Below are 144,179 nucleotides of genomic sequence, written 5' to 3'. Positions count from 1 at the left end.
CAGGAAAGGTGCATAGATGTTGGAAGTAAGCATGAGGTTAGATTTGAACCCAGAGCAGTCAAATTTGAAGGATCTATCTCCTCAGGACTCAAGAGGTACGCTGGTGTGGGGGACAGAGGACCAGCTGTGGGTTATGGATGTGATCTCACGTGGAGACTGAAGCCTACAGGTGACTCACCTCCACCTGTCCATGGCCTTGCTGGGGCTCGTCTATCTCCCCTTGGCTTCAGGACCTCCCAACAGAGCCCTTTCTACTGTGTGTCTGTGTGGGAAGACAGTATGTGGGGAGAAGGGTGCAGGCCAAAGAAGGCATGCATGCATACGGAGGTAAGGGGGTCAGTCTCCCACCTTTACAAGGATTCCAGGGTTCAACCTCAGATCACCAGGCTTGTGTGGCAAGTGCCCTTACCAGCTGAGTCATTGCTCTTGAGGTACTGGGGGTGGACTGTAGGGCTTCATACATGCTGGGCATGCATTGTACCACTGAGCTGTGACCTAGCCCAGTCCCCTGTTGGCTGAATGTCCGGCCTGGTGGTTCTGCAGCAGCCTCACTTTCTTAAAATACCGTTCTGTGGCTGGAGCCAGTGAAGAGCACCTGGCTGCAGCTGTCTGGGAAATGAGACTAAACCCTGGCTGGTCCCCAGGCAGGATTTGTCTCAGGTTTCATACCTGCTGGTGGCTGTGGTGGGGCCTAAGACTCCTAATCTCCAGCTAGGAATGAGGTCCTCACACGTGGTGATAATGAATTGACAGGGACGAAATGCTTTCGGAAGTGGGGCTCTGAAGGGCCTAGGGAGGGAGCTTCCACTGAGCACAGGGGTCGAGGGTGGGAGGGTAGGGATTAGAGATGAAGACACAGGCAAAGGTGTGCAGTGTGCATCTAGGCTGGGAGAATACAAGCGAACGCCACCTCAGAAGACCCCTTAATCAAGCCTGGCGTGCAGGCCACAGTGTGTGTGTGGGAGGATTTTCCAGATTCTCAGTGGCTTGTGCCTAGTAAGGGGCTGATTAATTAAGCCCCCAATTTTCCCGCACCTTCCCCAAGGCAGCCAGGCCAAAGGAAGAGTCAGGAGAGGAGGAGGAGGAGGTCCGCCTCCAGGGCAGTAAGCCGTTGTCAGGAGTGTCAGACAAGACACAGAAGTCTTAGGAAACTTTCCCCAGGCGGGCCAAGTGGGGATGATGCGGCCTGAGAATTTCATCTCAGAAAACCACAGTGGGGAGATGGAGTATTACTGGAGTTGGGGACATGCTGGCTGCAGAATAGAGCACCCCCTCCCACTGCCTCCCTCCTGCAGGCTTGGGCTCCAGGCTGGCTCACCACAGACAGCTGTGGTTTGAGATACTGTGAGTTGGAAGGAATGCCAGCCTAGGGGTGGTGATTGGCAGGGAACAGCAGTTGGTGTGTAAGACTGGCCCATGGCTGGCATCTGTCTTGTCCTGGGCAGAACTGAGTCCACCGAGATGTGGCTGGCAAGACCACCACCACTTGCCCACCCGGGTCAGATAGCTGCTGTACATATTGGGGTACACATCCTGGTCTTTCATTGATCCCCATTCTTAACCCAGAGAACTCCAGGCAGAGAAGACAGTAGTCACACTACCACTGAGTTAAACTTCAGCCTTTCAATGCATGCTGGGAGTCACGGACCCCAGGCTGGCCTCAAACTTACTGTGTAGTGGAGGATGACCTTGAACCCCTGATCTTCCTGCCTACACTTCCCCAATAATAAGATGGCAGATGTAGGTGATCACACCTGGCCTTGCAGGGCTTTGAACAGAAAAAAGCTGGAGCCATCACCAAAGGGCATAGAGGCACATGCCTTTAATTCCAGCATTTGGGAGGCAGAGGCAAGTGGATCTCTCTGAGTTCCGAGGCCAGCCTGGGCCACACGGAGAAACCCTGTCTGGGCCACTGGAGGAGGTGAGGGGATGAGTGAGTCCACCACCTTCCATGTACAGGGCCCCATGGCAGCCCAGTCTTGCTCTACAATTTAAATCCAGGCCATCGAAGCCCCATTATCCTGTGTGCCACACGAGTGAGCTTTACTTGACTCAGTGGAGCGGTCCTTGCCAGCCTGCGCAGTCAGACTTCTCAGTCAGCTACCGCTCAGTTTTCTCACCCAGATAGGTTTGGCTCGTTCCCAAAACAAAAGGCGGAAGAACGGCCGCGCCACCCTGTGGATGGAGAGGGGATGACAGGCCTGTGGGGAGCTCCCACCACAGCCTGGTACAAGGTCACACGGAAAGTTACAGCAGAGCCAGGATCGGGACCTAGGCCGCTTATCTAGTGTGTGCCCCATTGCCACTTCATTTCCCAGACTTTCCCCAAGTTTGTTTTACTGGGCTCAACCCTGGGATGCCGATGAGGGAGACAGGTAGAATATGTTTCCTCCTCCCTCCGCCCTTGCAAGGTTTCCTAAAGGTGCTTCCTTTCAGCAGCTCATTCCTGCTACCAGCTTCCTCAATAACCCTCAGCCCCCGGGGGACACCCCCACCCCCAGCTCCTGCACTCTTCCTGGGGCTCTATCCTAGAGACAGGCCTTCAGCTCCCATGTTTTTCTTTAAAAGGTAGAGGCAGAGCTGGGCGGTGGTGGCGCACGCCTTTAATCCCAGCACTCAGGAGGCAGAGCCAGGTGGATCTCTGTGAGTTCGAGGACAGCCTGGGCTACAGAGTGAGTTCCAGGAAAGGCACAAAGCTACACAGAGAAACCCTGTCTCAAAAAACCAAAAAAAAAAAAAAAAAAAAAAAGGTAGAGGCAGAGACAAGGGATCTTTGTGAGTTCCAGAGTTCACTGGTAAGGATCCCATAGCCCTGTAAACAGCCCCTCACCCGCACTCGGTAAGCAACCCCGCAAATTCACTGGAGTACCAGAAAAGAAAAAAGGCAGGGAAGTAGAAGGGGAGAAGAGGGACGGGCAGGCAGGGGTGGGTGATGGGATGAATATTATCAAATACATATATGTGTGATGAAAGTATCAAATACAGATAAAGACAGTAAGATTTGCTTTTTGGTTAATGTACATCTCATGGACATTTGAAAAAGATAAAGTCTCTATCCTAAGAAACACAGACAGGTGCAGAGACACACCTTTACCTCCAACACTCGGAAGGCAGGTGGGTGGGTCTCTGACTTCAGGGTCAGCCTGAGCTACATAGTGAGAACCTGCTCAAATAACAACCAAAAAACCCTACCAAATAAACACAACTTGACAAACACAAAGCACATCAGGTCTGGCTAAATGATTCATTTAAGAAATCAAGGGTTGGGGATTTAGCTCAGTGGTAGAGTGCTTGCCTAGCAAGCACAAGGCCCTGGGTTCGATCCTCAGCTAAAAAAAAAAAAAAAAAAAAAATCAAGGCTGGGACAATGGCTCAGAAGCTAAGGACTCTCACCTTGCAACCAAGGACCAGAGTCCAGACCCTAGTACCTGTTGAACAAGGGGGGTGGGTTCTCTGCATGCTTGTGACCACAGCTCTGAGTGGGGCACAGACAGGCTGGACCTTGCTGGCATAACACAAAACTGATGGAGCCCCAGGCTCAAGGAGAGACCTTGCCTCAAAGAACAGTTGGAGTGACAGGGCACCCAGTGCTCGCTTCTGGGTCTACAGAGAGGTGTGTATACATAAGCATGGCCGTGTATGCTTACACACATAAATAAAAGTACACGTTTAGCCAAGCATTATCATTGCACAAGCCTAGGACCCGAGTTCAAGCTCCAGAGCCTGGACAAAGGTGGAGAAGTGCCCGCCAAAGCTGCTCTGACCTCCAGCTCTGTCCTCTGCACACACTCGATGACGACACCGTTTTCAAAAAGGAATTTACTCCATCACAGTGGGACATTTTCAGACTATAAAACACCCGAACAATGGTTGCAAAGCAGTTCCTATCCCTCAAGGCAACACACAGGCCTGAGAACGGTCCATTCAAATAATCTTCGTACACTGAGCATCCCAGAGTGTCTCCCCAGCTCAACCTGGGGAAGTGTCATCAACAAGCGCAGCAATCAGGGTTTGCAAAAATAAATAGATTTAAGACATACGCGTGAGAACCGTGAACAAATATACAGCGACAACAGAACCAGGTGCCATTGGCACAGAGCTCCTTCACACGTGTCCCGACAGTGGGGCCCTTCAGGTGGGCATATGCCCCGGGAGACGGCCACTGTCGTCTGAGTTACCCGTGCGACAAATTTGTGGCAATTTCTTCTAAGTGTTCTTCCAAGTTCCCCCAAATAACCTGGATTATGGGATTTCTTTTGGTTTTCAGATACATAGTCTTAATGTGTAGCCCAGGCTGGCCTGGAACTCAGATATGCCTGCCTCTGCCTCTTTGAGTTCTGGGATTAAAGGTGTGTGCCACCATTCCTGGCTGACTATGGGCCCAAAAATCATATGCTTATTTTCCCCCCCTTTCCTTTCACTTTTCCTTTTTGAGGCAGTGTCTTACTGTGTAGTCCAGGCTGGCCTCCCATTCCCGGCAATCCACCTGCCTCAGGTTCTGCAGTGCTGGGATGACAAGTGTGTACACTAAACCCAGCTGAGCAGGGAAGTCGGTTAGTGTGAGAGGACCAGGACAGGTGAGCTGCTCTGGGTGTTCATGCAGAATCAGAAAGGACCAGCAGAGGTCTACAGCATTAAAAAAAAAAAAAAAGGCCAAAGAGGCTGAGTTCCATGCCAGCATTGAAGAGGGCAGACACTTCCGGACGCTTGGATCCCTGGGAATTAATTGTCTTCTGTGGTCAGTGATGTGGGGCTGCTTCTGGCCCAAAGCTCCATCCCGACACCCGAACAGTGCAAGCTAAGAGTACAGATGTGGAACACGTGGGTGCCCAACCCTGAGCTGGAAAAGTGCGAAGAGAGAAAAGAAGTGCAGTCCCGTGCAGACAATTGGGGGCTGGGCGAGGGACCGAGGTCTTGATGGCCACGCCTGAGCAGCAGCAGGAGACTCAGCACAGGTCTCGGCTCCTGAACAAGACAATCAGATGTCTCAGGCACTTCATAAATATGAAGGGGGATGGCAACTCAAGCTTGTTCCTCCAGGAATGGGTGAGTTTTAGAGAAGGCATGAGCAGGAAGGAGTCAGTCACTGGCCGATGCTGGCCCCAAGAGCCGGCAAGATCGGCTCCCAGTGCCACAGGTCACTTTCCTGGCTTCTGCAGGGCCCACAGCAGCTTGACAGACTTGACAGGGCGGCAGAACAGGAGGCTTGACTGGCAGGTGGCTGAGGCTTGCAGAGAGAAGGTAAATGCATGGAGTCCTGAGTTTAGGGATTGGCTGGGGTACCTGGGACCCTGTCACAAGCACCTGCTGTGGAATGTTCAGAACAAAGGGCTTCTCTCCACCAGGGTCCTTTCTCCTTCCTGTTAGTGGAGAAAAGACTGAAGAAGCTTCTGGGGTTGCCTTTTGCCTTCCAAGCAAAGAAGGATGGGGGAAATCCCAGCCGGAATTCCTGCCTTGAGCACAGCCCGCAACCTTTTCTGCCCTGACAATAAATATATAAAACAGAGCCTGGGGCAGGAAGGCGCTGAGCTTGGCCCTCAGCCTGGCTTTGCTCTTATCTTGCTTTGAGCAACATAGAGGTGGCAGGACCAGTCCTGGACGGGGGTGTGGAGAAAGTGTCCTTCCTGCCCGAGAGTGGCAACGGATCCCGGAAAGAGATGGTTCTCACAGCTGTTCACGCCACATCATCCTCCAGGCTGACCATCTGCCGCTGTCAGCAAACCATAAACACAGGAAACAATCAGTCTCATGCGGACTGCGCATGGCCAGAGTCCACGACATCCCCTCCACACCCCCTCCACACAGCAGACATCCCTCTCATGCCTCAGGCCCCACCTTCTGTTCCCTGCACAGCCACCAGAGGGTGCTGGTAAATCTGGTGGTGAACCCAGGGTGCCTGCCTCATGCACAGCAGAATTCCTCTCTAAGGCTCTTGCCACAGGTACTTCCTTTGTGTTTCTCTTCTTTTGTAAAATTATTTTATTTTTTGTGTATGGATGTTTTGTCTGCATGAAAGCCTGTGCCTCACATGTATGCCTCCTGCCTGTGAAGGCCAGAAGTGATCAGATCCTTTGGAACTGGAGTTATAGACAATTGTGGGTACTGAGAATAGAACCCAGGTCCTCTGGAAGACCAGCCCATGCTAACAACAGAGCCACCTTTGCAGTCTTCCCCATGCTTCTTCTTCTTCTTCTTCTTCTTTTTTTTTTTTTCGAGACAGGGTTTCTCTGTGTAGCTTTGCACCTTCCCTGGAACTCGCTTTGGAGACCAGGCTGGCCTCGAACTCACAGAGATCCACCTGCCTCTGCCTCCCAAGTGCTGGGATTAAAGGCCTGAGCCACCACTGCCCGGCTCTTTTTTTTTTTTAATAATTTATTTAAATTTATTTTATGTACATTGGTGTGGAGGTGTCAGATCTCCTGGAACTAGACAGTTGTGAGCTGCCATGTGGGTGCTGGGAATTGGACCCAGGTCCTCTGGAAGAGCAGCCAGTGCTCTTAACCTCGGAGCCATCTCTCCAGCTCCTCCCCCATGCTCTCAAACACATGCCTGATCCTATCACAGGCCTTTGCAATGGACTGCTTCCTCTGCACATTACCCAATCTCCACTCAGGAGACAGAATAGGGACTCAGGCGTGCTAGGATGGGCCCTACCACTAAGCCACGCCCTAACTCCTCACTGGGGATTCTGAGCAGGGGCTCCACCACTGAGCCACACCCCAGCCCCTCCCTGAGGGACTCTAGGAAGACACTCTACTACTGAGCTGTGCGTGCCTTGGCGTCTTTTTTTTTTTTTTTTTTTTTTTAAATTTATTTAACTTCTATTTTATGTGCGTTGGTATGAAGGTGTCAGATCCCCTAGAACTGGAGTTAAGAGACAGTTGTGAGCTGCCATGTGGGTGCTGGGAATTGAACCCAGGTCCTCCGGGAGAGCAGCCAGTGCTCTTAACTACTGAGCCATCTCTCCAGCCCCTGGCTTCCTTTTTGTCCAGTCCACCTAACTTGTGTCTTTGTTAGGTGCCTCCTCCCTCCCACAAAAGAGCACACTCACTGAGGGGTAGCTGTAGCCATCCTGGCTTCGGCAAATGTGGAGTTCGTCCTCCGTGGTCTTCTGGTACACTGGGTTGTCAAAGTTTATGCTGTTGATGCTCCTCAGCCGCCAGTTCCTCCACAGCAGGACGGCCCCAAAGGCCAGGAGGATGACCAGTGCTGTGTGGAGAGGGGCGTAGTCAGAGCGGGCCCCGAAGGCCACTAGGAGTTCCCACCCTGGCTCCTTTACATGACAGTGATGCGCAGATTGTAAAATCATACTTATCATACAAAGAAAAACTGCTGGGGGTAGAGAGAACCAGGTCCTGTGAGGCTAGCACTTCAGAGGGATGAGGCAGGAGGATGCCAACTTCTGAACCAGCCTGGGCTCCATAGTCTGACCCTGGCTCTATCTTCTGAGATTCTCTGACCACTCTGCTTTGATTATTTTGGTTATTGAGACTGGGTCTCACTATGTAGCCCAGGCTGACCTGGAACTTACAGAGATCCACCTCCCTTTACCTCCTGAGTGCTGGGATTAAAGGCATGAACCCACGTGATTTTGTTTGTTTTGTTTTTGTTTTTCGAGACAGGGTTTCCCTGTGTAGCTTTGCGCCTGTCCTGGAACTCACTTGGTAGCCCAGGCTGGCCTCGAACTCACAGAGATCCACCTGCCTCTGCCTCCCGAGTGCTGGGGTTAAAGGCGTGCGCCACCACTGCCTGGCAAAGTTTCTTTTATTTCTTTTTTCTTTTTTTTTCCCCTTTGGTTTTTCGAGACAGGGTTTCTCTGTGTTGCTTTGGAGACCAGGCTGGCCTCGAACTCACAGAGATCCGCCTGCCTCTGCCTCCCCCAACATGATTTTTATTTCCACACAGAATCACAATTTACCCACCCCTCTTTCATTTTTATTTTATTTATTTTTTTGTTTGTTTTGTTTTTCAAGACAGGGTTTCTCTGTATAGCTGTCCTGGAACTTGCTCTGTAGACCAGGCTGGCCTCGGAGTTCCTCTGATTCCCCTGATTCCTGAGTGCTGGAATTAAAGGTGTGTGCCACCGCTTCTCAGCCACTTTCTTACTTATTTGAGACAGAAACCAACTGTGTATCCCTTGCCAGTCTAGACTGTAGACCAGGCTGGCCTCAAACAAACTCACAGAGTTCTGCCCATGAGATAGATTAAAGTGTCCCACCCCAACGGGGCACTCAGTCTCATTTGTTGGAGGGGACAGTGGTGAGAGGCAGGCAGAGCATCCCTCATGCAAGGGATGTCTCTCAGGCAGGGGCATTCCATTTCAGGTCAGAAAGGTGGAATGGGCCAGCAGGAGCCCCCCAGTGTCAGCAGTGCAGCCAGCACTTACCAATGGGGAGGATGATGGACAAGGCCCCCACACCCTGCAGCCGCTCCTCGGTGCCTCTGCCACCCTGGACTGGAGTAAGAAGGAAGATAAAGTGAGGAGGCGGAGGTCAGAGAAAGACATGGTCAGAGTGAGGAGGTGACAGGGGCCACCCAAGGGGAGTGCCTGACACGTCTATCGCCCTGCTCAGGGAAGCCTGGAGGCATTATCAAGGAGTGCATGAGTCATGTGGCCTTAATCCCAGGCACAGCTGTCCCCCAGTGTCCACAGGGGACAGTTCCAGTTCCCTAGAGATGCCAAACATCTGCACAAAACCTATACCAGATAGACACTCAGGACAAGGGCCAGTGAGATGGCTCAGTGAGTAAAGGAGCTTGCTGCCAAGCTTGCACACCTGAGTTTGATCCCCAGACCCACACGGTGGAAGGAGAGAACAGATTGTCACGGGTTGTGCTTTGACCACACAGGCATGGCGGCACATCCCCATCCCACTAAGTAAATGAAGGGGGCGGGGGCTGGCCTTTACCTTGGTGGGACATTGTCACTGACTCTGCTGTGGTGACTCCAGGGATGTCCACAGGCTGCCTGGAAGTGCGGGGAACCGACTGATCCTCCTCGTGCTTTGGCTGCCCCGTGGCAGTCGCAGTGACCACAGGCCTGATGGTGGCTGTCCCCTGGGTGGTCAGGACAGGTGCCACTTCTGATGGGACAATAAACATGACCTGAGTGCCATGATCTAGGTACCATGCACATCTCTGTTCTGTGCAGGTTACCAAGTCCCAGGGGCATCAGGAAGTAAAAACAAATTCCAGGATGACCTCAAACTTGTGATTCCCCTGCCTCAGCCTCCAGAGCACCTATCCTGTTCTTACAATAGGATATGCAAATGTTTGGTCCCTGAGATGGTGAGCATGACCTAAAATGTCCACGTTAGAAACTCAACCACCAGCCAGGCACATGCCTTTAATCCCAGCACTCAGGAGGCAGAGGCTGGCGGATCTCTGTGAGCTCAAGGCCAGCCTGGTCTACAGAGCAAGATCCAGGACAGCCTCCAAAGCTACAGAGAAACCCTGTCTCGAAAAACCTAAATAAATAAATAAATGAATGAATGAATAAATGAAGGACCTGGTCTCAGGAGGTCTGTTTTAGCAACAGAAAGTAGATTGAAGCAAGTCCTGAGCCTTTCTCAGACGTTATCAGAGAAGGGGGTCCCGTTTCTTACTTGATACCCTGGTCTCAAGTCAAACCCTGCTTCCACACACAGCTTCAGACAAGTAGGCCCCAAAGGGGACCTCAGTCTAAGTGTGCTTTGGTTTGAGACAAGCCAACAGTTCATTCATGGGTCCGCACACCTTGTGGATGTTTGTCTAGTCAGCCTTTGTAGGCTCAGGTGGGTAGAGCGCCAGGCACGTGGACCCTACCTGTAAGGCAGTTCCGCATGTCTTTGGCCAGCAGCATGCCATCAGGGCAGGCGCAGGTGAATTTGGGGGAGTGGGGTGTTGATCTGTGGGGCTGGCAGGCACAGGTACTGGCAGCCACCATTGGGGAGGGCTGTTCTCTCCTCACACCAGTTCACCCCTGCAGGGAAGAAGAGAGAAGTTCAGATAGAATGACCTAACAACATCAGATACGTCTGCATAGTCTAGAAAAATTCTAGAGCAATGGATGGAAATTTTATTATTGGGTACAGGAAGGGCGTTGAACTTGTTGTCAAAAAAGCCAGCAGAGTCTAGAGAATTCTGGGACAATGGCAGAGAATTTGAGTGTAGGGGCTTACCTCTAGGCTGTGTGCTATTGTGGAACAGAACAATGTCCTCTGGGGACAAGAGGTTTTCAGCCACCAGATTAACATCTGACCCTGTGAGGCGATTGGCACTGAAAATGGCTTCATTCATGACATCCGTCCAAAACACTCTGTCCTACATGGGTGACATGTATAGAAGACAACCAAGCCGTCAGCCACTGGAGTAGCACACATATCTCATTGCCTCCTCCACACATCTGGGGCGCTCTAAGCATAAGCAATATTGGGTGTGGTAGAAAGTTTCTACTTTATAAATGTAGTGAAATATGCATAGAACCTCCCATCCTAGCCATTTTCTCTCTAGGTGTGTGTGTGTGTGTGTTGCACACATATGTATATGTTCGTGTGCTTTGCACGTGTGTGTGGAGGCCACAGATGGATGTCAGCTGTCTTTCTCAGTCACTTTCTCACTTAATTTTTGAGACAGGCTCTTGCACTGGGCCTGGAGCTCATTAAGTTGGCTGGCCAGTGAGCCCCAGGCACTGTCCTGTCTCCTCATTAACACTGGGTTACACACACACACACACACACACACACACACACACACACACACACACACTAGTTCCAGGGAATAGCTGCAATTCTACTGCCTTGGGCTGCACCAAATTCCCTCACATTCCTGGGGGTCACCTCATAGATGGCCACCGAGAAGGGGTGGGCCAGCTGCTTCTCATCCTCCAAAATGGTCTTCCGATCGCCCCCATTGACATCAATGCTGGAGATAGAGTGGAGTTTGGAATCGACCCAGTAGAGGCGGCCACTGGGGATATCTAAAATGTATGAACAGACGAGGAGATATGGAGAGGTCAGAGGTGAGAATAAAATCATTGTTTGTCCTCTTTGTGAGGCCCAGCTCAGCAGGCAAGACCAGCCCTTGGATATACCTAGTGTGATGCCATTTGGCCACTGGATGTCCTCCGTCACCAGCGAGTAGATGTCTACACCATTCAGGCCCCCTTTCTTGATCTTGGCAGGTGTCCCCCAATCTGTCCAGTACATGAAGCTGGGCAAGACAAGAGACAGGACGGAAGAGAGGTGAGGCCACTCTGCAGCAAGTGTCTGTCAATTTAAACAGCTGCTTCTCAATTTGAAACCACACCTGCTCTGCACACGGGCAGTGAAGATGGAGCTCAGGTCCCCACACTCGCAAGGCAGGTGCTTCCCAGACTGAGACACCTTCCCTTCAACCCTCCACCCTGCCGCTAACACCAGCTACAACTTCTGCAGGGCTCTCCCAGTCAAGGGCGGCCACCTTGGATGCTCAGCCTGACTTTGAACGAGTGGAGTTAGGGCGTAGCGGTGCGCTTCAGTGACTGCAGGCCCTGCAGGGGAGGTCTGGAGCGTGGGAGGCAGAAGGTGTGTCTGAAGCTCAGACACTGTGAAATCACTCTCACAGATGCGGCCAACAGGGACAGAGCACACCAGGCGGGGGTAGTGTGTGTGTGAGTGTGTGTGTGCGCGCTTCCCAACAGGGAATACCCAAGAGCTGCTGTCTGTTGGGCCCCGACAGAGACAGTAAGCAGTGAATTCTTAGAGATTTGTCTGATCTCCATAAGTGGGGGAGGAGCTTTACTCTATCCCTCAGTGTTCTGGGGATAATTCTGCATATTATTATTCAAATGCGTGTGATGTATGGAGAGGGTAGAATACAATCTCAGAAATGCTGTCCATGGGGCCAGGAAGGTGACTTAGCTGATAAAGGTACTTGCTGCCAAGCATGACGACCCAACTTCAGAAAGTTGTTCTTTGACAAGCCTATGCTAGCCTGGGAGATTTGGGTATAAAACTAAGTGGTTAGCATTAAAAGGCATGCACCACTAAGCCCAGGCTGGCTGTTTCTTGTACTGGGGGTAGAACCCAGAGCCTCCTGTATGCTTGGACCATACTCCACCACTGTGCCGTATCCTCAGTCTCGGTCACTGTCACAGCCCATGACATGGCTGAGGATGTCGTGAACTTCTGATCCTCCGTCTCTGTCACAGGTATGCATGACCATGCTTGCTTTATGTGGTACTCAGGCAGAACCCAGGACTTCATGTATGTCAGATAAACATTCTACCAGATGACATCCCCAGCACCTTTATTTTATTTTATCTTTTTAACCCTTATTTACCCATTGCATGAACACATGTGTGAATGAACTCATGCAACACCTTGGGGGGGGTCGGCGCTCTCCTCCTACGTGTGTCCCTGGGACTAAACTCAAAGTGTCAGGCTTAGAAGCAAATGCCTTTACCCAGTGAGCTAGGTTTGGTTTCTCTGTGAAACAGTCCTGGCTCTCCTGGAACTCACTCTGTAGACCAGGCTGGCCTCAAACTCAGAGGTCCACCTGCCTCTGCCTCCTGAGTGCTGGGATTACAGGCATGCGCCACCACTGCCCGGCCACATATATTTTTTTTTTAAAGATTTGTTTATTAGCCAGGCAGTGGTGGTGCATGCCTATAATCCCAGCACTGACAATCCCTGGCCTCTGCTTCACTGTCTCCCCTGGAACTCAACACCATTTCACTCAACTACACGGACTCCCGGGACCAGTTCTGGATCCCCCGATACTGTTCTCTGCCCCCTCAGCTCTGAGGACACACTTACCCATGCACCGGGTCCACCACAATGGCTCTGGGTCTGGACCCTTTCTCTTGGAACAGTGTCCTCCTCCTTATACCCTTGGTGTCAGCCACAGAAACACTGCCTGGAACCGAATCTGTCCAGTAGATGTTGCCATGGATCCAGTCTACGGCCAGCCCATCCGGGGCCTTCAGGTCCCCACTGATGATGGTGTCATAGGACAAGCTAGGCGCTTGGCCTATCAGGGTGCTGAGGCAGAAGAGAGGGGTCACAATAGACCCTGGAGCCTGGGCCTCAGCAGGGGACGGGGTGACGGGGCCACAGCTCACCTATAGATCTTTTTTTGGGACAGGTCGGACCAGTAGATTCTATTGGTGGCCACCTCAGTGTCCAGAGCCACAACGTTCTTCAGGTTGGGGATCAGGCTGGAGTACTCACTTCGGTCCAGGGTCATCTTCCGAACCTCATGGCGGTTAGTGAAGAGCAGATAGGCTATGGAGCCTGGAGAGCCACACGGAGAGGTGAGGGGTAGAACCCAGGGCTTCAGGCATGCCAGGCAAGAACTCTACCTACGGAGCCCGGGACCCTGGGAGCCATTTCTTTAGTAAGAATAATAACTGGAGACGTTACAGAGGCTCAGGCCACGCTTTCTACCTCTCCCAGATGCTGGAGGGGCAGAGAGAGTCCTGCATCCTCAGCTGGCGACCCCTAGAAAGGCCCCACGTCCCCAAGCCCTCCCCTATCTACCCAAACGCTGGAGAGCTACCACACCCAGATAGCACAAGGCTTAACAGTTCTGAACCCTGAAGAGGAGCTGCCCACCCCTCGCCTTCCCAGGCGCCCGGCCTCCCGGTGCTCACCCACGGCCTTGCAGACCCTGGTGTGGGGGTCCATGTGGAAGCCGGCCCGGCACTCGCACTTGTAACTGCCTTCAAGGTTCACACAGAGCTGGCTGCAGGTGTCCGGCTCCTGACACTCGTCAATATCTGTGTGTATCAACAGAGAAAGGGTTTTCTCTGGGCAAGAGGCCACAGGTGGGAACAAGGGGACTAAAAGCAAATGTATGTCCTCCAGTGGCTGAGTGATGTCACCCCAGCAGGATCCTGACCCTGTCATTCACCTCCAGTGCTAGATAACTGTGGAATTCATCCATCCATCTTTCCTTCGTGCTTATTTTCCTTCATTTTTTTTTTCCTGTTATTTACTGCTGGTCTCTTTATGTAGCCCTGGCTGGCCCAGAACTGGCTATGGAGACCAACCTGGCCTTGAATTCAGAGATCTGCTGCCTCTGTCTCTTAGGTTCTGGGATTAAAGATATTTCATACCACACATGGCCTCTTTTGTGTTCTGAGACACCTAGCATAGCCCAGGCTGGCCTTGAACTTGCTACATAGAAGATGACCTTGAACTTCTGATCGACTGCCATCATATCCCAAGTGTTAGGAGTACCTGTGTGGCCAGCATGCTGGGTCAATGTGCTGGGGAGGAACCCAAAGCTCCTGCACACGAGGCCAGCATTCCGCCAGTGGAGCCCAGCCAACTCTAGCCTCAACTTGATTCTTTTTTTCTTTTTTTAAGACAGGGCTTCTCTATGTAGGCCTGCTGTCCTGGAATTCTTCCTGTAGAGCAGGCTGGCCTTGACCTCACAGAGATCTGCCTGCCTCTGCCCGAAGTGAACCTGGATTCTTGATGATGACCCATAGGGCAGGACTACCAATGATCCATGCTTCCTAACAGTCAGGCCTGTGCTCGGTGTTCACCTCCTAACAGCCCTAAGAGGATGGGGGTTCAGTCCACTCCTGCCCATTGAGCGCCTGGGGAGACCGAGACATTGCTCAATGAGGAAAGGCGGAGGGGCTCAGCGCCGCGGCCCGATGCGCTGCGGCCCTCCCTACCTTCGCACCGGTGCTGGCCCACCAGCCGGAAGCCGTCGGGGCACAAGCACTCGTAGCCAATCTTGAGGTCCTTGCAGATGTGGGGACAGCCGCCATTGTTGTCCAAGCACTCGTTGGTGTCTGCATGGGGTTGAGGAGACAGACAGGTGACTCGAGAGCCCTTAGCCCCTCCGCTGCAAACAGCAAGCTTTCAAAAAAATGTGTGTCCGTGTGTATCTGCGTGTGGGTGTAAGAACATGATGCAGCTGCCCCCCCCCACCCCCCCCCCAAGCCAGAGGCACTGGGGGGGCCAGGAGATGGATCCCATGTAGATAGAGTTACAGGCAATTGTGAGCCACCTGACTTAGCTGCTGGGAACCAAACTTGGTTCTTCCGTGCCAGCAATAAGTGCTCTTAGCTGTGGAGCCATCTCTCCAAACCCAAGAACGTTTTTTACATTATAAGCGCTAAAGATCTGGACAGGTCCTCATCTCCCAGCACCCCTCCCCCCATGCCTGTCTTGCCCTAGAACCCAAACCGTCAGGTCTATGATGCATACTAAGCCTTTTGAATGCTGTGGGGGGTGGGGGGCTCCTGGCCCCATAGTAACTACATGTTGGTGCCATGCCCAGCTCCCCAAAACAGCACGCTCTACGCAGCTTCCCAAGACTCACTGCACTCCTTGAGGGGCTCATCAGACCAGTCCCGACAGTCCCGGGCCGAGTCGCACACCTTGTCCATGGTGATACATTCGCCACTGTGACACTTGAACTTGCTGGGCCCCTCACAATGCGTCACTAATAGAGGCAAAGAGAACGGTCAAGAGCGGCTAAGCAGCACAACCAGTGAGGGGCTTGGGTGTGGCTCAGTTAGTGCTCCTGCCTAGAACCCCCCAGTGAGGGGCTGGGGTGTGGCTCAGTTAGCGCTCCTGCCTAGAACCCCCCAGTGAGGGGCTGGGGTGCAGCTCATGGTACAGGGAATCCCCCAGAGAGGGCCTGGGAGAAGTCTCACTATGTAGCTCTACTCCAGGAGGTTAGGGAGATCCTCGTGCCTCAGCCTCCCAAATACTGGCATTACAGGGGTATTCTACCATGGCTACTGTAAAGAGTTTCTCCATCTGTTTTTCCCTCTCAGTGCTGGAGAAGGGACCCAGGGCCCTGTGCAGCTGAGCCAAGGCTCTGTGCAGTTAGCTGGGGGAGCTCAGCAGGCAGAGGGAAGTCACTGCGTAACGGGAACAGTTTGTTTCCACTCTGCAGGGGAGTCAAAAAAGCCTAGGAGAGCCAGGAGGTGGTGGCGCACTGGGGAAGCAGAGGCAGGCGGATCTCTGTGAGTTCGAGGACAGCCTGGGCTACAGAGTGAGTTCCAGTCAGGGCTACACAGAGAAACCCTGTCTTGGAAAACCAAAACCAACCAGACAAAGTCTTGGAGGAGTATAGTGACGGCTGCAAAGAGGAGAGTTTTTAGTTGAGCTGGGTTTCTCAGCCACATCTCACGTCTGTGAGATAAGTGTTTATACAGTTTTCTTCCCTTCTTTCTTCCTTTTTTTTTTGTTTTTTGTTTGTTTGTTTGTTTGTTTGTTTTTTTGAGACAGAGTAGAACTCACTCTGTAGTCTAGGCTGGCCTCGAACTCACAGAGATCCACCGGACTCTGTTTCCCAAATGCTGGGATTAAAGGCGTGCGCCACCACCGCCTGGTGCCACAGGTCTCACCAGTTGGTTCAGACTGGCATCAGATTTGTGTGCTTCCTGCCTCAGGCTCCCAGGCCTGCACACCACACCCAGCAGCTGCAATGCAGTTAAAAAGTAACAAGTAACTCCTAGTCCCCAGAAGTCCTGAGTTCAACTCGAAAGAACAAATAGCAAAAAACTAACAGTAAAAATTTTAAGTAAGAGCTGTGTTCACAAACTCAGTGTGTAAGCAAGGCTGGCCTTGACCTCCTGCCTCCACCTCCCAACTGCTGGGGTTACAGACATGGGTCCCTACACCTGGTGGATATGGTGATTACAGCGTGCATTGCGCCGTGCATGCTAGGTGCTCTACCAAGAGAACCACATCTCAGCCCCAGAACACCAGCATTTTATGTTACGTGTATTTTTTAAAATTGCAGATCAGTGAGATAGAAAAAGTGCCATCAGGACAGATGGCATGAGATGATCTCAGGACAACGACTCTCATAAGCCCTGAAATGTTCTTTTCACAGAATTGGATGGATTGTGTATGCTACTAGGGTCTCAAGGATAAAGTAGCTCGGGCTAGGAAAATTGCTCACTTGGTGGAATGCTTATGTATCATGCATGAAACTCTGGGTTTTAGGTGGCGGTGGTGGTACATGCCTTTAAATCCAGCACTCAGGAGGCAGAGGCAGGAGGCCAGCCTGGTCTACACAGCAAGTTCCAGGACATCCTTGGCTACACAGAAAGATGCCTCGTCTCGAAAACAAAACAAACAAACAACACCTCCCCTGCCCCCCCCAAAAAAAAGAGAAAGAAAGAAATAAGAAAACACAGCTGCTAGGGACCTGATCCCCCACTGGGGAGCAGCAGCACCCCAACTTTATGGGAATGCTTATGATAAAACAGCAAGACACTGCAATTGGGGAACAGGGAGATGGAGCAGAGCTCACCATTGACGCAGCCCAGCTCGTCACTCATGTCCTTGCAGTCATATTCACGGTCACACTGGCGGCTCCCGTGGATGCAGGTGCCATCCGAACACTGGAACTCATCGGGCCGGCAGGTAGCCACCACTGGAGAGGACAGAGTGGTGGTTGTCACAAGAAGCACCAATCAGAGACCTCCTCTGCCTTACTGCGGGTAAGTCTGAGTCCAGTAAAAGCAATTGCCACCAAGCCCAAAGACCTGAGTTCAATCCCTAGAATCTTTACAGTGGACGGTGAGAATCGACTCAGAGGTTGTCCTCTGACCTCCATATATGTGCCCACACGCATGGATTATACACACCAATAATAATTTTGTATTTATTTACTTATTTTTGTTTTTTTCAAGACAGGGTTTCTCTGTGTAGTCTGTGTAGAATTCACTCTGTAGTCCAGGCTGGCCTTGAACTCACAGAGATCCATCTGCTTCTGCCTCTGCCTCTGCCTCCCAAATGCTGGGATTAAAGGCGTGTGCCACCAGCGCCCAGTTAATAATAATGAATAAATCACTCAGGGTACTGAACCCTGGCCTCATGCATGTGTGATACAGTGCTTGAAAGAGCATGCCTGCACAGGTTCATGTGTTTAAATGCTTGGTCCCCAGTTAGTGGAAATGTCTGGGAAGGATTAGGAGGTGTGGCGTCACTGGGAGCAGGCTTTGAGGTTTCAAAAGATTCTTACCCTTCTCAGTTCTCTCTCTCTGCCTGCTGCTTGTGGGTCAGATGTGAGCTGTCGCTGCAGCTCCGTGCCTGCCTCTGGGCTGCCTTGCTCCCTGCCATGCCTGTCATGGACTCAGGACTGAAACTATAAGCCCCAATAAGCTAACTTCCTTCTATGCGTCACCTTGGTCACTGATCACAGCAACAGAAAACTAAGACACTTGGGAAGTTTGTAGACCTGGCCCTTCGAAAAACTCATCGCTCCAAAGAAAAAAACATTTTAACCTATCTTTGGTTGATTTAAAAACAAATTTATTTTGGTTTTCTGAGGTATAGTCTCTCTACAAGACCCTGGCTGTCCTGGAATTCCCTGTGTAAACTAGATTGGCCTCAAAGTCAGAGATTCACCTGCTTCTAAAGGCATATGCTACCATAACCAGCCCTTATCTTTAGTTGATATTTTAAATTTTATTTACACTGGGCAGTGGTGGCGCACGCCTTTAATCCCAGCACTGGAGAGGCAAAGGCAGGTGGATCTCTGTGAGTTCGAGGCCAGCCTGATCTACAGAGCGAGATCCGTGAAGGGCTCCAAAGCTACACAGAGAAACCCTGTCTCAGAAAAACCCAAAACAACAACAAAATTATTGACACAGAGCTAATGCAGTGTTATGTTCGCACAGCAGGTATGTGCTCCAGTACGCTCTGGCAGAGTCCCTCCGTGTCCCCTTGAGCCAGGGTCCCTCAGTAAACCTGGAGCTAGGCGGGCAGCCGGCAAGCCCCAGGTTTTCTCCTGTTCCCACGTTCCACCACAGCACTGAGGTTCCCGGCTTGAGCATGGCTGTGGCCCTGGAGACTTAAACTCTGAGAGCAGGTGCTCTTCACCGCGGAACCAGCCCTCACCTCTGGGCAATCTGGCACTGCTCGAAGCCCCAAAGCACCCGTGCAGGGCTCGGGAGCCGCTGCCCTTACCACAGTGTTCCTCGTCTGACTTGTCCTTGCAGTCAGCGCTGCCGTCGCAGACCCAGCTGCGGTGAATGCATTCGCTGCTCCTACAGTGGAACTCCAGGGAGGAGCAGGGGCTACTACTGGAGATGGAGGCGGTGTCGCGGCCCCCGCAGTTCTGCGGCCACTCATCGGAGCCGTCCTCGCAGTCTGGATCCTCGTCGCAGGTCCACAGGCTGGGGATACAGGTGGAGGAGTTGCAGCGGAATTGGGCGGGGCCGCAAGTGGTGGCCAGGCAGTGGGCCTCGTCGGAGCCATCCAGGCAATCCTGGTCCTGGTCACACACGAACTTCTGGGAGATGCACCTGCCATCCTGGCAGCGGAACTCGTCCTGGGAGCACGTCTTGGGGGCTGTGGGGTGCACACAGAGGAGAGCACCCTGTCACCCGTGGTCCATGCCACCACACAGCAGTCCATAGACGGGACCCTTGTGCTTAAAAGGGCCACAGCCCGTTTAGCAGAGCCCTGGAGAGCCGTGGTGGTACGAGGCACGGGCCCAGGAAGCTGCAGCCCACCCTTCTCTGCCTCAGTTTCTTCATTCCTACAGTAGAGTATCAAGCCAGCGCTCTACCACGGAGCCGCCACACCTGAACCCCTCACTGGATATCCCAGGCAGGGGTTGAGCCGCATCTTAGAGCCTTAGGTACTGTTGTGAATTGCTTACTGTGTTAAATGTATAAATTACACTGTTTTAAAGGGATGTAGGTATGGGGAAACCCACAGTATAATAGTCAGGGTCCAGCACGCTCTTGTCCCAAGCATCCACTGTGGGTCTCAAGATATCACAGAAAAGTGGTACAACATCAGGACCCCCAGCTGGGGGAGACATTGGCCTCCAGTACATCAGGCCCTGCTTCCTACAGAGCTCAGCGGTTGGGGATGTTGAGCAAGGCCTTCTTCCTCAGCGTGGGTACTTAAGTCACAGAGACAGACATATGTGAGCACTCCCTACATGTGCAGCTTACACGTGTGCTGCCTGGCAATAGTCACCAGGGCTTCCTGCCTCAGTAAATGTTTCTGATGTCCATGAGAGGAGGCACCATCTCTCCATCTTTCAAGGTGGGATTTGAGCCATAGGAGGGGGGCTAAGAAGGAGCAAACACACCACAGGCTATTACACCCCAGGGCCCTGGTGGACCCCTTAGTGCATGCGGGGCATCACACGCGGGCGTGCACACACACACACACACACACACCCACTACCCATGTCTGGGTAACACTCACCACACCCTTGCTCATCCGAGCCGTTCTCACAGTCTATCTGTCCGTCACAACGCCAGGAGTTAGGAATGCAGCGGCTGACGCGGCCCCCACAGCTGAAGTCCTTGGGTTGACAGGTGACAGACACTAAGGAGAAAGAGGAGCGGTCACTCAAAGTGAATGCCGATCAGTTACACCAGGTCCATCTGTGTGTGTGTGTGTGTGTGTGTGTGTGTGTGTGTGTGCGCGTGCGCGCAGCCATAACGTGTGGAGGCCATAGGACAACATGCAGGGGTTCATTCTCTCTTCCCACTACATGGGTTCCAGGGATCAGATTCTTGTCATGAGGGTCGGCCACAGGCACGGGTGTCTGCTTAGCTGTCTCACCAGGCCCTTAAGATAATTTCATACAGGGCTTTTTTGTTTTGTTTTTCGAGACAGGGTTTCTCTGTAGCTCCTGATTAAAGGCGTGCGCCACCGCCCGGCTCATACAGGGCTTTTAGTGGATCTGTGTTGACTACAAGCCACAGAATGGGGTCGGGTGCATAACCTTCCAAATCCACCATCATAGCAAACAAAATACTTGGATTTTGGAAATCTGGATTAGGGATGGTCATCCTGAGCCATCTTCTGTACCTCCTCTGACTTTAGGATTAACATTCCTGGGCTGCTCTGGAAGGACAGAAAACCGGTCCAGAAAGCTGGGTCTTGCACAGCCAAAGGGCGCCCTGCGTAGAACCCCAGTGAGGGGCGTGGGCGTGGCTCAGCGGAAGAGCCCGCCTAGCACGTGTAAGGCCTCGTTTGGTCCCCGTACCACCAATAACTAAAGGGACTTACTGCAAGTCTCAGACGCCTCATCAGACCCATCCGAGCACTCCGGGCTGCCGTCACAGACCCACTTGCTGGCGATACATTTCCCGTCCCTGCACTGGAACTCATTCCTGTCACACGTGCCTTCCGCTGTGAGAGCAAAGGGAAGAAAAGGCCTCTTAACAGCAGAGCGCAAAGCTGGCCACACATCATCTTGCCCACCCCTAGTTTCTGGCCAGTTTACCCAGCATAGCCAGGGAAATGTGTTGGACCCAAAGGAGAGCTGAGGATCCACAAACAAATGCAAAGGGGGAATCTGTCAATCGGGTGTTAATGTTGACATCGGGGCTGTTGAAAAGAAAGTATAAAGATTTATCTAAATTAGTTGAGTAACTTTAAAATTCATTTTGAGAAAGGGTCTCAACTGTGTAGCCCCGGCTGGCCTCAAACTCTGTATAGAATAGGATGGCCTTGGTCTCAGAGATCTGCCTGCCTCTGCCTCCGGAGTGCCGGGATTAAAGTAGGGGTCACCCAGTTTTCTGATACACTGGTACAATAGTGATACAAATGCTGTGAGAGAAACCGACCACTACCTGATCAGATTTCAAGCCCACCTCATGAAATGGAACCCACACTGGACGCTGATACTGTGGCCAAGAAGCAGAGACTAGAAAGGTCAGGGACTTAGGGGGAAGCAAGTATTACTGTTCTGCTAAAGGACCAGAGCAGTGAAATGGCTCCTGATGGCGTTCTGCTGAATCACAGATCAGTGCCTCACTCAGCCATCATCAGGGAAGCTCCCTCCTGCACCAGATGGGAACAAACAGAGACTCAGCTGGACAACGTGCAGAGGGAGAGACCTTGGAACACTCAGTCCTAAATGGACTAAGTCACCCCCCTCAGGGCTCTGGGGACCCTTCAGATGAGGAGGTGGAGCAACTGTAGGCGCCAGAGGTTTGGAGGTTTCCAGTGCATCAAGGCCTTCTAAACACAACAGGACAATGCACATATAACTCCGAGATGGTGGCAGCGTGCACAGGGCCAAGCTGGACGGAGTCCAGTGCTCAGAGGGGCTGGACACGGCCCCCGTCCCTAACCCTGAAGCTTAACCCAAAAGTGTGGGCATCCTGCCTGGCTTTCTTGCTGTTGTTGTTGATTTTATTTATTTTCTGAGAGAGGGTTTCTTTCTGCAGCTCTGGCTGTCCTGGAACTTGCTTACAGACCAGGCTGGCCTCGAACTCAGAGTGCTAGGACTAGAGGAGTGAGCCACCCCCACTGCCCAGCTTCATGAATCTGAAGGTTCATTAACCTGAAATCCCACACCCTTCTGGTCCCCTTGGCTGCTCAGTGGCCCTCCCAAGTCCCAGCTTCCTGCCCAGCTACAACGTGATTCTTTTTTTTTTTTTAATTTTTTTGCCAACAGTGTCACACTAATTACCTAGGGCTGGCCTGGAACTCTCAGAGCTTAGATTACAGGCGTGTACCACCACGTTCATCCTGCTGACGAGACTCTATTGCCCAACTGCTAACCGGACCCATGACTCATCAAGCAGCCAGGATCCGGCAGAGAAGGAAATGACTCACTGACTCTTTCCGATGGTCGGGTGAGCAGAGAAACTAGAATCCCAGGACTGGGATGTCATTACAAAGGGATGTTCAGAGGGGCACTGGCAGGGTAGAGCCGAGAAGTGTCACCCCATCAGGCTACACAGCCCTGGTGACAGGTCATTAATCTGTGCTCTCACTGGACTAACATACAAATAAGCATGTGGGTGTGGAAATACCAGCCACACCCAAAGGCCCTGGCTGGGGCTCAGGTGCTTGCCCAACATGTACATAGCCTGGGTTCTAGTTCCAGTACTTCATAAACCTGGCGATGTGGTAGAAGCCTGTCATGCCAGCACTCAGGAAGTGGAGGCAGGAGGATCACCACTACTTTGAAGTAGCCAGGGTTACATAACAAGATCCTGTCTCAAGAACAAAACCAAACAAAAAAATTAGTAAGGTGTGGTGTGGGGGTGAACGCCTGTCATCCCGGGGGCCTCTTGGCAAAGGCACAAAGTCTGTTGCAGGTTTGAGCCCAGCCTAGGCCACATGGCAACTTGCAGGCCAGCCTGGGGTACACAAGGAGACCCCATTCAAGCAAGCATGAAATAAACAAGGCCAGCAAGAGGCTCAGAAGAACTTGCTGCCAGGTCTACCTGAGTTTGACCCCCAGGACTCAGATGATGTAAGGGGAGCACCTACTTGGCCAGTTGTCCTCTGAAGCCCACAAGCACACACACACAAAATAAACAGATAATTGTAATTTTAAAAAGGCCATCACTTTGTATAGTATACACTAAAAAAAAAAAAAAAAAGACATGCCCCTCCACCAGGCAACAAGCACACACCTCTGCAGTCTTGGCCCTCAGACCTTGAGAGTCACGAAGGACAAATCGTGAGTGAACAAGGCCACAGAAACTGAAAGGGGAAACATTCAGTTCTGTTCCCCACACACAAATGAGGTGGTTACTGCTTTCTAGGCTTCTTTGTTTTCCCCTCCTTTCTTTTCTGAGACAAAGTCTCGTACTGCTCAGGCTGGCCTTGAGAACTCCTTGATCCTTCCTAGGCCCTCAGAGTACTGGGGTGACAGGAGTGTGTTACCACACCCAGCCACTTCCTGTTTCTGTTCCTAAACTACTGAGGACAGACGGTATGCAAAGAGACCGAAATAACCAGTGCAGTGGTGCAGCCTCTAATCCAGCACTCGGGAGGCAGAGGCAGGCGGATCTCTGTGAGTTCGAGGCCAGCCTGGGCTACAGAGTGAGTTCCATAACAGCCAGGGCTACACTGAGAAACTCTGTCTCGAGAAAAGAAACAAAAAGAAAAGAAGGAGGTCAAGGCACAGTCTTTGAGGTACTTGCTTAACACACAGGGCACTTTAGACCACAGCCCCATCAACAATGAGCAAGCCCACAGTCAGGCATGGCGGCTTTCACTTGTAATCTCAGCATTCTGGATGCTGAGGCAGGAGGATTACAATGAGTTCAAGACCAGCCTGGGCTACATGGTAACTTCCATGCCAGCCTGGGCTATATAAGGAGAGCCTGTCAAAACATAAAAATGGGTCAGGCTGGGAATGCTTGCTAGTGAGAAATTACTCTGAGCACTTAGAGATTAATGCAAGAAAAACTCTAATAATAGCGTGTGCCTGGTTCTGGCTAATGCACAAAAGGGAGCCGGCCTCAAACAGAACATTAAGTTTATATAGATCAGAGGCTCCTACATTCTACACCCACTGTCATCCTCACATCTCTTTTAGGACCTGACCCCAGGTTACACTCTGAACTTAGAGGGAGGCAGGAAGACTGCAAATCTAGTCCTTTGGGCAGATGGGAGAGTTACACAGCACAGACATTGCCAGAATTATTTTGAAGTACACGGTGTTCTTTTCTAAAGGCTATCACCCAGGGTCATCTTGCCCACCTGCCAAAATTATGCTTCTCCTGATAAAGACACAATTAACAGTGGACCAAGATTTAATGACTGTTGTCACTGTGAGCTCCCAATGGAGTGGTCTACTGGAGGCAAGTATTTTGACAAGGGGGTGGGCCTAATGGCTAGTTCTGGGTCAAGGTTGTCTCCTTTGTTATGAGAATGGAGCTTGATTGGAGGTCAGAAGAAACGTGTACAGAAGTGTTTTCACAGGAGTCCTAAACTTCATTATGGCACAGACTTTTCTAACAGGTGAGTCCACACTCCCCCAGCCACGGTGGAGGAACTGCTCACTCTGCCTCTGTAACAACAGTATTTCCTGAGAAGGTTTGTTTGTGAGTCCTTCATAGTGTCAACTTATTCCTCCTGCATCAAGATGGCTCAGTGGTAAAGGCTCTCGCCACCAAGTCTAGTTAATAACTATCTAGGACAACCAATGCCTGAAGTCGATCCTGTTGATTAGTTCCACTCCCTCAGCAACCAAAGCAGATTTGTTTCACATGCCCAGAGGGTGCGGATGTCGTATATACTTAAGGTGGAAAGGGAAGAACACATTCTCTTGGCCAAAGAGCCAAGTGTCTAGACTCCAGCACCTTATCTGAAGGAAGCAGTAAGATAAGAGCAGAGATCACCCAGAGACAGGAGCATCAGCCTCCATAACAAGATGTCACCAACCGAGCCACCACTCAGCCCCTACTCTTGATCACCCTGCAGACCAGTGCCATGCAGACCACATTCTTGAAGAAAACAAACCAGTGCTCTAGGCAAAGCATGGACGCCAGAGCAGACTATAGTAGTCACTATGAACACGAGGCCTGACAGGGATGCTCAGGACTTCATAAAGTGCACTTTTTCTTTAAAGAAGGCAATGATGGGTAGGTGAATTAGGGCCTCTGGTCAAGCCTTGCCTGTAATACAACCGAATGGCTTTTGGCTGAGTGTTGGCCTGGTCAACTGGCTCTCCCTCACTCGCTCTTCCTCTCCTCTCTCTCTGAAATAGGGTCTCACTGTATAGCCCTGGCTGTCCTGAAATTTACAAGGATCCACCTGCCTCTGCCTTCCCAGTGCTGAGATTAAAGGTGTGCACCACAATGCCCAGCTCCCTCCTCTTTCGGAAGCTGGAATTCTCCAGGGATTGTGCAGGAGACAGCCATTCACTGCCGACTGACAAATTCCTTCCAGTCTCCTGAGCTGGTTCTGAGGAGGAAAAAGGCCATTTAAAATGTTCCTGTCCCAGCCAGGCAGACTGCTGGGCTCAGCTGGTGGAGTGCCTGCCTCCCTGGCTTCTGTCCCCAGGACCCCAAAATCCAGGCATGGTGGCACAGGTCTGTCATCTCAACACTCCCGAGGTGGAGGAAGAGGGATCAGGAGTTCATTCTAAGCTATATGGCGATTTATAGGCCAGCCTGGGCTAAATGAGGTCCTGTCGGGGTTGGGGTGGTCACTGGGAAATCAGCTTCCGCGGCAGAGCATTTATGGAGGTGCAGGGGCAAGTTCAGTCCCCAGCACCGAGAGAAGCTGGGGGTGGGGCTGGAGCCGATGACACACCATCCCGCCTCCCGTCCAAATTCCAACACCTCTCCTAAAACGAAAGTCCACTGTAGGGAGCCGCCCGGGCCAGCCTGCCCAGCCTGCCCAGGTCTGGGTGGCTCCGGGACACGCGTGCCCTGGACCCGGGAGGCGGGGACGGGGCTGGGACCCGCGTCTCGGCGGCCGGGGAGCCCCGAGGGTCCGCGCAGGCCCAGAAGTGCAGCCCCGCCCCACAGGGGAGTGCACGCAAGCCACGCCCCCGCGCCGCATCCTCCGCCCTCCATTGGACGAGGGGAGTGGCTCGAGGCTCGCCTGTTCCGGCTGCACCCAATAGGAGCGCGGGGGTGCGGTGGGAGGTGGGGCCGGGGCGGAGCTTTCGGGCATGCGGCGGCGGCGGGCCCGGGTGTAGCCGTGGAGACCCCAGACCACGCCCCGAGGACCAGGGACCCCGGCTGGACGCCCGGGCCTGGGTCTCGGCCCCCGGGGCCGGACGGCGGAGCCCTCGCACTCCCGCGTACCTCGCTGGGAGGAGCACCTCCGGGGACCCCACCGCCGGCCCGGGGGCGCTCCTCCCCGCCCCCAGCCCACCCTGAGCCCCTACAACTCCCGCAGCCCCTCTCCCAAACAGTCCCCTCCGGTGCCTCGGGAAGGACCTCACTCCAAGTTCTCACGAGTGGCTATTTCTCCACTTCTGGCTAACGTGACAAACACATCGCCCGGGGCCCCGAGGTGACGGGCCGCCGCTCACCCTGCGCCGGCTCCTGCAGCGAGCCTTACCTGCAGCCGCGGCGGCAGCAGCAGCAGCCAGGAGCAGGGCGATGGCCCGGCGCAGCGCGAGGTCCGCGGGGCTCATCTCAGCGTCGGCGTCGCGTCCCCCGCGGTTCACAGACCCCACTGCGGCGTCCGCGCTGCACACCGGGACCGCCGCGTCCCCCGCGCTGTCTCGGCTGCACACCCGGGGTCGCGGGCCCCGCGGAGTCCCCGCTGCAAACCTGACGCTGCGCGGCCGGCCGGCAACTACCCGCGCGGAGCCAGAGGCATCCCCAGCACGCCGGGCAGCTTCCAGGGGGAGGAGTCTGCAGTGGGGTGATTTTCAAAAGTCTTCGCCTCACTGAGCGGGGAGGAGCCTGGAGCGGCCCGGCTGACCTCGGCTCTTTAACCCCTGAAGCTCCCGCAGCTCCGCGGGCGCCCGCGGGCGTCCTGGCCCAGACGCGCCCCGCACCTTCCCAAGGCTCGGCCAGTGCCAACTCTGCCGAGTGTTCACAGGACACCCCGCGTCCCCCCGCGTCCCCCCGCGTCCCCCCGCGTCCTGCCCGACCTTGGACGCCGTCCTTTCGACCTGCAAAGGGACACGAGCTGTGGGAAGCCCACCCGAGCGCTCGTTCCGCGTTGGCGCTCTCCTTTCCAGGACCCAATACAGCTGCAGTCCTAGAAGGTTATCCAACTCGATCCGTGAACAGCGCTCAGCGAGGCGCGTGAATAAAATCAAGGGGAGGGCCACTAAACACGACGTGGGGGTGCGCGCGTGGGCTTGGGGAGTGAAGGAGCTCGCCGCCGAGCCTGAAGACCTGAGTTTGATCCCTGTTCCAAAAGTTAAAGTTATTTTAGATAATTCATCTCAAAATCAAGGGGTTCATTATCAATATTGGCAGAAATATTGATCTCTCTCTCTCTCTCTGGCAATGCTTCATCAGCCTTTTACAAGCAAAAGCAGAACCAAACGTGGCGGTTTCCTTTCCATTGACCCTGGACGCCTAAACCACAGGAGCTGCGGCAGAGAAGCTTCGAAGAATCAAAAGACTCTTGGGATTTGTAGCTGCTCAAACGGTCCCCAGGGACCGAGTGGCCCAGCTGCACAATGCTTGCCTCTAAGGGCTGTAGGAGGAGGCTTCGGGGGCCATGTCTAGCTCCCAACAAAAGAAGAACCAAATGGGGGTTGCTCCTTGGCTCAGAGGATGCAGCAAAGCCTGACAACCTGAGTTCAAACCCCAGGACCCACAGGGGAGGCGAGAACTCACTCCTGTGACCTGCACATGTGTGCTGTGGTGTGTCACACACAGTGACAAAAAAGTAAATAGAAAATACAAAACAAACACAACAGGCTCAAGAGTGAGACAAAAAAGAGAACAACCAGCCTGGGCTTAGTTGGTAGGGTGTCTGCAAGCGTTTCATCCCCAGGATCACATAAACCAGGCTTGTGGAGGGGAGGAGGAGGCAGGAGGAATGTGAGGCCAGCCTTGCCTACCTAGTTGGAAGACAGAGACCAAAAAGATGTAACAAGCTTGTTTTGTGAGTTGATTTCTCTTGAGTTAATTTTTAAAATTTATTTTTTGAGACACGGTCTCTCTTATGTGACTCTGGCTATCCTGGAACTCACTCTGTAGCCCAGGCTGGCCTCAAACTCAGAGATCCGCCTGTCTCTGACTCCAGAGTGCTGGGATTAAAGGTGAGCGCCACCACCGCCTGACTTCCTTTTTCCTCTAAGGCTTTAGGGGGTGTTGTGTGTGTGTTCACATGTGTATGGAGGACTGAGTTCAATGTCAGGTGTCCTCAATTGCTATCCATTAATATTATATTTTGTGTGTCACACATGTGCACATGCCATGGTGGAGGTCAGCAGAAACTTACAGAAGTCAGTTCTCTGCTACTAGGCAGGTCTCAGGACCCACCAACCACCTGGCAGTCTCCTCTCTTGGCAACAGCAGACTATGAACCCTAATAATCTCCAGCTCCTGGGCCCAGTGATCCTACTTCCTCAGCCTCCTGAACATCTGGGATTGCAGCCTGCAGCTCTCTGGGACCACCCTTCTACCCTCCCCACTGGGCCTCCTTAGAGTCACCAGGAAGAAATCTCTTCCCCCAGGCTGTCTGCTGAGCTGGTCCTAACTGCCAGGACCTTCCCTGACTCTCAGATATGCATCTCTGCAGCAGTCTGGTCGCACAGCAGGTCCTGGCCAGTTTCCCAGACACCTGCCGGTGACATCTCCAAGCCTCTGCCTGTCCCTGCAATTGGGTAATAGCCTCGGGTCATGAAGTCAGGCTGCACTGGGCAGTAGCCTCTAGCCATAAAGAATGGCTTAACCCAGCTTGACCGTTCACCTACAGAGACAATATGCTCAGATACTGAAAATCTTTGCTGTTCCCAGTCAAAGTAGCTGCAACTTCCTGGTGTGGCTGTGTGGTGTGCATGTATGTGAGAGAGAAGTGTGTGTGTGTGTGTGTGTGTGTGTGTGTGTGTGTGTGTGTGTGTGAGAGAGAGAGAGAGAGAGAGAGAGAGGTGTATGTGTGTGCGTGTCTGTGTGTCCCAGCCCCTCCAAATTCGGTTAACCTTCACCCCTCAAGAAGGATGGACCCCTGGCTGTTCAGGAAAGCAGTCTGGCCAGCTGAGGGGGAGTCTGTGCTCCTTTGATGCGTTTTTCTTACACCTGCCACCCGTGGCTGTCTCCTGAGCTGCCCTGGGCAGCAGAGTTTGCTCTGGAAAGTTTCTGCTTCAGCGCCTCGTCCTTCCTTTTTCCTTCCCGTCACAGGCTGAGAGATGACGGAACTGGACCTGAAATGCGTTTGCTGCCAGCCTCCACCCAGGAGCCGCCAGGAATGGAGCCGCAGCTATACCGTCTGCGGTCTGCTTCCCTTCCCGCCCCTCCTCCCCTCCTCCCCCTCCACTTCCTCCCTCCTCCCTCCTTTTCAATTCTAGAGAACACCTGCCTTTTTCTGCCCAAAGCAAGAAATGAACATTATTTGGATTTAAATCATTTGGTTTTAAATTTGTGTGTTTGGGGATGTAAGTGCTTCTGTGTGTGTGCCAGAGTCCTTACACCAAGTGTCTTCCTTGATGTCTGTCCATCTTTAGAGCTGGTTTGAATCCAGCACTCACTGACTGGATAAACTGGCTGGCTAGCAAGCCACAGGCATGCCCTGGTCTTCCTGCAGGCACACACACACACACACACACACACACACACACACACACACACATCACATCACATACACACACACATGCAGACCACATACACACACACATCACATACACACACACACACACACACACACACACACACACACGTATACCCAACCACCCACACCAGACACACACCACATACACACCACACATTTCACACACACCATACATGTAGACCACATACACACATACCACATACACCCACTACACATGCAGACCACATACACCCCCACACCCCCCACACATACACACCAGACACACACCACATACACACCACACATGTAGACCACATACACACCACACATGTAGACCACATACACACCACACATGTAGACCACATACACCCACACCACATACACCCACATACACACACCCACATACACACACACACCAGACACACACACCACACCACATACACCACACACCACATACACACCACACACGTAGACCACATACACCCACACACCAGATACAAACACCAGACACACACATACACATAATACACACACACACACATACACACACCACATACACACTCACAACCACAAATGCACACACACATGCAGGCCACATATACATATACCATATACACACACCCACAAACACACACACATCACACACACAGACCACATACACACATCATATACACCTACACATACATAAACACTACACACCCACACCCACCACATATACCTACACAGACACAGACACAGACACAGACCCACACACACACACACACTTTTTTTTCCTGTGGGTGCTGTGGGTCCAGCTCTGGTCCAAGCGCGCACAGCAGGCATTTTACCAACCAGCTGAGCTATTTTCGCTGGTTAATTTTGTCAATTTGACACCAGCTAAAGTCACCTGAGAGTAGAGGTCGTCAACTGAGAAGATGCCTCCAAAATCGGCTGTAGGCAGGGTGTAGGGCATTTTCTTAATTAGTGAGTGGTGGGGAGGGCCCAGCCCATGGTGAGTGGGGACAGCCCTGGGCTGGTGGTCCTGGGTTCTAGAAGAAAGCAGGCTCAGTAAGCCAAGGGAAGCAAGCCAGTGAGCAGCTCCCCTCCATGGCCTCTGCCTCAGCTCCTGCCTGGGTTCCTGCCTTGGCCTCCCTCAATGCCTGGGTGGGGATGTGTGAGCCACATAACCCCTTTCTCCTAGGATGTTTGTGGTCACGGTGTTTCATCACAGCAACAATAACCCTGACTAAGACACCTCTCTCTAATCCAAGGATTTTGATTTTTGTTTCCTTGTTTGTTTTATTTTATTTTTAGACAGAGTTTTTCTGTGTGCAACCAGGCTGGCCTGGAACTCTCAGATCCACCTGCCTCTGCCTCCTAAATTCTGGGATTAAAGACATGTGCCACCATGCCTGGCCAAGGCTTTTGATTTGTTTTGTTTTGCTTTTCCTGAGACAGAGTTTCTCTGTGTAGCCCTGGCTGTCCTGGAACTTGCTTTGTAGACCAGGCTGGCCTTGAACTCTCTGCTTCCCAAGTGCTGGGATTAAAGGTGTGTGTCACCACCGGAGATTTTTTTTTTTTTTTTGGTTTTCAAGACAGGGTTTCTCTGTTTAACAGTCCTGGTTGTCCTGGAACTCACTCTGTAGACCAGGCTGGCCTCGAACTCACTGAGATCCACTTGCCTCTGCCTCCCAAGTGCTGAGATTAAAGGCATGCGGCACCACTGCCTGGCGCTGCCCGGCGATTCTTATTTTAAAAGTCATTTATATATATGATTATCTTGCCTGATGTAGATATGTGTACTTAATGTGTGCATGGTATCCTCAGAGGCCAGAAGATGGTATTGTATCTCCTGGAGCTGGAGTTATAGACAGTTTTGAACTGCCATGTGGTTGTTGGGAACTGAACCTGGGTTCTCTGAAGAGCAGCCAGTGCTCTTAACTGCTGAGCCATCTCTCCAGACTTTTTTGTTTTTTAAAGTGGTTTTTTGATATGTAGCCCAGCCTGGAGACTCCTGAGCTGAACTAGTTGCATAGCATCATGCCCAGCAAGGATGACAGGGTTGGGGATTTAGCTCAGTGGTAGAGCACTTGCCTAGCAAGCGCAAGGCCCTGGGTTCGATCCTCAGCTCAAAAAAAAAAAAAAAAGCGACAAGGCCAGCCTAGTGAGCCACCACAGGGGGGGGTGGGGGTTGCCTCCTATCCAGACTAAGGTGGCAACCTCAGAGGGTTCCTGATCTCACATACTGGGTGGGGTGATAGCAGGAGGGGTCTACGGAAGAGGTGAATGGACTGGTTAGGTGGGGGAGGCTGGGGTAGGGGTCTGAATCAGAGTAGGAAGCAGAGGGGATGGATGAGAACTTGGACACCAGTGGGGGCCATCAGAACGAGGTCAGACACTGCTTTACTAACTCCCCATGGCCTGTGGGGGCCTTGGGAAAGGACACTCCGGAGGGCTAGAGATGGACGGTCATGTGCCATAGGCTACTGGAGATGTGTTTGCCCGTGAGCCATGAGGCTGCAGGGCCAGGAGGACATCTCGGCCTGTGTAGTTCCATCCAGGGCTGTACATGGCTACAGTGGTTGAGAAGGTTGACGTCAGCCAAACCCAGAGGACATGAGAACGGGGTGTGTGTCTGGGGTGAAGGGCCCTGCCATGGTACATCTAAGGAGGGGTCAGTTTTCTCCCTCCAGTACATGGGGTCCAGGGGTGGAACGCAGGTCATCAGGCTGGGTGCAGCGCCTTTACCCACCTTGGTACTTTGCTAGCCCAAGGGTGAGCCCCTGGAGCATGCAGGCGCTAGTGCCCAGCAAACCTTCAAACACTAGAGACCAAGTTCAGGTCTTATCTAGAGACCCTTGAGTGAGACTTGCAGATGGCAAGAGAGTGTAAAAGCAGGGGGAGGGGAGAGAAGACGGCACCCAATTCCCTGAAGCTGGAGTCACCAAGCTGATGTAGTGCTGGGAACCGAACTCGGGTCCTCTGGAAGAGTAGCAAATACTCTTACCTGTTGAGCTGTCCTTCCAGACCCTTGTTTGGGGTTTTAATAAAGGGCTTCGGGGCCTGTGAGATAACTCAGTGGGTAAAGGCACTTGCCATCAACCCTGACAACGTGAACTTGATCCCAGGACCCACACGGTAGGAGAGAACCAATTCCCACAATTTTCCCTCTGACCCTGTGGCACATGTTTCCCCACCCAACAAAAATAATTTTAATTACATTTTTTTTATTAGCTGGGTGGTGGCACACGCCTTTGATCCAAGCACTAGGGAGGCAGAGGCAGGCAGATCTCTGTGAGTTCAAGGACGGCCTGCTCTGTACAGCTAGTTTTAGGACAGTTAGGACTGTACACAGAGAAACTGTCTAGAAAAAATATTTTCAAATATCTTTTACCTTGTTTTTTGAGACAAGGTTTCTCTGTGTCATGCACTGACTGTCTTGGAACTCACTATGTAGACCAGGCTGGTCTAGAACTCATGGATCTGTAGCTGGAAGTTTTCCTGTGTTCCTCCCAGCCGCTTCAACACAAGTAAATACACAGAGGCTTTCATCAATTAACTAACCTCAGCCCATTTCTATTAATCTGTATGTCGCCATGTGTTCTGTGGCTTTACCTGTGTGCCATTACATGCTGCTCCCTTGACAGTGGGATGGCGTCTCCTCCACCCCTGTCTGTCCTTCTTCTTCCTGTCTCCCTCCTGGATTTTTCATCTGACTTGCCATAGGCCAAATGACTTTATTTATCAACCAATCAGAGCAGCACATATTCACAATATACAGAAAGACATCCCACAGCGAAGATCTGCCTGCCTCTGCCTCCTAAATTCTGGGATTAAAGGTGTGCACCACTGCCTGGCTGGGGACTTTGTGGATATCAAAGGACAACTTTATGCAACTCTAGAGGGGAGGCCAGGCCTTCGCAGGGGAGGTGAGCGAGCACTCTACTGGTCCTGGCACACTGGTCCTGGTGACCTGTATTTATCAGTTGGTGTCACTTCTGTGGCTCCATTCTTTCTCAGTGCTGAAGGGAAGAAGAAATCTGAGATGTCACTTGGGTTTGGAGCCTGAGTTCCAGTGGAGCATGTGGGGTGGGAGGTGACATGCCGAGCCCCCATCCCTGCTGCCGTTTTCCTAGCAATGGTTACATGCTCACTGTGTAACCCACACCTCTTCCCAAGACATTTCCACCTTCCAGGTTCTGTACCCCTCTTCCAGGCCCCTAGCACCCCAGTTTTGGAGAAGTGGCCCCACCTGTACCATCTGTGAAATGGACAGAATCCCTTGGACACTGGAATCTGGAAAGCTCAGGGGTGAGACCAGCAGGGAAGAGGGGAAGAAAGGCCACCACAGGCTAGCAGGGGTGGGGCCAGAAGGGGTTGTCAACAACCTCAGGCAAAGGGCAGTTTGGGACTAGGCCAACATGCTACTCTGACCTCTCACCATACCTGGCTAGACTCTAGATATTATTATTATTATTAATTATTATTGGTTTTTCGAGACAGGTTTCTCTCTGTAGCTTTGAGCCTTTCCTGGAACTTGCTTTGTAGACCAGGCTGGCCTTGAACTCACAGAGATCCACCTGCCTCTGCCTCCCAAGTGCTGGGATTAAAGGCGTGTGCCACCACTGCCCAGCGACTCTAGATTTTAAATGCCATTAAAAACTTGCTTGGTGCCTTCTTAGCACAGTAGGCAGCACATCAATCTCATAATCTGAAGGTCCTGAATACAAACTTCAGAAAGGGCAAACATCTCGGTGGTTAAGAGCACTGAATGTTCTTTCAGAGGACTCAGGTTCAATTCCCAGCACCCACATGGCAGTTCACAACTGTCTATAACTCCAGTTCTGTGGCAAAACACCAATGCACATAAAGAACTAAAAACCCTGGTTATAGTTCAAGAGCTCAGCTCGAGGGAGTGGGATCGCCCCTCCCACCACCCAGGCTCTACAAATCAAGTAAAGGCACCACCTCTCTGGCTCCCAGGCCTTCTGGTTTTTGTTTTGTTTTGTTTTGTTTTGTTTTGTTTTGTTTGTTTGTTTTAAAGACAATCCTCATCCATGTAGTGATGGCTGTCCAGGAACTTGCTATGTAGAACGAAAACAGACCCACCTGCCTCTGAGTCCTGAGTGCTACGATTAAAGGTGTCATCACTGTGACTGGTCCCAGAACAAAATTTTTGCCTTTTTTTGAACTTTGTATGAACCCTTGCCTGTCTTGGAATTCCTTATGCAGGTCTTGAAATCACAGACCTTCCTGCCTCTACAGGGATTGAAAGCATCCTTATTTGATGTGTGTGAGCGCTTTGCCTACATGTATGCAGTGCTGTTGTGAGCCTTTATGTGGTTGCTGGGAATTGAACCTGGAGCCTCTGGAAGAGCATCTTAACTGCTGAGCCATCTCTCCAGTCCCTAGATTTTTTTTTTTCAAGACAGGGTTTCTCTTGTGTATCATGGTTGTTCTGGAACTCACTCTGTAGACCAGGCTGGCCTTGAAGTCACAGAGATTCACCTGCCTCTGCCTCCCGGGTGCTGGGATTAAAGGCGTGCCTGGCTAGAACTCATCTTTCAACTAGCCAGCCCCTCAATCCACAATACCATGAAACCATGAAATCATCCAACTGGCAAACTGGTTCTTTCTTTTTTTAAAAATGACTTTTATTTTATGTGCTTTGGTGTTTTGTATGCATCTATGTCTGTGTGAGGGTGCTGGATCCCCTGGAGGTAGAGTTATAGGCAGTCTGTGTAAGCTGCCACATGGGTGCTGGGAATTGATCCCAGGACCTCTGGAAGGACAGCCAGTGCTCTTAACCACTGAGCCATCTCTCCAGCCCCAGCAAACTGTTTTTCTTTCTTTCTTGTTTTGATTTTGTTTTTTTGAGACAGGGTTTCTCTGTGTAGTTTTGGCACCTATCCTGGATCTCGCTCTGTAGACCAGGTTGGCCTTGAACTCACAGAGACCCACCTGGCTCTGCCTCTTTAATCCCCAGTGCTGGGATTAAAAGTGTGCGCCACCACCGCCCAGCACAAACTGGTTTACTCCCCCCCCCCCCCAGACTGGGTTTCTCTGTAGCTTTGGAGGCTGTCCTGAACTCGCTTTGTAGACCAGTCTGACCTCGAACTCACAGAGATCCACCTGCCTCTGCCTCCCGAGGTGCTGGGATTACAGGCGTGCGCCACCACCGCTGGGCTTGCAAACTGGTTTTCTAAACATTCAAGAACATTAAAGTTAGAACCAGTCAAGTGGTTATAAGTCTGTAATCTCAGCATTTGGGATTATTAGGAAGTTCAAAGCTAGCTAGTTACACTGATTTCAAGGTCAGCCTGGGCTACCTGAAACCCTGTCTCCAAACAAAATAAAGCAGCCAGGTGTGGTGGTGCACATCTTTAATCCCAGAGCTTGGGAGGCAGAGGCAAGTGGCTCTCTACAGCCTGGTGTACATAGAGTTCTAGGACAACCAGAGCTATATAGAGAAATCCCCTCTTTAAAAACAAAAATGATTAAATGAATAAAGCCCCAGAGTTAGTACAACAACAACAACAACAGAGGCCTTCAGAGCTGGCACTAGCTAGCTCAGTAGAGCATAGGTATTTGGGCAAACCCTGCTCAAGGAGCAGCAATGACAGACATGGAGGGAGAGAGCAGCCATTTGGTGGTGTGGTGAAGGGCTAGAGCTTGTGCTGAGGCTCAGGGGCACATGTCTGGGCCAAGGCTTCAGGCAGCAACCTGAATCTGTGCAGAACCCTAGAAGCCGCACACACTTTAAGCTGGTTAAGTTTAAAAACAGATCTCAAAGAGCTAGCCGCCAAAGGAAGGGCCTGGCAGGCCTGCACTGGTTGGCAGTACTGTGTGCTTCTGGGACTGTGGCACCCAAGCAGCTGTAGCTACAGGTGGGCGACATCTGAACAGTAATGGAGACCTGGAGGGCAAAGGGATGGCTTTGAGAGTACAGGGCCAAGGCAAGTCCTAACTTTATTTAAGTCTTATTTATTTCATTTTGTTTTGTTTTTTGAGACAGTTTTTTTCTCTGTGTAGCTTTGTGCCTTTCCTGGACCTTGCTTTGGAGACCAGGCTGGCCTCGAACTCACAGAGATCCGCCTGGCTCTGCCTCCCGAGTGCTGGGATTAAAGGCATGTACCACCACAACCCAGCCTTTAAATCTTATTTTAAAAGAACACTTATTTGGGGGCCTGGGGAGATGGTTCAGTGGTTAAAAGAACTTACTGTTGCAACGAACCAGGTTTGATCCCCAGCACCCACATGGTGGCTTACAACCATGTGTAACTCCAGTCCCAGGGGATCCAATACCCTCACATGACCTCTATGCATTCTAGAAATGTACATGGTACACATGCAGAAATGCAGGCAAAACACTCATACATAAAGTAAATACACCTAATAATTTAAACCAGAATACTTTTTGTGTATGTTTAAGTACAAATTCATATGTGAAGGCAATATTGGGGTGTGGGCTCTGGCTCCCCATCTGAAGCAGGGTCTCCTATTTGCTACTGCCCTGACATGCTGGTCTGAGAGCCTAGAGGTTCTTCTCCATGCCTCCATCTTAGAGAACAGGACTGCTGGACTGGATTGGGGTCTGACCCTGCTTCCTGTGGTGCCATCTACCCAGCCCAAATTATGGACTGCTGCATGTGGATGTGTGCCCATATGGACATGAAGGGCAGAGGTGGATGTTGGGATGTTGGGCATCTTCTTTGACTGATTTCCACTGTACACACTGAGATGGAGGCTTTCATTGGAACCCACATCTCACTGATTTGGCTTGCTTGGCATGGTGAGTGGCAGGGGTGCACTCTGCCCAAAGGTCTCTGTTCTCTGCGGCTCAGACCCTCCCATAACAACAAGGAGCACAAGGGGCCAGTGGTGGTTTGTCATTGGTTTAATCATTACTGTCTGACCCCAGTGACACTGACATACCGCGGGGCCTGTGGACCTCCGGAGAGTCGGCTCTGTCCAGTAAGATACAGTACAAGGAGTGGACGGCACGGCATGCATCCACGCTGAGCTACAGTGACTGGGCCTGGGGAGGTGGATGGTGCCTCCAAGAGGTCCCTCTCTGGACAGTTAATGCTGGTAGAGACTCAAGGCCAGGCCAGGGCCGACAGACAGGCCTATTCTCTGCCTATAAATGTGGAAGAGTGCATGTGTACAGTTCTCCAAGTCCGAAACTACTTCTGGTGCTACCCATCACCGCTAAGGGCTACTCCATCTCGGTTGGGACGTGTGCCTCGGGGTCAGGACTCTGGAATGTCTGCTTCAGTCCTCCTCGCTGCCACTTCCTGAGCGGTCCTGGAGGAACAGGAGACAGGTGATGAGCCAGCTGCCAGCTAGACACTCACCCTGTTCTGCAACATGGCAGCCCTGTTACCACTGGGCCTGTTGTGTGGAGAGTAACTGGCTTGGGGGTGAAGGACAGGCCACCAAGGAAACCTCCAAGAGGCAGCTGGCTAATTATAGACATTCCGAATATGAACACATGCTCTGTCTTCTGGCTGCCATTTTTGGTGTTTGTCTAATACAGCTCAGACCAGCCACAAACGTGCAATGCAGCCAAGGATGGTCATGAACTCCTGATCCTCCTGCTTCTGCCAAGTCCTGGGATCACAGGTGCGCTCCACTATGTCTACAGTCATTATCTTATTAAGATTTATAATTAGGGTGGCGAGAGAGTAGGCTCAGAGGTTAAGAGCACTCGGCTGCTGTTCCAGAGGTCCTGAGTTCAGTTCCCAGCAACCACATGGTGGCTCACAACCATCTACAACGAGGTCTGGATTCCTCTTCTGGTGTGGAGGCATATATGCAGGCAGAACACTATACATAGTAAATAAATCTTTAAAAAAATTTTTTTAGGGCTGGGGAGATGGCTCAGTGGTTAAGAGCACTCAGTGGTTATAACGGATGCTCTTCCAGAGGACCTGAGTTCAGTTCCCAGAACCCACATGACAGCCCACAACATTTTCTAATTCCAGTTCCAGGGGATCCAATGCCCTCCTCTATCCTCCATGATCATCATCAGGCACACACGTGGCACATAAATGCAGAGAAAGTATCTATACACAGAAACAATAGATAATCTAAAATAAATAAATGAATAAGAACAACCTGGGTTTTTGTTGTTGTTTTGTTTCTGAAGCAGGTCTCTTATCTTGGCTGGCCAGGAACTTAAGAGAGCTGCCAGCCTCTGCCTCTTTACTGCTGTGATTAAAGGCACACACCATCATACTTGGTTTCTTTTTCTTATGTAATGTTTAGGTGTGTGTCTGTGTGGCATGAGTATGGACACTCAGGCTAGAGGCCTGGGATCCCCTGGTGCTTGAGTTACAGACAGCTGTGAGCCACCCAAGTGAGTGCTGGGAACTGAACTTTTAGCTACCTCCCCAACCCTTCCACATTTTACTTTATTGGATTTTGAGACTGGGTTTCTCTATGTCACCCTAGCTGTCCTAGAATTCACTCTGTAGACCAGGTTGGCCTCGAACTCACAGAGATCTGCCTGCTTCTGCCTCCCAAGTGCTGGGATTAAAGGTGTGTGCCACTATCACCCAGTTCCATTTTAATTTTTAAAAATTATTTTTATGTGTATGAATGTTTTAGCCGCATGCATGTTTGTGTATCATGTGTGCCTTGTGGCTACAGAAGCCGTAAGAGGGCACTGGATGCCCTGGGCCTGGATTATAGATGGTAGGAGCCCGACATGGATGCTGGGAACTGAACCTGAGTTCTCTGGAGCAGCAGCCAGCGTCGTTACCCCCAAGCTATCTTCTTTCCAGTCCTCTCCATTTTTAACTCACTGGTCTTATGTGGAAACCTGAGGACCCAGCCTGTCTCATGGCAACACACAGCAGGAAGGCTTCCACTGTACAGGCACCTGTCTGGTGGCCCTGGCATCCCAGTGGTCCTGGCTCTCCTCGGACACAGACCTGTCCTGTCCTGCCGAGCTGCTCTGCAGGCCTCGCCACAAGCACAAAGCTGCTGCCTGGGCTATGGGACTGCATCTGGACTGTGAGCTGCTAGACATGGATATGTGAACAGGCTAGATCACATAACGCTGGGCCTCAGTTTACCCAACTGTAGAGTGGCCTGGACTTGGGACTGGCTGGGATGAGGTGTGGCCTAGCTAAGGGCTGCAGTGCCCTTACCTCTTCCTGTTCCTCCTCACTGTCGTCGTCGCTCACAACTGGCTTGGCCCGGGACCCCCGGCTTGGCCGCCGGCGGCCCCCCTTCAGTCGGTCCTGGGCCTTCTCCTTGCGGCCCAGCTTGATCTTTACCTTGACGGAGCGGGCTGTGGGGCAATAAGGAAGTAAGGTGTTCAGTGAGGCACCAGCTGGCGTCTCAGGTCATCTATGAGCTGCTGCACTGCAGCGTCCCTGCCCCTTTCCCTTACTCACACTCAGACTCAGAGCCTTCCTCCTCGCCCTCCTCTTCCTCCTCACTTTCTTCCCCTTCACTGTCATCCTCCTTCTCAATCTTCTGCCGCACACTGGTGAAGACAGACTGCAGGACGATGGAGTCCTCATAGATCTGTGAGGACACAGAGCTTGTGTGGCTTCCTATTGGAACCCTGCTGTTCAGCAAGGCCACCCCACAACCCTTCCCTGGATAACAAAATGCCAGGGCTGGAGGTTTGTCCCTCACTGACCCCACTTTTCAATGCCCTGATGTCCACAAAGATGAATGGTGTTGGAGTCCTGCTGGCTTGGCATCTCCTTGACCTAACAAAGCAAAACCCATCTCCTGCAAGCCGCCCCTCTCAAAGGTGGGAGGAGCCTGCCAGATGAGGATGGGGACCACTGCCAGGCATTTCCTCACAGACGAGACACTTGGCACTGGGCAGTGGTGGCGCGCACCTTTAATCCCAGCACTCGGATCTCTGTGAGCTCGAGGCCAGCCTGGTCTACAGAGTGAGTTCCAGGACAGGCGAAAAGCTACACAGAGAAACCCTGTCTCGAAAAACTAAAAAGAGACACTTGGCACAGTATGCGTTTCAAGAGTGTATTGTGTACACTCTAAAGATAAAATTGAAACACAGGCTGGAGATGGCTGAGGGTGAAGAGCACCCTGCTCTTGTAGAGGACCCAGGCCAATTCCCAGCTGTTCACAACCACTTGTAATGGTCCAGCAGATCCGATCCTCTCTTCTGCAGGCACCAGTCACAGGTGTAGTGCACAGAAACCGATGCAGGCAAAACACCCATATATAAAATAAAAATGAACTGCAAGACAGGCAACTGTGTGTGGTCTCTTTACTACTAAGGAAAGAGACATTGCTTTCAGCAATAGTGGACCAGCTCCAATTGTTGAAGTCAAACAAACAAAGCCCCATTATAGCTGCAGAGGGATGAAGGGCAGGTGGCAGGATGGCCGTGAGGGTGCTCACCAAGGAACCCTCGAGGTTGAACGTCTGAGCATTCTGGCACAGCAGCATCACATCCTTCTCCAGGTCATTGAGGCTGCGGTACTTGTGGTTGCGGATGCGTTCCTGCAGGGAGGGAGGGAGGCCTTACTCTGGGCACCCACGATCGCCTGCCTGCCCGCTCTGTGATTGCTGGGCTGACCTGGCTGTCCTCCCACAGCCCCACACACCTTGATCTTCTTGAAGTCCACAGGTTTTCGGATGAGCTCATAGTACTCGGGAAGTTCCTTGCGCGAGGGGAGCTGGATGAACACCTCGCTGAGCTGACGTCCACTACTGCTGCAAGATGACACTGTGCGTCACTCCCAGGTGTTCCTCACCCGAGAGGGACATTGTACCACCACACAGGATGGAGGATGAGAATTTAAATAAAGACAAGGCTGGACTCAAACTCAAGAGATTATCAGCCTGCCTCCTCCCAAGTGCTGGGACTGAATGTGAGCACCCCACTCCATTTACCTCGGGAGCTATTTAAGTGTTTGAGGTCTTTTGACTGCTAAAACGTTCCCGGCAGATAACCAGGTCCAGTGGCAGGATGTGTATGCAGTCTGGTGCCATCTCTAAGGCCAGACCTGGAAGGAGTGTCATATTGCCACGCTCAGGGTACAGACAGCCAGGTCACTCTCATTTCCATCCAGAAGAGTCTCACTCTGTAGACCAGGCTGGCCTGTAACTCACAGACCCGACATCCTCTGTCTCCTGAGTGTTGAGATTCAAGTGCTCACCACCACACCCATCGCGCCCTACTTTTTTTTTTTTTTTTTTTGAGCTGAGGATCGAACCCAGGGCCTTGCGCTTGCTAGGCAAGTGCTCTACCACTGAGCTAAATCCCCAACCCATCACCCTACTTTTTATATTAGAAAGCCATATATGTTTAAACATGAAGAGCATGACGGGTACCTTCTTGAGGCCACAATCCCCAAAGGCCTTCAGAGCATATGGCACAAACCCCAGGATGAAGGAGGATGAGTACACCTGTGTCCTGGGTTCTCCAAAGGGACAACTGCTGCTTCCTACAAGGGTGGAACGTGGCTTGGGACCCCCCAGACTGCTGTCTTGACTCCTGTTCCTGAAGTGCTCACCTTAGTGGCCCCTGTAGAAAGTGGTGTGAGCAGGCTCTGCAGAGTCTAAGTGCAGATGGGGTCACATCCACCAGCAGAGGGAGAGAAGCAGACTCCCTAGGATCTGTGTGTGGCTGTGCAAGGGGCAAGAATGCACCAGTCTTCTGGTCAATCACCTGACACACAGTTACCCAGTCCTTCAGAGTTCCCACGTGGCAGGCAAGCCACTGAGAGGGGTAGAGGAAACCATGCCTACCAGGGCCAAGAAGCTGGTATTTGTATGGAGAAGAGTCCTTGGGGCACTGAGCTCCACAACCACCTCACGAGCACACTTCTATTCTTTTTTATTTTTCAAGGTTTATTTATTTATTATGTATACAGAAGAGGGCGCCAGATCTCATCACAGACGGTTGTGAGCTACCATGTGGGTGCTGGGAATTGAACTCAGGACCTCTGGAAGAGCAGTCGGTGCTCTTAACCTCTAAGGCATCTCTCCAGCCCCTCCCTTCTATTCCTGATTACCTTTCTTCTTTCTCACATAGGTCAGCCTGGCCTCCGACTTGCTGTGTTGCTGAGAATGACTCTGAACTTCACTCTTTCTCTTCTTAAAAACCCTAAATTCAAAATAGGAGGGGGTGGTGGTACACACTAACCCCAGTGCTTAACAGGTAGAGGCAAGAGGCTCTCTGTGAGGTGAAGCTAGCCCAGTCTACATATTGAGTTTCAAGCCAGCCACGGATACACAGCGAGAACCTATCTCAAAAAAACCAACCAACAAACCAAATGCCATGCTCCGGTGGGTGTCCCATACCTAACGAGACTATGGGTAGTACAAACTGGACTTGGTGGGTTAAAAAAGAAAAAGAAATAGAAAAAATTAGAAGGTGAAGGTAGATAATGATTAGAGTACCGAGTAAGAAGTGAATATATGATCAAAATACATAAAAGTTTTTGTTTTGTTTTAGAAAAGTCTAAATGGTTAGGCCTGAACTCATTGGTAGAGTGTTTGTCTAGCATGCTCAAGACCCTGGGTTCCATCTCAGCACCACAAAACGAAAAAGAAAAATCTCAGTGCATGGAGGTCACAATCCCTGATACAGACACAAGAGTCCCTTGAACACAACAGCAGGAGGAAGCTTTGTCCCTGCATGACACACGCCCTACAGAGCAACTGCCACTGCACACAGCAGCAATTCAAATTTGTTCCTGCTAAGAAGGCAAAGGTTCCAGTTGTTCCTTCTGTTTCTCCATCCAGCATGGGTGTGTGTGTGTGTGTGTGTGTGTGTGTGTGTGTGTGTGTGTGTGTGTGTAGCGGCGTAACTAGCATCTTTCATCTCCTTCAGTACTAGCCTTGTATAGGCCTCAAGAAGGCCATTGTACATCCCCTCCAGGCAAGAGAAACCTGCTTCCAGGCACAATGGATGTGCCTAGCTTCCTGCACATGCAGAGATGCCTGCTGTGGGAGTTTCTTAGTTCTCCTGAACCGAGCCATGCCCCAGTCCCTGCTGTGGAATTTTCTAAGCAGAACCCTACTGATGGAAGCAAGGATTCATTCAATCCTGACTCTTAGCAAGAACTGTTTCCCACTAATTGCAGACAGGTGGGCACAGGCATACGGATAGGACTTATCAAGCTGGTGAGGCCTAGGAGTTCAAGGCCAGCCTGGACAGCTCAGCAAACCTGGTCTCAATAACAAAAGATGTCCCCAGTGTGGCAGGCTTAAGAGCCTCCACCCCTACTTTTTAAATTCAGGTGATGCAAATGCAAAAGGAAGAGCCTTGAGTGTTTTGAAATAGTTCATTTTCCCTTCAGCCTGCTCTGCAACACTTTCATAATCCTGAAGAGACTCTTGTCTCTAGTTTCCCATGGTGTTCAGGCATTTGGGATGATGACCCACGGAAGTGCCTGTGGGGGACTTCCTTGATTATTATCTGATATAGGAAGCCCCAGCCTAGAAGTGGGCAGCAGCAGCATCATTGCCTGGGTAGAGTCCTGAACTGGGCAGGTGTGGAGCAGCAGAGCAGGGGTATGTATTCATTTCTCTCTGCTCTTGACTGCATGTGATGGGGCTAGTTCCTGTCTTGACTTCCTCCCAATAAGGACAGACCGTCCCGGAACTCTGACCTAAGTAAGTAAGCCCTTTCTTTCTTCCTCAGCTGCTTCTCGGAGCATTTTATCACAGTACCAGAAATGAAACCAGGCCAGGTGGTGACAAACTGCTGTGGCCATTCTCCTGTGGTCTGGAGATGGTCTTCCCAGGGAGTGGCTCGCCATCTAGACCAGTGCTTCTCACCCTTCCTGATGCTGAGACCCTTTAATATAGCTCCTTATGTTGTGGAGACCCCAACCATAACATTATTTAGTTGCTACTTCATAACTGCAATCTTGCTCCTGTTATGAATCGTAATGTAAATATATCTGATCTGTGACCCCCAAAGGATTAGAAACCCATAGGATGGGAACCACTGATCTAGAGGAAGCTGGCATTTTTCTGGATTGCTTAGTATTGCTCAGGCCAGAACCTGGTTGACACCTACCTTTGTGGGTAAGTCGTGTGGTCAACCTGACATTACTTCCTTCTGTCTCCAATCCAACCCTGAGGAGTCCTGAGCTGTAAACAAAGCAATGCTGACTGACTTCTGCATCTTCTAGGAATTTTCTGTTTCTGAGTTCTTTCCCTCTAGACACCCTGGCTGGCCTGCAACTCACTATGTAGCTCAGGCTGGCCTCAAAAATCACAGAGATCTGCCCATTATGCCCACCTCTTCTAGAAATCCTCAAAGTACCAGTCAGAGATCTCTGGGACTGCTGGCAGTGCATTCCACGCTATTCCTGTTGGTGCTGTCACAGCACCTGGCAACAGCTCAAGGCCACCTTTCATCCTGTGACGAGCAGTGGAGGCTGCTGGGGGCCAGCTGGACTGGATAGAAAACTCTGCTCACCAGGCAAGCACACTGGCCCTGGTACTGCCTGCCACTCCGTCTGCACACAGATATGGCAGGTGGTTACTGGGTGGATGTTTATCCTCTGCTAGAATTCAATTGGGGAAAGATTGACAGTTGTGATCAGACAGACCATGGATGGCATGAGACTCTCTTCCTGGAAAGAAAACATAGGAGCATGTCCCAAGAACCTGAGGAACAATAGCACCCTCGAGGAAAAAAGGCCTACACAGTCCCCTTCCCTTTTCAGAAACATGAGTGAGTGAACCCCAGGGCTGTGCACAGGCAAGGCAAGGCACTCTCTGTGAGGACCTCTTGGACAGTCAATGCCATGCTTTAGGAGGCTAACTTCACAACTGTGATGCAGTACCATGCAGGCTCCCTCCCAATCCCCAGGCCCACTTGCCAAGCTTCCTAGCTCCCAAGCTCTTCCAGACTGTCCACTGACATCAGCACAGAGTGCCACTCCCCAGGCAAGCCTATCATACACCTCACCTTGATGCAAACGGAACCTTTCTTGAGATCTCTGGCACAGGGTGCTTCTAACTCCGCCCACACATTTCTCATGATGCTGGTACGGAACCAGCCTTACATATACAAATCAAATGCTCAGCATGGGACATGCACACATTCAGAGCCTTGCTCTTGATTGGATGTGATGTGACTAGGTGTTGGAAGTAAATGGCCTTGACACCCCAGCTCTGATGAACTGTAACCTGGAATTGTGAGCTAAAAACTCCCTTTCTTCCTTAAGGCTGGTTCAGGGGTTTATTTCTGGGCCCGAAGCTTCATCTTGCCCATATTCACTTTCCCATGGGCCTGATCTCTCAGTCTTGTTTCTCCATTTGGAAACTGAGGCACAAGGATAGAAGACAATTCTAAAATCTACAACTCTCAAACTTCCAGAAAGAGAGATGGAGCCTGATATGCTCAGCCTGGCCGTGTGAGTATGTGCCTACCAACCGCGAGTGTCAAGTGAGAAACCATCCCCTTTTCTCCTATACCCTACAACGTGCAACTTGAGACAAACATGTCACCATGACCTCAGCACCAGTGTGGAATACATAGTCTACACAGCAGCAGCCAGGGCTCTGAGAGGGCCATAGCCTGGGGACAGCAGAGGTGGCACCCTCTAGTGCTCTGAAACCTGTCCCTATGCACCTGAAAGGGTCTGCTTGCTGCCCCTGCTTTTCCCTGGCCCAGGACAAGGTACACCCAACTCGAGTCCATACTTAATTTTCATCTATGTTTTGCTTTCAAAGTAAAAACTTCTATTTCCCACTTCATTTTGGCAGTATGGATGGTCTTTGGCTGGCTGTGTGCTGTGGTGCTGGGGAGGGTGCTCAGCTCTGTATGAGCCAGGCACAGCTTTACTCTTAGTCTGGCAGGTTTTCTAACATGGACCGAGGGCTGAAACTGCAGGGAGAGCAGCCCTGCCTCAAGTAGGTGGGTACTCCAGACCCTTGCAGACCTCTGCCCTGGGACACCAGCACTCTGCCAACACCGTCCCCTCTCACTGACACTCACCCTCCTCTTCTCCCAGGGCTCTGCTGTTCACGTGGGTGGCCAATCCTGCCAGCCTGTGGACCGACTCAAAGAGCCACATAATTCGAGTACCCTATTCCCTGTGTGCCATGGCAGGAAGGCATACTGTGAGGGGGTGTTATGGAGCCAAGGTCAGCTCTGTGGTGTTACCTCAAGCTGGGTCAGAAAGCCACAGACTCAATGGTTAGCAGCATTCACACAGCAAGGGCTTCCCTGTCTCTCCACAGCAGTCTGCCTTGGACCCAGCAGCACTAGATCCTAGATGTGTAACTTAGCTGTCACCCAGAAGCAGTTACATGGTCTAGATGTGTAACTTAGCTGTCACCCAGAAGCAGTTACATGGCCTAGCTCAAAATCATCCTTTACTGTCTGTCAAGAAACACTATGGCACCGGGAGGTGCCGGTGCACACCTTTAATTCCAGGAATTGGGAAGCAGAGGCAAACAGATCTCTGTGAGTTCGAGGCCAGCCTGGTCTCCAGAGCAAGTTGCAGGGCAGTCAAGGCTACACAGAGAACCCTGTCTTGGGGGAAAAGGCAGCACTGAGGCGATTCTGATCCTTCAGGCTCCATTTTGAATTTGGCCTGCTTCAGGAAGCAAACTGAAAAGATCCCAGTTGTAACCTCAACACCCAGAAAGCTGAGGCAGTCTCAGATTGCCTTAAATTTGAGGTCAGCTTAAGCTAAAAGCAAGTGCTTGCCTCAAAAACAACAAAAGATTCAAATGTTTTCCTTGAAATGCTCCATTTGATGGTGCAGAGTGCTGGCTACTCTTGCAGAGAACCCAAGTTCAATACCCAGCACCCACGTGGTGGCTTACAATCACCTGTGACTCCAATTCTAGGGGTTCCGATATATTCCTATCTAGTCTTCTGGCCGCTGGCACCAGGCACACTATGGTACACAGACATACACACAGGCAAACACTCACAGATATTGAAAGAAAAAAGTGTGATGCTTGCCAGGGCTACATAGTGAGCTCCTGTCCAAAATAAAAAACAAAACTCAGTTTGATGCTACAACGTTATTCTTCCTATGCTAGAGAATAGCTACCTGCACCAGGGTAAGAGATATCAGGCCTGACTTGTGAATACTGCCTGCCATGCCAGAGACCAGTGAGGGCTCAGAACCTTCTGGGTGACAGGTATGTCATAAGGAATCTGGGGCCCCTGCCCTCAGGTGCTGCAAAGTGACCTCTAAGCCCTTGAAATGCCATTCTGGAGGGGATAGGGCTCTGTGATTCAGGTTAGTGACTATGGGTCTGACTGACAAGCAGAGGTAGTGGATACAGGGGTCAGCCATGTGAGTAGCCAGCCATGCCACTACAAGAGTCCCAACAAAAAAATCCGTGGGTGCCAAGGCACCCCCAGATGTCTCAACATTTGCAGGGAAATTGGCAATGTCTGTGATGCCACCAGAAAGGGAGGGCAGCGGGGAGATGCTGCTCTAGAAACAGTAACCGGGACTTTCCTGGGAACTATCGCTACTGAGGAAAAGGTATAGTGGCTGCATGACCATCCATCAATCACCAGAACTGTGGATATCCTGTTAGCTACTTCTCGTGGCTGCTTTAATCTCTGCCCTTTTACCATGACAAAGCCAGACTTTCTGTAAGCTCACAATGTCCTGTCTCACAGCTTTGCTTGCCTTCCTAGTAGCAATTTAGTTACGTGTCAGTAGTATGCACAAAATGAGTCAATGTTGTACCTAAACATCATTCTCTGACTAGGGTTGTGGATTTAGCTCAGTGGTAGAGTGTTGCCTAGCAAGCGCAAGGCCCCGGGTTCAATCCTCAGCTTAAAAAAAAAAATTCTCTGACAAATGAGGTAGGTTTCTGACAAAGAAAATGACGCAAGGCTGACTTTCCTCAGGTGACGTGACTGTGGCCACCAGTGACCCATGCTAGGGCAAAAGGACCTGCTTTCAACAGAACCAGAGCTCACCACCACCCTCAGAGGCATCCTGTTACAATCTTTCCCTCTGTGGAGCTCTGGGCTCCATGACACTGTCCAATCTAGGTGTGAGGTTACTCAGAAACCAGGCATTAAGCCCCAAGGCATCTTGTCCCCCAGAGTAAGCTATGAGGACAGTCACATCCCCAACCAGGTGCTCAGCATCAGCTCTCAGGGTTACTACACCCAGGGAGTCTGTGGCCTGCAACAGAGCCATCTGGACAAACCATCCCTGAGTCTTCACCTTACTAAGCAAATCATGGTCCTGTCTGTGCGCTGGAGACTGCTCTACCGCTGGGTGAGTCATCTGTCAGTCACAGACAATGATATGAGGTGAAGGAAGCTTTTCAGGAGGGCACAGAATACACAACTAACAAACTGGCTCCTCTGAAAAACCACCAAGGCCTTGCCACTGCTCGGAAGTCTTTCCCACGTGCTCCTCCCTCCCATACACTAGAATCTGAGGAAGTCAGCGACCCTGGTATTGTTGTGTCCACATCGAGAAATAAAGGAAGGATGCTCTTCGCGACCCAGAGTCCTTGTCAGGCAGCTGTCTAGTCAGGCCCCTCTTGGAGAGAACCGCTGCTCACTGCCCAGCACCATGGATCAGTTTGGAAATTCATCCACACTGAAGTACATGGTGCTCCGCAGATAAATGCCCTCTAGGTGCAGCACTTTGTGTGCAGAGCTCTCAGAGGTGGTTATGGCTGCCAAAGATTCATTCCCTGTGGATGGATTCCTGTCTAAAATACAGTAACCCTGTGGCTATGGACACGCGCTGGGCTCCTGGGACACAGCAACGAACCCAGACAGGAAACTGCACGCCAAGCTCAGCTGAGAGGATGAGGGTTAGTCACTTCATGACCTTGCCGTCATCTGCCAAAATTGGGGATATTTTGGCGGGGACGGTCTCCCAACTTCTCAATTTTAGTGAAAAATATTAATTTTAGGATTTTTGTTCCTTTGCTTGTTTTTTGAGACAGCGTCTCTCCATGTAGACCAGGCTGGCCTCAAACTCAGAGATCTGTCTGCCTCTGCCTCCTAAGTGCTGGGATTGAAGGTGTGCTCCATCCAGCATTGGCTCACTTTTTAAATGTTCCTTATTTACTGAGTGTACATGTAGGAGCTTGTGTCACAAGCTCACACATGGAAGTCAAAAGACAACTTGGGAGAGTCAGAACTTATCTACACATGGGTCTCAGGTGTCAAATTCAGGCCACTGGGCTTGGTGACAAGTGTCTTTACCCATCAGCCATCTTGTTGGCTCATTTTTGTTGTTTTCTGAGACAGGTTTTCACTATGCAGTGCAGGCTGGTCTCAAACTTGTTACCACCCTATCTCACCCTAACCCCACTCCACAGCGGGCTCACAAGGGTGAGCCAGCACTGAGAGGCCACTCTGGTTTTACTATGTACTTCCCGGTGTTCTGCTGTGTGCAGAGACCCTGACACCTCTTCTCATGAAGACTGAGTCACCAGGAAATTCTTTTAAGAGGAGTGTCTTCACACCCCTTGTTCACGTTTCTATCAGCTCATCTTCTCAGAGTCTGGTAAGGGCCTGCATTATTATAAGGAAGTCACCCTATGGTGAGTGACTGCCAGCCATTAATGGTGGATGGCTTCTGTGTCCCACTGAAGGGCGACCGAGGACTGAAGATCAGCGGGTGGTTTCTCCTGGAACACCGTTCTACCTTTCTGAGTTTTACAACTATGATCTATTTCAAAGCAAAATCTAAGAGGGTCAAGGGCTGCCTTCTCAAGTGGCAATCCAAAAATCTCAGGAGGGCTCACTTCAAAGCTCGTCTTGCTTCCCACAGACCTTCCACAATCTCTTTTGTTTTAAGTGTCCTCACAAGCCCATGGTTAGAAACCAGGCACACATGTGCAGGCACACAATGAATTCAAAATAAAACTTAAAAAAGGAGATAAAAATCCACAGGCCAGTTATTTTCACTGGATTTTTACACACTCCCTACCTAGAATAAGTATCTAAAAGCGAGCCACCCCTTCTGCACAGCAGCCCCCCATCTACCTTCTGTGTAGAACCTGCCTGAGAGGCAGAGGCAGCACCAGGCTGACCTCCCGGTCTTCCACCCTCCACTTCAGATCTATAGGAGTCTGCGCCAGGATGTACATATGGAATAGTCAATGAACAACCTACAAGAGCCGGATCTCTCCTTCCCTCGAGTGGGTCGCTTGGTGGCAAGCAATTTTGCCTATGGAGCCACCTCACCAGCCAATTTGCACTCACTGATTCAGGCACCACAACCACACCTCAACTGCTTCACTTGTGGACTCTTCCCAAATGGTGTGAGAAGACGCACAACTTGTGTCTGGATGACTCACTTTGCTTCTTGAGTCACAGAATATTGTCACCAGAAAAAATTTCAATTAAGGGGCTGGCACTGGCCAGTGTGCATTGGAAAGGTGAATTAAGATACCGTGCAATGGAAAGACGAGCCAGTCCCAAGCTTCACGCTTTTCATCTCCTGCTAGTCAAGGCCTGCATGGGAACCATAGTACCAGGCACAGAGGAATAGCACCGTCTGATGCTGGCTTCGGTCCAAAGACGAAAATATGGGCTACCTCATATTTGGCTAATCTTATCAGACAGGCTTCCCTCCAAGATTGGAACCTAGCAACAAACAAGACAAAGTCCACAAACTCTCAACATCTGAATGACCTTAAACACAGGGAGAGGGAAACCACCAAGATGCCAGCCATACAGCAGGAAAGCCAGAGGCTGCAGTCGCATTGGTCTCTTTGTCACGATCCACCTAGCCACAACCTCTCAGCACCTATGGCCATTCCAACAGTTGCACCTACTGCAGCTACTGCAGGGCCCGTTCTTCCGGAGCAGCCCTTCCTCAGACACCAACTGGCACATGCCACCTTTGCTGACACGTCTACACCTGCCTCTCTATCCTGCCACCAGTTCTTTTCCTGCCCCTGCTTCAGATCACAAGCCCTCTGAGAAGGGCATCAAAACACAGGCCTTCAGTGCTGATGAGTACCAGGTCCTACACCCATGTTTAACAGACACCCCACAGGAACCCCTCTGCCGCTGTCTCAGCTTACCTGTCCTTGTACTTGATCACGGCGTCCACAATCTTCTTCATCTTCTTGGTAAGGTTAGGTGGGTTTGGGGACAGCTTCTCGGCAGGTGGCCGTCCACGCTTCTTCTGCTTCTTGCTCTCCTCGTCCTTGTCACGGCTGCGGGTGCTGGTGGTCGGGGTGGAGGAGCCGGCCTCGCTGTCACGCTTGCGCTTCCGTGAGGATTTCTTCTGCCGGACCTCCTCTTCGATCTCCTCCAGCGTGCCCTCCTCGATGGCCTTCAGGGTCAATAGTGGTAAAATAGGACAGCCAGCACCCAGGTCGACAAAGAGAGGCCGCGACGCACACTCTGGGGCCCGGCTGGGGAGGGAGGTGGCCCCCATACTGATGTCCTTCCAGCATGGCTGGCTCAGGGCACAACATCTACTGGGAACCCTGATTTGTCTCTTCCACTTTGATGCCCCACCCAGTGCCCATTCAAAAGATGGACTCCACAGGATCATGAATGGGCCAGGCAAAAGCCTAGCCACATGGATACAGACAGCTGGAAGACCCTGCTCTAGGCTCTGTCACCATCTACTAAAAATTTGTAAATTAACCCATTGATTGATTGATTGTGTGTGTTGTGTATGCTTGTGTATGACAGTGGCAGTGGGGATGGAATTCAGAGGACAAGCTGGGAACTGGTTTTCTCTTTCTACCATGTGGGCTCTACAGATTGAATTCAGAGGTCATTAGGCATGGGGGCAATCACCTTTACTTACTGAGCTACCTCACTAGTGCCCTGGGGTGGTCTGAAAGAACTGGCCCTCAAAGGGAGGGGCACTATGAGGAGGTGTGGCCTTGAGGTCTCACAGATGCTCAAGTCACGCCCAGTGAGACCACCTCCTGTTGCCTGTGGGTCAAGATGTAGGACTCCTTCTCCAGCACCATGTCTGCCTCCACACTACCATGTCACACCATGATGATGGACTAAAACCCTGAAAATGTAGGCCACCCCAATTAAATGGTTTTCCTTATAAGAGTGGCCGTGCAAGCCGTTGGCGGTGGTAGCGCACGCCTTCAATCCCTGCACTCGGGAGGCAGAGGCCAGCCTGGGCTACAGAGTGAGTTCCAGGAAAGGCTCAAAGCTACACAGAGAAACCATCTCAAAAATCCAAAAAAAATAAAAAATAAAAATAAAAATAAAAAAATAAAAATAAAAAAAGAGAGTTGCCGAGCTGAGAGTGTCTCTTCACAGCAATAGAAACCCTAAGACATGTCCCACCTACCTTTTGAAATTGTGATCAAGATGTTTTAGCTGTTGATCAGTAGAGAACAGTACAATCAGGTGCCCTCAAGGTCGAGCAGCCAGCACTCAGAACCTTCCCTCGGGCACTGCAGTGGAGCTGCACCACTGCAGCTCACACAGCACAGGCTACTACTCTGTTGTGTGCATGTCTACTGTCGCTTGTTCACTTGGTTTGATACGAGGTTCATGTAGCCCAGGCAGGTCTCGAGTACCTACCCACCTCTCAACATCCCAAGTTATGGGTCAGGCAAGCCCAGCTTTCCTGTCCTTTCTATGTCCTTTTCTTCCCTTTCTCGCTGTACTCTGGCGCTAAGGATGGCACTCAGCTCTCAGGTACAGGCTAACTAAGCAGTGTCTGAGAGGCGTGTGCTAATGCACAGACAGCCTGTCTGCTCAAAGAACGGTGCACAAGTTCTTAGACACTTTAATTTAGGTAGTTGTGATGCAGATGCTGGGAACTGAACTTGGGCCCTCAGAAAGCGCCATAAAGTAAGTGCCCTTAACACTGAGCCACCTCTCCAGTCTAATCTTGTTGCAGTGTTGGGGATAAGACCCAACATCTCACACGTTTGCCAAGGCCCCAGCCTTTGAGTTGCATGGGCCAAGCCCTTCCATGGCTGCTCAGGCTGAGGCTGCCAACAGACTCTTTAAGTCAGCCTCCTTTCCTCACGAGGAAGCTACTGAGGTGAAGGGCATGCCAAATAACAATAGCTAACTTTCAAATAATATTCTAGGGGAGCCTGGGATCAGGAGAGAGTCCTGAATCCAAAAGACCTAGCAGGTCGTTGTTTTACACCTAGACTATGGCGGTGTCCAGGCACTGGGCTGCATGCTGAAGTCAGATGAGATGAATCCTGGCCCAAAGACAGTAAGTAACACAACACAGTATGGTCTGGCCAAACTTCACAAGAGCAGTGACAACTGAGCTTCAAGGTGAAGCCAGAGCGGGGTGGGGGTGGGGGTGGGGAGCCTCTGGGCCAAGAAAGCAGCATTAGGGCATGTAGCAGCAGGTGAGACACACCTGTGAGCTCCACTGCACCCAGGAATGAGCAATGGTTTAAGACTGTTCCCTAAATTCATGTCCACCCAGAATTTCACAACGTGACCTTAGAAATGAGGTCCCCATAATCTGTTAATGATTTGTTTTGGCAGGGACTAGTTAGTGATAGCCTAACGCTGAAAAGCAGCCCTAGCACTTTTTTTTATTACTCTTAATTACATGCATGCATGGGTGCCGGAGCTCCTGGAGCTGGAGATTCAGGTGGTTGTGGTCTACCTAATGAGTGCCAGAAATTGAACTTGGGTCCTCTGTAGGAACAGCACATGCTCTTTACCACTACGCCATTTCTCCTCGAATGAGACAGAGGCAGGGACTAGAGAGAGGTGGCCACAAGCTAAGAGTTGCTGGAGCCCCAGAAGACAGGAGAGCCAAGGACAGTGCCCAGGGCTCCTAACAGAAAATGACCCTGCCAGCAGTTTGTCTGGTTCTCCAACAGTGAGAGAACGGTTCAGAACTGTGTGGAGTGGCACAACCACTTTATCAGATAAGCTGTAAGATCTGGACACAGTGAGTGGCCTGCAGAGTGGCCCAAATTACATGTCTACTAGCAGCATGAGAGGGGACTTTAGGGATCTCATTTTCATAAAGGGATTTTTTTTTTTTTTTTTTTTTTGGAGACAGGGTCTCCAGAAATCCAGGGTGGCCTTGACTTTCTGATCCTCCTACCTCTACCTCCCAAGTGCTGGGGTGACAGGCATGTGTCACCACACATGGCTTTATAACTGTAAATTTATTACAATGTAAGATGTGTTCTCTCTGCAAAATAGTCTCTTAGCAAACGCTGCTGGGACACCTCCTACGCATATGTGGAGTTCAAACTGGACCTTATTTCTCATTCTTACAAAAACTCAAAATGGGTCAGAGAACCTCGGTTTGTTTCTTTTTCGAGACAGTTTCTCTGTGTAGCTCTGGCTATGCTGGAACTCATGCTATAGACTAGGCTGGCCTCAAACTCAGAGACTCACCTGCCTTTGTTTTCCAAGTGCTGGGATTAAAGGTGTGCACTTCCACAGTCCAGTTCACAAAATTTAATGTGTAAAATAAAAGTATGTGGGCTGGGAGATATCTCAGTGGGAAAGTATCTGTTTTGCAAGCTAAGGACCTGAGTTTGAAATCCCACTACCCACATAAAAGCCAGGAATGGTGGAATGCACTTCAGTGTCGGTATGTGTGGGGTTTGTGGAGACAGGCTGTCCTTATGTTTAATGTCCAGCCAGTTTAGTCAACAGAAAATACCAAAAGGGGTTAGAGATGGCTCAGTGGTTGAAAGCACTGGCCGCTCATCCAGAGAATCTGGGTTCTATTATCTACACTCACTCACATGATGGTTCATGACCATCTATATGTAACTCCAGTTTCAGGGGATCTGATTGGTGCCTTCTTCTGGCCTTCATAGGCAGAGATGAACATGCAGGCAAAACATTCATATACAGAAAATAAAAGTAAATAAATCCATAGGGAAAAAACAAAACGCCGAGACACTCAGATTCATGACGTCTTCTGTTTGTTTTTTTAAATTAATTTCTATTATTTTGAGTATTTTGCCTACATATATGCCTATACACCACATGTGTGCCTGAGGAGGTGAGGTGGTGAGCCTCCATGGTTGCTGGGAATCAAACCCAGGTCCTTTTCAACAACAAGTACTCTTAACCACCACGCCAGCTCTCCAGCCTCAGAAGTGCTCTACTTTTAAACAAAGCAAATCTACAAACCTCTCAACAAAAGACAAAAGTCAGGCCTAGTGGTACACACCTATAATCCCAACACTTGGGAGACTGAGGCAGGAGGATCACCATGAGTTTGAAGACAGCCCAGGGCACCTAACAACTACCAGGCTATCTAGGGCTCAAACAGCAGATTCTATCCCACAAAGTATAAGGACAAAAACAAATAGAAAACAGGGATACATTTCTGTGACCTTGAATTTGGCAAATTTTAAAAATAGGGCAGGAGGGCTCAAGAGTTAAGAGTCCATACCGCAAAGAATCCAAGTTTAATTCCTAGCACCCATGTGAGGTGGCTCATTTGCCTGCCCCAATTCCATCTTCAGGTGATCAGGTGTCCTCTTCTAGACTCTGTGGCTCGTGAGCATGTATAAACACACACAAATAGATTAAGAAGAACCCAGAGAAGAGGAATCTACTGCTATGTGTATCTGTGAAAAGAAATTTATGGCCTGGTGGTGATGGCATTATGTTTTTAATCCCAGCACTTGGGAGGTAGAGACAGGTGAACCTATGAGTTTGAGGCCAGCCTGGTCTACAGAGTGAGTACTAGGCAGCCAGGACTGTTACACAGAGAAACCTTGTCTCAAATAAACAAAATAAAAACAAACAAAAAGAGAGGTTTATACAGATCTGTTGGGGCTGGCCAGAAGGCTCAGTAGGTAAAAGTGCTTGTTACCAAGTTGATGACTTGAGTTTGGTCCCCAGGATCTACATAGTCAAAGGTCAGAATTGTCTCCTATCAAGTGTCCTTTGGCCTCCACACATGACACGGCTTGGGGGCACCCCAATACACATATGCATATACAAATGCAGATACACACGTTGGAAATAATAGAAACATCATTTAAAAGAGACCAGGTGGTGGTGGTACATGCCTTTAATCCTAGCACTTAGGAGGCAGAAATAAGCCTTTGAGTTTGAGGCCAGCCTGGTCTACAGAGTGAGTTCCCAGATAGCAAGTGCTGCACAGAAAAACCCTGTCTCAAAAAAAAAAAAAAAAAAACCCCAAACAAATGAACAAACAAATAAAACTTTTAAAAAGAGAAAGAGCAGGTACTACTGTGTGTTTATAATTCCAGCTACTCATAAGGCTGAAGCAGGAGGACTGTTTGAGCCCATGAGGTGGAAACCAGAAAGGGCAACACAGTAAGACAACTTTCCCAAAGGGGCAGAGGTGGGTGGCAAGGGACAAGGATAAATAGATGAACTCTCCAGAAGATACAGAAATGAGCAAGAAGTACACAAAACTGACAACCAAGGCAAGAGATGCCAGGTATTAGTGAGGATGTGGCAAGACCAAGGACTGGCACACGTGTTCTGTTCTATTAATACCATTCCAAGGTATACAAGAGACAAAAAGACAGGCCCACACATGGTTACCATATATCAACCAAAACAGCCTCCTCAAAGGAGCAATTTGAACACCCACCAACTGATGGAAAGACAACACGAGGCATTCTGCACAATGGTGCATACTACCTGGCCCAGGGAAGGTGCTATGCTCACAACAGTCACAGACTAGAAAGGCAGAGTGTGTGGTGCTTGCCTGTAATAAGAACACTTGGTGGGGTGGTGAGAACACAGGAAGGTAAGACGCAAGGCCAGCCTCGGCTACAGAATGTGGCCTTGTCTCAAAACATCAAAGTAAGTATATCAATCAGTCAATTAAAAATATGCCAAGTAGGGGCTGGAGAGATGGCTCAACAGTTAAGAGGACTGACTGGTCTTCCAGAGCACCCAGGTTCAATCCCCAATGTCCACACGACAGCTCACAACTGCCTGTAACCCCAGTTCCAGGGGGTCTGACCCCCTCACACAGACACACATGCAGGCAAAACACCAATGCACACAAAATAAAGACAAATACAAATAAAAGAAATAGTATGTTCTTAAAATAAAGAAAAAAGGAAAAAATACACCAAGTAGGGCCTAGAGAGATGGCTCACAGGTTAAGAGCACTGGCTATTTTTCCAAAAGTCATGAGTTCAATTCCCAGCAACCACATGGCGGCTCACAACCATCTGTAATGAGACCTGATTTTCACTTCTGGCGGGCAGGCATACATGCAGACAGAACACCATATACATAATAAACATATAACTCTTAAAACAACAACAAACAGTAGTGCTCATCAGCAGCACATACACTAAAACGGAATAGGGAAGGTTAGCAAGGCCCTTGCCAAGGATAACATGCAAATTCTCAAAGTATACCGTCTTTAAAAACAAAAAACCTCCAGGTGGTGGTGGTGCACACCTTTCATCCCAGCACTTGGGAGGCAGAGGCAGGTAGAACTCTGAATTCGAGGCCAGCCTGGTCTACCAAGTGAGTTCCAGGACAGTCAGAGCTACACAGAGAAACCCTGCCTCAAAATACAAGGCAAATCAACAACAAAACTACCACCAACAACCACCCAATAAGTGCATGGATGCCAATGGGTAGAAAGCAGAGTAGTGGCTACCAGGATGAGGCAAACAAAGGCATTAACAGAAGTAACCAGAAATATGGGCCTCTTGTTTCGGGGGAGGAGGATGAAGTTGCTCTAATGCTGACAGGATGGCTGCCTGACTCTAGCAATGGACCTTCAAAAGATGCTACCCATGGCAGGTGAATCCCACCTCAAAAACCTGTGCACAAAACTTAGCACATGTGCTAGTCTGGATGTAAAGCCATCCAGGGCTTTGCTTAAGTGAACAGAGGATGACAACTCCTCTTGGAGTGATGGCCTTATCTTCCTGGGGGTCCTGCCCTAGCTCTGGAGTAGTCTCAGGGGGTAAGCCCATCTCAAAGTTTAACTTCTTGGTAGAAAGGTCTTGCTGTGAAACTCGGGTAGCCCTGGAATTCTCCGTAATCCTCTTGCCTCAATCTATGGATTACAGACCTGAGTTAGGACCCTGGCTTCCCTCTCTAGATGAGGTTCTTCTAGACCTGAGTTCCCAGGAGGGGCTAGGGCTGCCTGGCCACAGCAGGGCCACAGAGGTCATTGCCACCTGCCCACACCTAAAGAGTTGCTTCTGGGCTGTGCTCACAACATGACTTCAGGGCTGGATTGCAAATCACTAGCTTACACTCCTGACACCAATGCCAGTCTTGATGCCAGACACTTGACACTACTCAGCTTTGACCTCATTCACCATCTGCTGCTGCTGCTGCTTAGACAGCTACCATGGACTCAAAGAACGCTGCCCTCCCTCTGTGTGCCTATGGGCAGTCAGGGACTTGAAACCTCAGCCTTCTGCACAGTCAGACTACAAGCCTGGCTCCTGGCCACCTCCAGGGAGACCTGCTGACGGTTTATCAGGGTCTCTCATCGCTGCTGCATGTTGGCAATAGCATGGCTCTTTCCTGTGGCAGCTCTAGAGGTAGGAACTGAAGCTCCTTAGAAGCCATGCAGTGCTCAATGCAGCCAACAATGTGGGAAGGCACCAGCTGGGATGACCCAAGAAGGCCTGGCCTCTCTGCTCCCTGCCCTGCCTGGCATGGTCTGTGGCGCACAGCCCCCTCAGGCATGTACCTTGAGCCACTGCTTCTCTGTCAATGAGTCGCTGTAGTCCACCTCCTTGCGGTGGCGGGAACCACGGCCAAACATCTTCTCCTCTTCCTCCTCACATGTCAGCCTCTCTACCTCGGCATCATCCTTGATGATCCAGGATGGGAGCTCATCCTCTTCCATCAGGCGTGGCTTCCGCTTGGGGTTGCGGGCCTCTTCACGCCGGCGGTCTAAGTCCATGCGCTGTGATGTGGGGTGGTGGGCAGGAGGGTAGAAAGAAGTCAGCACAGTGACGAAAAGCCCTTGGTGTGGCCTCACAGGGGCCAACTCACTGCCTGCAGGGACACTAGGTGCTAAAGAGTTATGCAATAGTGCTTCACTGTGGAAATTGACTGGACCTGGCTGCTACAGCAGACCCTGCTAAGGGGTTCTACCTTGGGAGTACAGGTATGTCCACAGCACGACCTTGGAGGAAGATATCAGCCCTACTGGGGCTCAGAGAGCCCCATCTAAACTTTATACTAGCACACAGCAGTGTGGGGGAAATCTGTGGCCCAGGTCCCAGACACCCCTCAGATCTGCAGTGTCCATTCAACTCCCCTATAAAGAGCCCCCAGGCTCTGAGGATCATGGAAACGGCAGTACAGCGTCCCTCACTATCCCTACAACAGGAGGGTCAGCTGAAGGCATGAAAGAGCTACATGAGGAGGATGGAGGTACAGGGACACCACCATCATCACCGAGTCTGTGTGGTCCCAGCCCAGGCGCTCACCATGAAGAGGTCAAATTCTTCTTCGTGCCGGGCAATCATCTGGTTGACGGTCTCATCATCTGGTACCTCATCTTCTTCCTACAAGATTGCAAAGCTTTAGTCTGACTGTGGTGGGGCCAGGCTGGGTGGTGGCCAGGCTCAGAGGTGAGCAGCAGAGTCCGTCCATTAGGAGATGAGCTGATGAGCTGGAGGTCCCAGGCTGGCTGCGGTGGAGGATCCCACGCGTCAGCAAGAGGCACACACATACACACACGCACACGCACGCTCCGTGGGGTCAGGCCCTTGCTGGCCAGTCTCAGCGAGAAGCCGAGAATTGAGTGGGCGTGGAGACTGAACTACCCCTCTCACCTTTAGAGGTGGCTCCTCCAAGTCGGGGTTGACGCCCGCTGGCGGAGGGGCAGTGTGGGCGAAGCTGGCACTGCCGCTGCCCGTGCTGCAGTGTCTGCTCTGTGGATAAATACAGGACTTCAGTCTCCAGGGCTGTCAATGCGGCGTCTGTCACCAGCAGTTTAGAAAAAAACCCACTTCGAAGGGAAAGCAAGTGTGCATCCTCTTTCTGCTCAGCCCACACTCCCTTTACTCCAAAGGGACGCAAAAAAATAAAAAAATAAAAAACCAAAAAATAAAAAACAAAAAACAAAAAACCAAGAGTGCAAAAAAGGTACAAAACCGAAAATGAAAGCCTCATGCATCCACCACTCACGCTGGGCCAGGCTGGCACAATGCTCACCTCATCCTGCTCCTCATGCTCCAGAATGGCCTGCAGGAAGGCGCGCCGCTCGTGGCTGGATGACTTCTGGTCAAACATGCCTGCCTGGATAACCTTCTGGTCCACATTGAGTTTGTATTTGGCAGCGGCCAGGATCTTCTCCTCCACACTGTTAACGGTGCACAGGCGGAGCACACGCACCTCGTTCTGCTGCCCAATTCGATGGGCACGATCCTGGGCTTGTAGGTCCTTGGGAGAGGAGGCGGGTCAGTCTAGGGAACTCTAGACATCATGCTTAGCCCTGGCTTGCAGCTTCAGGAGCCATGAACCCAACAATGGAACCTGTCATCTATCCCCAGGGGCCTGGAGGGGCCTTGTTTAGCATAGAACAGCTGTTTACTTAAACAAACAAACATCTATTCTAAGTGTAAATTTGAGAGGGAGAGAGAGAGAGGTAAGTACCCACTGGGCAAGAATGGGGTATAGGAGAAATGGAATTGGAGATGCTTAGAGCCACCTGACACAGATGCTGGGAACCAAACTCAGGTGCTCTGCAAGTATACACTCTTAACTGCTGGCCCTGAATACTTCTTTTTTGAAGAAGTTACCCAAGGGTAACTCCTAAGGGAATACTCTGAGCAGCCCTTGTCAAAGATCCACAGCATGGCCATGTCACAGCTGTGAGAATAGCTGTACATTCTGGGCCTGGCTGGGGCCAGCACTTCTGAGTGTCAGATCCTACAACTTCAATGCAGACAGTGCAGATGAGCGTGAGGAGTATGGCACTACAGGGACGGGAGTATGGCCCAGCTCCTGACAGTGTGGCAGTCAACACTGCTAATATTACTTCTGTCGTTTCTACCAGAGGGAGACTGCCTGCAATTCCCTTTGGGGCACAAGCTGTGTGGGCAGGCTGGGCATCAACAAGGTTCCTCAATTTGAGACTCATACTTGATCACAAGAACAGAAGGGACTTGTTGGCCAGTTGGCCCCCAGGTAAATCAGGATGACTGCTGGCAAGGCTGGCCTTGACAATGTGCCCCTGGCTGGCTCTGAAGTGGACTCTGCCTGACTTCTGTTATTACCTGACCACCTCTGAGGAAACGGCCCATCAGCAGCATCTAGGCAGAAACTACACTAAACACTCATCATGGGAATGACATGGCGAGCACCTAGGCAATTTCACAATCACAAGGATAATTTCCATTAGGTCTACCAGGCTGTGGAAAGGACATTCCAGAGACTATCAGTGGGAGTGGGCCAGCTACTTGCAAGCAGCCAACACATGAAGCAACGCCTCATGTCTAGGGCAAGCCCTTATTTTCAGGGCGGGTCTGATTACAGCAGTGCTCTCAACTTTCCTAAGGCTGTGACCCTTTAATACAGTTCCTCACGTTATGGGGATCCCCAACCATGAAATGATTTTCATTCCTACTTTGTAACAGTAACTTTGATACTTTTATGAATTATAATGTAAATAACTGTTTTCAGATGATCTTAGGCACCCCCTGTGAAATGGTCACTTGACTCCCCCTAAAGGGTAATGACCCACTGGTTGAGAACCATGGGACTAGAGGGGCCTTGCAAAGTGTCCCAAGAGGGACAAACAAGGTTGCCTAGGGGCTAATTAATGGTCACTGACTAGACAGAAAATGTAGATACCTGCCTGTTGGGCTAAGGGAAAATGTCCTGGAGCTGCTAGAGTCTGGGGTATTTTGCAACAGAGGCAACGGTCAAATAGGTTTCCATGTGTCCTCTGGAGTGATGGTGGGCCATGTCGGCTAAATGGGGCAGAAACATACCACTACACAGCAAGCACATCACTGCTTGTGTGTACCTGGCAGATGCAGAAGGATGATGGGAATGGGGACACCAGTTCACCTCATGTATTAGCATTTGCATCTCAAACTAAACCAATAGAGTGTGCCTGTATGAGTAGATAGGGCAAATGTGCTACTCATCTTCAAACTGTTAAATGTACGATCGGCACACCCTGGCATCTTCTGGCATGGGGGCCCCAGGGCAAATGTGGCTAAGGAGCAAGAAGAGGTAATCAACAGAGCACAGAGCTTGCCCAGGTCTAGTTTTATGAGTGGGACTGAGTGTGGGATACAGGACAGGTCTAAAGGGGCTTACATCCCAGGAGACTAGGCTGTGTTCTACTTTTTTCTCAGCTATATAATCCAAGAACTTATGGTTACTGAAGACTGAGGGTGCAGTCTGGAGACTAATGTGTGCCAGACAAGGGCTCTATCTTTGTGCTAGATACTGCGCATGTGCACCCCAGAATAAAACATGGGCAGTGCAAAGAGAGCCCTGCCCTAGTCAAGGTGCAAGGTCACTTCCACTTTGAGAAGCAGGAAGGAAGCTGCCTGGTTCCTTGACTACCATGGACCAATGAATGTACTTCTTATGGCCCCCAGCTTAGGGAGAGCATCAGGGAGTGGATACTAAGAAAGGAGGGACCCCCACTCCTGAGCCTTTACCTGGTGAGGATTCCAGTCACTGTCAAAGATGATCACAGTGTCAGCTGACTGTAGGTTGAGGCCCAGCCCCCCAGCACGGGTACTGAGCAGGAAAATGAAGTACTCAGAGCCAGGCTCATTAAAGGTTTTCAACAGCATGCCCCGGTCCTCTGCTTTTGTGGTTCCTGATAGGCATAGGAGAAAAGGGTCAAGAGGGTGCCCTGGGGTGGGAGATGCAAAGGAGCTGGTGCTCTAGAGTCAGGGATGGTGCTGCAGGGCACAAGAGCCACAGCTGTCCTCTATAGGGTGGAAAGGTCAATCAGACCAGGACTTGGAGGCACAGCGTATCATTATTGAATGTCATCATGCCGATCAGACCAGCTGTGTTCTGTATGACACAAGCCACTGGAGGAGGAAGATGATGGCAGGCAGGCTCCTGGACTGCCGTCTCCAGGTGTAATGCCTCCTGACTCTTTTTCACACTCTCTGTATGAGGACAGACATCAAGTGGCTGACAAGGCTGACAGCGTGCTGACAAGGGTCACAGCACCTCAGCATTAGGGTGGCTCATCACTAGGGTGGTGGGATAAGCCACTAGCTACAGGGGTGACACATCCTTGACCTCTTGCAGAAGGTTTGGCTGGATTAGAGAAAAGAGGGGTAAGAATATCTATGCCTAAGAGCTGTGCCCACTGAAGCCTTCTCTGGGCTCCTGGCTGGCAGGGCCTGACAGGCCTGCGCCTCACACCTGCCACTCATGGCACGAACAGCATCCTCACCCTCCCTGCTCCTCGAGCGGCTGTGCTGCAGGGCCTGAACACCTGAGACCAAACAGATACAAGTCCTTGGGCTCCCCTGAGGGCACAGTAGGACCTGGTACTCACAAGGACAGAAGGGCAGCTGAAGAGGCCTAGCCATTTGGACCTCAGCAGCATTTGACCAGCACTGAGATGTGTGAACACACAGACTAGGATGTTGGCTTAGGAAAGGTGGCACTGGGGTATGTTGAGGGGCTGGGGACAGGTGGGTATGCAGTTTTGGGTTAGCATTTTCTAGATGTGTCTCCACAGGGTCAGACAAAAAGAGGAAGCAACCAAGCCCAGGTTGGGGGCCCTGAAACCACATCCCTATAAATGTAGTAAAAAGGCTCCAGAGGATGGGGAGTGGGGGCAAGGGGAGGGGAAGGTCTAGGTGAGGCACACCCAGCTCCTTAGCCCAATAAAGGCTCTGCAAAAAAAAAAACCAGAAAGCTGTTGAATCTTGTTGGTCCTGAAGGTCCCAGGTCTATCTTCTCAGTCTGACAGTGTGGGAAACTAACTTCAGGGCCTCCCAGACCACTTGTTCTGTCAAAACTATGGGTATCTTCCTCCCTGAAACAGCTCTTGGACACAAGGGAAGGTGGAAAGACATACTGTGGCAGCCGGTACACAGAGCCTGTCGGATAGTGCCTGACCTTGCCTGGAAGCAGGCTATGGTTCCATTGCAACTGAGCCTCATTCAGCTCCAGACCAGGCCTGTGAGAGGCCAAAGCAAAGCTGTTCAGGTAAAGAAAGCTGGCCCGGAGCTGGAGGAAAGCTGGGGTCTCTGCTAGCAACACTGTTGAGGCCAAGATGGAGGAGAGCATGTACCTGGATGCAGCTCTACTGAAGCCAGAGAACCCTCAAGGCTCCATTTTAGTGGGGTTATTATGTTCATGGCCATGTGAGAAAGGTTTGTGTAACTTCTGGTGAAAGGGCCCTGCTAGAATCCATGACACTGAACCAGTCGTGCAGTGAAGACTCCAGTGAGCAGAAGTCTAAAGAAGTACCTTCAGGCCCTACTCCCCCTATTCCAAGCCTCTAGGATGTTGTCGGATTCAGTGTATCTGCTGGACTGTAAGTCCATGTAACTAGATCAGGAATATACCTCTCAAACAGACTGTCTTCTACTCACCGTCAAGTCTGAGGTATTTGAAGCCACGGTATGCAAAGTAGTCTTCCATAATGGTCATGAGGGAGGTCATTTGGCAGAAGAGCAGCACTTTGTGGTTGGTCGCACGGAGTTTGGGCAGAATTCTATCCAGAAGTTCAAATTTCCCCGAGGCACGGTATAGGTCCAATCTAGTGCATGGAGGGAAGAGGTCACATTCAGATGGTCAGTCACACAACTGTGAGCTCAACAATGGCGTGTGAGGCTTCTAGGCTGCCTACGAGACTCCAGGGCAAAGAGTTGGTTTCCCAAGCAGACCCACCCACAGCTACAGCTAAACTCAGGTCACTCTCAGTCAGGGTACATCCCTGGCAACCATGCACATGTCATTTCACAAGGTCACAAGGAGAGTCAAATCAGTGTGATTAGACATGATGTCCGGAAGACCAGGGAGCTGGCTCATGGGTAAGGAATCTGTCCTGTAAGCCTGCTGACCTGAGCTCCATCCCTAGAACCTGTGTAGAGGTAGGAAGAGAGAAGCAGCTCCCGAGAGAACTAATGCTGAGAGGGTGGACATGAGCTGGAGTTCGATGCTGGGTCTGCCACCACCCTGTTAGAACAGCTTACACTAGGGACTGGACTCGAAAGAATTCCAGGACTCTCTCATTTCCTCTAGCTGTAGACATGTGGAAACAGGCTGAGTGGCATGGACAGTGGGACAGAGCAGTGTCTGAGATGTATCAGAAGCCATATGACATAAATACATACAGGTTCACAGGACTTTTTGAAGTTAGGCCTGGTGGTACATGCCTGTAATCCCAGCTACAGCAGGAAAACGTGAGACCAAAGACTGTGCACCTCAAAAATCAAGAGGGCCAGGCAAGCACAAGATAATGAAGCACTTGCCTTTCTAATCCCATGTTATACCCTTCTAGGCGAACAATGCAAGGCTGGAAATGTGGCCTCAACTTCAAGGATGTTTGCAACAAGGCTCTGGGTGAAATTCCAGGGCCACCACTATGGAATTATAAAAGTGTGGTGTGGAACCAAGCATGGTAGTACCTACCAATGACCCCAGCACTTAAAAGACTGAGGCAGAAGGACTCCAACTCTTTCAGGATAGAGATGATTAGATATCCTGGGCTAAGTTACATAGGATCCTAGTCCACACATTGAGACCATATCCCAACAACCCAAAAGAAAGAAGTGGAGCCTACACCTAAGGAAGCTGCAGGATATACTCTCACAGAGCATCAAGTGTATTGATGTAGAGTGGGTGGAGTCAGGCTCAGATATTACAGAAGCTGTCTAGGGTTACACTGTGGGCAGCAGAGCCATGGTCTGTAGGCCAGTCTGATAGCACATTCTGTCTCAGATACCAAATAAATGTTAACCACAGCAACAAAGCCACTGAACAAGACTACAAACCCCTCCTGGCAGACTGCTGCCCACCCCCAGAGCTGGGAAGCTTCTCACCCTTGCACGATGCCGCCGGTGAACCCCAAGTGCTCAGAAAAGGACTCCTGCAACAGGACAAGAGATGGATCAGTGCCAAGGCAGGAAGGGGCTGCCCAGCCAAGCCCATGGTCCAAGCTGCTATGCAGAGGACTGAGTACACACTGGTGGTCAATTGTGGCCTGCAGTGGCACCGAGTCCAGATATGGATGTCGTTGGCCTCAGTGCACCAAATGCCAACCCTCATGCTTTTCCTGTGATGGATGGGAAGAAGACTACATGATGCTTAGGCACCAATGTGAACACCTCTGACCATCTTGAAATGGAACTCCAAGGCAGCAGAGGTCTGGAACGACCCTGAAAGTGTACACCAAGAATACGACATGTGCTTTTCAGGAGCAAGAGTCCAGAGTCTTCAAAAGCACAGTGACTCATGATGACTGTGGACTATGGCCACAGAATTCATTGATGTCCACGGCAGCTCTTCCTAAGCAGGTGTGGGGACCCTGCCAGGGGCATGTGTAACCTCAGGAATAGGAACACATCCCAAGGGAGAAGTCCCCAAACCCACAGAAAACACCTAAGAGGCAAGCATGGAGCTTTAGAGACAGTCATTTCCAGGCCCATGATGGGTTTGTTAAGCACCTGTTGGACTGGGCACACCCAATGCCAGAGCATGTGCTTACATGTTACAACTCTTGGCTACAACCACAGCAACATAAGACACACACATACACATAAACTAAACACCAACAAAAGGAAAACTCAATGGAGAGAGATGTACATACAATGGCTAGTGAGAATATCTTAAGCCTTGTTTGTTTTGTTTTAGCCCTAGCTGTCCTGGAACTCACTCCGTATACCAAGCTGGCCTTGAATTCAAGAGATCTGCCTGCATTTGCCTCCCGAGTGCTGGTATTAAAGGCATGCACCACCATGCCTGGCTGCCTTTTTTGCTGTCTTGTTTTGAGACAAGGTCTCGCTACATAGCCCTGGCTGTCCTGGAATTCGCTATGTAGACCAGGATGACCTTGAGCCCACAGAGATTCACTTGCCTTTGCCAGGCAAGTGATGAGATTAAAGAAGTGTACCACTATGTCTAGCTCCTTAAGCTATCCTTATGTACAGTGTTCTGCTTGCATGTGCGCCTATACTCCATGAGGGCCCCAGACCTCATTATAGATGGTTGTGAGCCACCATATGGTTGCTGGGAATTGAACTCAACAGCCAGTGTTCTTAACCTCTGAGCCATCTCTCCAGCCCCCATCCTTAAGCTACTCTTAAAATCATAAAGCCCAAGGAGACAGATGTCTTTGTCCCTAAAGCCCCTGCTGTACAGTCATGAGGACCCGAGCATGGATTCCTAGCACCTAAGTTGAAGCCAGGCATGGTGGCTGATGTGGGTAACCCCACAGATGTGGAGGCGGAGGCAGATGGATCTGTGGAGCTCATTAGCCTTTCTGGCTAGCCAATCAATGAGCTCCAAGTTCAATGAAAGAAACTATCTCAAAAACTAAGGCAGAGATTAGAGGACACTTGACATGACGACGACGAGACAGACAGACAGACAGACAGACAGACAGACACACACACACACACACACACACACACACACACACACGGACAAGTAGCCCAGCTCTGTCTCCAAAGAGCTGGGCCACAGGGCTGTGGCCTTACCTCAATATGCTGGAACATGTAGGGGTGGTTGCAGATCTTGCGCAGCTGCATGATAGTGTTCATCAGCGTCTTGGTGCCACCTTTGCCCTGCAGAGGCACATGAGATGGTTCAAAATGCAGTCCTGCCTTTGGGCAAGACGAAGGTGGGCAGGGGATTGGGCAGAATGGTAGGAGAAGGCCCAGAGCGAGCAGGGCCACTGGGAAGGAGGAGGCAGTGCTGTGTAAGAGACTACCTGGCACACGGAAGGAACAGCAGCAAGGGTGGCAAACAGCTTAGGGCAAGCACAGGCACTTTGAAGGGCTCTAATGAGAAGGGGTGGTGCTCTGTGTCAGGAAAGGAAGCGAGGAGCACAAGAAAGAAAGGGCTAAGAAATAGCCTGAGTGAACAAGAGACATACTTAGGGCTATGGTTGAGATGCTGCGTACAGACTTGAGGGACTGGGGTGTCCCTATGGGACAAGCCCAGATTTGCTTAGAGGAGTTGGAGGACACTCTGAGTGCTCCCAAGAGAGGGCTGGCCTGCCCTCTCTTTCCAATGTCAGCACACCCTCAGCAATACCAAGAAGAAGGCCCCAGAGGCCATGACTGCCGAGACAGCTCTTCACCTGTGAGTAAGCGGAGCTCTCTAGTAATATCCCAACTCTACATCAGTCCTGAGGAAGGCAGTGTCTTAAACAATGAACTCCAGAAAGCAGCCCAGTGAGCACCCTCAAAAGATAACCAGCATTAAAGCTGTGACTGTTTGAATGCCTGAGGGACCAGGGCCAGGGGAGGCCTCTGGGCAGGCTCAATGTTCTGAATCCGATGGTGCCCCACCCTCCCCTTCAAAGACAATCAGGAGGGGAACAGGGACCTGGAACAAACCTTCTTGTCCTTCTCAGAGCCGTCAGTCAATAGCACACCTTTGGCCTGCATGTGACGGTAGAGCACACGCTGCAGGGCTGACATGTCACATTTGATGACATACTCCACCTGTGGAGCAAAGAGTACTCTGAGGCCAACCAATCTCAGACTGAGCCACCTCTGCCACCAAGTAGAGCCTTGTGACCAGCACTGTGATTAGGATATGAGGTTGAGGGAGGAGCCCCGATACTGGGGAGACTTGGAATGAAGAGAAGGCAGGAAATTCTGGGACAAAAATGGTAAGCTGTTCATGTTCTGGAGGGCTCATAGCTTGCCAGAACATAAAGAGTGAAGCGAGCCAGAGAGGCAAGTCAACTGTGGCTGCATGGAGCAAAGAGCTCACACCACTGGCAATGTTCAGTCGACTCAACCTGAGCAACGGCCTCTTGCTGAAGAAAGGAATCTGGGCAGGCACACAGCAAGCTCCACTGAGACAGGGCTCAGTTCTGACACACTGCCCTCCCTGGCTTTGCAGCCCAGTGCTGTCAGTCACCACTTCAAGCCTGCCCCCACCCTGAAAATAACCCTGTAAATGGCACCCTGTGGCTTCTGCCAACACCTACCTTCTCAGGTAGCTGGGCTTCAACTTCCTTCTTGAGCCTCCGCAGCAGGAAGGGCCGTAGCACCTTGTGTAGGCGACGGATAATGAGGATGGTCTCCTCTTCATTCAGGTCCACCTGAGTGCCAGACAGTAAGTCACAACCTTGTCTCCAGAAGAGGGGCGAGGCATGGAAACGGGCAGCTGTGTCATGAACAGCAGCTGGGACTTGCGGCGCTCTGTGCCTGGAGGAGCACCCTCTTCCTTGGGAAGGAGAAAATTCTGCTGCCTTCTGTATCATTTATATAATGCCTAAGGGGCAGGCACCATGGTCTCCTTTATGCTTCCCCCCAACTCCAAGAACGTATATACCTAACAGCTGGCTCCTGGGCCTCCCTAAGCTGTTACCAGTTTGGTGTTTACAACCACAACACTGGTTGAAAAAAGCCACCAGTGGAAAGGACTGCTGACACGAGGGGCCACACCTTCCCTTTTCAGCCTGAGATGAAGTACTGCATGAGAAACACTGTTTATCTAGGTCACCGCTCCTCAGCTAAGATGCTACATGGTTTAACACAGAAGATGTTGTTCATCTACTTGTGTGTGAAGAGATGGTCACAGCTGACTCTCCTTCTATTGTGTGGATCCTGGAACTCAAACTCAGGTCTTCAGGAATGGTGACCAGTGCCTTTAGTTGATGAGCCGTCTTGTTAGTCAGGGCTCAAGTTTAGTTGTTCGTTCAGGGCTCAAGTTTAGTTGTTCGTTCACTTTTTAAAATTTATTCATTTAATTTTTGGGTTTTTGATAAAGAGTTTCTCTGTGTAGTCCTGGCTGTCCTGGAACTTGCTCTGTAGACCAGGCTGGCTGCGAACTCTGAGATCTGGCTATCTCTGCTCCACCAAGCCCAGCTCCTAGGGCTCCATTTTAAATGAAAATCAGGAAGGAAAGGTAACTAAGATGGCCCGAGCTTTTCTGTTGCTCTCTGATCATCCTTTAGAGCCTCCACTCTGAGGAAAAGCAGCACAGCTGTAGCTTTGGGCCCTGGCTCTGAAAAGGAGCCTTGCAAAGAGGCTCTTCCATTACATTGAGTGGAAAAAACACCAATCTCACTTGCACAAGGCCTGCTGCCTCAGCTGTCTCCAGGAAGGACAGGGAACCTGCAATGGATGAGAGCAATGGATGCCTTTCTCCAACCTAAGAAGGCCTTAAGAGGAAGAAATGGCAGCTGTCAGCAGCCTATGGGTTTTGCCCAGGCTCATAGGCTAGTTGTTTAACCCCCTCACAATGCATATGGCTTTCTGTGGGCTAGCAGGGCAGATAAAGACGTGTCTTCCCCCAGAAGACCCATTCTCCATAATATGGAGAATATGGCCTTTAGACTCAGCCCCACCTGGACAAGATACTAGCTGTAGTGTTCTTAGTAAACAGTGTCAGAGTCGGACCCCACAGATGTCTTCTTTTTTTCTTTTTCTTTTTTTTTTTGGCCAGAGCTGAGGACCAAACCCAGGGCCTTGCGCTTGCTGGGCAAGCGCTCTACCACTGAGCTAAATCCCCAACCCCCCCACAGATGTCTTAACTAAACTTTGTGAGCTCTGGGACACCCCCTCCAGGCAAGGCCTGATCCTCATGGAGGTTCCACAGTCCCCACTGTGACACCTGACTGCCGCCTGACTGGAGTCCTGTTGACTGCACAGGTTGTGCTGCTGTGTGGCCAGGGAGCACACATAGTCAGTCTCAGGGTGGCTGAGCCTGGGACACTCCTGAGCAGCCACTTTCTACCCCAAGCAAGCTCACCTTCTCTCCTGTCATGGCAAAGGGTGCATTGAACCACTGCTCGAAGGTGCTGCAGCTCTTGAAGATGGTGGGCAGGAGGAAGTTAAGCAGTGCCCAGAGCTCAGGTAGCTTGTTCTGCAGTGGAGTGCCCGTCAGAAGCAGGCGCCGAGGGGCCACATAGTGTGTGTTGAGGACCTGTGTCAGCTTGCAGTGGTGGTTCTTCATGCGGTGGCCTTCATCCACAATCATGTACTTCCAGCGGATCTGCAAGGACAAGATGTGGTAGCAGGGTTGCCAAGTGATCAGCATGTCCGGCAGGAACCCCCAGGCGTACACTCTCCAAACATGAAGTGGGGACACATGAATAAAGAGCTGAGCCCAGGCTTTGTTGTCAGGGGCACAAAGCAAAAAGTACCCTGGTTTTCCAAACTGACAGGAAATAGTGCTCAGCACCTCATCCCACAACTGGAAGGCACCTGGGACGCTTGCCACAAGCAACCATGCCACTACAGCAGTGACACACAAACACATCTGAATGTGGCTTCCAGGTAGGGGCAGTGCCAGACCTTCCCTGACAGAGTCTGCCAGTGACTCCAAACCCCAAGGACAGGGCTAGACAGTGTGAGGCTGGGGTAGGAGCCCCAGGAAAATTCCTGGTTAAGTCTCCTATAACCACAACTTTCATCTCTCACAACAGGACTGACTGTCCAAGGTACCATCTGAAGAAGATACAGAAGCTTGGCATTTACATCAATGTGAACCACTGCCAGGAAGCAAGGGTATTTTCAGGGCCTCATGCATGGCTTGGGGTGGATTTGGTTTTGTACACTAGATATGGTGCCCTGTGGAAGGCCTATATGGTAAAGGCTGCACTGGTATAGTCACCTGTCAGTCTAGAAAACCACAGTGAGTGCACACATTGCTAGCACTGTGCAGGAAATCTGGCTATGGGCAGAGGGTCCCATCCCCATGTGAGCCCTTTAATACTTCCTGCTGGAACACCAGACATGAGGGCCCAGCCAAGCCCTCCAGCTTCCATCCCGGTCCACACTAGGAAAACAAGCTTGGACAGATAGAGACTGGGTAACTGCATGCCACTTACAGCTCTCAGTAACATCAGGCAAGGCTGTAGCCCCACTGGACAGGGGCCCCCCTCTAGACCAGCACCCTAATATATCTCCACCACAATGTTCACCCTCAACTGCTCCCCAAAGTGTCCACTAGGACCCAGAGTCAACGTTATAGGATAGCCCAACCCCAGGAAGAGGCCCACTAGGACTACATTCCCCGGGTGGCCTTGTCTCAATGGGGTAGGTCACTCAAGAAAGTCAGGAGACAAAATGAAAAGGCTCTCTGCATAGAAGTTGTGGGAGATGAGTGAGGGTTACTTGTCCAGTTTCTGTGGGGAATCCTTACCTGACCCAGGGTCTGCTTAAGCTCTTGAAGGAGCCAGGGCATGGCTGTGTACTACACAAGTGCACAGCAGCTGTGCTTTGCTATATGTGCAGATGAAGTCCTGAGGGACTCCTTGCAAAGAGCTGACACAGGTATGATGATATCAGGCATCAAGGTCATTTACAGCCTGAGCTCTAGGCCTTGCTGTGTTCTAGGCAAGGAGGATACGCTACCTTGGCCAGGATGTGTTTATCTTTGATGATATACTCATAGGTGGTCAACAAGACATTGAACTTCCCACTGCGAAGCTGAGGGACAAAAGCTCGTCTTGCTGCTGGAGAGCCCTGTAGAGACAGGATGCAAACAGTTCAAACTAGTAAAGAGTGTTCCTCAAAAAGGAAGATGGTCCTTGCCAAAGGTAGCCTGAGATTTTACTGGGCAAGACTGCTAGCCTGCTCTGATCCTGCCATGAGGAATACCCGCTGCAGGAGAGGAACGGACATGGGGCACCTGGGGAAACAGTGCTGCCCGCTCCATTCCTGGTGTCTCATCAACTCCCCTCTTCCTAGGTCCTCTCCTTGACCAGGCAATAACCACTATAATCACTTGGCTCCTCCCCATTGCCTAGTCTTTCCTCATTTCTAGTCCCCAGGCTCCTCCCTGACTACCTTCTAGACACATCAAGCTCTAACCCACAGCAACAATGTCCTTACAGCACAGGCACAGGACGAAGAGCCTGAGGCAGAAGTAAACAGTGCTATGCATCGGTGAACTGTGCCCTTTCTACCTCAGTTTCCGATGCCCACATCTGTGGGGTACAGGCCCCATCCTAATACATTGAGTACGATGCTTGGCACAGGCCTGGCTAGGTTTCCAGAACACTCCGCATCATGCCACATCAATGGTCTATGTTAGTTCTGTTTTCATATACTAATGGGTTTTAACCAGAGTTCTGATAAAGACAATTCTCCAGTGAACTTATCCATGTCTATTATGTATATTAAAATAGATACTGCTGAAACCACGTTTCCAATAATGGATCATTTGATTTTGACTTAAAAAAAGTAATTATGCCACACAATAAGTAGCCATCCACTCTGCACCACATGTGTATCAAATAAGCACCAGGCCCGGGAAGAGCCTTGTGTCTCGAACACACACTGGCTCCTCTCTGTGCTCTTCACCCTCCCTGCCCATGCCCATGTCGCCTATGACGTACCTTGTAGGAAACCTTCACCACTGAGGGGGCCCACTTGTCAAATTCATATGCCCAGTTTGACAGCGTCCTGAAGGGAAGGAAGGGACAGTCAAGTTCTAGACTAGGCAACAGTGAAGCTAGCAGGCCTTGTACTCAGAACTACCATAGTAACCTAATGTATCCCATAAGAACTCTGTGCACAGGGATGGGGAAGGGCGAGGTGGCAGAAGCCAGAGAGAAAAAGACACCCTGTTCCAGATGGGAAGAACAGACACACACAAAGATATAGTGCTGGTACAGTTGGCCCAGGGCAGAGCCAGCATAGGTCTTAGGTAGCCAGCCCTGTCTCCAGTGGGTGTTCATGGGCCCCTTGGTGAATGAGTATGTGAGACACTACAGATCTGCTGCAGCAACTGTGCCTGGTCTCCCAACGTCAGGAACGAGAGAAATGGCTGAGATAGATATGGTTCAAGATAGAGACTGCTCCCCATTTTAGGTTTTCCTCCTAGAAACTCCACTCCTAGGCTCTCTGGTAACTACCTAAGTGTCCCATCTAATGACAGTTCAAGTTCCTGGGGTCACACTGGCGAAGGGTTAAGCTTAGCTGGAATATGTTACTAAGGCCCTTACTCTGTCATGCTACTAGCAACCCAGGTAAGATGATAAGAGACAGTGTAGTCACTTTGCAGCCATAAGGCGAATACCTACAGACAGCTGTCACCAAGTAAGAGTGAAGGAAAAGAACACTTAAAGGCAGTGGTGGTACACTCCTTTAATCCCAGCACTCAAGAGGTAGAGGCAGGCCCTACACAGAAAAATCCTGTCTCAAAAAACAAAGAGGTTGTGAGCAGGAGGAGCTGTCCCCATTAATCATCTGACACGTGGTGGCAGGAGTGGAGGAGGTGGCCCTGGGGTCATGGAAATGGAAGAGCTCTCCCTGCCCCTCACCATCTACAGCACTCGAGAGTTGCCCCTGTACCTCCACTCTACGACACAGTGGAGCTGGCTCTGATGGTGTAGGTGAGGGAAAGCCCAACCTGAGGGCATGAAGGCAGGAGAACTGGCCCTGCCCCTTGCTCATTGCTCCAAGAGATGAATTAGCTGGGGCAGTACTGGAGAACTCACCCTGGTGGTGAGGACAGGGGAGAACTGGTGGGCTGACCAACCCTGCAGCTGTACAAACATAGAACCAGGGCTATGAGTTGGCCCACCCCAACATGTATGATCTGCTGGATTAGGTGAAGGGGCCTGACCCATAGACCCAAAGCTATAGGATCTTCACAACACAGAGCAACTAAGAAGAGTCCCAGTGAGGACCCAGCATCCATAGAGTAGTAGAAACCAGAGGCCTCACCCAGATCAATGACTCTTTGCAATGAACCCTTGCAAGTAAAGATAAATGGACAAAGGGGTACTGTGTGACTCACTGTGTCACAGAGCAGCTTCCGTGACCAGATTTTAATTTTTCTCTCTTAAATTTTGTTTTATTGGCCAGGGTTGGGGGTTGGGGGGGGGTGTCAGGGGCAGAGGGCAGATGCAAAGGGAGAAATGAATGGGATCAAGATGCATGATGTGAAAGATAGACACAGAATTAAAAAAAAAAAAGATAAATAAAACTTTAAAAGCAAGGAGAGGCTAGAGAGGCTAGCCTGGAATTTCATATGTAGTTTGTTGGCCATTTGTTTGTTTGTTTTTCGAGACAGGGATTCTTGTGTAGCCCTGGTTATCCTGGAATTCACTCAGGACTCACAGAGATCGCCTACAGAGTGCTGGGATTAAAGGTGTGCACCACTACCAAGAAACAAAAACCTAACCAACCAACCAAAGTAAAGATCCACTTCCGGAGCCTGGATGCCTGGCAGTACAGGGCGCTATTGGGCCTACCCTATGCCCAGATATGAGGGCGCCCTTAGGGTCTACTAGCCAGACCCTTGTGGCTGAGCTACTATCATACTACTGCAAAGCATGATGGAAGCCCAAGAAAGGCAGGAAGAGAGGGAGGGCTTGAGGGCCCCGGAGACCTGCAGTAGGAGTGAGAAAAGCCAGCATGTCATAAGGAGCTGGGAATCAGGACAGATGCAAGAATACAAGACGGTCGAGAACTTGACACGGGAAGAGCAGTGCAATGGCCAGGATGGGACAGCTGGGTATGGGACACTAAGACACACCTCAGGTAGTACGTCTAGTCAGGAGAGGTGAGATCAAATGCATGAACGTATTCCTGGACAGGTATCATGTGGAAGGACTGTAGGTAAGTCCAGGGTCACATCCACTGAGGAGGCAGTAAGGCCTCCTCCTGAGCCATGGCTGTGGACTGCTGTGGTGGTTTGAATGAGGATGGCCCATAGGCTCCTATGTTTGAATATTTGGGCTCAGTGGCTGAAACTCTTTGGGAAGGACAAGGAGGTGTGGCCTGCTGTAAGAGGTGTGTCTCTGGGGGCTAGAGAGATAGCTCAGCAGTTAAGAGCACTGGCTGTTCTTCTAGAGGACCCAGGTTCAATTCCCAGCACCCACATGGCAGCTCTCAACTGCCTGTAACTCCAGTTCTAGGAGGCCTGAAACCCTCACACCAATGCACTTAAAATAAAAGTTAAGGGTTGGAGAAATGGCTCAGTGGTTAAATGTATTGGCCTTGGTCAGGCAGTGGTGGCACACGCCTTTAATCCTGCTCAGGAGGCAGAGGCAGGTGGATCTCTGTGAGTTGGAGGCCAGCCTGCTCTTACAGAGCAAGATCGAGGTCAGGCACCAAAACTACACAGAGAAACCTTGTCTTGAAAAAAATCAAAAAGAAAAGAAGAAAAGAGGAGGGGAGGGGAGGGGAGGGAAGGGGAAGAGAAAAGGATGGAATGGAAAGGGAGGGGAAGGGAATAGAGAAGAGAAGAGAAGAGAAGAGAAGAGAAGAGAAGAGAAGAGAAGAGAAGAGAAGAGAAGAGGGAAGAGAGCACTGGCTGCTCTTCCAGAGGACCTGGGTTCAATTCCCAGCACCCACATATTTCCAGTATCTCTCTCTGCCTCACACTTGTGCATTAGTATTTGAGTTCTCAGATTACTCTGCCACCATTAACTCTCTAAAATCCTAAGCCAAATTAAATGCTTTCCTCCCAAACCCGGACCTGTCCTTAGTGCATGAGCTGGCTGTTTGGAATCTTGGACTTACACAGGGACATTTTGCTCAGCCTGGAAGGAGGGTACTGGACCTGCCTGTACTGAATCCACCAGGTTTAAATGAATCCCCAGGGGAGTCTTTGCCCTGGAGGAGATGGGAACGGAGGGGAGGGCCGAGGGGAAAGTGGGGGGGGGGGGGGGGGGGACGGGGGACATGGGAACCCATGGCTGATATGTAAAATTAAATTAAATTATAAAATAATAAAAATAATAAACAAACAAACAAATAAATAAATGCTTTCCTCCTCACAAGATGCCTTGGTCGTGTGGTTTTGTCACTACAAGCTGTGAGCTTCTGACAGAGCAGCTGCCCTGCAGTGGGAAGCACTTGCTTATCCCAACTGGCAGAGGCTCCTGCTGAGGAGAGCAGGAGACAAGCAGCAAAACAGGAGGAGGTCTGATCTGCTGGCCTACAGCTGTTCTGGTGGAAGCTCCTCCTCAGCCGCAGCACTCATGGGCCCCTGGGTGAAATCAACTCGTCAGTAGTTCCAGGCAATTTTAAGGCAGTTTCATTTAGATGTTGGGAAATGAACTCTGGTCTCTGGAAGAGCAACAGGCACTACTAACCCTGAGTCATCTCTCTATCCCCTTTGGCTTTTCTTGAAACAGTGTCTCATCCTATTTCCCAGATAAGTTTGGAACATCAAGCACCCCAGGCTGGCCTCAAACTTGCAACAATCCTCCTGCCTCAGCCCCATGAGTGAGTAAACAGTATGGTTTCTAACACTGAGGCTCCTTAGGAAATGAGTTGATACAGAACTGAGACAGGAGAAATCAGCTGGGAAAGAAAGCATGAAATGCTCTAACCTCAGAAGGGCCTGCTACTAAAATAAGGATCCCAACTAAGAGAGGCCAAATCCAAACCATTGGAAAAGCCAAAGAAATGAACCAGTGTTAATGCATAGGCCAAAGCAACAAACACTCACATTCTCACTGGTAAGAAATGGAGTGGCAAAAGGGACAATTCCAAATGCTGTTTGTGGCATCCATATCCACATCCCTGAGCACCCAATACAAGTTAGTAGAGCTGGGCTTGGTAGGCATGCCTTTAATCCCAGCACTAGGGAGGCAGAGGCCAGCCTGATCTATAGTGTGAGTTCTAGGGCGGCCAGGGCTACACAGAGAAACCCTACACAGAAAAACAAACAATAGAGTAGTAGAGAAAACCACAAGCACCCAGCAATGATGCTGCCCGAGAGGCATGGTCAGGGTTGCCATGGGCATCATGTGGGCAGCACAGACAAGAGGGAAAATGAGGGTACTTCACTTCCAGTCATGGGCACAATCTAGCTATGCAACACACCCACACTGAGGACAAAGCAGGACCCAATGAAGTACACATCCACACAGGCCTAGGGCATGGTGTGGCAGCAAACACTTAGCATTCTGAAAACCTAGCTCCACACCCAGCATCTCAAACAAAAGTAGTGCCGAAGCACTCAGGAGGTTGCATCAGAATCTTGAGCTCAAGGCCAGCCTGTGATATATAGCGAGAATCTGTCTTACAACATAAATGACAATAACAATGTATCAAAGTCCAAGTTATGGGAATATGGATGAACCATGACAGGCCAGAAGCATGGAGCCCTAACAAGCAAGTCTGGACAGAGTAATGGACGTAAGAGCAAAACTAGTGGGAGTAACTGAGGTCAGAGTGCACTGTGGCACCATGCCAGTGGGCCTCAATTGTGACTGAACCTTAGGAACAAAGACGTATTCCAAGGGAAACCGAGAACTAAGTGTGAGGGTCTCAGTGAGTCTCTGTGGTCACCCACCACCAGAACAAAGGAAGGGACGAGACATCATGGAAAGAATAAAGCAAATGGAGAGTGGTAACCCTTCTTAGGAGAAGGTCAATGAGCAGCCGAAGGAAACATGCAGATACACAGTCCTGTTTAGCAGCCCTGAAATAATCACTGCAGGCAGGCCTCGTACTGTGGTGGTGGTGGTGATGTCTGCAGCAGCAGAGGAAATGGGGCACCAGCTAGAGCCTGGTGGCTACCACTAGACATTTAACTAACAAAGGGAAACCTTCAGCATAACAGTGCATGTGCCTCGAGGGTACTGTGCAATTGGGCCAAGGTTACCATGCCCAACCCGTGGAAGAACAAAGTAGCATTTCAGGCTTCTGCTGACACATGGAGTGGGTAGAACCCAACCCCCAGAGACTTCAGACAAACCCTAACCAAGGGACAAACTTCCTGCCCAGGCCTCAAATGTGATGTGACAAGTTTGTAAAGAACTAAGATTTGAGACTAGTGGCTCTGAATGAACATATGGTAGTGCTGCTCAGGGGCTACACTCTAGGATGAGGCCCGGTCACATACAGAGACCCCAGAATCAGACTATCCTCATAGGCTAGGGACTGACTGAGGCCCAGAAGTATAAACTAGCCTGGGCCAATGAGAGCTAGCCCAAGGGAGGGCTGAAGCAGATCAACTGTTTTTTTAAGCCAACAGATTTCCAAACCTGCTGAAACCAAGAACTGGTGAGTGCAATACTCTGCAGATGCCAGATACAAGCAAGCCTGGCACCTGTGCGGTGTATGCCAAACTAAGATGTTATACAGGAGATGTCGGGCACAACAGGTGGGAGAGTACAAAAGCTTTTGCTTAACAGAGCCAAAAGTAGCCTTTCCAATTCCCTAGGAGTAAGGGGCCACTAAAGAAACCTATAAGAGCTGACCTATGGGATATATGTATGGGTGGGCTCCACACAACTGCCCTCAAAGCTAGAGGCAGACAGCAATGGGCTGATGTGTGTCTGTCTCTCCAACAGATGTACTGCAGTCCTCATACTCAGGAATTTAGACATGACTGATGCAGTGTCTCATCCTATTCTGTACCTAAGAGACAACCATACAAAGACAGACAGAAGATGGCCACACTGTGGAGACATGTGGAAGGAGGTCACAGAGAGGCTCTAGACCAACCCTGTGCCACACTCTGGACAATCCACTTCTGCCCTGCAGAACAAAGAAACCCCTTCTGAACCCAGGCTGTGAACAGTCAGGCTCATACATACGAGAGAGGCACAATGATGAGGAAGGGCCCGTTGATACGCTTGTGCTCCATGAGGTATGTGATGAGCGCGATGGTCTGGATGGTCTTTCCCAGCCCCATCTCGTCAGCCAGGATGCCGTTCAGGTTGTTGTTATACAGGGACACCAGCCACTCCAAGCCCTTGATCTGTAAGGTCAGAAATGTGAGGCCCTGTTCACACAACAAATATGCCACCTGTACATACCCTACAAGGTACTATGCCCTAGACTACCCAATTTTTCTGCTGTGCTCACCTTGGCCATACTTGAGTTGTGAAAGCATAAGGGAACTGTGGGTTTTTGGCTTTTTTTGTTTTGTTTTTTGCTTGCTTGCTTGCTTGCTTCATTCATTCATTCATTCACTTATTCATTCATTTAGAGACAGAGTATCACTTGTAACAGCCCTGGCTGTCCTGTAACCCACTCTGTAGACCAGGCTGGCCTCAAACTCACAGACCTGTCTTTGCCTCCTGACTGCTGGAATTAAAAGCTTGCATCACCACTGCCTGGATATATATTCCCTTAGTTCATACACTTCATTATTCTGTGGTAGTTTTCTCTCCACACAGCTTCTATTCTGCTCTCATGTCTAGCTCCTTTCTTGTCTGATTTCTCTCTATATTTAACTACTGTCCTCTCCAGGTTCTATCTTAATTCCTTCATCTTGTTCTGTCCCTTCTAGGTTCTCATCCATCTAGTTCTTTCCTCTATCAGCTCCTTTCTCATCTCCTCTCTCCTCTGGCTCTTCCTCATCTTTTATTATTATTATTATTATTATTATTATTATTATTATTATTAAATGTTTATTTATTAAAATTATTTTCCCATTCTACATACCAACCCCAGTTCCCCTCACTCCCCTTCTCCCACCTCCTCACCTCCCTCCACTCTGCCCCCATCCACTCTTCAGAGTGGGTAAGGTAGTCAACAAAGTCTGGCATACAAAGTTGAAGGAGAGCCTAGCCCTCCCCATTGTATCAAGGCTGAGCAAGGTATCCCACCACAGGGAATGGGCTCCAAAAACCAGTTCATGCATCTGGGATAAGTCCTGGCCCTGCTGCCAGGGACCCCACAAACAGATCAAGTCACATAGCTGTCACCCACATTCAGCGGGCCTAGTTCAGTCCCATGCAGGTTCCCAGGCTGTCAGTCCAGAGTCAGTGAGCTCCAACTAGCTCCGGTCAGCTGTCTCTGTGGGTTTCCCCATCATGTTCTTGACCCCCTCTTCTTCTTCTTCTTCTTCTTTTTTTATGTCGAACATCATTTATTGAAGGAGGGAGGAGGTCTTAAATACAGACTTACAGCACAATGGGGGAACCCCAGTTGGCAGAAGTTCGCTTCTGGTGTTTTTGTTTTTGTTTTTTTTTTGAGACAGAGTATCACTTGTAACAGCCCCGGCTGTCCTGTAACCCACTCTGTAGACCAGGCTGGCCTCAAACTCACAGAGATCCACCTGCCTTTGCTTCCTGACTGCTGGGATTAAAAGCTTGCACCACCACTGCCCGGATATTTATTTTTAATGAAAGCCATCTCACAGCATTTACTGCTACCTGACAATAATGTAATTAATGGCTATCAAAAGAATATGACTGATGTTTCATACTGTGCTCCCAGCAGAAGATACCTGTAAACCACTGCTAGCCGAAATACACTGTAGCAGAGTCCCAGGCTCTCCTATCAGCATGATCCAATGTAGCTGCTTTCTTGCCTTTGACGTAAATTCAAACTCTTCTGCATCATGTACTGTGTTCATCCAAACCCCTAAGCTGACCCTCTCTCTACATATGCATTGCTCCTATGGCACGCCTGAACCCCAGATCTCTTCTACAAGTATCTGAAGATGAGGCTGGTGGCTGCACCGTTACATTCTGGCCCTTGGCCAAGGTATGCTACACTGGAAGTCCGGAGACCACACGAATGAGATGCCACCTCAGAAACCAACCTATTTATTAATAAGTGTATTTTAATAATTTTAGACTTATTATTTTATGTATGTATTTTACCTGCATGTATGTATGTGTGTCACATGTGTGTGCCTTATGCCTGGAGAGGACAGAAGATGGTGTTAGATCCCCTGGGACTGGACTTAGAGACCTGAGCCACCGTGTGGGAGCTGGGAATCAACCGAGGTCCTCTGCAAGAGCAACAATTGCTCTTGACCAATTGAGCCATCTCTCTACCTCTAAAGGCTTTAAAGACAGGCTTCAGTGCATAGATTAGGAGACCAAGAGAAGCTCACAAGTAAGACTGCTGAAGTGTAGGCAAGAGCTTTTAAGTGTGAGCATGGGTCACTTAAAACTTCTGTTTTTATTGTGTGTGATGTACAGGCCATGTATGCATGCATATACGTATGTGGAGGCCAGATGGTATTTATCGGTGTTCCTTGATCAATCCCAATTTCCTCAATATTTACTGAGACAGGATCTCTCACTGACCCATAATTTTATGATTTGGCAAGTCTAGTTAGTCAGCTTGCCCTGGAGATGATGTCTCCACCTCCCAAGTCAAGTGGTGGGGTTACAGGCAGCCACACCACCTGCCTGGCTTTCATGTCAGTTTAGAGGTCAGAATTCTGATCTGCATCTCCCCTCCCTTTGGTTTTATGAGACAGGATTTCTCTGTGTAGCTCTGGCTGTGCTAGAACTAGCTCCATGGACCAGGCTGGCCTGGAACTCAGCCTCCCCAATGCTGGGATTAAAGGCCTGTGCCACCACTGCCCGGCTCTGTTCCTCACTTTTATGTGGCTAGTGCTTTATCCACTGAGTCATCTCCCCAACCTCCTACCTAGAACCTTCTCATTCTCGGGAGTGTGGTGGTACTTTGAGGTAAGTGCTGATAGCCCTTAACAGCCAGCAGCACTGCCTGGCACAGAAGCATGGACCACAGGAAAGAAAGCCTGCCACTCAATGGGATACTTCAATGCCAGAACCATTAGGGCTTTAGGGGAATGTGAGATGAAAACATCAAATGGCCAATGACTACCTAAATGTTATCATAATGTTAATAACTAAAGGAAGGCTGAAGAGGTAGTCAAGGGTACAATGCTTGCTACCTCACACAAGACCCTGGGCTCCAGCCCCAGCACCATACACAAAAATTTATTACATGGATGTATTATAAGTGTGTGCACTTGTGTGTCAGTCAAAAGAACAACTTGCAGAAATTATGCCTTCCACCATGTGGGCGTAAGGGATTGAAAAGAGGTCGTCAGGCTTGGCATAGAAGCTTTCCAACTGAATATAACACAAGGCACAAGGAAAGAAAGTTTGGACATTTTTTTTTTTTACACATTAGGTAGGACCTGGGCAACCTGTAATGCTTTTAATTACACTAGCCTGTGGAAAGTTCCAGTGAATGCTGATTTGCCTCTGGAAGCTACACAGTCCAAGAGTTCTCCTAAGGAGAGTGGGCAAGAACAGAGACCACAGTCAAATAAAAGCAGGAAGACATAATCTTTGGATAGAGTGAGGCTAGCTCCCTTCTGGAACCTCAGAGATGAGACTTTACTACCCAGACATGGAAAGAGAATTTCCCAGCCAGGCTGGGAACAGTTGACAGCTATGGTCTTGTCACCTTCATAAAACACCCTCCCACAGGAAGGGCCATTCCTCTGCTCCTAGAACAAAGTCCTGACCAGAGGTCCAGGTGACTATAGGTCTGAGGCATGATACAGAGCATCCATGCAAGGCCCATGTCTGCACTGAGAGGCTCTCTAAGTCCTTTGTGCATACAATACTCCTCTGCCTAGGGCAAGTACCTGGTGGCTTACTGAAGCGTTATTACCTTCTGGCAGTTAACCAATCTGACCATTGCTGCTTTAGATGAAGAAACTGGGTACAGTGCTATACACCTTTCCTTAGGCAGAGACAGATGGATCTCTGTTTAGTTTGAGGCCAACTTGGTTTACATAATGAGTTCCAAGCCAACCTGGAATACACATTGAGACTCTGTTTCAGAGGAAACAAAACCAGATGGGAAAATTGTGGTTCTTCAGGAAAAGTGAGTGTTGCCTAAGTACAGCCAACAGCCACCCGGCCTCCCTGTTGCCTTCCGCCTTACCTGGTACTGTTTGAGGACGCCGTTGACCATGAGGGCCGACTGCTTGTCTACTCTCTCTGTGACAGCATGGGCCACAGCATAGTAGGACTGCAGACCACGAGCAAGGGCCTGGGACACACCATACTCATCATCCACATCCTGCTTGGCGTTCCTGGAGGGGCACAAGCTGTGTAAGAATACAGGCTCCTGTCTGTGACAATGTGCTGCCACTAGCTTGAATTAACTGCCTCTGCCTGTAATTTACGGACTAAACAGCAGGGAACACGGAGGTGGGAACCACAGCATAGCTAGCAGCTGATCCTAACCCAAGGATCAGCTGACTGCCCCAAGACAACATAGGTCCCAATCCCAAGGCCACTGACACAGGCTGGTGAAGGCCCTGCCAGTCACCATGACAGGAGGTACTGGTGCTAAGGAGCAGTTAGCTGCTCACAAAACCAGCACTTTTACATGAGTGCTTTTGAGATCCAATCTGACCGCACTTTGTTGCTGCTGTTTACATTTACCTTCATCTTTCTGAGACAGGAACAGAGCATGTAGCCCTGGCTGGCCTTGAATTTGTCATCCTCCTGCCTATGCCTCCCAATTCAGTACCTAGTTCAAGAATTTATTTTTTCATTTTATTTTCTGAGGTTTTAAGAAATACATTTATTTGTGTGCATGTAGGGGTGTACACAAGCCATCACATACATGTGGAAGTCAGAGACAGCTTACTTCTTCCAGTGAGTGGGCTCTGGGGACCAAATTCAGTCTATCAGGCTTAGCATCAAGCACCATTATCAATACCACCTCACTGGCCCTTCACTTTTCTTCTTTTTTCAAAGACAAGGTCTCACTATTGTAGCCATGGCTGGCCTGAAACGAGCTACATAGACCATGTTGGCCTTGAACTTGTCACAATCCTGCCTCCTGAGTGTTGGCATTACAGGTATCCACTTCATTCTTGGCTCAATAAATTATTTTCCTTTTTTAAAAGATTTGATTTTTTTAATTATGTGTTTGAGTCGGAGGGGTGTTGCTTATGAGTGAGTACAGGAACCCTAAGAGGCCACAAGCTGGTACTTGATCCCCTGGAGCTTGAGTTACAGACAGTTGTGAACCCCTTGACACTGGGACCAGGAATCACTCAGGTCTCCTGCAAGAGCAGTATGCACTTTTAACTGCTGAACCATCTCTCTAGCCTCTCTTTTTCTAACAATTATAAATTCAATAGTATATGGGTGGTACATGCATGTGCCATGAAGCATATGAATTCTAGGGAATCGAACTCAGTTTGTTAGGACCGGCAGTGCTTTAACCAGAGGAGCCAATTCAATGGCCCCTTACTTTTCATTGAAAGAGTGATTTTAAAATGTATGATATAATTACACTCACTTATAACTCCAGCATTCAGGAAATAAATGATTTCAGGATTGAAACCAGCCTGGGCTACACAGTGAGATCTCACCTCAAAATAAAAAAAAAGGGGGGGGGGTTATAGTCAGGCATGTGGCACAAGCCTTTGATCATGGCACTGAAGAGGCAAAAGCAAATGGATCTCTGTGAGTTTGATGTTGGACTGGTTTACACAGTAAGTTACAGCACTGCCTGAGCTACACAGTGAGATCCTGCCTCCTAACAAAACAAAACTTTAAAAATCTCAAGGCTATCTCCACTACAAAAAAATTAAAACAATGAAATGTGAAATGTCAAGCGATTTAAAATTCACTACCACTGAATCATTACTCCCATTACCCACAACATAGAAGATGTAATTCTATTTCCATACATTCGCTGTGTGCTATGCACCTTCAGTCTAATCTTTTTAGCAATTAGTGCCAGCCAGGTACCATGGCGCCAGCCCTACAATTCTGGCTGGCAATCCAGAGGAAGAGGCAGGTGCATCTGTACGTTCCAGGCTAAACTAGTCTACATACTGAGTTCAAGGCTAACCAGAGTTACACAGTGAAACTCTGGCTAAAAACCCTGGGAAACAGTCACGTTAAGCTCTTATTTTCTGATTTTGAGTGATATGTATACGGAGGACCAAGTCTTCCTCAACCATTCTCCACTCGATGCGGCGGGATCTCTACTCTGAATCCAGAGCTACCAATATGGGTAGTACAGCTCTTCAGTGTGCTGGGGATCCTGGCTCTCTGGCTTCCATGAAGTAGAATTACAGGCAGACCACTATGTCCACCCAGCATTAATGAAGGTGCCAGGAATCCACAATCTGGTTCTGCCTGCTGTCTGTAGATCAGCTTTCCCTACGAAGCATTGATGCACCTAGCACCATGGGAGGGAAGGTTCTTCTCATCTATTTCTCCTGTAGATTTTAGGGCACAGATTGAACACTGCTTTCCTTTCTTTCAACACTGCTTTTTTCTAAAAAAAAAAAAAAATTACATATTTTATATGTGTGAATATTTGCCAGAATGTGTGTATATACACCATGTGTGGGCCTGGTACCCATGGAAGTCAGAGGGTCCCCTGGAACTGGAATTACAGATAGTTATATAAGTCACCATGTAGGTGTTGGGAACCGAATCAGGGCCCCTGCAAAGGCAGTGAGTGCTTTTAACCACTGAACTGAACTAGCTCTCTAGCCCAAGGTTGAGCATTCCTTTCTTCTTCTTTTTCTTTCTTTTTTCTTGTTGTTGTTTGTTTGTTTTTGTTTTTTGAAATGGGATTTCTCTGTGTAGCCCTGGCTGTCCTGGAACTGCAGACCAGGCTAGTCTTGGGAGTGCTAGCATTAAAGGCATGTGCCACCACCACCTGGTTGATCATTTCTTATCCGAACTTCTCACGTGTTTAAGATTTTGAAGTTTTGCCAGGCGGTGGTGGTGCACGCCTTTAATCCCACACTTGGGAGGTGGAGGCAGGAGGATCTCTCTGAGTTCAAGGCCAGCCTGGTCTACAGAGTTTGGAGTTTTTCACTTGCTGGAATGTCTATATAGATGCTAATAATTTCACAGTTCCCAATCAGAAAATAAAACAGTCCTGTGAAAATAGAAACATTTGGAATTTGGAGCGTTTCAGATTTGAGTGATTCAGTCTTTATCTTGTTTCTCTATAATGGTTCCCATCAACTTCTCACCACAAGGTCAAATCAGTGCATTAATTTTTAACTGTACTTCCAAGAGCAAAATGTAAAAGAGAGAACCTGCATGCCCAGCACCAGGGGTGAGCACAGAGCAGAGAGCAAATTGTGTGGCTGTCACCCTGCAGCTCTCTACATCTGCAGACACAGGGCCACACCCCAGACAGATGCTTAGTGCCTGGTTGTGTGTGCAAACAAACCAAAAAGGAAAGGGAATGCAGCAGATCTCTCTGGATGATGACACAGGGCTGGACCAGGCTTCCTGGAGGAGCCAGCAAGAGGCTGCTGGAACAAGAGTAGATGGGCAGGTCTGTGTTGTCACCCAACTGTACTTTGAAAGCTTATGATGACCAAAGAATCATTTTCTATAACAAATGACTACATACAAATGAAATCTGCAGGAAAGGAACGTGCCCCTACAGAGGTTGCTGCCAGCACTGGGGGATGACACCAAGGGAGAGGATGACCAAGTCTGAGGCCAATCTGGGCTATGCAGTAAGAATCCTGACACAAAATGAAACCAATGAAAAGGGAAAGACTGGGACTCTGGGACAAATGGGGACCCCTTACTCAATAATGTGCCGTGCATCCACCTCAGAGACGTCATCGCTGTCTGGGTCTGGAATCTTCTTCTTCTCCTCCACAGGCAGTGTGGGGGGCTGTGCAGGCTGGGGCTGCTCCTCCTCCTCCTCCTACCAAAAGAGGTGCCATGTCACCTAGTGTCCCTAGCTTGGTCCCTAGCATCCTGCAGGGCTCCCAGGGAAAGAGATGCTCTCATAGTCTTGCTCCCCACAGTGCTGTGGTGTCTGTGTCTTGCTGCCCTTCCCTCTGAATAGCTGGGTACATGTCTTGAGTTTTCCTAACGGCTGGCAGGTTCTTTGCAAGGGTATTTTGGGGCACTTCAACACCTGTTGCTCTGCAAACCAGCCTGCACATCCCTCCTCGAATCACACCATACCTTTACTCTCTACCAACTCAGGCAGCTTTCCAATTTCATAGCTGACCTCACTAAATATGCCTGTGTTTTACCTCCAGTTTTGTGGACAGGTGCTCACTCAGGCATCTTTCCAATACTTGTGAGCCGACTGAATGTTACTTCCTTAAAGGGCCTCCCTGCATGCTGAGCAGGTAACACTGGAACTCTGCAGATCATGCTCAACAAATACACAGTAATGCAATACCCAGTACCAAGCCATTTTTGTTCTCATACATGAACCATGCAGGTCCATAGCAGATTCTTCTCAACTATCACAGAATTGCTACAGAGATTTTTAAATACTGTATGTAACTGCCACATGCCTCTAACCCCAGCTACTCACCTAAAGAACAGACTCTAAGTTTGAGTCATCTGGGCAATGTAATTGAATCTTGTTTTAAATTAACATAAAACAACCAGGGCCATAGCTCAATGCTAAAGTACTTGCCTAGCATGTGGCAAGGTTCAACCCCAATGGTACAAAATGTATGTATGCTTTTCTTCATAACTATCTGTTAAACAGTTCTTTTTTAAAATTTATTTATTTATTATGTATACAGTGTTCTGTCTGCACATATCCCTGCAGGCCAAAAGAGGGCACCAGATCTCATTACAGGTGGTTGTGAGCCACCATGTGGTTGCTGGGAATTGAACTCAGGACCTTTGGAAGAACAGCCTGTGCTCTTAACCTCTGAACCATCTCTCCAGCCCCTGTTAAACAGTTCTAATCAAACTCTGCTAAAGTTTTCCCTGTGCCATGCAACACAACTCCAGATCACTGGGGACAGACAAGGTAGACACTCATACTAACCGATTTGGAAAAGCAGCAGCCATCCAATAAGGCACAGCATGGCTAGAATTACACAGGGGTGGGACAGACAGCTAATGGATAAGGGGGTCAGCATACTCCCTTCCCGGAGACACGAACTGAATGGACAAGATTGTAAAAATGACTACTCAAGCTCCAAGAGTTAGGCAGGGCACAGTACATTCCAAGAAACATTCATCTCGGAAATGCTGCTAACTTCTGGGGAAAACAGAGCAGAGGGTTGCAGCTTACTCTTCAATACAGCCCACCCACTCCCAATAATATGATGAAGCCTGCTGTGCTAGGGAACCATGGAGGTGGACAAGGCTCACAGATTCTATAACCAGTCTAGTAGAAATAAAGATAATCTATTTTTAAAAAATGCACACGTGCACACACACACAAAACAAAACAAAAAACAACAAGTCACATACTTTGCAAATCTCTCAATGTATTGGACTACTGAAAGAACAGACTCCAAAGAAATGGGAATTTCCCCAGGAATCTCATTCTAGGGGAAGGAAACATCACCAGTCCCGGGAGTACCTGGTGTCCCAGAAAGAGATTTCACACAGTTCAAACAACTTGTCAAACCACCTTACAGGATGAGACTGAAGCCCAGACAATAACGGTTTGGCACCATACCATGATAGGACTGGCTGGACATGCACAATCTTGATCCTCTCTTTAAACTCTGATCTCACTTTAGGACCCTGATGACAGGTTTGAGGGCTATGCTGGTTCTCTTGTCTCTCTTCCCAATGTGGCCACATTGACTAAATCTCTTTCTGCTTTCCGCTTTTTTTTTTTTGAACTGAGGATCGAACCCAGGGCCTTAAGCACTCTACCACTGAGGAAATCCCCAGCCCTGCTTTCCACTTTTAATGGGAGTATTGAGGACAGGTGGCCTCACCTAACTTGGGGGCCCTGGCTGTGACTCCAAGTTTGAGAACATTTCTACTCACTGGCAGCAAGGGTGTCCCTGCCTGCCCCAGGCCAAAATGGTTGCAATCTCAGCCAGGGAGCTGGTATATGCTGCTACTACTAGTGAAGATGTGCATATGACTGGTGGAAGTCACATGTGCAGAGGTCAAGAGATCAAAAGGGCCTTGGGTAGACAAGAAAACACACCTGCTCTGAAATGCACATCCCTGTTCACATAGCCATATCAGGACAGAGACAGCTCACTGGCTCAGTTTGCACATAATTTCATCCAGATTACTACAGGCTCTGTCACTCATAAGTGGCAGTGAAATAGGGCCTTTACTTAGGGAGCCAGGAATTGAATTAGAAAATAGAGTGAGCCAAGGCAAAAGTGGCAGCAGCCACCATGAAGAAAACAAGAGTTCCTAGAATGAACTAACTCAGAGATGCTATCCCACAGATATCGTCACTGCTGGCTAGCTTGTGTCAACCTGACACCAAGCAGAGTCACGTGGGGAAGAGAATCTCAATCGAGGTTGTATCAGATTGGCTTATCACTATGTCTGTGGGATGTTTTTCTTTATTACTGACTGATGTGGGAGAGTTCAGCCATTGTGGGTCATGCCACCCTGGGAACAGGTGGCATGGAGCTAGACTAAGGGTAAGTAGTTCTTGTGGGCTTGGAAGCCAGCCAGTAGTAACCAGGGCTCCTCTGCGGTCCTGCTTCAATCTTCTTGAGCTCCCACCCGGAATTCCGTCAGTGATGGGTTGTGGCCTGGGAGCTGTAAGAGCAAATGAACCCTGCTCTCTCTAACTTGCTCTAGGTCGTGGTGTTTATTACAGCAATAGAGATATCTAAGACAGCTACCATGGTCCTGGAGGGGGTGTGTGGGTCATAATTCTTGAAAGGAGCGAACTGGGAGATCTCTGAGTTTGAGGCCAGTCTGGTCTACATCCCCACAGTGCCAAGCCAGTCATAGTGAGACCTTGCCTTAACAACAACCAAAAAGAAAAAAAAAGAAAAAAAACAAAAAAAAACAACAAAAACACCCCCCCCAAAAAAGAGCTAAGTAAATAAACAAGAAAAAAAAACAAAGGCAGTCAGTCAGGTGTCCCCTGCCTCTCTTCACAGGCTATGGAAGGTGTTCCAAGCAGGAGTAACTAGTGTATGTAAAGCTGTTGGAGGAGTTAGGTTTCTACTCAATCAATGAACACAGATCAAAAGATTATCCACTTTCCACTCTGACAAAACCAAAATAATCCAAGCTAGGGACACAACAAGAAGGATAAATATCAAGACAGCTTTGTATGGAGGCCACTAAAAAGCCAAAGACAAGCCAGGCGATGGTGCTCGCCTTTAATCCCAGTACTCGGGAGGCAGATGCTGACGGATCTCTGTGAGTTTGAGGCTAGCCTGGTCTACAAAGTGAGTTCCAGGAAAGGCACAAAACTACAGAGAGAAACCCTGTCTTGAAAAACAAAAACAAAAACAAAATTTGTTTATGGGGTTGGGGGTTTAGCTCAGTGGTAGAGCGCTTGCCTAGCAAGCATAAGGCCCTGGGATTGGTCCTCAGCTCTGGGGGGAAAAAAAGGACAAAGACAAAGAGATAATCTGATAATCAATAAGGCAAAACAGACAAACAGCTGGGGTGGGGGTGGGGCTAATAATTATTATCAGGCAATAAAAAAAGAGAATTGAGGCCGGGCGGTGATGGCAAACGCCTTTAATCCCAGGCTGAGCCAGGCAGATCTCTGTGAGTTCGAGGACAGCCTGGTCTCCAAAGTGAGTTCCAGGAAAGGTGCAAAGATACACAGAGAAACCCTGTCTCGAAAAACAAAAAAAAAAAAAAGAAAGAAAGAAAAAAAAAGAGGGAGAATTGAGACAACAGGTGGCTGAATTCTCATCTGACACAAGAGGCCAAAAAAGAGGCTGCAGACAGGTCTGAGAAGTTAAGAACATATCCTGCTCTTGCTAAAGAACCAAGTTGAGTTCTCAGTGCTCATGTCAGACAGCTCACAACTGCCGGTAGCTTTGCTGGGGGTGGATGTGTGGTCATCTTGCACATGCACTCACGACTGCATATAGAGACATGCATAGAAACAAAAAGGCCGACTAAGAATGGAATCCCATGTTCAAACCGCTGAAGGAGGAGGAAGCTGTCACCCAGTATCTATACATTAAACTAAACTGTCCTTCCAAAATACAAAACAGCCCGGAAAAACCGACTGAACAGCACCTGTTGCTGGCAGACAGGCCTGGGTGTGGTTCAGCAGTAGAGCACTTGCTGTATGTATAATAAGGCCCTAGGGCGCAATCCCAGCAGGACTGCAAAAAGAACCAAACAACCACTAACACAAAACTTCAACATGCGAAACTAAAAGAACATGCTAGCAGATAATTTAAATCCATAGAGAGGAAAATAGTACCTGAAGAGATGGCTCAAAGGTTAAGAAGAGTGCCTGCTGCGCCAGGCCGTGGTGGCGCACGCCTGTAATCCCAGCACTGGGGAGGCAGAGGCAGGCGGATCTCTGTGAGTTCGAGGCCAGCCTGGGCTACAGAGCGAGATCCAGGAAAGGCGCAAAGCTACACAGAGAAACCCTGTCTGGAAAAACCAAGAGTGCCTGCTGCACACTCATAAGGCCTTGTCATGCAAACACTTGCAACTCCAAGTCCAAGGAATCTGATAGGCTCTTGTGGCCTCTGCATGGACACACAGGCATATACTCACAGACATAAAATAAATCCTTGGAGAACAACCCAGAAATAGCATTAGAAATGGTAAGTATACAGATGAATGTAAGACTGTAAATATACTTTTACCTATTTCTTCCATCTTTCAAAGGATTGAGAGTGTATAAAGCATTAATTCCAAGTAGACTGTGCTAGTGCCTGGCGGAGGTGGCACAGCATATCTTTAATCCCAGCACTTGGGAGGCAGAGGCAGGCGGATCTCTGTGAGTTCGAGGCCAGCCTGGTCTCCAAAGCGAGTTCCAGGAAAGGCACAAAGTTACACAGAGAAACCCTGTTTCGAAAAAAAGAACACTGTGCTAAATCTTAGCACTCAGGAAGTGAGACAGGTTCATAGTCAGTAGGAGTGTCACATCCCCTGGAGCTGAACCATCAGGAACCTATCTCAAAAATCCAACCTAAAAAAAAATAGTGTAATGAAGTAAGATGCCTACTGGAATTGTAGGATTACAAAGAAATTACTAAATAAATGCATAGCTCAAATGAAAATTTATAGAAATGGTAACTCAGCAAACTGAAAAAAAACATTTTAACAGAAAAAAGATAGTACACAGGAAAGGAAGAATAAAAAAGGATTTTAAAAAACACAAGGAAGGAAGGAAGGCAAGAAGGAAGGAAGGCAGGCAGGAAGGAAGGCAGGCAGGCAGGCGGGCAGGCGGGCGGGCAAAGCCGTGCTGGTGATGCACACCTGAAGCCCAGCACTCCGGAGGATGTCATGAAGTCAAAGCTGCCTCAGGTGCTCACCTAAACACAGATTCATGAGCAAAGAAGGGCGGGTGAGGAGGAGAGGGGCACCTGTGCTTGGTATGTAAAATGAAGAAAAAATTTCTTAATAATAATATTAAAAAGAAAATGTCAAAAATGAACAAAGAAGGGAAAATTAGAAGGAAATCAAAAGCACTGTAGTTCTGTAAATGTTACACAAACCTACAATCCAAGTTTTATGCCTGGAGTCCATGTATACGAGACCTAACTCCTGTGAGCTGTCTTCTGATCTCCACATGCATGACATACACACCTACCCTCACCCACACATGATAATAAATTTTAAAAGAAGTTCAGATTGTATGACAACAAAAATAAAATACTGGGATTCTGGGTCTGGATCCCTCACCCATGAGTATATCTGTCCCTTTGTATACTTTTGTTTTAAATAAAACTTCCTGAGGGCCAAAACTATATAAATATAAAATAATTGCTGAAGCTAGGGTTCAGTGGTAGAGAGTACTTCCCTAGAATATGTGGGTCCTTTTTCAACCCCAGTATCAAAAACAAAAACACACAGGAGGAGGCAGAGGCAGGTGGATCTCTGAGTTCAAGACCAGCCTAATCTATATAGCAAGTTCCAGGACAGCTAGAGCTACATAATATAGAGACCTTGTCTCAAAAGCATTAAAAAAAAAAAAAAAAGAATGAAAGAAAGAAAGAAAAACAAACCACCTGAATTCATTAAAATGTATGAGACATACAACAATGCTTATCTAGCATGTATAAAGCCTTAGGTTTTTGGAGTGGGGGAGTTGAAAGGTAACATTATGAAGCCAGGTGTCATGGCATGCAACTATAATTACCAATACTTAGGAGTCTGAAGCAGGGGGATTTAGAGTGTAAAGCCATCCTGGCCAAATAGTTGAAGGCCAGTCTGAGTTACACATAGTAAAAGCCAAACTCAAAACCAAAGCTTATCAAATGTGCCCAAGAGTGTATAGTGTTAAACATAGGTTTTAAACACTATTTTTATCCCAAAACAGCCTCACATCAATAATTTAAGCATAGATCAATCAACAAAGTGAGACAAATCACTAGAGAACCCAAATCAGGAATTCAAGAATCCTCACCTCTGAGCCTACAGGATGATGAAGGCAGTTAAAACCCATTAAACACAGAGTTGGGGGCAGGGGACGGGGGCAAAGCTCTTGTGTACAAATGTGAGGACCAAATTCAACCCCAGAATCCACGCCGAGCCCGGTGCAGTAGTGCGCGGCTGTTAATCCCGGGGCTCCTAAGGTGCATTGGGAGGCAGAGGCAGAGGCAGAGGCAGAGGAATCCCTGGAAGCTTGTGGGCTGCTCACCAGGGGTACCCAGCACTCAACAAGAGTCCCCAGTCTCAAGGTAGAGGTAAAGATGACACCTCAGGTTGTCCCAACTTCCACACAGGCACTGTTGCATGTGTGTGCCTATACAGACAGACACAAGTGAAACAAACACACACACACACACACACACACACACACACACACACACACACACACAATATTTATATACACATACACAGAAAAAGAGAGTGAAAAACCAAGTATACTAGAAGATATTTGCAAATTATACACTGGGTCAGAACCATGTGTCTAGAATAAATAAGAACTGATTGTTCATTAGGATGGCAGGCCAATTAAAACCAGGCAAGACTTCAACAGACTTCCATTGAGGAAGATGGATGGATGGAGCACATGTGCATATGAAGATGCTTAACATCACTACTTACTAGAGTAATGCAAATCAAAACCAAATGAGATACCACCACACACCGACTAAGATGGCCATAAGCAAAGAACAAACAATACCAAGTGTTGGTGAGGACATGAAGAAACCAGAACCCGTGAAATGGGACAGCCACTGTGGAGAACAGCTGGCAGTCTCTTAAAAAGTAAACATAAACTTACCACATGACCCAGCAATTCCACACCTAGGAATCTACCCAAGAAAAATGAAAACATATGTCCACACAAAACATGTTTGCAAATGTTCACATTATTCATCATAGCAAAAATGGACACACAAGTGTCAACCAATTAGTGGATGGGTAAACAAAATATGGTCTATTCATACAATGGAACACTACGCAGTAGTAAGAAGAACAAGTTCTTGGTACACACCACACATGGATGAACCTCGTAACATGCTATACAATGGTGCTCCGATTCCATTTGCAGCATGTCCACAAATGGTTAACCTAGAGAAGGACAGCAGATTCGTGAGCGGGGTGTGAGGGTGCACTGCTGTAACCCCGGCAGTTAGAGGTTAGTTTGAACTTAGCCTGGGCTATGAAGGGAGGCTCATAAAACAAGAAATAAAAAACAAAAAACAAAACAAAACAAAAAACCAGTTCTGTGGCTTGCTGGGGCAAGAGGGGAAGGAAAGACAACCAGAGAAAGACAGCTCAAGGGCTGCTTTCTGGTTAACCAAAGCACTCTAACCCTGGTGTGAGGGGCTGATTCACAGTCCCGTGTGTTCACTAAGAAACTGGACTTCAATGAAGCTGTTTAATTAGAACAAAGTTCTCTGCTGGGCATGGTAGTGCACACCTATAACACTAGCATTCAGAAAGGCAGGAGGAATGTATGTCTGAGCTTCAAACCAGAATGTGCAAAAAGTAGCAAAACCCTATCTCAAACAGACAGACAGACAGACAAACAGGTTATATACATATACACCTAAAGCTGGAGACTCTTAAGATGGCCCTCAAGACTCTAGTGGACATGGAACCACAAGTCCTCTAACACCACAACTCAACAGGAAAAAGCTGAAGGAAATGGCGTGCCGTCCACCTAATGCTGTGTCGAGGGGAGGCCAACACAAAGCCCAGGGGCAAGGGCAGGAGGAGCCATCCAGAGGCACGAGCAGGAGAATCCTGGGTGGCTACTGCACATGGGGGGACATGCAGCGTGACCGTTAAAGTCACAGCACTGATAAAGAATGAACAAAGGCAGCACAGTGTTCAGAGAAGTGACGCTGAGCGCTTGAAATGAGGCCAGTGCGCCTGAGGAACCGAGTGACACCGGGTCAGCCCTAAATGGAAGCAGGCCGCAAGTCAGTGAGTCTCTGAAGCACCACCTTCAGCCAAGCCCGGGGTGTCTCGACTGCCCTTGCCATATCATGCCCGGCCAGCACACAGGGTGATGGACTCAAACAAAGTAGAAGGCCCAATAACAGGAAAGAGAAAGTGGCTTCTTACCTCCTCCTCCTCTTCGGAGCCACTTTCTTCACTATCTGACCGGGGAGCTACCTCATACCTAGGAAAACCAGCAATAATTAGATGCAGTGCTCCCTGCAAAGAACAGCTTTACTTTCCCTAGGGCCTGGCCTGGCCCTCAAATGCAAGCTAACCACCACAGCTGCCAAGTCCCAGGAAGGAGGCATCCAACTCACCCTGGGTTCATCTCAAGCCAGGCTTCCAGCTGCCCAGCTTTTGGAGCATCAGTGCCTGTGAGGATCTTGCCGCTCTCTACATGGATCACCTTCACAGGAAGGTCGCTCATCTGGCTCGTCTCATCCAGAGGCTAAAAGAAAGTGACTGTCATGACCCAAGGCTCCCCAACTCCCATCCTGAGATCCAAAAGAGGCCACTTAGAGATGGGAGACTGACACAGAAACGTAAGATTGAGGCCAGTGTGAATACACAGTATCAGAAAAGAAGAGGAGAGATAGCAGATCACTTTCAAAATTTTAAAGTAGGTGGGCATCAGCATGCGCCCTTGGTCCCAGTACTTCCTCCCAAGCATTCAGGAAAGCCAGAGCAGTGCATACTTGTTTCTTTAGGCTGTCCTCATAGAAGCATACTGCTGTGGTTATTCTCCTAGAGACGGCCATTCCAAGATTTTGTTTTTTGAGACAGGGTTTCTCTGTGTAGCTTTGCGCCTTTCCTATAACTCACTCTGGTAGCCCAGGCTGGCCTCGAACTCAGAGAGCCACTTGGTTCTGCCTCCCGAGTGCTGGGATTAAAGGCGTGTGCCACCAACGCCCGGTGTCCAAGGGATTTTATTTGGGATGTTGTCTTAGAATTTCTATTGCTATGCTAACAACAACCAAAAGCTACTTGGAGAGGGAAAAGGTTTATCACAGGTTGCCTATCACTGAGGGAATCTGGATAGGAACTTGGGCAGAAACTTGGGTGAAGCAAGTGATACAAAGACTGTGGAGGAATGCTGCTTACTGCTTGCTCCCCATGGTGTGCTCAGCCTGCCCAGGGGTGGCACCACCCACAATGGGCTGGCTTTCCTACATCAGTCATCACTGATAACAGCCCACAGGCTTGCCCACTGGACAATCTTAGGAAGGATTTCCTCCCTGAGCTCTCTTTCCTCAGATGACCTTAGCTGCTGTCATATGGACAAAGAATTAGCCAGCACAGATGTTCTCTTAGATCACTGTAAAAGCATATGGCTGGCATCTCACAGCGCACAGCCCCTTTGTGGAGGAGGTCTGTAGTGTTTATTTTTAGTGTGTGACACAAGGTCTTACTAGTTCAGGCTGGCAACCTGCCTGCTTCAGCCTCCTGCTTGAGCCTCCCTCTAGAGCACAGAGACTACAAGTGTAGCCGCTGGGCCTGAAGCGCACAGCCACTTACACTAGACCTCGAGGGGGCGGACTCAAGGCAGCAATCCTGCTTTGCACAACTGAGCTTCGGGAGCCCTGCTGAGCCGGCACTGCAGTGCTTCCTCATTAGAGTGCCGTGACAGACCGTGTCACTTGGTGCTTGCCCCCAGCCTCACTTACGCTTTTCAGTCCGTAGTCTGGGTGGGAACACCTGAGATAAGGGGCTGGAGAGGTGCTTCAGCAGTTGAGAGCACTGATTGCTCTTGTAGAGGACCTGGGTCCAATTCCTAGCACCAACATGGCTGCTATAATTCAAGTTCCAGAGGATCTGATGCCCTCTTCTAGGGTACTTCTGGGAGTACCAGGCACATACACAGTACACATACATACATGCAAGCAAAATACCCAAACACAAAGAATAAGCTAAAAAACAATTGAGGTAACTGAGACTCAGACTCACCCTAGGGCACTCTGATTCAAATATTAGGGTAGAGAAAGTATCAGACCCCAGCACTTTTAACCTTTTGTTGTTGTTTTTGAGACAGGGTTTCTCTGTGTAGTCCTGGCTGTCATGGAACTTCATTCTGTGGAAACCAGGCTGGCAGGAGGCAGAGGCACTTGGATCTCTAAGTTTGAGGCCAGCCTGGTCTACAGAGCAAGTTCCAGGATAGCCAGGACTAAACAAAGAAACCCTGTCTCAAGAAACCAAGAAGAAAAGGGAGGGAAAAAAAAAAAAAAGAGCTAAACACAGGCTGGAGAGATGGCTCAGAGGTTAAGAGCACTGGCTCTTCTTCCAAAGGTCCTGAGTTCAATTCAGAGCAACCATAGTGGCTCAAAACCATCTGTAATGAGATCTGGCGCCCTCTTCTGGCCTACAAGGACACATGCAGGCAAAACATTGTATGCATAATAAGTAAATCATTAAAAAAAAAAAAAAAAAAGAGCTAAACACACATAGTTGAGTTGGGCATGGGGTGGGCCTGTCATCCCAGCATTAGGGAGGCTAAGAAAGGCAGGAGTTCTGAGTTCAGGGCCAGCTTTGGCTACACAATAATTTCAAGATCAGCCTGGACTATATAACAAGAATGTACATTAAAAACAAGTGAGGCATAATAATGCCATGGATTATTATCCTGGGATCATTATTATTAGCACATAATTCCAGCACTTGGGAGGCAGAGGCAGTTGGATCTCTGTGAATCTGAGGCCAGTCTGGTCTACAGAGTTCAGGAACAGCCCAGGCTACATAGAAAGGTCCTAGCTTAAAAAGAAGAGTAGGGGAGCAAGCCAGGGGCCAGAGATGGCTCAGCACTTTAGACCATTTGTTGCTCTTGCAGAGGACCTGGGTTCAGTTCCCAGCACCCACATGGTAGCTCACAACTGTCTATAACTGCAGTTCTTAGGAATATGACATCTTTTTTGACCTCTGGGGAACCAGACATGTACTTGGTACACAGGTAAAACACTCATACACATGAAATAAAAATACTAACTAAAGAAACAAAATAAAATAAAAAAAGATGGGCCATGCGTGGTGGCCTACACCTTTAATCCCAGCACTCACTGGGCAAAATCAAGCAGATTTCTGTTAGTTTGAGGCCAGCTTAAGTCTACATGAATTTCATCCAGGCCAGCCAGTGTTACTCAGACCCTGTCTTGAAAAGACTAATAAATTAAAAAAAAAAAAAAAAAAAGTTAAGGGTAATGTAGTGGTCCATACCTCTACTGCCAGAACTCTGGAGTGGAAGACAAGATCAGAAGTTCCAGGTCATCTTTGGCCAGATATTTCAAGGCCAGCTTGGGCTAGATGAGACCAAGCCTCAACAGAAGAAAACAAGGGGGCCAGGGAGGAAGCATGTCAGCAGAGTGCTTGCCTCACAAGTGAGCCCTGGCACGCACTGGGAGGCACAGGAGGGTCCCAGGGGCTTTCTGGCCAGCAAAGCCGTCCTAATTGATCAGTTCTAGGTCAACTTAAAAAAACCCTTTCTCGACGGGGCAGTGGTGGCGCACACCTTTAATCCCAGCACTCGGGAGGCAGAGGCAGGTAGATCTCTGTGAGTTCGAGGCCAACCTGGTCTACAAAGGGAATTCCAGGAAAGGCGCAAAACTACATGGAGAAACCCTGTTTCGAAAAACAAAAACAAACAAACAAAAAATCTGCCTCAAAGGAAATGGAGGTTCTTAGGATGAGACTCAAAGCTGCCTTTTGGTCTACACATGTACACACACCTGCAAACACAGAAATGTGCAGGCATACATGTATAAAACAGAAAAAAACAAAAGAATCCAAAATAGAACATGATGCAGAAGTGTTCAGTGAGACAGATTTCTAACAGCTTTAAAACATAAATGTCTGCCAGGCAATAGTGGCACACACCTTTAATCCCAGCACTCTAGAGACAGGGCAGACAGTCGAAGCCAGCCTGGTCTACAGAGAGGGACAGCCTGGGCTGTTACAAAGAAAACCCCTGTCTCAGAAAACAAGAAACAAAAAAAAACAAACAAGAGAGAGAAAGAGAGAGAGGGAGAGAGAGAAATAAATGACAGGAAATTAACCTGATATCACCAGTCCAAACATGCAAACACAGTGAAACAAAAGGTTCTTTTTTTGTTTCTTTGTGTAGCCTTGGCTGTTCTGGAACAAGCTCTGTAGACCAGGCTGGCCTCCACCTCACAGAAACCCACCTGTTGAACCACCTCTACCAGTCTGTAATTATCTTCAAAGAGAATTGTCTGAGCACCATGGAAGGGAAGGTGGTGCAGGAGGCACTAAGGTCTTGTGCTCACAAACATGCACTAGGGCCCCAGTTCTCAACCTGAGAACCATGTCTCCTTTAATGGTCGCATGAGTTCACAGGGGTTGCCTAAGCCCATCAGAAAACACAGATATTTACATTATGATATATAACAGTAGCAAAATGACAGTTACAAAGCAGCAATGGGGGGTTGGGGATTTAGCTCAGTGGTAGAGGCCCTGGGTTCCGTCCTCAGCTCTGGGGGGAAAAAAAGTAGCAATGAAAATAATTTTATGGTTGAGCACAGAAGAACTGGGGGTTGCAGCATTAGGAAGGCTGAGAACCGCCAGGCAGCAGTGGCACACGCCTTTAATCCCAGCACTCGGGAGGCAGAGAGAGGCGGATCTCAGTGAGTTCGAGGCCAGCCTGGTCTACAGAGTGAGAGCAAGGACAGGCACCAAAACTACACCGAGAAACCCTGTCTCAAAAACCAAAAAAACCACTGCAGGAGTGGAACCTGAAATATTAAGCACACAGGGTTGTACTTTCAAGAAAAAGGATGAAAAACCTTCTTACCAGCACAGAAGCTGGAGTAAACATTCTTTCTAGCCTGGTGACCTTTTTGTGCTGTAGTAGCTAAAAATGTTTCCATCATCAGGCCCTCCCATTCCCAGACCCTTATAATAAATTTATTTTTCTCAGTCAATCTATAGAACTTTATTTTTATGGACTTTAAAAATAGTTTTGATAGTCATATCTGATCTATATTTAGCTTAATTTGTTCCTCAAAGAGATTTATGCATGATTTTCTGTGTATACAGGACTGAGTTAATCATAACCAGCATAAGTTGTAATTGTGCTATGCCTTTAATCCTAGCACTTGGGAGAGAGGCAGGCGGATCTCTGTGAGTTCGAGGCCGCCAGGTCTACAGAGTGAGTTCCAGGGACAGCCAGGGCTACACAGAGAAACCAGTAGGTTTTCACCTTTCCTGATGCCTGAATGTATCATCAGTGTTCTTGCCTGGAGAGTTTTTCCACAAAACACATGTCTTTCAAATAAGAGGGAGTAGCAACTTTTCAGGAGGCTTAAGACAGAACAAGGGGCATGTGACCTGACATGTTCCTCAGAGGCATGTTCATCAGGCAGGAACTAGCAGACAGCCTGAGGCCTGCATAGAAAACACCCAGGAGAGGTAGGGCTTCTATCTGGGAGTGACTGACATTGTATTCACACAAATATAATTCACACAATTACATTTTTGTAATTGCTTTTTGTAAAACAGGATACTGTATAGCCCAAGGCCTTGAACTTCCAGTGATCTTTCACTTCTGACCTCACACATGCCAGAGGCAGGTGACACCACATCTACCTTCTGGACTCTTTTTCCCCCCCTCCACTGTATACTCCTTTTTCCTCCACCTGCACTGAGTGCTGGAATATAGTTCACTGGTGGACAGGTTATCTACCCTGCACAAGGCGATGGGTTTGATCCACTGCCACCCCACCCCCCAACACACAAAAGATGCATGAGACTACCTGCCTGTAGGAATGGAAACAGTGTGGATAGCATGCCTTGTCTCAAAATGAGCAATGCTGTCTGCTGACTTTCTGGAACCACTAACTAAGCACATGAATGAACTCAGTGAATGCAGAAATCAGCAAGAAGACACAAGGAGAGTCAAAAAACAAACTTGGAAACACACTCCCCAACCAAAGATCTGAAAACAAAGGCTGAAGACTAGGCAAACAGACTTCCTACCAACAGTACTGGACAGGTAGTCAGAATAGATGGTCTGTGTGTGGTAAATCTAGGCTGGTAGGAGTGAGACTAATGATTTTAGGAAGAAGGCCGAAGGGGAGCTGGGTGAGAAATGAAGACATCATCTGAATGCAACAGCACATGCCTGCAGTCCAAGCTGCCTAGAAAATGCCTGATGCACATGTCAGGGCAGGTGTGTGCATAAACACACAGAGATAAATGAAATCTTTAAAAGAGACTTATTTTGGCTGGGCAGTGGTGGCACACGACTTTAATCCCAGCGCTTGGGAGGCAGAGGCAGGCGGATCTCTGTGAGTTCGAGGCCAGCCTGATCTACAGAGCGAGTTGCAGGAAAGACGCAAAGCTACACAGAGAGAACCTGTCTCGAAAAAAAGGAAAAAAAAAACAAAAACAAAAAACCAAAATAACAACAACAACAACAAACTACAAAATTAAAAAAAAAAAAAAAAAAGACTTGTTTTATTTTTCAAGACAAAGTTTCCTGTGTGGCCCTGACTGTCCTGGGACTCACTCTGAAGACCAAGGTGGCCTCAAACTCAAGAATCCAACTGCCTCTGCCTCCCAAGTGCTGGATTAAAGGTGTGCGGTACCACAACCCGACTTTGAAGTATTACAAAAAGAACTAAGTGGAAGCAAGACAATCCAAAGTGGAAGTTCAGCCCTGGGCCAGCAAGATGACTTGGTGGGTAAAGGGCTCGTCATGAAGAAGGCCTGAGCACCCACCCTCACAAGGAGGAAGAAATCCACAGCACCAGCAGCACCCCACTGAAGAGACAAAGCGTGATTTCAAAGAGAAAGCCCACTTCTCACCTCACCGTCTGGTCCAATAGCAGGTGTCTGTCCTTCAGCATTTTCTGCCTTCTGCAAATAGAGAGACAAGGTCAGCTCGGCCTTACAGGCCAGGCCACTAAGTACAGCGCCAGGCCAATTACAGGGCTGCCTGCTCCAGTCAGGCCCAGCAAACCTTCTTTTTCTTCTTCTTCTTCTTCTCCTTGGCGACCTGAGCAGCTTTGTGCTGCCGCACCAGCTCTGTGAGGTTGGCTACATACTCGTCTGTCTGCTGCAGGAGGTAGGCCAGGCGTTTGTCCTTCTTCTGGTCGATGAGCTTGCGGTAGCCCTCCTCGTCTTCAGCCTGTAAAACCAAGGCAGGATGGGACATAGGCCTTAGGGGTGCACACCCGACGATTGTAGAAGCTCATAAATGACTGCTGCTGCACCCTGCCCTGACCCCCATGCTGGACTTGGAGGGAACTGCCAGACAATACAGCTCCGGCCATGAACCATTCACAGAGGGCATAAATGAGTTTTAGACTCCCTGTCCAAAAAACACAGCACAAATCCCAACCTTCTTATCTGATCTGGGCCCTATGGCCACAAATCTCAATCCACTTTCTCTCTACCTGATCTAGGCCCATCTCCATAAATCTCAGCTTGGACAAATATCCTTTTATGAACGCACAGGAGCATGGACAGGACGAGGTAGAACACGACTGTAATCCCAGCACTTGAAGGCAGCAGCAGGAGGATCTGAATTCAAGCCCAGCCTGCTTTATGTAAAGGAGGCTAGCCAGGGTTATAATGAATTCTTGTTTCAAATAAAACAAAAACTACAAAACATCAGAAAAGTTCCCCTGGGTACTCTTTCCATTATCTATTTCCTTCCTGATGGCCTGCAAGCCCCACGTGACCCAATTTTGCAAGCTCTTGGAGCCGGTGTCTTGTTCTTGAGATTCTAGGGCCTCAGTGGTGACTGGCTATACTGTGTGTGTCCTGCTTCCTTGACCCTCTCCTCTCTTCCTGGACTCCTTCCGTTCTTCTTCCCCACAGCCCTCTATACTGTGCAGCAGACCCTCCCTCAGCTGCTCCAAGTCTGTCCCTCAGCTGCCCAGCCCCAGCCCTGCCTCAAATGTCTCTACCCAGTACTATTATGTCTGCTTTGTTCCCTCCAGGGCAAGCATGAGCCCCAGGGAGACAGGAATCATTCTGCTCCCCTCTGTGTCCCCAGAGCAGCTAACAACCAGTCCAGCTGGACTCATCTTCATTTCATTGTACCTTCCATGGCTCTTATGGGGCCCAGAGAACTCAGAGCTACCCTGCCCTAACAGTTAGAAGGAATACAGGTGAAGAAGGCCTAGACCTCTGCCTCCCAAGTCCATGTGGCTCTCCCTTCAGCTCTACTTCTAAGCCAAGCCACAGAGCACCTAACTGTAATTCTGGGTGAATAACCCAGAATTTGCTATACCCAGGGCTGGCAAGTGACCAAAAACCAAAAAACTGGGTGTACCATAAGCCTCCGCATTCGCTCCTTCTCAATACGCTCATTTTCTTTCTTCTGCTCCCGCTCCGTATTTGCATGGTAGGTGGCCACAGCCTTGGTGAGTTTCTGGAGTTTGCCTGTGACTGATCTGTGATACTCCCTGAAGTCCTTGGCATGCTGCAGGATGCTGTTGAGGTACTCCTGCAGAGAGACATCGTGGAGGGGTGGCTAAGTTCCAGATCGGTAAGACACAACAACTATACCCACGGCTAGGAGTGTCTAAAACTGGCTCAGTGGCAGAGCACTTCTCTAACACACACGGAGCTCTAGGGTTCCATCGCTGGCACCTCACAGAAAATGGAGGGGATTCCGTCCATATAATAAGGCTACCATGCCAGGCTATGGTGGCGCACACCTTTAATCCCAGCACTTGGGAGGCAGAGGCAGGCGGATCTTTATGAGTTCGAGGCCAGCCTGGGCTACAGAGTGAGTTCCAGGAAAGGTGCAAAGCTACACAGAGAAACCCCGTCTCGAAAAACAAAACAAACCAAAAAATAAATAAATAAATAAAAATAAGGCTGCCATGATCAACACAGCCTATGACAAAATTTGCTGCTGGGCCCTGTGCAATGACAGGGGCCCTTGGACACAACAGGTGGGTGTACCAAGTGGACCACCTCCCTACCCTCCCCAACCCCCACTGTGAGGGAGGGGTTAGACACAGGGTCTCACTACACAGCCCTGGCTGTCCTGGAACTCACTGTGTGGACCAGACTAGCCTAGGACTCAGAGAACAACCTGCCTCGACCATGGGTGGTGGGATCAAGGGCATGTGCCCAAGTGAACCTCTTGCCGGGGACAACTAGACACTGTAAAGCAAGTTCCAAACATGCTCCCACCCTTTGCTCAGTTGTGCCCCTTCAAGGAACTTATCCTGATACAGTAGTGACTGCCAGGGCAACTGTTAATTCTGAAATGTGAAAAACTAGCTGCATAGCTGTGTGCAGTGTGGTATAGTCCTGTAATGCCAGCACTTGGGAGGTAGAGGTGAGAGGATCACTGAGTTCTAAGCCATCCTGGACTAAAAAAGAACCTGCCTCAAGAAAGCAAAAGTAGTTATGGTCTGTGTCCCAATAGGGACACAATGACAAGATTCCTAGGAAACTGGGAGATACTCCACAGAGGAAGCACAGATCAATGTCTCTAGATTTTACTGAAAGGGTGGGTAGTTAACTTTTACCCACTGAGCCATCTTGACAGCCCAGGTATTTTAACTTATCATTAATACACACACATAAAGAAGCTGGAATGGTAAATACCAAAACATTAACCATGGTTAACACTGAGCACAGACTTTAAATTTGCTTATGTGTGGTACTGGAAATTGAACCTATGGCCGTGTGGTATGTGCTGGGAAAGCACTCTATCAAGTGAGCTATACCTTGGGCTCAGATTGCCCTTAAATCTGTGATACTTCTGAGTACAAGGATTACAAACCTACACCATGGTCATCATCCTGGTATAGTCATTGTTTTAAAAATGTAGAAACTATGAATGAGCAACCAAGGCCATCATGGTGGTCCATACAGGAGCTGAGGTAGGAGGATTGCTGAGTTTGAGGCCAGTCTGGGTTACACAGAGAGTACCAACCACAGTCAAGGCTACACAGGAAGACTCTGTTTCAAAATTAAATAAACAAACAAGGCTGGAAGATGACTCAGCACTTGTTGCTCTTGCAGAGGACCTGGGTTCAACTCTGAGAACCCACATGGTGGCTAAGAACCATGTGTAACTCCAATCCCAGGGGATATGATGCTCTCCTCTTCTCATCTCCTTGGGTACCTACCAGGCATGCATGTAATGGGCATATATGCAGGTACAATAAATATGCATAATACACAACAAAACAAATGAGCAGACTGGATTCATCCGCAAGCCTACTGGACTGTAGATTTTCATTTCCTTGAAGGACTTTGTAATAATCGAGGTCAGTCTTCTGTGGTTTTCCCTTTGCTCAGAGCAAAAGCACAAACACTCCACATCCAGCAGGGTCCTCACTCACTTTCTCTAGTGAATCCTATGACTCACTTTGCTAGCTGCCCTGATCCTTGAAGCCCATTCCAGTCCCAGGGCCACTGCCCCTCCTCAGTCAGCAAGCCGGTTCAAGTCTCTCTGCTGTCTCCTCTCATGAAAACCTCAATGGCCCCTTTGGCCTGAGGTGGTTCCTTTTCTGTCCTTACCCTCTTCTCCCGCCTCCTTCCTGCCCAGTATGACCACTGCTCATCTTCTCTTACTGTCTGGCCTGTGGACTGGCACACTGCTGTGCCCAGGGCACTCTTAGCTGACCCAGCGGCAGACTGGCCAGCAGAGGGCACCCTGCAAGGTGCTATAGCAGACGGACCTGGTGCTTCTGGCGGCGCTTACGCTCCTGCTCAATCTTCTGCTGCTTCTCCAGCTTCTCAGTGATTCGGGCCTCCCGAAGTGACTGCCGTTTGCTGCGCTTATAGGCCTTGGCATTGAGGGCTGTCTCTAGGGCTGTGTCTCTGCGCATGCACACCACCACCTCCTGGCGCAGCTTTAGGGTAGAAAAGGAGATGCTGGCATCAGGCATGATGGGTTTGTGATGCCTGTGGTGATGCTTACAAGGGATGAGCACATGCCAGGCAGATGCTGGCCCAACAAACTGCCTGGAATGCACAGGACACCTGGGGGGCACCACAGGTGAGACAATGCTAAGAGCAGAACACGAAAGATCTGGACTTTCCCACAGCCACACATACAGTTCCTGGGGGATGTATGTGTAACAGAACCCTCAGGAAGAGACTCAGGCCTCCTGCCTTCCAGCTGCCAACTGCAACCTCAGGAGCCCATACCTGTGTATGCACAGGATATCCATCGACAGCTCTTGCTGCAGTATGGGCCATGATGGTGAACTAACCATCCTGGGATCCTGATAGCCCCAACCACACAGGTATCTCAGGTAACCTCCCTCAAAGCATTCTCAGAACTCAGCATCCCCACTGTCAGAAAAGGTCTCATGAGCCCAGAGTTGAGGCCACCAGACACACCTGCCTCTGGAAGTTCAGCAACCTAAGGGCCTTGAGTTCGATGGTTGCTTTGGTTCGCAGGTCCCCAGCCAGGGACCCAGGGAGATTTTCAAGTTCCTGAATTCGGTGTGCGATTCGAGCCTGCAGCCTGGGCAGAGACAGGAAAAGGACAGACAAGTGGTGAGGACTATCAGTCTGCAGGAAGTCACCTGGTCTTTAAACTGGAGTCTGTAAAGGATCTACCCTCAGAGGAGGCAGACCCAGTCCAGATGTAAAGAGAGATGACGCCTCAGAACAGAGGCGAGCGGCCTTCAGAGTGCTCTTGAGAACAGGCTTGCTGGGACTACACAGCAAGCCCAAGACCTGACGGTGACTGTCCTCATCAATTTTTATTGCCAAGTTGACACAACCTTGAATCACCTGGAAAGACGAAACCTCAACTGGAAAACCCCTCACCAGATGGGCCAGCCCACTGTGGGCAGCAGCATCCTTGAAAAGGCAGGTCTGAGCTACGTAAGAAAGCTAGCTGAGCATGAGCTGGAGAACAGGCCAGTAAGCAGTGTTCCTTCCTCCAGTCTCTGGTTCAGGTCCTGCTTGAGTTCCTACCCTTACTTCCTCCATTAACGGACTCTTACTTGGAAGTCTATGGGGAAATAAACGCTTTCCTCTCTAAGTTGCTTTAGTCAGTACTTTACCCCAGCAATAGAAAAGCAAACCAGATCAGTGACTTAGCTAAGTGCTAATCCCATGTGGGCAATGAAAGCTGTGACATCAGGCAATCCAGCCTCACCATGAGACGCACGACTGGGGGAATCTACTTAGCCCACGGGCATGCATGTTTTGTCTATAGGTTAAGGAGATGCTACCCTCTCCTGATAACCCTAGGCGGGAAAAGCCCCCTACTCTATCTTTTCATACTTATTCACACTGCACCTACTATGTGCCAGGGCAGTTTTCTCATGGAGTCTTAGCACTGAACAGGGGCCAAAATGCTGCCCTTCTCTTGTGGCTCAGTCTCATTACAGGAATAGCTCTACAGGAATAAAGCAGGAAGCACTGGCAGCAGTGCCCGAGCACCAAGTGCAAGGCAGAAAGGAGCAGGACCATGCACCTCAGCAGTGAGGCCGGGACGCCACAGCATGTGCACAGCCTGCGCAAAGGCTCTGGGACAGGAACGAGCCTAAGAAAGAGTTGAAAACCCTTCCCCGAAACCTGGCAATCAGCACTGGCAGTGCAGCACTTGGGTGCTCACCTATACTCTCGCTCCTGTAGGATCTCCACAGGGTCCAGGCCCCGGGGCTTCTGGATCGGGGTGATGCGGCTCTGCTTCTGGTGCAGGGGCACCAATGGAGCAGGCTGGGCCGGCTGCCCTGGGGACTGTGTTTGTGGTGGCATCACAGGTGAGGCAGCAGGTGGGACAGCAGGAGGTGCAGGTGAAGGGCGGCCTGTTGGTTGGGGGGGAATCAGCTTCTGTGGGGTGCTTGTGGGGGCAGCAGCATTGGCCATGGGTCCTGGAGAGGCAAGCGGGATATGCTGCTTGAACTCTGGGGCCACAGGACTGCCCTTCCAGCCCTCCCACTTCTCACCCAGACCAGAACACAGACACTCCCATCCTCCAGCACAGTTCTCCGACACTTCACGTGGAGGCCCACAAAGGTCTCCTAGTGAGAGCTGAGCTTGCTTTACCCAGCAGAGCTACATTAGAGGACTGCTTGACCATGTGCACAGTTCCTAAGTGATTGGAAGGGTCTACACTTGGCTGAGCTAGGGGAGGTCTTTTGCTTTACTCCTTGGCATTCCTTTAGAAGAAACAGGAGGAGCCAGTGGATACTGACCCAGGCCCTCCCGAGGTTGTCCTGTGTTTCTATCTGTTTCTCTCCCCTCTATCCTCCTAATATTTCTTATCCCTCTCTCCTCAAGAGTACCCTGTCATAAAATGCGGGAGCCAGTCTCCTCGCTGGGCTCCTACAACCTCTGACTTAACCACCCAGCGTTTGGTTTCCTGTGCTTGGTTTCACAGGGACACACGTTCCCGTCTTTCTTCTAAAGCTGTTCACTGCTTCCCTTTAGCAGCTTCATCTCTGCCATTTCAATTACCCTTGGCCAATGGTAGTCTAAAAAAATTAAATGAAAAAAAAAAATGGAATAAACAATTGCTAGGTTTCAACTGCATGCTGTTCTGAATAACTACACCCAAATTCTACCTCTGAATCATTCACCGCTTCCTTGCAGCATTATCACAGAAGCAGGTACAATACACACTGTCCTGAGCACGTTCCCGCTTACTCTATCATGTCTGATGTTTTACTGTTTAGCTCTTGTTACTCTGTTTGATGAACGGAAGAAACTTCACCACAGATAGTGTGTAAAGAAAACACACAGTGTATGTGGGATTTGCTGTTATTTGCATGTCAGATATCCACTGAGGGTCTTGGATAGTTTCCCTCTCAGATGAAGAGAATGACTGTATTCCATATCCAAACAAACCAGATTTTAATATACAACAGTCCACCTCAGACCTCAAGAGAGCAGGCAGGGTCCACTGTCCCAACCCAAACATAGAACTTGAAATAACCAACTACTTTCCAGAGACATTTCAGAGATGACAGGGCCAAGGCCACATACAATCAGCAGAGGTACCTACCTCCCCTGGGATTGCTCTCTAGAGAGAAGGAAACCATGCTGGACACCCTCGTCCCCCTAAGCTTGGAAGTACCTTGTCCTAAGCAAGCTTGTCTGTGGTCACAGTTATAGCCAGCCATTCTCCTTGAGTCCCATAGTAGACACATTTCCTGCCTTCCTCCTCTGACTAGTGTAAGGAGACTGCAGAACAATCCCCACCCACAGGACAAGGATAGGAAGTACTCTGCTAACCCCAGCTGAACCTCACAGAAAAGCCCGAGGCTTCTTCTGGGGTAAAGAAATGTAGCCAGTCTCTGGGGTCCAACATTGCTCAGGCTCACAACAGGAGATAGGGCATGCCACCAAGAGAAAAGAAACTTACCTTCAGGCCACGGCTTGGGAGGCCCTCCAGGGGGCTGACCAGGCATCCCGGGGGGCACACCTGAGGGTCCTGGGGGAGGCATGTTGGGCCCTCCCATACCTACATTCAAGGAAACAAAGCACCATAAATGTCACTGTGTTCAACCTGCTGGCCTTTGCTTATGTCAGCTCAAGGAACACATACAACCCACCACAAAAAAAGACTAAAGAGAAGGATAAAACCATTTAATTGACATAACCCCATCCATAACCACCACTGGTAGCTAGGGCTGCCTGCCACTATGACCCAGAGGCAGGGATGTAGGCCTTACCATGGGGCCTACTGTAATTTGGAGGGGCTTGTCCTGGACCTGGGCCAGGGCCAGGGCCAGAGCCAGGGCCAGGTCCGGTGGCAGACACTGAGGGTGGAGGTAGTGTTGGCATCTGCTGCTGCATTCCAGGCATTGGACGCTTGCCTTGCACGGCCATCTGCAGGTGGTCAGGCAATGGTTGGCCCCTGGCCAACATCTTATATGCCATTATCTGAGCTCTGAGTTGATGCAGCTGGTTCTGATTAAATGGGGTTGGGCCTCGGTTTTGCTGCCCCAAGGCCTGGGGGTCAGAACCATCTAATGGGGCCCCTCCTGGCCCAGAGGACATCTGGGGGCCTGAAGATGGGCCGCTGGCTGGGACAGGACTGGAGGCATGTTCAGAGCCACCCAGGGGTGAGGGGTAACCTGTAGGGAAGGAAAGAAGACTAATTCAGCAGTCACTTGGCAGCACATATATCTATGACTGCTAAGTTACATCCGTACCACCCAGCATCCCCAGACATAGTGACCACTCTCCTAAGTCAAACAAGAAGCACCAGCTCACCAGCCCACGTGGACAGGAGCTTGGATGGTTTCAGTAGGGTACAGATGATCAATGCAAAAGGTGAGACCTGCAAACCAAGCCCCTTCAAGCCTGGCCTTCAGTGGGGAAAACTTTCCCGTCATTCCTATGAGGTCGAAGATCTAGTACCTTGCTTGCTGCCCCTGGTGACAGGAAGGACTCCACATGTCACCTACTACATCAATCTCCTCATGTAGAAAATCCAACTTGCTTCACTGCAGTTTCTAGACCTCAGGCCCCACCATGCTGAGCCTGACCTCAAACACTATGCTGACCAGCCATCTCTGTCCCATCAGTGCAGACTCCCAGTACTACTCCAAGGCAAGAAGGCTGTACAGAACACCAGCCACACCTCATCAGGGAAGCCTCAGGCAAGCCCTCTCCACAGCTCAGCTGTCCTAGCTGCCCTCAGAATCCTCACTGAAGAAAGTAGATTTTGGGCTCCAGGTGCATGAACAACATGAGGCAGAAAGTAGCACACGACAGATCGTACCTTGTGAATGCTGGTCCATGGGACTAGGTGGGGGTCCCATACCTGTGTGGGCCCCGGACCGCATGCCCATCCCTTTCATCTGGTTGTACCGTGGGTCATCAGGCATTCCCTTCTCATGCATGGACTCCATAGGCTATGAGATGTACAAGGACACAGGTCAGTCAAGGACAGCAAGAAGAGGCAGCCCAACAAAGTACCACCAGGAAGACCACACAGAGGTCCACCCAAGGCGGCCAGAAGGCTAACTCTGAGGCACAGACACTACAGCTTCTGGGTGTCAGGACAAAGACACAAAATCAAGCTGCTGGAGAAGGTGACCACTGAAGCAATGGACAGCTGAAGTACGGAGCTGTCTTTTGGGCTAGTGAGAACCCACAAGGAAAGGACTCATGCCACAGCTCCTAGCAGGAATGTCCTGGCCCCTCGCTCCCTGTGCCAAAATGACTGGTCGCAAACCCAGGGCTAAAGTCCTCATCCTTGGAGAATATATATCAAAGGGACATGCAAAAAAATCTGCACATAAAGACTGGACATCAGCAAGATACCAGATAGCTCACTGTCCTGCCATTGAGCCAGAGCACAATAAAACAGGATCCTTGCATGTGGAGGGGAGGCTGGCGCATGGCGCCTTTGGGAGTGGGCATGCCTTCCAGGGCTATGGCTACAGTGGCTGGTGAGAGAGACACTGCTTGAGGGCTTTCTGTAAATCGGGCCCAGTTAACAAGCGTAACATGTAATGAAGCAGAGTGCCAAAGACACGGCTCAATACAGCCTTAACAAAGGAAGCTGGGAGGGGGGGGGGGAGCTTCCTGTGGAGCCACAGGTGTGTGCAGGCTCCCAAGACTGTTCATGCTGAGCAAGAAAGAGCCTTGCCCCCAGTATAGAAGAAGCTCCAGTACCTAGCAGGTTCCTGGCTACATGGTAGATTGCCAACAGGCACCTCGGGGGCAGTAGAACACGTGAGCAAGGCAGGAGAAGGAATACGGGGAGAGGGTGTGGCTGGTGTGCTGAAAGAGGCTACAAACCAGAAGGTGGGCGTGTGCAGGTGACCCACAGCTTCCTTCACAGGAGGACAGGGGCAAAACAAATGCTATACTAAGCTGACACAACAGGACTAGGGAGCCAGAGAAGGGGTTATCTGGAAGCAGAGCACAGCTGGCACAGAGGACAATCCAGACAGGGGTGAGACAGGCAAGTGAGGGCCTTCCTCATTTGAGGATGGGGAACACAACCCAAACCAGGACGCTTGCAGAGGTGTGTAAGCAAACCCAAGGACGACCCTTCAGAGAGAAGCCTTCTGCAGCCTCCAACTCTATCTTCTCACACCCTAGCCTCCACAGACCTGACAGCACTCTCAGCCAGCTCTAGAGGAGGACCAAGGCCGCAGGACAAGAGAGCGATTTGGTAGTCTTGCTGGCAAAAGCAATGCTGACGAATTTAAGTGGGAAGATGGCAGTCCAGAGTGTAAGTTCAGGAACAGACTGAGCAATCGGCAGTGCTTCAAGTATGCAGGCCACCAGTGCAGCCAGAGAAGCCTCCTCGGAGGAATTTGGAAATTCCTTGATTAACAAAAGAAAGCCTTGGCACACTGTTCCCAAACAAGGAATATGGGAAATGTAGGAGTAGGATGGCTGCTCAGCCTCCTGGCTCAGGACAACAGCCTGATTCCTTTGTTCACAGGAGCAGACCTAGGGTGGGATTCTGAACCAAACCAAGTTACCTTCACAAAGACCTGTCCTCTCTAGTCTAGGGAGGCTCCTGCAGCCTTGTATGGAACATCAAGGACCCAAACTGAGGCAAGTCTCAGGAACAGAGTACAGAGTGAGAGCATAGCATGCCTACCTTGTGCATTTGGTGCATGTTGTCCTGAGGATATCCTCCAGGCCCCTGGGTGGGCATGGGGTGTCCAGCCGAAGGAGGTCCTGGGCTGGGCCCCATCATGCTGTGGGCAGAGCCTGGTGAGGGGCCAGGGCTAGGGCCCAGCATTGCACCAGGTGAGGGGCCAGGGCCGGGGGAAGGGCCAGGCCGAGGAGTCCCACCCAGGGGTGGGTCTGGAGTAGACATCTTCACAGGAGCGGCAGGCAGTGGTCTCCTGCTGGAAAGAATACCTGGTCATCCTGGGATCTGGGACATAGGTTCAGTAAGTCAAGAACAGCAAAGGGCCCAAAGGCCAGTCAGAACCATCCAGCCTACAGTGCCCCACCTTGCAGGCCCTGTCCAAACCTCTGTTCCAAACCCTTCTTCTATTCCTTTTGGAGAAAACACTATATATAAGAGAAATCAGATCAGAAAGCAGGACATGATTGTGCAGGTTCATCTCCCCAGCGATAGGGAGGCAGAGGATCTCTGGTCTACATAACAAGTTCCAGGCCATCCAGGGCAAGTGGTTTTGGGTATTGTCCCAGCTTTATCTAAATATCACATGCTAGATAAAGTAAAAGACCGGTGAATCTGACCTTCTGAGTGTGATCAATAACCACACTTAAGAGACTACACTGATGTGATCAGAGGGAAAATATCCTCCCCTTGCATCCAAGATCAACTAGGTCCTGGGAGACTGTGGGTCATCTCTCAAATGTCCTTTTAACGGTGGGGAATCATCTGTTCTCTTATACATGAAGGTCATAGAGACAGACAGACATACAGACAAGAAAGAAAGATAAACACACACAAAATCAGTGAGCTCTAACCAGCATCTAGTCCACCAAGGAAGTCAGCACAGAGGGAAAATCCCCCTACTTCCAAGCAAAGCCACAATCAAGGCCTATGGCTTGTCGTCACACAAACAACTAGTAAAAGGAGAGCTGGAGGAGCCAGGGGTCCTCTCAGGGACCGCGACTCTTGAGGACCAGTGGTGTGGAATCATCCTTCTGTACACTGTCAATATGTAGTACTCTCCTTGGTTAATAAAGAACTGACTGGCCAGTAGCCAGGCAGGAAGTATAGGCAGGACAACCAAACTAAGGATGCTGAGATGAAGGGCAGGATCAGGAGTTGCCAGCAGACGCAGTGAGAAGATGAGCATGCCATACTTAGAAAAGGTACCAAGCCACATGGCAGAGTGTAGATAAGAAATATGGGTTCATTTAAATGTCAGAGTTAGCTAGCAACAAGCCTGAACTATTGGCCAAGCATTTAGATTTAATATTAAGACTCTGTGTTGCCGGGTGGTGGTGGCGCATGCCTTTTAATCCCAGCACTCAGGAGGCAGAGCCAGGTGGATCTCTGTGAGTTCAAGGCCAGCCTGGTCTACAGAGCAAGATCCAGGATAGGCACCAAAACTACACAGAGAAACCCTGTCCGGAAAACAAACAAACAAACAAACAAAGACTCCTACAGACCAGGTCCTTAACTGGCCTTGTTAGTACAAAAATGAAGTAAGTCTAGGAATGGTGACATACTTTTTTTGTTGTTGTTGGGTTTTTTTGTTGTTGTTGTTTTGTTTTGTTTTTTCGAGACAGGGTTTCTCTGTGTAGTTTTGAAGCCAGTCCTGGATCTCGCTCTGGAGACCAGGCTGGCCTCGAACTCACAGAGATCCACCTGGCTCTGCTTCCCAGGGAGTGCTGGAATTAAAGGCGTGCAACACTGCCGAGCATGAAACACACTTTTAATCCCAGCAGTAGGAGGCAGAGGCACATGAATCTCTGAGTTTGAGGCCAGCCTGATCTACACAGAGTTCCAGACCAGCCAGGGTGACTTAATGTCCCTGGTTCAAACAATAACAGCAGTAGCAGCAGCAGGAAGAGGAGGAGGAAGAAAGAAAGAAGAAAGAGAAAAATGCTGCCCAGATATAAGCCTTCAGACCTTGGCTCACTAAAACATCTACCCACAGCCAAGAGAGACAAGCCGGCTATTCTTTCAACCTGAAAGGTAAATGATGGCTAAACTTTCCTCTCCCTCTATGGAGGCCATCTGGAAGAAACATCATATGACTCTAGCCCCTCCACAGCTATCAAAGTGCCTGAAAGCCTATCTTGAGTTCATTACGAGAGATACCTTTGGTACCACAAACAAACTGGGAGCCAATGGATGAGAAGGCTACTGTGAGCCCATTAAGAAATTCTAACAGGGAGCGGGAGAGATGGCTCAGAAGTTTAGAGCACTAGTTCTCTTGCAGAAGACTGCAGTTTAATTCCCAGCACCCAATGGTAGTTCTTAACCATCCTTAACCAAGTTCCAGGGGATCTGATGCCCTCTTCCGACTTTCCTTGGGCACCATGCATGCACATGGTGCACAAACATACATGCAAGTAGACAAAACACACATATGCCTAAATCTTCTCTGTGTGGCTCCCTGGTTCCTGTCTGGCCTCATAACACTATTGCTCTTGTCTTTGCTCCCTCCTCTCACCCTTCTCCAGGCACCAGTCAAGAACTCCCCCTCCCTATACCTTGCTATTATAAAAGTGGATCTACCAATGCACTTCTGGAATCACTGACTGCCACTGCTGGGGTTTGAATTAAGTTATGTGAGGATATGATCAATTTGTGACATGGGCACAAGAACATCCGATTCTGGTATTTCTCAATAAGAGAATTTGGAATGCCAACAAATGTGAGAAGGAACATAGGAATGTCTACACCTTCCTCAACTTCTAGAGAATAGGTAGCATAAATGGTGTTCCCATAACCACAGATGTAACCTTGAACTTGCTGCTCTGTGAAGCAGGCTTCTCTGCTGACTATAACTCTGTTATCAGAGTCAGAATAACAAAAAGGAGTTTTATGCAAATTGCACTTCGGTGCTTGGTTGCCTTTTGAGTACCTGGTTTCCTGCTTCAGTTCTGGCTTGAATAGCCAATCTCTCCCAGCCACTCCCATTCACCTAGAAGATGTCAGATGGGCTGTCATCAAAATTTCCTAACAACAGTTAGGGCTGCTTCTTCAGAGGGTGGAGATGATGGAACAGGAGTGAAAACTTAGCCAGGCATATTAGGATAAAAAAGACCCCAAATAAAGTAACTAGTTTCTCTCTTGACTAAAAGCCATAAATGTCTTTGGGACCCTTAAAGCCCTCTCCTTGCCAGATTAGAGATACCACAAGTACTTTGGGTGCCCTGATCTCTGATCTGGTTCCTAAATGAAGGGCTGAAGCTATTGTGGAATATTCCTTTATTATGGGTGAAAATGTGTCTATCACTGTGACTGGTTTAATAAAATAAAGACCTTAGTGGCCATTAGCTAGGCAGAAGAGGTTGGGTGGAACTTCTGGGGACAGAGAGCTCTGGAAAGAAGAAAAGAAGAGTTGCCAGCAGACACAGAGGGGACAGACATTCAAGAAGAGAGGGAAAAGTCATGAGTCATGTGACAACACTTAGCTGAAGAGAAATGTGTTAATTTAAGTTATAAGACTTAATGGAACAGCCTAAGCTATAAACTAAGCTTTCATAATTAGTAAGTCTGTGTTGTTTTTTTGGGAGTTGGTGGCCCAAAGAAAGATCGGTCTACATACTTCTTGGAGCAGGGGAGGGCTAGAATAACAGTGGGGGCCTATTAACAGAAAACTCCTTCAGAGACTGATCAAAGGCTTGGAGAGACAGCTGAGCAGTTTCTAGCACTGGTTGCTCTTTCCAAAGGACCTGGGCTCAGTTCTTCACACTCACATGATGGTTCACAAGAATCTGTAACTCTAGTTCCAGGGGATCCAACACCCTGTTCCATCCTCCATGGACACCAGGCACATAGATGGTACATGAAGGACAAACAGCCATACACACAAAATAATAATTAGAAATGTCTAGTGAAGGGATTACCCCTGGAAAGACTTCTGAAAGTCAACATCTCTTACTGAGTTTGGAGAAGAGAATCCATATAAAATAGAGGATATTTGAGAAATGCAGTATTTTCATAGTTTTGTTTGTTTTTTAAATGTTTTTGAGGGTCTCACTATATAAACTAGAACTTACTTAGAACTCAGAAATCCAACTGGATTAAAGTCACATGCCACCACATCCACCCTATATAATATTCTTTAAAAAAGAAAGAAAGAAAAGAAATTCAATGCTCATGGTGTAACTGAGTGGAACAGCACATGAATAGCATAAAGTACTGGGTATACCCCAGGCCAATGAAAGACCCTGTCTCAAAGGTAAATGGCATTTCTAATGACACCCAGGGTTATCCTCTGGCCTCCATATGCACACACATGCATGAGTTGAATCCCCAGGACCCACCTGGTAGATTTCCTGTACCTCCACACACACTGTAACGCATGCCCACACACACATATACATACTACACACAAACATACATTCCTATACATAACAAAAAAATTTTTAAACCATGAGAAAGTAATGTCTTTGTAGCCACCCATCCCAAAGCATTATTGTAACAATTCTGCAGCATGAGATACAATTCCCTTTTTTCTAAATCACCTTTCCTTATGATGCAGTAATATATTCTTTTGTTTTTGTTTTTGTTTTTTTTTTTTTGGTTTTTTTTTTTTTGGTTTTTTGAGACTGGGTTTCTCTGTGTAGCTTTGCACCTTTCCTGGAACTCGCTCTGTAGACCAGGCTGGCCTCAAACTCACAGAGATCCACCTGCCTCTGCCTCCCAAGTGCAGAGGATTAAAGGCATGCACCACCACTGCTGGCTGCAGTAATATATTCTTAATGCAGACACTTAGAGAAACGGGGGAAAGTCATTTGTGATCCCAAACCTTGGCTTCATCTGGTTAGAGAAAACACTATCTCAAGAAGAGAAATCAGATCAGAAAGTAGGGCATGGCAGCACAGACCTATTATCTCAGCACACTTCCCAGGGTTGGCCACAGGGTGGGGAGGTAGAGGGAGTTGGTGGCTCCTAAGGGTGTAAAAGACATGAGTAGACATAGGCCATCAGGGCAGTTGTCTGGACCTCCTGGTATACCCTTCAAAACAGCATTTCTCAGCACATAATAGGTCAGCTTTCCTACAGTTTATTTCCCTATGGCTGATTGTATCAATTAAGTCTTCAAAACAGAAATTTGAATAGCCCTGCAAGGCTAGCAAGGGCTACATGGTGAGACTTCTGTCTCAAGAATAAACAAACAGACAAAAAAAGCCGGGCGGTGGTGGCGCACGCCTTTAATCCCAGCACTTGGGAGGCAGAGCCAAGCAGATCTCTGTGTTCAAGGATACAGCCAGCGTGGCAGGCAGGCATACATGCAGGCAGAACACTGTATACATAATAAGTAAATAAATCTTTTAAAAAAGATTCTTGAAAGAGTGGTGTACATATCAACATCTCAGAAGAAAATTCTCCTGAGATAATTACCACTTTGGCTGGATCCACTAATGCAATCATCAAAGCCTTTGCTATGATCACTGACAAACTGGAAAAGGTCATTAGCACCTCTACAATCAATAGCACAGCTGCCCATAGACCCTCAAGTTACCTCACAGGTGGTCCCCGCTAGTCAGTGTGGTTCTCTTTAGAAAAGATAGAGCGGTTGTAAAATGAAGGAGTACAAGGCTAAGTAAGGCCCATGTGGCAGGGAATGTGCTCCCCAACTCAACTGAGGGGCCAGTCACTGTTGCTGGCTATGGTGATATTTTATCTGTACTGAAATGTGATTTTATTTGTATATTAATAAAGTTGCCTTGGGGTCAGAGCAAGCCATAGCGAAGCTGGGCGGTGGTGGTGCACACCTTTAATCCCAGCACTTGGGAGGCAGAGCTAGGCAGATCTCTGTGTTCAAGGATACAGCCAGCGTGGCAACACACGCCTTTAATCTCAATACCAACCATAGAAGACCTGGAGGTCTGTACAGACAGGCAGTGACGAGGGGCTCATGTGGTTGGGTTTATAACCAATGAGAAGGCAGAACAGAAAGTCTATAAAAAAAAGACACAGCACAGGAGGTAGCTCTCTTGCGGAGAGGAAAGACAGAGCAGCAGTGAAGGGTAAAGTTTTCTTTCAGCTCTCAGCTATTGCTCTGACCTCTTGGCTTTTAACTCTGCAATTGGCTCTGTGTTTCTTATTTAACAAGACGGTTACATCTACAGGAGGGGCTCTGCACAGGGACAGCAGCGTGCGTGCGTGCGTGCGTGCGTGCGTGCGTGCGTGCGTGCGTGCGTGTGTGTATGTGTGCACCTGTCTCACTAAGGAAGCAACTCGGGCTAAGGAGGTGGCTCAGTGAGCAAAGCAGTGGCTCTGAAAGCGTAAGGACTGAGTTCCAGCACTCAGCACCCATGTAAATACTCGGTAGGTGTGCCCACCATAGCAAGAGGGCTAGACAAACTAGCTCAGTGAGCTCAGGTTTCAAAAACTCAAAATACAAGGTAGACAGAAATTAAGGAAGATGTCAATCCTGGGCAAGTACACACAGCTGTAAAAACTAAATACAAATCCAGGGGGACAGTCACATGGTAAGAATTTGTACTCTATCAAGCTGATGAAAGAAAATTCTGGCTGTACTTTCTGGAGGGGAGGCTAAAATTGTCTTAGATTATGGGTTAGCCTATAGAAAAATGTCTGCCATAAATCAAACAGTGAAGGGAAGATGAATAGGAATCTCACTTATACAACTTAGGTAAAACTTAGCTCTCTGAACAGATGAAGATAGGTTTCTTCTATATCCCAGAATCTAATCAATATTTATATGCCTTAAAAGGGCTTATTGGGAAATGTTATCATTTTTATTATTTTCTACAGAGAAAATATTTTACTGTTTAAAATAACCCTGGACTTTTAAATTATAACCTGTTTTTATGTTCATGCTAGCAGAGTATTATTTCTCCTGCAGTTGTACATAAAACGTTTTTACATTCAAAAAAGGACAAATACTATAGAATTGTATTACATGAAATATATAAGATACACACATTCATAGAGATAGAAAGATTAGACGTTATCTCAAGATAGAGAGAAAGGAATATAGAGCAATGATTTCCTAAGTACAGAATCTCTGTTTTGTATGATAGAAAAACCCCACAAATGGACAGTAGTATCAGGACATAATATCATTAATGTAATTAATGAATATCATAAATATAATTATTGAATGAATGCTGTGAATGTAATCAATGAATACCACAAATCTAATTAACATGAGTGTAATTATTAATATCATGAGTGTAACTAAAAAATTAAAATTAAAAAATTTAAAAAAAAAAACCTAAACATCCAGGTTGCATGACTGTAATCCCAGCACAGCGGGGTGACAGGAGGACCATGGGCTCACTGGCCAGTCTAAATGAGTGAATGAGCATACTCCTGGCTCAGTGAGATAGGAGTAAGTTAGGGGCTGGAAAGATAGCTCAACAATTAAGAACACTTGCTAGCCGGGTGGTGGTAGCACACGCCTTTAATCCCAGCACTCGGGAGGCAGAGCCAGATGGATCTTTGTGAGTTTGAGGCCAGCCTGGTCTCCAAAGCGAGTTCCAGGAAAGGCACAAAGCTACACAGAGAAACCCTGTCTCAAAACAAACAAACAAACAAAAAAAGAACACTTGCTAAGGGCTGGAGAGATGGCTCAGAGGTTAAGAACACTGGCTGCTTGCTCTTCCAGAGGTCCTAAGTTCAGTTCCTGGCAACCACATGGTGGCTCACAACCATCATATAATGAGATCTGTCGCCCTGTTCTGGCAGGTAGGGGTACATGCAGACAGAACACTGCATATATAATAAATAAATCTTTACTCACCCCCCCCCCAAAAAAAAAAAAAAAAAAACAAGCCCGGCGGTGGTGGCTCACGCCTTTAATTCAGCACTCAGCAGGCAGAGCCAGGTGGATCTTTGTGAGTTCAAGGCCAGCCTGGTCTCCAAAGTGAGTTCCAGGAAAGGCGCAAAGCTACACAGAGAAATCCTGTCTCGAAAAACCAAGAAAATTAGACTTAGAAATTTTGTGTGGTGTCTGGATCTTACACCCTTTCTATTTGCATTCACTTGAAAGCCACTTAAGATCTCAGTACCCTGAGAAAGCCAGACTGGTCTCAATCCTCAGCGAGTTCTCTGAACGCAACAGTGGGGGGGGGGGGCACTACAAGGCTGAACCTCTCCACCCTAGGATGGGCATGCACCAATGGGTAGACTGTGCCACTCCCTGTTGGTATTCTGAACCACCCCGTGGGGACCCGCCCCGAGTCCTGATATCATCTTATGTAAAGTCCCCTTTAAGAAAAAACTCTGCTGGGTGGTAGTGGCACACACCTTTAATCCCAGCTCTCAGGAGGCAGAGCCAGACATCTCTGTGAGTTCAAGGCCAGCCTGGGCTACAGCGTAAATTCCAGGAAAGGCACAAAGCTACAGAGAGAAACCTTGTCTCTCGAAACCCCCCCCCCAAAAAAAAGAAGAAAAAAGAAAAAACTCCTCCCCCTTCACCCTGTCCTCCCTCTCCCTCCAATAAACTTTCCAAGTGGACTTGTGTCTGAATGGTGTGAGTAACTTTCCATCACCCCACACCACAGCACCTGCATCTCCTTCACCCACCAGGGCATCTCTGCCCAAGCTGCCAAGGTCCCGTGCGGGCCATGTCATAACACTGCCCACAACTGCAGCAGGCTACACAAACCTGCCTGTCCCTATCCTTTCTCTTGTTTAAGACCAATTCCACCCCACCAGGCCTTCCCACTAGCCTGCTGTATTCAAAATGACAGATGGGAGAGCAGCCCCCATAGTCACAGAAGACTGTAAATGACAGAGAAGCAAGGAGCAGCAGGAGGTCACCTCTCTCAGGCCACTGAGCCTCTCTAGGAAGTGAACAGCAATGAGATCAGCATCACTACCATCAGCATCACACTTAGCCACTTGGATTCCAGATTCAACCTCAAAGGCAATGAGATGGTCCACAGTCCAACTCTCCTGAGACTTTCAGGACAGACAAGAGGCCCACCAGATGTCCCTGACACCTCCTACTGTCACAGGTGATGAGCAACTGTCATGCAGCCACCTGCTTCCTGAGCCAGTGAGGCATAACTAGCTGGCCAAACAACTTAAACCTGACAATGAGCCACCACTGTTAAAAATGGGTACATGCTGCTTGTTTTTCTATTGTTGGATCTGAGGCTTTTTGTGTTTCTGAAACAGTCTCACTAGGTAGCCCTACCTGGCCTGGAACTTTGTAGATCAGGCTGGCCTCCAGCCTATCTCTGCCAATCTTTGCTTCTGAGTGCTGGGATTAAAGGCAATCACCATCACACCCTGCTTCACCTTGTACTTTTGATTCTCCTGCCTCCACCTCCCAAGTGCTGGGGTCACAGGCATGCACTAACATGCTTGTTTATAGAGTGCTTGAGATGGAACCCAGGACTTCATATATACCAGGCAAGCATGCTACAAACCAAGCTACACCCTCAGCAACTTTGCCATATATTGAATGGTGAACACATGCAACAAAAGCCGAACTGTTAGCTGAGGACAGAAGCACACACCTATAACCCTAGTACTTGGAAGGGTGAGACAGGACCCCAACATCAAGGCTAACATGAACTTCATTTCAAGTACCAGGCTAACTAGAATAAATAAGACCTAAACAGTCCCCACTCCACCCCCCAAAATCCCACACCTGTCATCCCAGCACCTGGGAAGCAAAGGCAGGTGTTCAAGGTCAGTCTCAGGCACATAATGAATTTGAGGCCAGCCTAAGTAAGCTACATGAGTTTATTTCCTAAGCTCTAGAAATCAGTTTGGGGTGCAAAGAACAGGAAGGGGTCAGGGATGGTCTGTGTCTGCTAACATCCACTTGTTTACTTCTACATACAGTGCCTTCCTGATGGGAAGCCAATGAGGTCCCTCCTTTTATGCAGCTGTGGGAAAGTCAACCCCCAGACAAAGCCAGATACTTGGCCCTGCCACCCATCCCCTAACTCACATCCTTCCTTCCAACTCCACAAACAGAAAACTTCACAGCAGCAGCTTTGATGTTACACAGGAAAGATCAAAATCACTAGTTACGGCCAGGCGTTGGTGGCGCACGCTTTAATCCCAGCACTCAGGAGGCAAAGGCAGATGGATCTCTGTGAGTTTGAGGCTAGTCTGGGCTAGAACTTTACCACTTTCTCTAAGAGATGACATCAGCAAGATCTCTTGGACTGGACAGGACCATGACATATTCCAGATAATTCTGCCACTTTCACTCAGAGCTTTTCGTTTGTTTTTTGTTTTTGTTTTTTTCGAGACAGGGTTTCTCTGTGTAGTTTTGGTGCCTGTCCTGGAATTCACTCTGTAGACCAGGCTGGCCTCCAACTCACAGAGATCCGTCTGCCTCTGCCTCCCGAGTGCTGGGATTAAAGGTGTGCGCCACCACCGCCCAGTACACTCAGAGCTTTTAAACATCCCTTCTGGTTTAAGTGTGAGGTGCTACTGACTGAATCCAGGATCAAACATGCTAAGCAATCACTCCACCACTGAACCATATCACCAATCCAGTCTGGTCTGAAGAGAGTTTGGCAGTTAAGAGCATTTACTGGTTCACACCCATGCAGCAGTTCATGCTACCTATAACTCCAGATCCAGGCAGAAAATCTGACTCATGTCCTCTTCTGGTCTCTGCAGGCACCTGCAACCACAAGCACATGAGCACAAGAGTCCAAGGAAGTCAAAGATAAAGATCCTCCTGGAGCTGGAGCTACAGGTGGTTACAGGACACCCAATGTGGATGCTGGGAACCGAACTCTGATCCTCTACAACAACAGTACACACTCTCCAGCAGAGCCATCTCTCCAGTCCTTTTTTAAAAATTAACTCATGGAGCTGGAGAGACGGCTCAGCGGTTGAGAGCTCTGGCTGCTCTTCCAGAGAGATGGGTTCAGTTCCCAGCACCACATGGTGGTTTGCAGCTGTCTGTGACTCCAGTTCCAGGGGATCGACACCTTCACACCAATTTGCATAAAATAAAGTTTTTTAAATGCATTTATTTATTTATGCTTGTTGTATTTATGAGAAGGGTGACTGAACTCTGGGGACATTTTGTTAACAGGTAAAAAAAAAAAAAATCAAAGAATAGTTTCACATTTTTTTCCCATTTTTGTTATTCTTTTATTTTACATGTGTGGGTGTTTTGTCTGCAAGGATGTCTGTGTAATTCCTATGTGCAGTGCCCAGAGGACAGAAGGAGGCGGCATAGAACTCCTGGAACTGAAGTGAAGACTGTTGTGAACCACCATGTGGGTGCTGGGAATGGAGCCTGGGTCCTCTGGAAGAGCAGCCAGTGGTCCTAACCATCTCTCCATCCCTCCAGACCCAGTTATATAGACTTTATGTGTGCATGAATGTGTGGGTGAGATAGATCCTAGGGCTTGATACATACTAGGCAAGTGCTCTACCACTAAGCCAGATCACAGCCTCAAATTCTTCGTTCAAAACAAAACAGCCGGGCAGTGGTGGCGCATGCCTGTAATCCCAGCACTCAGGAGGCAGAGGCAGGTGGATCTCTGTGAGCTAGTCCAGGACAGGTCCCAAAGCTACAGAGAAATCCTGTCTTGAAAAAACAAAAACAAAAAAACCAACCACAACAACAACAAAAAAAAAAAAAAACAAGATCTACTAAACTCTCAAGTGTTTTTCAATGCTACAGTTTATGAAAGCTTAGAACCCTAGCCACTAGACCACAGAGGGATGCTGTAGTACAACTTAGGAGAAGTCAGAAAAATGAAATCCCAATGCTTAAGACAAGTGTGGTACCCCTGTAAACCCTATCCTCAGGAAGCTAAGCCAGGAAGATCGCTGAGTTTAAGACCCGCCTGAGTTTACATGGCAAGATCCTATGAAAAAAGAAAAAAGTTAAAGGTCACCTTCTACTACAAAGCAAGCTCCAGGCTAATCTATGCCATACAAGAACTCTTAACCTCTGAGCCATCCCTCCTGCCCACAAGAGCCTATCTTAAAAAAATATTAGGAGGGGGCTCAGAGGTTAAGAGCACTGGCTGTTCTTCCAGAGGTCCTGAGTTCAATTCCCAGCAACCACATGATGGCTCACAACCATCTATAAAGAGATCTGGTGCCCTCTCCTAGCGTGCAGACATATATGGAGGCAGAATGTTTTATACATAATAAATAAATAAATCTCAAGGAAAATAATAATAATAATTAGGAGGCAGGCAGAGCTTAGTGAGTTCGGGCCAGGCTGGTCTACAAAGCAAGTTCCCTATGAATTCGAGGCTAGCCTGGTCTACAGAAGTGAGTTCCAGGAAAGGTGCAAAGCTAGCAGGAATCTTAAAAGTTCTTATTAGCCGGGCGGTGGTGGCGCACACTTGTAATCCCAGCACTCGGGAAGCAGAGCCAAGCGGATCTCTGTGAGTTCCAGGGCAACCTGGGCTACCAAATGAGTTCCAGGAAAGGCGGCGCAATGTCACACAGAGAAACCCTGTCTCAAAAAAAAAAAAAAAAAAAACAGAAAAAACAAAAATTTCTTATTAATAAAATCAAACCTGAGGCCAGTTATTGGGGTGAATGCTGGAAGATCAGAGAAGAACAAGCCACAGCTACCTCACCTCACCAGTTCCTCAGCTGATCCTGTTTCCTCAGACTGGAATACTCTGTGTCCTCACCCCAAATGAATCTCAGCTGAACCGCTGCTCAAAGACCTAAAAGCTTAACCAGCCAAAAGCTTCTGGTTCCTGGTCCTCACGCCTTAAATATCTTTCTGCTTTCTGCCATCACTCCCTGGAATTAAAGGTGTGTGTCACCATGCCTGGCTGTTTCCATTGTGGCCTTGAACTCATAGAAATCCCAGATGGATTTCTGCCTCTGGAATGCCAGGATTAAAGGTGTGTGCTACCACTGCCTATGCTCTATGCTTAATATTTTGGCTGTTCCGTTCTCTGACCCCAGATAAATTTATTAGAGTGCACAATATTTCGGAGAACAAAATACCACCACACAAAGCTACACAGAGAAACCCTGCCTCGAAAAGTTTAAAAAAAAAAAAAAAAAAAGAAAGAAAGAAAGAAAGAAAAAATCAGAATAAATAAATCGGAACAAGCAAGATGGCTCAGCAGGTTAAGGGCATGTGCTGGCTGGTCTTATGTTAACTTGACACATAATAAGAGTTATCTGGGGCTGGAGAGATGGCTCAGAAGTTAAGAGCACTGATTGTTCTTCCAGAGGACCTGGGTTCAATTCCCAGCACCCACATAGCAGATCAATAGTGTCTGTAACTTCCATCCCAGGGCACAACACTCATGGCAAAACACCAACGAAAAAAATTTTAAAAAGTTATCTGAAAGGAAGGAATGTTAATTGAGAAAATGCATTCATAAGACCTGGCTGTAAGGCATTTTCTTAGTGATTGATTTGGGGAGAAGGGGGACAGCCCATGGTGGGTGGTGCCATCCCTAGGATGGTGGTCCTGGGTTCTATAAGCAGGCTGAACAACCCATGAGAAGCAAACCAGTAAGCAGCACCCCTCCAAGTCCTCTCCATCAGCTCATGCTTCTAGGTTTGTGTACTGTTTGAGATCCTGTCCTGACTTCCTTTGATGATGAACAGTGATATGGAAGTATAAGCCAAATAAACCCTTACCGCCCCAACTTGCTTTTAGTTACAATGTTTCATTGCAGCAATAGAAACATGGAACACTTGCCACTTAGCCCAATAACCTAAGTTTGAACCTCAGAACTCACCTGATTAAAGGAGCCTGAAAGTTGACCTCTGACCTCCTAACCTGACTACTGCATAAACACATACAAAATAAATAGATGTGAAAAAAGAAATTAAAGATTTTTCTTGAAGGTTTATTTATAATTATGTATAGTGTTCTGTCTGCATGTGTGCCTACACGCCAGAAGGGCCGCCAGATCTGATTACAGATGTGAGTCATCATGTGGTTGTCAGGAATTGAACTCAGGACCTCTGGAAGAGCAGCCAGTGCTCTTAACCATTGAGCCATCTTTCCGGCCTAAAATTAAAGATTTTTAAATAGTAAATAGAGCTGGGAATAGTCGGCCCAAGTGAACCAGCAGTTCAAGATCACCTTCAGACACATAGTGATTTTGCGGTCAGTGTGAGCTACAAAAGACTCTGTCTTACTTAAAGTAAGCAAGTAAAGCTACATCACCAAACCCATTCTCTCCTTCACAAAGTTGGATGGCAAAACTACAATTATTAATTTTTTACCATAAAGGCAAAATAAATGAGTTGATTCCAACTAGCTGGAAAACAGTACAAGAGGCAAAAACAAAAAACAAAAAAACATGATCTAGGCAGAGCAGCCCACCAGCCTACAAAGTGAGAGAGCATCTTTGCCAGCTCCACTTCAGACATGGGATGACGTCCATAAACAGAAATAACTGTACAAATTAGGAGTCGAGGAGATAGATGACTTGGGGTAGGAGCACTTGCTATGCAAGAATGAAACCTGTTCAAATCCCTAGTACCTGCTATAGAGCTGGCTCAGCAGTTAAGTACACTAACAGCTCTTCCAGAGGTCCCAAGTTCAAGTCCCAGCACCCATATGGACGCTCACAACTATCAATAACTGCAGTACCATGGGAACTGATGCCCTTTCTGGTATACAGACATACATGCCGATAAAACACTGAAATCTGCCAGGTGGTGGTGGCTCACCCCTTTTATCCAATCACTAGGAAGGCAGAGGCAGGTGGATCTCTGTGAGTTCAGGTCAGCAAGTTCCAGGGCAGCCGGGACTGCAGAGAGAAACCTTGTCTCCAAAAAAACAAATTAAACAAACAAAGTCTTGAGAGATGGGTGTGATGTTGCACTTAGGAGGCAGAGGCAGGTGAAATTCTGTGAGCTTAAGGCCAGTCTGATCTAAGTAAGTTCAAACAAAATCATCTTGGACCAAAGCAACATGCCAGACATTTTTGCCTATTCTCTATGATGGCATCCCTTTCTGGGAAAAAACAAACAAACAAACAAACAAAGAAAAACCAGACTATTACGAAATGTTCCACTTCCAGTAATTTCTTGCGTTTGACAGACTGATGGTCTTGTTTCCCACAGCGGAAAGGTAGAGTGACGCCCGCCTCTCCTTTTGCATGTGCACACACAAAATAAACTTACAGAAATTAAAGGCACTTCCAGGACAGGCTCCAAAACTACAGAGAAACCCTGTCTCGAAGAAACCAAAAAAAAAAAAAAGTCCCAGAAAACAATGACAGCCAAATAAGCTATAAAAACAACAGTTCTTGATTTCTTGATAGAACTACAAATAAACAGTAATGTTTTTGTTTTGTTTTGTTTTTTGAGACAGAGTTTCTCTGTGTAGCTTTGGAGCCTGTCCTGAAACTCACTCTGTAGCCCAGGCTGGCCTCGAACTCAGAGATCCGCCTGCCTCTGCCTCCCAAGAGCTGGAATTAAAGGCACACCACCATGCCTGGCCCCTTATTTGTTCTTTAAGACAGGGTTTTGCTTGTAGCTCCTGCTGACTGGCACTCATTATGTAGTCAAGGATAACTCTACACTCTCTGCAATCCTCCTGCCTCTAAATCTCAGATTACAAGCATAAACTAGCACAGCCAGCTTGGCGAATGGAGAATGAGTGACTGTTACTTCTTGTGCTACTCCAACCAATGAGCACCATTCTGTGCTGTTTTGGTTTGTTTTTTTCAAGAGAGTCTCTAGGTAGTCCTGAAACTCAATATGTAGACCAGGCTATCCTCAAACTTAAAGATATCCCCTGCTTGGATTTGGGATTTAGCTCAGTGGTAGAGCGCTTGCCTAGCAAGCTCAAGGCCCTGGGTTCAGTCCTCAGCTCCAGAAAAAAAAAAAAAAAAAAAAATATATATATATATATATATATATATATATATATATATATCCCCCCTGCCTCTGCCTCCCTAGTGCCTGGATTAAAGGTGTGCAACACCACACCCAATCTCATTATAGGTGGTTAAGGGGACAAGAGGCTATGCCGTGGTAGGCCCAATGACTGGGACCAAAATCAGTTGACACACCAGAGAGCTTACTGTATCTCAGGTACTAGGTAGTGACATCCTCATTTCTCTGACTGTCATAACCAGAAGCCACCCCAAGCACTGTCATCAGAGCCCTGGGTGAAGACTGGCCTTTTGCACTTTGGTGCCTTCACTGGAAGATGACCTCACCACACACCCACCCAGAATATTCCACATCCAACAAAAGTTACTGCATGAACTAATCTAGGGTTGCCTCTCAATGTTTTGAGGGGCCACTAAGAGTGGTGAAAGTATGCAAATAATCTGCAGGTGAACATGGGTGCATCAGCTGGGTGCTGCTCCCTGACAAGAAACGCTTAGTGGCCACAGCAACACCCTCCACCATAGATCCGATGATGACATAGAGCTACCCTGTATTCAAAAACCTAAAACAGGTTGGGGATTTAGCTCAGTGGTAGAGCACTTGCCTAGCAAGTGCAAGGCCCTGGGTTCGATCCTCAGCTCAAAAAAAAAAAAAAAAAAAAAAAAAAAAAAACTAAAACATTTCCTGCAGCACTAGGCTACACACCAAATAAATTTAGGACATAATGATGAATATTCACTACTTTCCTCCCAATGATACACGCATTAGTCTCCCCTCCCTTTTCTTCCTTTCTTTTTTGAGACTGGGTCTGTCTCACCATGTATCCTTGGCTGGCTTTGAACTCATAGATCAGCCTGTTTCTGTCTATCAAGTGCTGGTCAAGTGCTAATATTAAAGGCATGCAAAGAAAATATACAGGGTATATCCAATAGAGCAAACATACAGTTACAGGGATACTGATTTACTCTACAAGTTTTTTACACAGTTGATTAAGGCTACCCTACCCATACCCACGCACACATATGCAACCACTCACAGAAACATGCAAAACTCATATACATAAGCACCACATGAACACCAAACACCCTCACAAAAAGGTGCTAAAAAGATGGCTCAGGCCGGGCGGTGGTGCACAACTTTAATCCCAGCACTCGGGAGGCAGAGCCAGGGGGATCTCTGTGAGTTCTGGGCCAGCCTGGGCTACCAAGTGAGTTCCAGGAAAGACGCAAAGCTACACAGAGAAACCCTGTCTTGAAAAACCAAAAGAAAAAAAAAAAGAAAGAAAGAAAAATGTCAGCCATAAATCAAACAGTGAAGGGGAGGGTGAATAGGAATCTCACTCACACAAGTAAAGCAGCTCTCTGAACAGATGAAGACATGTTTCTTCTGTATCCCAGAATCTAGTCAATATTTATATGTACAATTCAGCTATTATTTGGCTTAAAAGGGCTTATTGGGAAATGTTATCATTTTTATTTTCTACAGAGAAAATATTTTACTGTTTAAAATAACCTGGACTTTTAAATTATAACCTGTTTTTATGTTCAGGCTAACAGAGTATTATTTCTCCTGCAGTTGTACATAAAAACGTTTTTACATTCAAAAAAGGGACAAATACTATAGAATTGTATTACTATAGAATATACAAATTCATAGAGACAGAAAGATTAGATGTTATCTCAAGATGGAGAAGAAAGGAATATAGAACAATGATTTCCTAAGTACAGAATCTCTGTTTTGTGTGGTGGAAAAGTCCCACAAATGGACAGTAGTATTAGGACAGATCATGAATGTAATAAATCAATACTAAGGTAATTAATGAATATCATAAATATAATTATTGAATGAATACTGAGAATGTAATCAATGAATACCACAAATGTAATTAATATCATGAGTGTAATTAAATAAATAAATGGATAGAAAATTAAAACAAACAAACAAAAAAACAAATAATGTCCGCAACTACAGTTTAGTTAGCAGATTCCCATGTCATTTCACTGAAGCCTATCACCAGGTAAGGTAGCACCGGGCCACACCTGTTTTACAGGCTGGGCGCCAGGACTTTGGGGGCTGCATATGAATTAGAGTTCTGAAGAACTGGCAGCCAGTATGACCTGGAATTCAATCCCCAGGACCTATATGGTAGGAGAAAATAGGCTCCTCAAAGTTGTCCCAACCTTCACACATATCACACAAAATTAAACAAACTGTTTTTTAGATTTTTATTATTTTATGAGTGTTTTGCCTGCATGTATCACCACATTTGAGCTTGGTGCCTAAGGAGGTGGTGACCTTCCATATGGGTACTTTGAATTGAACCCAGGTCCTAAGCAATAAGTACATAACCACTGAATCAACTCTCCAGCCTACAAAACATTCTTTAAGTTCCAAAAAAGAAGTAACGCCCTTCACTCCCCACAAACACACACGAAACCAGGACCCCAGACCTCAGCGACTTCTCATCACTTCTGAAGCAGTGACTTCTGGGGCTAGGAAAGCACCGTCCTGGAAAGTTCAGAGCCCAACAGCGGCAGCACATGCTTATTGCTTTGGACCTTGTTACAATCACCTCACCCCAAAGTTCATCCCTCCCAAGGACCCTCCTTCCCTTCCTCTACTCTCTGCTTCCAACTTGCAGTGTTACAGACCTGACAGAGCAGCTCACTGTCACTGTTCCATCCCCAGCATGTGGGGGCGTGGAGGGGACACACCCTCCCTAATTCTGAGGGAGGTTCCTCTTCCATGCAGCCTCCCTGACTTATGCCTACCACTGCTCCCTTGTGCAACCACTCTGTCCCTCTACAGGGTAGGTTGTGAGGATTAAATGGCAGGCCAAAGGGTTGGGGATTTACCTCATGTCTAGCATGCACAAAACTCTAGGTTCCAGGCCCAACAACACCCAAAACAAACAAACAAACAAAAAAAAAAAAAAAAGAAGGCCGGGCGGTGGTGGCGCACACCTTTAATCCCAGCACTCGGGACCCAGAGCCAGGCGGATCTCTGTGAGTTTGAGGCCAGCCTGGTCTACAGAGGGAGATCCAGGAAAGGCACAAAGCTACACAGAGAAACTGTCTCAAAAAACCAAAAAAAAAAAAGAAGAAGAAAAGGCCATCCACATTATAAAAATAATGCTTGCTGCCTAAGTGGTTCAACTGTGGTATAACACTTGCCTAACATGTACAGGGTCAAGTTTGATCCCCAATACCACAAAAACCAAACACACTTAGATGATTAGGGGTAGGAGAAATGGCAACAGGTAAACTGATGACCTGTGTTCAATGCCAGGAATCCGTATGATGAAGGGGAGAACCGACACCTACAAGCTGTCCTCTGACCTCCACACACTAAGTAAGGAATTGAAACGTTTAATTAAAAAAAAAAAAAAAAAAAAAAAAATCACGAGCCAGTGCAGGCCTTTAATCCCAGCAGTCAGGAGGCAGAGGCCAGTCGGACTACAGAGCAAGTTTAAGGCCAGCCAGATCTGTTGAAACCCTGTTTCCAAAAACAAACAAACAAACAAAACCACAAGTGGGCCCACAGGGCTTGGTGATGCACGCCTTTCATTTCAGCATTCGGGAGGCAGAGGCAGGCAGATATGTGAGTTTGAGGCCAGCCAGATATGTACTGTTCCAGGACAGCCAGGGCTACACAGTGAAACAAAACCAAACACTTTGTAAATGAATACGTTTGCAGCCTATTCCCCTATAAGACATGTGACACACAGTAGGGATTCAACTATCTGGTGGACCAGTCAATAACAGTGCAGGTAGTCTGGCTGAACACCCCTATCCCAGCACCTGAGGAGTGAGGCAGGAAGATGAGGAGTTCAAGGCCAGCCTGGGCTGCATAAGAAGTTGGAGGTCAGCCTTGGTTATATGAGATCCTGTCTCCAAAATCACAATAATAAAGATGATGCAGGAACTATCTGCCCAGTTTTTCCCAGCCTATCTGTGAAAGCAGTTCCCTTGTACAAAGGAGGACACCAAGGGCTTCGGAGACATTAAGCGACTTTGCCTAAGGCCACAAAGCTAGCTAGCTGACAGCCAGCGCAGGGCATCAAACTCAAAGCCAGTCTGTCAATTCAAACTAAACTTGTTTCCAATTCCCTAGAAGCAGCCGGAGTCCCTGGAAGTGGGGAAGGGATCAGGCCGACGCCTTCGGACCCGCACGAAACATTCGCCTTCGATGTTTTAAAATAAAAAGCCCTATCTGGAAAACTGGGAAGGGCCGAGGGGAACAATGCCGCCGTGAGCAGACGCTCCCTGCCATCTTTCACTTTTTAGGCAAACGCTTCAAAGTCACTACGTGCAAGAAATGGAAGGAATTATTTACATTTCCTTCAAGATCTGCAAAAAAAGTGATGTCTTGGGACCGAAGAGGGATCATGACTGCGTCGAAGCTACACTGAACATCAATATCCGAGGTAAAACGTTGCTCCCGACGCCCGACCACAGCGCATTAGGAATTAGGAGCGCACCCATTACAAACAGGCCAGAAAAGCCCACGACACCCAGCGATTGTTGAAAGTTGGGGTCACAGAAACTAAACAGGGGGAATCTGGATCTCTGGAACGCCAATGAGAGGGAGCTTTGTCCCAAGATCTCACGAGAACGCGCGCGGTCTCCACGAGGCCCAGGGCCACCCGCCTCGCCAGCCACGGAGCCTGGAAGCGGCCGCTGTCTCGCTGCACTGCGGCCTGAGCCGCGCGCGAGGCTTCTTGACCCTCGGGCGCCGCCGTACCCCGACCCCGCTCGGGTCGCCCGGCTGCCCCCTCCCCCTCCCGGCGCCTCGGCTTCATTCAAACCGTCTTCGCCAAGCCCTGGGCGCCTCGTTTCACCCGGGAGTCTCCGTTCCTTACCCAGAGGTGCCGGCGCCGCAGCCTTCCTGGCGCCGCCCCCAACCCTCCACGAGGGGTCGGGGACAGAGTGGGCGTCTCGCTTCTCCTCTCGAAACAAAGAAGCCGTCGCCGCCGCTGCTAAGCCAGGGGACAAGCCTGGCGCGCGTGCCCGCTCAGCTCCGGCAGCCCGCGCGCCCGCCACACGCGCTCCCGCCTCCCTCCCTGCCCAGTTCACAGCTCCTGCTTCCGCTGCCCGCCCGGCCTCGTGCGCGCGCCAGCCCACCCTTCCGCTCCCCGTGCGCACGCGCGCGGGTCCTTGAGGCGGCGGGAAGGTGGGCGGGTCCAAAGGCCGCACAAGCTCCTGATGCACCTCCCCTGTGGGGCGCGGGGCGGCCCCGCACATGCGCACAGCTGCATCCAAGCCAAGCACCGAGGCCTCCACCCCGGGAGCATGCGCAGAGAGGGCGCCGCCGATGCTGAGCGTGTTGGGGGAGGGGACTTTGTGGTCCTGATGGGAGATAGTAATGATGAAAGCGAAGCCCGTAGGCTCGGAGAAGAGCACCCAGGGTCAGACTGCCCAAAGACGGGGCAGAGCCCACGCGAGGCCAAGGGCAGGCCTGCGAAACTCTGGGATCCTGCGCTGGCGCGGCTCTGCCTGCTTTGCAAGGCTCTGCCTGCTTTGCAAGGCTCTGCCCTGGCCACATTTCCTGCAGAACCTGCTGAGGCCCATTAATTTGCTTTCCAAATATTTATTGAGCTGCCATCAGGCCCTAGCCGCCCTCTGGTACAGATCTGTGGGTAGCAGGATGAATAAGTGAAATGTGCGCAGGGTGTGAGGTAGAGACAGCCAGAGTCACAATTTTCTTTTTTCTTTTTCTTTCTTTTTTGGTTTTTCGAGACAGGGTTTCTCTGTGTAGCTTTGCTCCTTTCCTGGAACTCACTCTGTAGACCAGGCTGGCCTCGAACTCACAGAGATCCGCCTGGCTCTGCCTCAAAGTGCTGGGATTAAAGGCGTGTGCCACCACCGCCCGACAATTTTCCTTAAAGTTTTTAAGAGAGCCAATAGCCTAGATATGAAGGAATGAGGGTAGAACTTGGTGCCAGTGTAAAGATTCCAAGCATCTAGTTGAGTTTGAAAAATATTTGGTGGTGGTCAGGCATGGAATCTCACACCTTTAATCCCAGCATTCAGAAGGCAGAGGCAGGTGGAGCTCTATGAATTTGATGCCAACTTTATTTAGTTTTTCAAAACAGGATTTCTCTGTATAGCCCTGATTGTCCTGGAACTTGTTCTGTAGACCATGCTGGCCTGGAACTCAAGAGATCCTCCTTCCTCTGCCTCCTGAGTGCTGGGATAAAAGGTGTGCGCCACCACCACCTGGCCCAACTTGGTCTCCTACATAACGAATTCTAGGACAGCCAAGGATACAAACAAACAAACAAAACTGTTTTGTTTTCCTTTGTTTTTTGTCATAAAGAACAAACAATGTTTCCTGTTAGAAAACCACTGGTGGGCTGGAGAGATGGCTCAGAGGTTAAGAGCACTGGCTGTTCTTCCAGAGGTCCTGAGTTCAATTCCCAGCAACCACATGGTGGCTCACAACCATCTGTAATGAGATTTGGTGCCCTCTTCTGTCATGCAGGGACACATGCAGGCAGAATACTGTACACATAATAAACATTTTTTTAAAAAAGAAAGAAAAGAAACAATCACTGTCAATGATTCCCCTGACACTGCTTCCTACAAATACTGTTATGCCCAGATCACGGGGACCCCCAAAAGACCACCATGGAGACTGAATCCCGCATGTAAAAGCAAAGAACCTTTATTCGCTTCAAGCCCTGAGCTTGGTCTCTCTGTCTGTCTGACACAGCGGTGACAGCAGAGAGCCCCAAGCTCAGGTGGAGTGGGGTTTTTATCATCGCATTGGTTGTGGTGAGCGGATTTCCAGGGTCCAGGACCCTGATTGGCTGACAATTGTCTAGGGGTATCTGTAAAACAAAAATAGGTGTGTGCTAGACTGAGGGACATCTGGTCACCTTATGTAATGGTTAGAATGTTTGGGATGTCAGGTACTTCCTCACCCCTGGGTAGATCCCTAGGTATTGCCTGTCAGTGAGACTGTCACAGAATCCGTGTCTGGGCCTGTCATGGCAGCTGTGTGGTCAAGCTGTTTTGGGGCCCCTCCACAGTGCTAGGATTACAGATCAAGCTACCAAGACTGGCAGCTTCATAGTATTTTATTTCTGTTTTTAAGATTTATTTTGCCAGGCGGTGGTGGCACACATTTTTAACCCCAGCACTCGGGAGGCAGAGGCAGGCAGATCTTTGTGAGTTCGAGGCCAGCCTGGGCTAGAGCGAAATCCAGGAAAGTCACCAAAGCTATGCAGAGAAAACCTGTCTCAAAAAACAAAACAAAACAAAAAAAAGATTTTAAGGGTCTGGAAACATGGCTCAGTGATTAAGAGCATTCTCTGTTCCTTCAGAGAACCCGGGTTCAATTCCCAGCACCCACATGGCATATTATAACTGCCTGTAACTACAGTTCCAGGGGATCTGACACCTTCATACAGATAATGCAGGCAAACAAGTACACATTAAATAAAAATAAATTATTTTAAAAAGGATTTATTTTAAAATGGGGCTTGGTAATATTTGCCCTTAATCTCAGCAGGCCAATCTGTGACTTTGTGCCCAACTTTGTCCACATAGTATAGTGAGTTCCAAGTCAGCTAGGGTTACTTAATGGGACTCTTCTCAAAAATAGACAAATATTTTGGTGGCTGATGGGATGCCTCAGCAGTTAACAGCACTTGCTCTTGCAGAGGACCCATATTGGGTTCACAACCAATACCTCAAGAAGTGGCTCTCAATGCCTATAAACTGATACCTTCTTCCTCTGGCCTCCTTAGGCATATACACATACACTTATCATACAGATGAAAGACACAATGTTTTTTTTTCCTCCAGTTTTTCAAGATCTGGTTTCTTTGTGTAGCCCTGGCTGTCCTGGACCTCTCTCTCTGTAGACTATGCTGGCCTCTAACTCAGAGATCCAACTGCCTCTGCCTCCAAAATCCTGGGATTAAAGACATGTGCCCATCCATGAAAACTCAGGCAATAGATAATCCCACAACAACAAATACCAAAGAAGGAAAACACAACACAACCACAAAAAAATAAAATAAAATAAAATAACAGGAATTAACAATCATTGGTCATTAATATCCATCAAATCAATGGTCTCAACTCACCTATAAAAAGACACAGGTTAGCCCAGCGGTGGTGGCGCATGCCTGTAATCCCAGCACTCGGGAGGCAGAGGCAGGCAGATCTTTGTGAGTTCGAGGCCAGCCTAGCCTACCAAGTGAATTCCAGGAAAGGCACAAAGCTACACAGAGAAACCCTGTCTCGAAAACAAACAAACAAACAAACAAACAAAAAAGACACAGGTTAACAGAATGGATAAGAAAACAGGATCCATCCTTCTGCTGCATACAAGAAACACACATTGGGCTGAAGAGATGGCTCAGAGGTTAAGAGCACTGGCTGTTCCTCCAGAGGTCCTGAGTTCAATTCCCAGCAACCACATGGTGGCTCATAACCACCTGTAATGAGATCTGGTGCCCTCTTCTGGCCTGCAAGGACACATGCAGACAGAACACTGTATGTATAATAAACCAAAAACAAAAAAACAAAAAACCACACATCAACTTCAAAGACAGACACTACCTCAGAGTAAATGATGGCTAGGAAAAGGCTTTCCAATCAAATGGACCTAAGAAACAAGCTGGTGTAGCTATCCTAATATCTAATAAAATAGACTTCAAACTCAAATCAATTGAAAGAGATCAGGATGGGTTGGGGATTTAGCTCAGTGGTAGAGCGCTTGCCTAGCAAGTACAAGGCCCTGGGTTCGATCCTCAGCTCAAAAAAAAAAAAAAAAAAAAAAAGAAAGAAAGAAAGAAAGAAAGAGATCAGAATGGACATTACATATTTATCACAAAAGAAAATCCACCAAGATGAAGTCTCGATTCTGAACATTTATGCCCCAAATACAGAGGCACCCACATTCATAAAAGAAACATTACTAAAGCTTAAATGCACATCAAACCCCACACATTAGTAGTGGGAGATTTCAACACACCACTCTCACCAAAAGACAGATCTACCAGACTGAAACTTTTTTTAAGATTTATTTAGTATATATACAGAAGAGGATGCCAGATCTCATTACAGATGGTTGTGAGCCACCATGTGGTTGCTAGGAATTGAACTCAGGACCTCCGGAAGAGCAGTCGGTGCTTTTAACCTCTGAGCCATCTCTCCAGCCCCAGATTGAAATTTCATAAAGAAATAAAGGACCTAACAAATGTTATGACTCAAATGGACTTAATAGATATCTACAGAACATTCCATCCTAACACAAGAGAATATACCTTCTTCTCAGCACCCCATGGAACCTTTTCTAAAATTAACCACATGCTTGGTCACAAAGCAAATCTCAACAGATACAAAAACATTGGAATAACCTCCTGTATCTTATCAGACCACCATGCCTTAAACTTAGAATTCAACAACAACAAAAATTATAGAAAGCCTACCATCTCATGGAAACTCAATAATACCCACCTGAAACACCAATGGGTCAAGGAAGAAATAAAGAAAGAGGGTTGGGGATTTAGCGCAGTGGTAGAGTGCTTGCCTAGCAAGCGCAAGGCCCTGGGTTCGATCCTCAGCTAAAAAAGAAAAAGAAAAAAAAGAAAGAATTAAAGATTTCCTAGAATTCAATGAAAATGAAAGTACAACATACCCAAACTTATGGGCCACTATGAAAGCAGTGCTAAGAGGAAAATTCGTGGCTCTGAATGCACACATAAAGAAGATGGAGAAATCTCACTCCAGTGACTTAACAGCACAACTGAAAGCTCTAGAACAAAAAGAAACAAACTCACCCAGGAGAAATAGATGTCAGGAAATAATCAAACTGAGGGCTGAAATCAATGAAACAGAAACCAAGAGAACAATACAAAAAAATCAATGAAACAAAGAGTTGGTTCTTTGAAAAAAATCAACAAGATAGACAAACCCCTAACCAAATTAACCAAAAGGCAAAGAGAGAGCACCCAAATTAACAAAATCAGAAATGAAAAGGGAGACATAACAACAGACAACAAGGAAATCCAGAGAGTCATCAGGTCATACTTCAAAAATGGGTACTCCACAAAATTTGAAAATCTGGAAGAAATGGACAATTTTCTGGACAGATACCACATACCAAAGTTAAATCAAGACCAGATAAACTATTTAAATAGACCAATAACCCCTAAAGAAATAGAAACAGTCATCAAAAGTCTCCCAACCAAAAAAAGCCCAGGACCACATGGTTTAAGTGCAGAATTCTACCTGATTTTCAAAGAAGAACTAATTCCAATACTCTTCAAATTGTTCCACACAATAGAAACAGAAGGAACATTACCAAACTCTTTTTATGAGGCTACAATTACCCTGATACCCAAAACACACAAAGATGCAACAAAGAGAATTCTCAGACCAATCTCCCTCATGAACATTGACGCAAAAATACTCAATAAAATATTAGCAAACCAAATCCAATAACACATCAAAAAAATTATCCACCATGACCAAGTAAGTTTCATCCCAGGGATGCAAGGATGGTTCAACATACAAAAATCTGTCAATGTAATACACCATATAAACAAACTGAAAGAAAGAAACCACATGATCATCTCACTAGATGCTGAAAAAGCCTTTGACAAAATCCAACACCCCTTCATGTTAACAGTCTTAGAGAGATCAGGAATACAAGGAACATTCCTAAACATAATAAAGGCAATTTACAGCAAGCCAACAGCCACCATCAAATTAAATGGAGAGAAACTCAAAGAGATTCCACTAAAATCAGGAACAAGACAAGGCTGTCTACTCTCCCCATATTTATTCAATATAGTACTTGAAGTTCTAGTTAGAGCAATAGGACAACAAAAGGAGATCAAAAGGATACAAATTGGAAAGGAAGAAGTCAAATTTTCATTATTTGCATGCGATATGATAGTATATATAAGTGACCCCAAAAATTCTATCAGGGAACACCTACAGCTCATAAACACCTTCAGTAAGGTGGCAGGATACAATATCAACTCAAAAAAATCAGTAAAAAGGTAGATCAGGCTGGCCTGAACTCATAGAGATCTGCCTGTTTCTGCTTCTCCAATGCTAGGATTAAAGATGTGAGTCATTGGGGGTTGGAGAGATGGCTCAGCAGTTAAGAGCACTGGCTGCTCTTCCAGAGATCCTGAGTTCAGTTCCCAGCAACCACATGGTGGCTCACAACCATCTGTAATGAGATCTGGCGCCCTCTTCTGGCATGCAGGCAGAACACTGTCTACATAATAAATACATCTTTTAAAAAAAAAAAAAAAAAAGCAGGGTGGTGGTGGCGGCGGCGCAAGCCTGTAATCCCAGCACGAGAGAGGCAGAGGCAGGCAGATCTCTGTGAGTTGGAGGCCAGTCTGGGCTACCAAGTGAGTTCCAGGAAAGGCGCAAAGCTACACAGGGAAACCCTGTCTCGAAAAAAAAAAAAAAAAAAATCAGTAGCCCTCCTACACACAAATGATAAAAGGGCTGAGAAAGAAGTCAGAGAAACATCACCCTTTACAATAGCCACAAATAATATAAAATACCTTGGGATAACACTAACTAAACATGTGAAAGACCTGTATGACAAGAACTTTAAATCTCTAATGAAAGAAATTGAAGAAGATATGAGAAAATGGAAGGATCTCCCATGCTTATGGATAGGTAGGATTAACATAGTAAAAATGACAATCTTACCAAAAGCAATCAATGCAATCCCCATCAAAATTCCAACACAATTCTTCACAGACTTGGAAAGAAAAATACTCAACTTCATATGGAAAAACAAAAGACCCAGGATAGCTAAAAGAATCCTGTACAATAAAGCAACCTCTGAAGGAATCACCATCCCTGACCTCAAGCTCTACTATAGAGCTATAGTAATAAAAACAGTTTGGTACTGGCATAAAAAAAGACATACAGACCAATGGAATCGAATTCAAGACCCTGACATTAATCCACGCGCATATGAATACCTGATTTTTGACAAAGAAGCCAAAACTATAATGGAATAAAGGAAGTATCTTCAACAAATGTGCTGGCAAAACTGGATGTCAATATGGAAAAGATTACAATTAGATCCATATCCATCACGATGCACAAAACTCAAGTCCAAGTGGATCAAAGACCTCAACATAAATTCAGTTACACTAAACTTAATACAAGAGAAAGTAGGAAGTACTCTTGAATGCATTAGCACCGGAGATCACTTCCTAAATATAACACCAGCAGCACATACACTGAGAGAAACAATCAATCAATGAGACCTGTTGAAACTGAGAAGCTTTTGCAGGGCAAAAAACACAGTCAATAAGACAAAAAGACAGCCTACAGAATGGGAAAAGATCTTCACCAACCCCACATCTGACAGAGGGCTGATATCCAGAATATATAAAGAACTCAAGAAACTAGACATCAAAATACTGAACAATCCAACTTAAAAATGGGCTAAAGAGCTAAACAGAGAATTCTCAAAAGAAGAATCACAAATGGCTGAAAGATATTTAAAGAAATGCTTAACATCCTTAATCATCAGAGAAATGCAAATCAAAATGACTCTGAGATACCACCTTACACCTGTCAGAATGGCTCTGATCAAAAACACTAATGACAGTCAGTGTTGGAGAGGATGCGGAGCAAAGGGAACACTCCTCCACTGTTGGTGGGAATGCAAACTTGTACAACCACTGTGGAAGTCAGTATGGCAGTTTCTCAGAAAATTGGGAATCAATCTACCTCAAGACCCAGCCACACCACTCTTGGGCACATACCCGAGGAATGCTCAATCATACCACAAAGATACATACTCAACTATGTTCATAGCAGCATTATTTGTAATAGCCAGAACCTGGAAACAACCTAGATGCCCATCAACAGAAGAATGGAGTACTACTCAGCAGAGAAAAACAATGACAGCATGAAATTTGCAGGCAAATGGATGGAACTAGAAAAGATCATCCAGAGTGAGGTAACCCAAACCCAGAAGGACAAACATGGTATGTACTCACTCATAAGTGGATTCTAGATATAAAGCAAAGAACAACCAGACTGCAACCCACAGATCCAGGGAGGCTATATAGCAGCGGGGACCCTAGGATGACGGTGGCTTATAAGTAGTTTTGGTTTTACTCAATTACTGGGCAAGCCCCAATGAAACATTGCACAATTAAGATAAGAATTTATACTGTATCAAGCTGATCATAGAAAAATAAATTTAAAAATTAATTATGTGGGTTGGTATTTTGCCTGTGTGAGGGTATCGAATCCCTTGGAACTGGAGTTACAGACAGTTGTAAGTTGCCATGTAAGTGCTGGAAATTAAATCTGGGTCCTCTGAAGAGCAGCCAGTGCTCTTAACTGCTGAGCCTTCTCTCCAGCCCCTAACTTTTAGTTTTATTGTCTGTATGTGTGTGAAAAGTCAGATCCTCTGCACGACCAGTACACTCGTAACTACTGAGCCATCTCTCTAAGCCTCTCTGGGGGGAAAAATAACAACAACAAAAAAACAAAAACAAAAACAAAACTGTATTTGTGTTTTTCCTGTATGTATGTGTACCACATGCATGGGTAGTACCCAGGAAGCCAGATGATATGACCTGCCATACAGACACTGGGAACTGAACCCTGGTCCTCCATAAGGCTTGCTTTTGTTTTTTGACAGGGTCTACCTATGAAGACAGAACTGGCCTTCAACTCAGGATCCTCCTGCCCTCTCCTCCGGAGTACTAGGTTCCATCACTAACACTGAGTAAACTTAGGCATGGTGGTACATGCCTTTTGGCCCAGAAATAGGAATTTGCAGCCATGAAGATCAGTAGTGCAATCACCCTCCACTACAGAGTGGATTTGAGGTCAGCCTATACTATATGAGAATGCTTCAAAAGATAAAAAGAAAGAATGGGGGTCAGAGGATGAAGAAGGGCCAGGATGCACGGCTACTGAGTAGGCAACATTGCCAAGCTCTTAACCTGCATCAGCAAATTGGGCCTTTTCCATTTCCAGA

General features: G+C 48.6%; 2 protein-coding genes across 11 annotated transcripts; both read right to left on the bottom strand.

The window, feature by feature from the left end:
* Positions 1-4,472: 4,472 nt before the first annotated feature.
* On the bottom strand, positions 4,473-27,219 carry Ldlr (low density lipoprotein receptor). Its single transcript, XM_036193152.1, is given in 19 exon segments — positions 4,473-5,710; positions 7,052-7,209; positions 8,387-8,455; positions 8,910-9,083; positions 9,805-9,880; positions 9,882-9,961; positions 10,161-10,302; positions 10,818-10,957; positions 11,072-11,190; positions 12,777-13,001; positions 13,082-13,253; positions 13,613-13,738; positions 14,648-14,767; positions 15,301-15,423; positions 17,251-17,373; positions 18,912-19,295; positions 20,169-20,291; positions 20,982-21,104; positions 26,739-27,219. Coding segments are annotated over 19 exon segments (2,589 nt in total). The 5' UTR covers positions 26,815-27,219; the 3' UTR covers positions 4,473-5,674.
* Positions 27,220-37,752: 10,533 nt separating this feature from the next.
* On the bottom strand, positions 37,753-135,273 carry Smarca4 (SWI/SNF related, matrix associated, actin dependent regulator of chromatin, subfamily a, member 4). 10 transcript variants are annotated; one of them, XM_036191703.1, is made up of 35 exons: positions 135,040-135,273; positions 114,363-114,615; positions 112,521-112,653; positions 111,466-111,870; positions 111,156-111,254; positions 109,404-109,662; positions 108,173-108,299; positions 107,506-107,679; positions 105,132-105,305; positions 103,812-103,979; positions 103,658-103,708; positions 97,165-97,295; positions 96,971-97,028; positions 88,132-88,253; positions 84,483-84,633; positions 80,408-80,571; positions 74,240-74,306; positions 73,254-73,364; positions 71,647-71,889; positions 69,878-69,991; positions 69,276-69,383; positions 68,412-68,498; positions 66,756-66,802; positions 65,304-65,470; positions 63,393-63,556; positions 60,928-61,155; positions 60,546-60,644; positions 60,198-60,275; positions 59,450-59,668; positions 51,879-52,141; positions 41,474-41,582; positions 41,268-41,369; positions 40,280-40,412; positions 40,031-40,173; positions 37,753-38,180 (listed from the first exon to the last, which is right to left on the bottom strand). In XM_036191703.1, the coding sequence occupies exons 2-35, from the start codon at positions 114,582-114,584 to the stop codon at positions 38,148-38,150; spliced, it is 4,953 nt and encodes a 1,650-aa protein (XP_036047596.1). In that variant the 5' UTR covers positions 114,585-114,615; positions 135,040-135,273; the 3' UTR covers positions 37,753-38,147. The 10 variants fall into 10 exon arrangements, with proteins under 10 accessions (XP_036047596.1, XP_036047597.1, XP_036047598.1 ...); XM_036191704.1 differs by having other exon boundaries at positions 114,363-114,612; XM_036191705.1 differs by lacking the exon at positions 135,040-135,273 and adding an exon at positions 134,788-134,866 and having other exon boundaries at positions 114,363-114,612.
* Between the last annotated feature and the right edge of the window lie 8,906 nt (positions 135,274-144,179).

This window comes from Onychomys torridus, chromosome 7 (genome assembly GCF_903995425.1).
Source record: "Onychomys torridus chromosome 7, mOncTor1.1, whole genome shotgun sequence".
NCBI classification, from domain to species: domain Eukaryota; kingdom Metazoa; phylum Chordata; class Mammalia; order Rodentia; family Cricetidae; genus Onychomys; species Onychomys torridus.
The sequence above is the reverse complement of the archived record's forward strand: the minus strand, read 5'-3'. Positions and strand labels throughout refer to the sequence as shown.

What these genes read in the sequence shown, in the direction of transcription:
- Smarca4 (XM_036191699.1), bottom strand. An exon ending in CTATTGGACCAGACGGTGAG is followed by an intron (nt 97,296 to 103,657) that starts GTGAGAAGTGGG and finishes ACTTTCTTTTAG; the next exon opens with CCTCTGGATGAGACGAGCCA. An exon ending in AAGAATTTGACCTCTTCATG is followed by an intron (nt 59,669 to 60,197) that starts GTGAGCGCCTGG and finishes CCCACATCACAG; the next exon opens with CGCATGGACTTAGACCGCCG.